Genomic DNA, 144,179 nt, shown 5'->3' on the forward strand with positions numbered 1-144,179 from the left:
ATGTTGTGTTTGTGTCCTTCCCCTTCTCTCCCCATCTTGTCTACCGCTCCCCATGTTATTTGTTTTATGTGTCTGTTTGTCTTTCTGTGTGATTAATGTTCGCTCTTTCACGAGCCTCGATCTTGTATACAAAAAAAAACAAACAAAAAAAAAAAAAAACCCTGTAAAGATAAAATTACTTCATATTCCATCTGGGAAGGATAATACAGATATGTTAAAATTTTCAGTACAAGATAAAATCACTAATAACCCACAAAAGAGATTGCAAATGCAACAAAAAGAAAAAATTGTTACCTCCACCACCAAAGATGGACGAAAGTTATATGTCTTCACCCCGGTCTGTTTATATGTGAGTAGGATATCGCAAAAAGGTGTGGACGGATTCGGACAAAACTTGGTGGGCAGGTTGGGCATGTGACACAAAATAAATGATTCGATTTTGGTGAAGATCTGGTTCCGCATCAATGATCAAGGTAATGGAGGTTTATGAACTGATAGTAGGACAGTGGGATAACTGTTAGACACAATGAGCAAGGGAATGAACACACAAGAAAAGAGGAGAGTAACCTGCAAGTAAGATGGTCGGGATAGAAAAGGTTAATGGGGGTAATAAAGATTGTGGATAAAGATAGGGGATGACATGAGATAGTGGTGCATGCCTGCTTGAAGCCCTGGAGGGAAGAGTGGGTTCAGCAATTGGAGATGGGAGATCAGTGTGAGTTTTAGAAGTATCACCTGGAAGAACGTGTGCATCTTGGAGTTCTTGGGGGGGGTTGTGGAATTCTAGAATGGTGGCAGCATCCCATCTGAACGAGTCCTGAATGAATCCACTGAAGCAAAATTAGGTTGTACAATTTCAAGGATAATTATAAGATCTTATTTTGTAACAGCACATGTCTGCAGGTTGCATCATTTGCTGGGAGGACAGCTGTGCCGTTGATGCAGTGCCCCCTATCACCAGTAAGCTGGTAATCATTTTGCCGACCTCGGAAGAATGACAGACGGAGTCAACCCACCTCGTGTTAATTCAATGACAGACGGGGATTCGAACTCAGCACCCCAGGATCTCAAGCCAGCACCCGAACACCATTTACTCAAAGTGATGGATAATTGTTTAAAACTTTGATTAAGGATGTTGACTGTATCACTATTTCTGTTCCTTTTTGCACTTTCCAGAATTTGCTCTTGCTTTTCGTGGCGGAATTCATGGCAGGAATTTGGAAGTTGGCCAGAGTATCAGCACACAATGCCCTACTCTTTTTGAAAGGTACAATCTTCAACGCCCACCTGGAAAGGCCAGCACACGCGACACCCAACTTAACGTTCCTGAGGACGGGCCTACGCACGGCCCTCACAAGATGGCGGCTTGTAGTCGAGGCATGAGTTCAACGCCCATGAAACAGCTAAAAAGGCAACGATGCTACCTACGTATGAGCGATCTTATCAACACTTATCGGGAAGTCACAATTGCTAAATGAAGTGCCCAAATAAGGAAAAACTTCAAAAATCTTCAAGTGCAGTTATTGAAAGTTCTTTTCTGTTTAGTTGGTGGTGGCTGCTTTGTTGGCATTCCTCTTGCTAACACATCATCCGTAGACTGCAGCTGGTTGTTACTTGCAGATGTGACCGCTGGAATGTCGGGCACATCTTCGTCGACTTTGTTGTGACTCCCAGGCTCTTTGAAGCCTCTCCAAAGAGAGGTTTTGTTTCGTGTGAAGCGCACTTTGCACGAGCACAATCAATTTCCATACATTTCACATCTGCAAGATCAGTCGAAGCCACATAGGATATTTATCCGGAACAGGTTTGGAAACTGAACTCCAGACGCCAAAGTGGAATTAATTGACAAAATAGCACAGTTGCGTCCAGTAAGTTGTAGGTTTTGGATAAATTAATTCTTTGTGCCTTTTCCAGGTGAGAGGTGGGCTCACAGGCCAATGAGTGCAGTGCAGAGTAGGCCTCATGGTGTCTCGGACTAAGGGAGGGACTGAGACAATAAAGGGGGGAGGGAGGGTGAACCGCTGGGACAAAGATGCTCTTTGACCCAACAAGAACAAAGAACCCTAACCCTAAACCCTAACCCCAACCCCTAACTCCAACCCTAACCCTAACAAGGACAACGAACCCTAACCCTAAACCCTAACCCCTAACTCTAACCCTAAACCCTAACCCTAATCCTAAACCCTAACCCTAACACCTAACCCCAACCCTAAACCCCAACCCTAACACCTAACCCCAACCCTAACCCTAAACCTAACCCTAAACCCTAACCCTAAACCCTAACCCTAAACCCTAACCCTAAACCCTAACCCCTAACCCTAACCCCTAAACCCTAACCCTAAACCGTAACCCTAACTCACCTCGTGAAATGGGTATGTATGTACATGGTGAACCCCCAAAATGTGAGCCCCGGGAAAAGTTTTATAACTTTCACAGCTTTCATTCAATCTCTATCATTCTTCAGGAGGTTGGAACGGACTGAAGGGAGAGTGTATCTGCTAAGTGTCTTGAATCCATGACATTTACACGCCATGTCGTGTTCACGTGAAGAAAAGCCATTTTCTGCAGAAAACTATATGCGGACAAATTCGTTCTCGACACAATGGCCTGTTCTGCACACATTTTACAACAAGAAAAGCACCCAGCAAGTCTCAAATTCAGAGGATTGTGAAAAACTTAAGACAGCCTGGCAGTCTTGACTGGAATATGAATTCACGAAACAGAGGCGGCCATACTCGCCAACCAAAACCAGGAAGGCTGTCGTGAAAATCAAGGACAGACTTGTCCGCACTCCGCACAAATAGTGCAATCACGCTTCTTTGAGGTCCGCACAAATAGTGCAATCACGGCAGATCCGGCGGATGTCCTCAATCGAGTACGGCAGATTACCACTGCGCACAAAATGCGCGAAGCGCGCTACACCGGGATGCCCAATATTGCCGTGCAAAACGCGCAGTCCCTCCAAAGTTACAACCCCCGCGCAAGTGGCCGGCCTTGATAAGGCGTCGGCGACCAGGTTATCCTTCCCCGGGCGGTATTTGATGGTGTAGCAGAAGTCGGCGAGTTCGATACGCCAGCGGGTGATTTTCTCATTCTTAATGCGTTGAGCATGTAGGGTATCGTACATGAATGCAACGCTTTGTTGGTCCGTGATGATTTGGAAACACCGCCCAAGCAGGTACGGCCGCCATCGCCGGATCGATTCGACGATCGCGTACGCTTCCTTTTCGACAGACGAATGCCTCCGCTCAGCGGAGGTGAGAGTCCTCGAAAAGAAGGCCACAGGGCGTCCCCCTTGGGAGAGAGTCGCCGCTATCGCATGATCCGAGGCATCACTTTCCAAGACGAAAGAAGCACTCTCGTCAATCGTCGCTACAGCGGTGCCAGCGATGTCGGCTTTAAGGCCCTCGAAGGCCACCATAGCGGCCGGGCCCATGGGGAACATGTCGCAGGCCACGAGGGGGCGGAGCTTCACGGAGAAATTTTGCACCCACTTCGAATAGTGGGCGAGCAGCCCAAGAGCGCGTTTCAACGAAGCCCGATCGCTAGGCAGAGCCATATCGAGCAAAGGTCGCAGACGCTCCTTATCCAGAGAGACAGAGCCATAGGTCACGGTGTACCCCAAAAGATCGACCGTGCGGAGAGAGTAGCGACACTTAGTGTCATTCATGGTTAGGTGATATTTCTGCGCGACCTCGAGAAAGCGCTTCAGATTAGCGTCGTGATGCCCCTGGTCGTACCCACAAACCGTAAGATTGTCTAGATAGACAAAGACATCGGTCAAGTTCTCCTTCGCAATGAGGTCATCCATAGCCCTCTGAAAACACGCGACACCGTTAGTTACCCCAAAAGGGAGTCGAGTGAACTGGTACAACCGCTGACCCGATTCAAAGGCTGTATAGACGCGATCAGCCTTAGAGATGGGGACCTGATGATACGCACTACGCAGATCGAGAGTGCTGTAAACGGAATACCGGGCCACCTGGCGGACCAGGGCATCCATCCCCGGTAAGGGGTAGGCATCCAGCTGGGTAAACCGATTTATCGTCTGGGTGTAGTCGATTACCATACGCCGGCGGTGGGCCTCACTTCGCACCACTAAGACTTGGGCCCTCCACGGAGACCTACTGGGTTCAATGATACCGTCCCTTAAGAGCTGGGCCGTTTCCTCCGCAATGAATTGCGCGTCCGCGCGAGAGTAGCGCCGCGATTTTATGGCTACAGGGGTACAATCAGTGGTCAGATTGGGGAACAGCGAGAGAGGCTCCACGTCCATCTGAGCGAGGGCGCACACAGCAAGCGTGTCCGGCCCACCGAAGTCTATTTCCAAACGCCCATGTCGCTTAAGGAAATCAAGTCCTAACAGAATGTCGGCGCATAATGCAGGTAAAACCATGAGATACACGTCTGGGAACGCGCGCCCCTTTATCACAAGTGTCAATCGACAAGCCCCTTTCGTGCTCAGCCGAAGTCCTTGGGAGGCCATGAAGATCCGTCGTATTGTCCCGAGAACCGGCCACCCATGTTGCTGCACCAGTCGCTGATCGATAAAACTATCCGTAGACCCCGTGTTGATCAAAGCTTGCGCAAAGACACCCGCAACCGTGAGCGGAATGATGGCTTGCGCAAGGCCGGCAGGCCCGGCAGGGATTGCGCCGTCCGGGCGAGAAGATCGCGCCTCGCGAGTGGATCCCACCCCGGCAGCAGTCTTCCGGTCGCTCGGATAGCCCATGGAGGATCCTCGTGACAAGCGCATAGGTGGCTCCTCTGCAGTTTCAAGTACATCGGAAAACCCACTGTCAGAAGACATTCCCACGCCGGCTGCAGTTTGCCGGTCGTTCGGGCAACTCGTGGAAGGGCCCCGTGACAAGCGCATAGGCGGCTCCTCAGCAGTTTCATATGCCGGAGTGAGGGCGTGTAATTCATAAGAGCCGCCGTTAGATGGCGCTCGAGCCACGTGCTGCGTTGGCTGCACAGTGAAAGGAGTTTCCAAAGCAAAGCTTGAAGGTGGCGTTTGAACGCCAGTCAAGGTCGGTCGCTTTGCGGCCGGTCGCGTTCGCGCCATTTGTTTCAGCGCCCCGGTGTATCTCACCAAGGTCGTGCGTGCAGCCAGGGGCCCGCGAGAAGGAGGTTTGCTCATCAAAGCCGAGTGAGGCGCCCCGTCCGGTGCTCGATCCGTTGGCTCAGCGATAAGCACATTCAAGGTCGCGCGGGTGCGGGTGCCCCGAGCGGCCTTCCTGCAGACTTTTGCAAAATGGCCCTTGGTGGAGCACAGATGGCATATTGCTTCCCGAGCCGGGCATTCTGTTCTAGGGTGCTGCCGATTCCCACAAAAATAACACTTCGCATACCGGTCAGGCCGTGGCCGGGCAGCGGCCGCAGCAGTGAGGCTGGAAGCGGAAGCCGCTTCAGGAGCACCCAGAGACTCGGCCGTGGTCGGGTCTTCTCCCATTTCCTCGGCAGTAACGCTCTCCGGTCGCGCGAGTTGAGAAGTCCCCGCCATGACTCGTGGATGGTCATAAGCGGTGGATTGTTCACGGGCATCCGTGAAGATGCGGGCCAGTCGCAGAGCCTCCGTAAATGTCAGCTCCGCAGTCTCCAGGAGTCGAAGTCTCAAGACTGTAGAACTAATTCCAGCGACGAAGGAATCTTGCAAAAGGTCATCTTGGACCTGCTCATGCGTCCGTACCTCTTGGACGCAGTCCGCCAAAAGGTAACGCAGCTCCTGCGCGTAGCGATCGATCGATTCCAAAGGTTGTTGTCGCCGCTGGGAGAGTTGATGCCGGCCGTGCATGGCGCTCCGTTTCTTTATATAGAGTCGCTTTAGTTCAGCCAGAGCCGTGGCATACGTCTCAAATCGAGCAATGCTCCGGTAAACGCGGTGGTCAACCTTCGACTGTAACACGGACAGCTTCGCCACGGCGGTGGGCTCCGTTTCAAAAGCGGCGAAGTAATTCTCCAGCGTTTTGAGCCAGTGAGTGAACACCGACCCAGATTCCTCGGCTTGTGCGTCAGCATCGAGAATCGGTACCAGGATCATCTTGTGTTCAGTCATTTCGTCGATCTAAATGATATTAAATGTCGTGAAAATCAAGGACAGACACGACTTGACCCTTGGGTAGGTTTAATATCATTTAGATCTGTAGTAACATCCTGTAAAATACATACAAGCAATAGGCATTAGAATCAGAGCATTATATGGGCAGTGTTGATATCAGTAGGTAAAACAACACAAGCGCAGCATCTAGGGGTGTACATACCATTCAAACTACAGGACTATGTCACAGTGAGTGTCGCTGGAGTGGCCTTGTGCCGCGGTTGTCCCGGGTCTTATAGACGCCCCTTTTGGTGGGATTCGCGAGCACTCCCTGGGCTCACCTTCGGTATAATTCCACTCGGTATAATTCCACTACAAAGGCCACCCGCGAATATTGCTGCCGTTGCTGACTCTAGTTGCCCGCAAATCCTAAGAAACCTCTGCGGCATCTCCGAGAAGAGCTCAACATCAGCAAAGAAAGCTTGAGGAGAATTCTGAAAAGTCATCAATACAAGTCACAAGTCATCAATAACTTTGCCCAACGTGTGGCCCTCTGCATTGAGTGAAGTGGTCTCCATTTGGAGTGCATGGGCAAACATGGACGTCACCAGAAATTGTAAAATTGTCAAATCTATTTGTAGCCAACTGAAATTCTCATTTATGTCGTGACTATGAGTGAGTAGCATGATCTGCAAATTTGGTTAAGTTTGATTGGATAATATAAAAGTTATCAAATATTTGACCTATAAATATTTATTAAAAGTTTCACTCTGTAGTCAGACGTCCCTGTAATCGGCCCTCATGATTTAGAAGTAAGGTTGTGATTTACTAAATATGTTAATTAAGAATATGGCTCTGTGGGAGGAAGAGGGGGCAGAAAGCTGAGCAATGGGATCCAACCCCCAAAAAGGTAGCTTCTGTCTTCTACCGACTCCTCTCCGGCCTTGCTCCCTCAGCTCTCTCTGTGCTCTGTCCCCCCAATATTCCTTCAGGTCGCACAAGAGCTGCCTGCAACCCTCTTATGGTTAAACTGCCAAAATCTAGGCTCTCTGCTCACCTTCACTCTTTCATTCCCCTTTTCTTCCTACCTCTGGAACAAACTCCCCCACTCCCTTCAATCCCACTCCTCCCTCCAGGTCTTTAAAACAGCTGTTCACCACCATCTCTTATCTTCCCCCCCAACCAAAACCTTGATCTTTTCTCCACACAGGGGAGAGAGGTAGAGCATCACACACAGGGGAGAGAGGTAGCGCATCACACACAGGGGAGAGAGGTAGCGCATCACACACAGGGGAGAGAGGTAGAGCATCACACACAGGGGTGATATGTAGAGCATCACACACAGGGGAGGGAGGTAGCGCATCACACACAGGGGAGAGAGGTAGCGCATCACACACAGGGGAGAGAGGTAGCGCATCACACACAGGGGAGAGAGGTAGCGCATCACACACAGGGGAGAGAGGTAGAGCATCACACACAGGGGGGAGAGGTAGCGCATCACACACAGCGGAGAGAGGTAGACTGGGAGAGCATCACACACAGGTGAGAGAGGTAGCGCATCACACACAGGGGAGAGAGGTAGCGCATCACACACAGGGGAGAGAGGTAGTGCATCACACACAGAGGAGAGGGGTAGATCATCACACACAGGGGATAGGGGTAGAGCATCACACACAGGGAATAGAGGTAGAGCATCACACACAGGGGATAGGGGTAGATCATCACACACAGAGGAGAGGGGTAGATCATCACACACAGGGGAGAGGGGTAGATCATCACACACAGGGGAGAGGGGTAGATCATCACACACAGGCGATAGGGGTAGAGCATCACACACAGGGGATAGGGGTAGAGCATCACACACAGGGGATAGGGGTAGAGCATCACACACAGGGGATAGGGGTAGAGCATCACACACAGGGGAGAGGGGTAGAGCATCACACACAGGGGAGAGGGGTAGAGCACCACACACAGGGGAGAGGGGTAGAGCATCACACACAGGGGAGAGGGGTAGATCATCACACACAGGGGATAGGGGTAGAGCATCACACACAGGGGAGAGGGGTAGAGCACCACACACAGGGGAGAGGGGTAGAGCATCACACACAGGGGAGAGGGGCTGTAGATCATCACACACAGGGGATAGGGGTAGAGCATCACACACAGGGGAGAGGGGCCGTAGATCATCACACACAGGGGATAGGGGTAGAGCATCACACACAGGGGAGAGGGGTAGAGCATCACACACAGGGGATAGGGGTAGAGCATCACACACAGGGGAGAGGGGTAGATCATCACACACAGGGGATAGGGGTAGAGCATCACACACAGGGGAGAGGGGTAGAGCATCACACACAGGGGAGAGGAGTAGAGCATCACACACAGGGGATATGGGTAGAGCATCACACACAGGGGATATGGGTAGAGCATCACACACAGGGGATAGGGGTAGAGCATCACACAGAGGATAGGGGTAAAGCATCACACACAGGGGATAGGGGTAGATCATCACACACAGGGGATAGGGGTAGATCATCACACACAGGGGATAGGGGTAGAGCATCGTACACAGGGGAGAGGGGTAGAGCATCACACACAGGGGAGAGGGGTAGAGCACCGCACACAGGGGATAGGGGTAGAGCATCACACACAGGGGAGAGGGGTAGATCATCACACACAGGGGATAGGGGTAGAGCATCACACACAGGGAATAGGGGTAGAGCATCACACACAGGGGAGAGGGGTAGAGCATCACACACAGGGGAGAGGAGTAGAGCATCACACACAGGGGATAGGGGTAGAGCATCACACACAGGGGATAGGGGTAAAGCATCACACACAAGGGATAGGGGTAGAGCATCACACACAGGGGATAGGGGTAAAGCATCACACACAGGGGATAGGGGTAGATCATCACACACAGGGGATAGGGGTAGATCATCACACACAGGGGATAGGGGTAGAGCATCGTACACAGTGGAGAGAGGTAGAGCATCACACACAGGGATAGGGGTAGAGCATCGCACACAGGGTTAGGGTTAGGGTTAGGCATATTGGATTGAAAATGAAAATCTTCTTTTTCAGAACGGCTTACTAGATTGATCCGACACTCCACACACATGATATACTAGTCTTGGGGAATAAAGTTTGAAAACAATTAAGTCATAGATCACACAGTCTGGCAGCCATATTGGATTTTATGCAAAAACTGCAAAAATGAAATTGCTGTTCTTCTCTGAAAGCAATTAACAGATCGATGCAAAATTTTAACCATATGTTCAACTACCCATGGGGATAATGTTGAAGAAAACCCCATGGTTTGGCAGCCATATTGGATTGAAGGAAAATATTCAAAAAATTGTTTCTCTGAAGGCACTTACCCTATCGATGCAAAGTTTTACAAATATAATTTCACACCATTGCTGCATACATTATGAAAACGGTGATGGCATAGATCATGTGGTTTGGCAGCCATTTTGGATAGAAAAACTAACCTTATCTGAAACAACACGAAACAAACACCACATAAAATACACCACACAAACATGTCCTGGCTAGGGTCTGCAATCACTGCTCTTTGTTTAACATGCATTTTGGTGTATAAACTGTAACTTTCGCCCAGTTTTCCCACCGTCGCTTTTGCAATCGAGTGTAAAACCATCTTAGCAACTACGAAAAATGAAATCAGATATCGAATTAGAGTTCGGATAAAACATTGAGAGAGTCAGAAAGTGCAAGCCTAACAAAAGAGGCTTCGGAGCTATGCGGTTCGACCAAAATGTTGGAGATTTGTTTTTGAAGCCCCTCCCAGAACGGGTGTAGCCACTCCCTCAATGGGGGAAGCCACACCCATGAACGGACAGACTCCAGACACACTGGAGCAGACAGAGTATAATAGTGATGACAATGATGGGACTAGGACAATATTTTGAGCTGGTTTGACTTAGCATGTAGTACATACTCAGATTACATGATGATTATGCCTTCTTCGACCTAACAGCTCATTTTAAGAATAACAAGTACAAAAAGTTTTAATTAAAACAAAAGCCGCGTCGATGTTACACAATGCCTAGATGCAGCTGTGCCTATAACGTCGATGTTATAGGCACAGGACATTCCTATTGATTCGATTACTTGATGTTATTTTTGTGCAAAGTGAAAATATATCTCGGCAATTTCCCGTGTGTGGCGACGAATTTTTAATATATCTCGGCATTTTTCCGTCTGTTATTTCGGGCGGTGTATGACTGACCATGCCGCGATTTAAAATATATATATATATATCTCGGCATTTTCCCGTCTGTTATTTCGGGCGGTGTATGACTGAGCATGCCGTGATTTAAACAAAATATATATATCTCGGCATTTTCCCGTCTGTTATTTCGGGCGGTGTATGACTGAGCATGCCGCGATTTAAACAAAATATATATATCTCGGCATTTTCCCGTCTGTTATTTCGGGCGGTGTATGACTGACCATGCCGCGATTTAAAAAAAGTATATCTCAATGGACTTGAAGTTACAGGCCTTTGAGAATTCATTTAGTTCTATAAAGGGCAACTTTCATCGGATTTTCTTCCCGTTTTTTTTCAACCGAGTCTAAAACTATGTTAGCGACTGTGAAAAATGAAATGATATATCGAATTTGATTTGAAATAAAACTGTGTGAGAGAGGAAGACACCACGGGCCTACAAAACAGGCCTCAAAGCTATGCGAGTTAATAAAATAATAATAATAATAATTCATTTATTTTGTATAGCGCTTTTCATGAAGCCCAAAGGTGCTTTGACAGAGTGCAAAACATAATGCATAACAAAACATGAAAACAACAATTGCAAAAAGACAAGAATCAATAGGGAAATATTTAAAGCAAAAGGAGGGAGAAGGAGAAGTGATAGTCAGGGGTTAAATGCTGTGGGTTGAATGTTGAATGCAGTGCTGAACAGGTGGGTCTTGAGTGATGTTTTGAATGTGGTGAGTGAGGAGGAGTCTCTGATGGTGTGAAGTAGTGAGTTCCAGAGGGTGGGAGCAGCGATGGAGAAGGCCCTGTCCCCCCAGGATCTGAATTTGGTCCGGTGGATATTTGTTTATATGAAGCCTCTCCCAGAATGGGTGGAGCTATGGTTCCCAGAATGGGTGGAGCTTTGAGGTTTTGTCTTCTCTGCAAGAACAAGAAGAAGAAGAACAAGAAGAACAACAACAACAACAGCAGAGGGCACTCTATGACCAGCGTCTGCAACGCGGCTAAAAACTATCACTTTGATGACATGAATTTGGGGTAGGATTGTTCGGCCATCTTGGGCTTTGCCTACAGATTTGGCTGCAAAGCTCGTCTTCACCCCTTGTGCACAAGAGTCTTGGTTTCAACCACACCTTGCCATGGTACAGGGTGAAGGCACTTTATGGCAAAAGGTGGGGAGATTGTGAAATGGGTCCATTCAGGATTTTCCCTTGGAATAAAGATATGACCTTGTAAAATGAGCTGTCATGCACACGAGAACTTTTGTAGATCAAACCATCCGGAAGCCAATTAGGTGGCATTGAGTCCACACTGCAACTATCCTAACAGGTAACTTTCAATCAAACCCGCTTATAACTCAATATTATCAAAGACATATGAAGTGAAGATAGACTCCAAAATCATTGACATTCCCTTACAAACACCAAAAGCACTCATGCTGCTTACAAGTACCTACAACTAAGAGTACAGTATTGGGGACACAAGCTGAAGGTAAGCTAAAAGTGGTAAATGGGCCTGTTGGAGCACCTTTCTGAAACAACTCCACATGAGGCTCTGATACCTGTCCTCGTTGGTGTCTTCCTTCAAGACTTCAAACTGATATTTATTGGATTGCAGGAAGCAAGCAACCTTCATGCTTACTATGGTGCAATGAACTTAAGGCTCCAAGAATTAAAACTGTAACTCAGTCTAAAGATATTAAATTCATGTTTGTTAATCTCACTCAGCCAACAGAGTATAAATATTGGAAATTGATCATCTTACTATAATTCACCAAATGTCCGTCCGTCCGTCTGTCCGTCCGTTCAAAGGTACCGCAAAAACAGCTGAACCGATCGCAACGATATCTTGTGTGGGTAATCCTGGGATCTCCTGGAGTAAAATAGGGTATTGTGGCGGACACAAGCAAGAGGACACAAATTCAACGCACCAGCAGGTGGCGCAAACATCCAGGCGGGGAACTGGAAGGCATGCCCCGCCTATCGACCGATCGGCCACGCCCGGGGACTAGGCGTGGCCCTGGCACATATATGCGGGCTTCAAGCTCGAGCCCGCCCAGTGCTACAGTTTGAGCTTTCCTAATAAAGACTCTTTTGGTTATCCAACGCGTTGTGGCCTACCTTTTTGGCAAGCAAGTTGTGTGCGTAGCACCGCACTTCACTGGTGACCCCGATTGGTTCAGCCGCTGCTGTCCACCGAACGCGCCATGGCCAACAACATCGTCATGGTAAAACTCCCGGAGTTTTGGGAAGCACAGGCCGATGTGTGGTTCGTGCAGGCCGAAGCACAATTTCAGCTTCGAGGCATAACGGCGGATGAGACCCGTTACTACCACGTGGTCGCCTCCCTCGGGCCCGGCACTGCCGCCCGAGTCATGTCCATCCTGCGGCACCCGCCGGTCGACCACAAGTACGGGGCGCTCAAACGTCTCCTCATCGCCACGTTCGGCCTCACAGAGATCGAACGGGCCGACCGCCTCCTGGACCTTCCCGAACTCGGCGACACACGACCATCCGTGCGGATGGATCATATGCTGTCGTTGCTGGGTGACCAAGCCCCGGATTTCTTATTTCGGGCGCTCTTCCTACGCCAGCTACCCGCACAGGTACGCCTCGCGCTGGCCGTTTCCAAAATAAAAGAACCCCACACCCTGGCTACAGAGGCCGACAAGTTATTCGCGGCTTGCGACAAGCGGTCGGGTTACGGTGCGGCCATCGTGGATCCCGAGGTTGATGCTGCTGCGTCTCTCATGGCCGCTGCCGCGCCCTGCCCACCACCACCACCGCCGAGAAATCCGCGGCCGCTGAAGCCCTCGCCGCCGCAAGCCTGGTGCTCTTACCACGCCAGGTTCGGCCACAAGGCTAGGAAGTGTTGCCCGCCGTGCTCATTTGACAAGTCGGGAAACTACCAAGCCGGCGCTCGGTAGCGGCCCTGAGCATCGGCCATTCCGGCAGCCTCCTCTTTATCACAGACACCTTGTCCGGGCGCCGTTTCCTCTGCGATACAGGAGCGCAGGTAAGCGTTATCCCAGCCTACACGTCTGACAAGCGAACCGCGGGCCGGGGCCCCACGTTGCTTGCCGCCAACGGTACACCCATCCACACGTTCGGGAAGCGCTGCCTCTCCCTGCGGTTCGGAGGGCAGCGCTTTCAATGGTCGTTCATGACCGCCAGCGTGCCGATGGCATTGCTCGGTGCGGACTTCCTATGTGTGAATGGGTTGTTGGTCGACGTAAAGCACAAACGGCTCGTCCAGGCAGAAACCTTTAGCTCGCTCGCTTGTTCGCTGAGCAGCCCGTTGAGCGGCTCACTGAGCGGCTCACCAAGCGGCTTGCCAAGCGGCTTGCTGGAGGGTTCCGTCCCGGCAAGTTTAGTTTGCACGCTTCCGGCAGCGGACGACTTTACCCGCCTCCTCGCTAGTTTCCCGGCCCTCACGCGGCCCACCTTTTCAGCGGTGGCCATGAAACACGGGGTGGAGCATCACATCCCCACGGTCGGGCCGCCGGTCTATGCCCGGGCACGCCGACTCGAGCCCACAAAGCTCGCTGTGGCGAAAATGGAGTTCGCCACGCTGGAGCGGCTGGGGATCGTGCGGCGCTCCAACAGCGCTTGGGCTTCCCCGCTGCACATCGTGCCGAAGCCCGGCGGGGGATGGCAGCCGTGCGGGGACTACCGCCGGCTCAACGATGCCACCACCCCCGACCGCTACCCGGTCCCGCACATTCAGGACTTTTCTGCCCGGTTGGCCAACACGACCGTGTTTTCGAAGGTGGACCTCATCTGGGGCTACCATCAGGTCCCCTTCCAACCGGTCGACGTCCCGAAGACGGCCGTCATCACTCCTTTCGGCGTCTTCGAATTTCTGAGGATGCCCTTCGGGTTGAAGAATGCAGCTCAGGCGTTCCAGCGGCTTATGGATAGCGTCTTGCGTGACTTACCTTTCCTGTTCGTCTACTTGGACGACATCCTAGTTGCGAGCGCGTCCCGGGAAGACCACCTGCTCCACCTCCGCACGCTGTTCGAACGCCTGGGCCAGCATGGCCTAATCATCAACCCTGCCAAGTGCCATTTCGGTGTCACCACCATCGACTTCTTGGGGCACCGCATCACCAAGCACGGGGCCGTCCTGCTACCGGCCAAGGTGGAGGCGGTCAGGGATTTCCCGCGGCCCCGCACGGTCAAGGGGCTCCAGGAGTTCCTGGGCATGGTGAACTTTTACCACCGCTTCGTGCCCCACGTCGCCCAGCTCCTCCGCCCCTTGCACGAGGCCATCCGGGGCAAGCCGGGCAAAGGTGACATCGCATGGTCGGAGCCGATGGCCGCGGCGTTCGCAGGCGCAAAGCTGGCTCTGGCCGACGCCACCATGCTGGCGCACCCGGCGCCCGATGCACCGAACGCCCTCACCACCGACGCGTCGGATTACGCGGTGGGCACGGTGCACGAGCAATGGGTGCGTGGTGCTTGGCAACCGCCGGCGTTTTTCAGCCGGCAGCTACGCCCGCACGAATGCTGGTACAGCACCTTCGACCGTGAGTTGCTCGGACTCCACCTGGCGGTCCGACACTTCCGCCATCTGCTGGAGGGCCGCCCGTTCACGGCCTTCGTTGACCACAAGCCCCTTGTGTTCGCGATGGCCAAGGTCACCGAGCCATGGTCGGCATGGCAGCAGCGCCACCTCTCTGCCGTGTCCGAGTACATGACGGACATCCGTCACGTGGCGGGTAAGGACAACCCGGTGGCGGATTGCCTTTCCCGGTCCGCCGTGCACGCGGTCCACCTCGGGGTCGACTATGCCCGGATGGCGGAGACCCAGACCGCCGACCCCGGCTTCCAGGCCTTACGGACCGCCGTCGCGGGCCTTCGCGTCACCGAGGTGCCGTTCGACGTCGCGGGCACGGCCCTCCTATGCGACGTCTCCCTCGGCCGGCCTCGCCCCATCGTGCCCGCTGGCTGGCAGCGCCCGGTGTTCGATGCCATCCACGGCCTGTCCCACCCTGGCGCGAGGGCATCCCAGAAACTCGTCGGGGCAAAGTTCGTCTGGCATGGCCTCCGGAAGGACGTCCGCGACTGGGCCAGGACGTGCCTCGCGTGCCAGCGCGCAAAGGTCCACCGCCACACTCAGGCACCGTTGGCAATGTTCACGGTGCCCGAGCGGCGGTTCGACCACGTGCACGTCGACTTGGTGGGACCTCTGCCCCCCTCGCGAGGGTTCACCCACCTCCTCACCATGGTCGACCGCACCACACGGTGGCCGGAGGCCGTCCCATTGGCGGCGACGTCTGCGGCTGAGGTGGCGCAAGCCTTTATCGCCACTTGGGTTGCCCGGTTCGGTGCCCCCTCGGACATCTCGTCCGACAGCGGCCCGCAGTTCACCTCGGAGCTCTGGGCCGCGGTGGTGCAAGGGCTCGGGGTGAAACTACACCGCACCACGGCCTACCACCCCCAGGCCAATGGCCTGTGCGAGCGCTTTCATCGCTCCATGAAGGCCGCGCTCTGGGCCAGCCTCTGCGACGGCGGCTGTGTCGACAGACTCCCCTGGGTCCTGCTGGGCCTCAGGATGGCGCCCAAAGACGACCTGCGCGCGTGCTCGGCAGAGCTGGTCTTTTGGCAACCACTGCGGGTGCCGGGTGAATTTATCCGCGACTCCACGGCTCCTTGGTCCGCGGCACAACAGCGCTCCGCCCTTCAGGAGACCGCCCGGAGGTTCGCCCCGGTGCCAATGGCACACCACAGTTGCCCGCCTTCCCACGTCGCCCCGGAGCTTCGCACGGCCAAGTACGTGTTCATCCGGCACGACGCCCACCGGGCACCGCTACGGCCCCCGTACGACGGGCCCTGCCGCGTGTTGGAGACCGGGGACAAATTTTTCAGGGTCGACATCGGCGGTGCCCCGGATCGCATTTCTGTGGCCCGCCTCAAGCCGGCCCACCTCGATCCGGACCACCCCCCCGCCAGCGGCTCTGCCTCCGCGTCGAGGCCGCCCCCCGGCGGACGGACCCCCGGCACCCCCGCCAGCAGCTCTTCTTCCACGTCGAGGCCGCCCCCCGGCGGTCGGACCCCGGCACCCTCCAGCCCCGCCGTCCCGCCACCCCCCCCCCCCCCCCCAGACCGGCACCCATCGCCAGGGGGCGTTTCGGCTGGGCCATCCGGCTTCCCCGCAAACTCACCCTTCAGGTGCGCGGGAATTCTGGGGGGGCGCGTGTGGCGGACACAAGCAAGAGGACATGAATTCAATGCACCAGCAGGTGGCGCGAACGTCCAGGCGGGGAACTGGAAGGCATGCCCCGCCTATCGACCGATTGGCCACGCCCGGGGACTAGGCATGGCCCCGGCACATATATGCGGGCTCCAAGCTCGAGCCCGCCCAGTGCTACAGTTTGAGCTTTCCTAATAAAGACTCTTTTGGTTATCCAACGCGTTGTGGCCTACCTCTCTGGCAAGCAAGTTGTGTGCGTAGCACCACACTTCAGTATATTGTTTTTCCAATTTCAGCTTTGGCCTCCAGCATTTTCAGGTTTGGACTCCCGCATTACGTTATTTTCCCGGGTGCCGCACAAACGGCTACACCGATCGGACTCGGTAACCTCGGACAAAGACCTTTTGTAAGGACATGGGTTGAATCCCTGCTTGAGAGAATGCCAACCCCCCCCCCCCCCCCCCGCCATCACGGCCGCCCCTCCAACTCACAACCCCACGAGATATGCGGAAAGGACGACCCAAAACCAATTATCTTCTTTTTGATTCGTATATAAACATCATTAAAAGTAAATAATGACCTCGGCCAAAGTTCAAACGACGTGGGTTTAATCTCTACATGAGAGAATTCCACCTAGCTACTTGGGCGGTGTATAAGCTAACAGATCGCTGTCTCCATCGATCTTGCCGAGGTCGTAACACCTATCGGCTCAAAATCCTTTTAACTGTTGACTTGGTAGTTTTTACAATGAAGGAACCATTAACAATGTTGTTAAAAGCTTATTTTGTGATTAATTTGTGATTGGAGTTATGCTGTTTGGAATGAAAAAAGAGATATTGAGTTCAAGTAAAGGATGACATGCCGTGATGGTTTCTACTTTCTAAACGTGAACTTCGCGGATCGCCATATGCAGATTCGCCACGGACCCACAATCGATGTTTATATACGTGACCGTATCAGTTTGTTTGTGAATGGGTACGTTTTGCATGGAAGTCCTTCACGAACTTGCTGTCCACGTCTGACGTGCGACTGAAGGTGCTACAGGAATGTGGAATTTATTGGTTTCATGCTTCAGCATTTGCCGTATCTGCATTGCCTGTTTACTTCTGGCCTCCCAGCCGTGCGTAGCACGGGTATCGCACTAGTACTTTTTATAAGAAAGTGGCTAACAAATCGACCATTTTTTCATGTCGGTATTGGAAATTGTTCTGGTGCAGCTACTTTTCGCATTTGCACTTGCACAGACGTGTGCACTCCAACTTTGCCCTCATGCACTTGCACAGAGCGCAGGTACTTGTGCACGTGCACTTCACATCCAGGTGGAATACATCCTTGGCGAGGGGCAGCGAGGTCCAAATGGGAAGCAGCTTGCCGTCCTCTTCCTTCCACCCATGATTAGTGGGGTTGTTGACAGGCATCATGGACCTTTGGGCTGTTGTCCAGATGCTCGCTTGGAAGACACTCCTTTTGAGATGTTGATCCAAAGCATCACTCGTTGGGGGAATTCTCTCCACGTCCCGAGTCTTCTGAAAGAACACCCTCATTCGGACGAGGTCAACGTCATTGTCCTCGTTTGACTCATTGGAGTACAGCCTACAGATAAAGTTCGTTGCCACTTATTTCAGCCTTGGCGATGTTTGGAATGGAGTGTCGGCGATAGTTGCAAATTCCTCCATGAGGAGGAAAAATTCCACAAAAAAAAAATGATATGAGTGCTTCACACTCGAACCAAAATTGTTGTATAGGCCCTTACCTTCAAATTGGTACTGAAAACGAAACTTTTGCATCAATTTGAAATGAAAAGAAAAAATTACCCATGCACAGCCCCCCACTACACACATTTCCCACCAATTAAGTAATTTTGCATGTGCAGGCTGGTGTCACGTGTTCATGTCACAAGTGGGAGTGATATTCATGAGATGCTCAGATTTGCTATGCAAAGGTGTTCAAAACATTAAATTCCAAACTAAATCTTCCCAACAATCACTCTTTCACCCTGTCTCTCAGGAAGGACGGAGTGATGCCCCCACTTGATCCCCCACATCGACTTCTGGAAAAACCTCGAGAAGTTCAGTCACTCAAAATTTTGGAACTCATGATCTTTCTTGCGCAAACCACATTTCTAAGTTGGCCTCAAAAGGCAGCTGCAAACTGGGCATCCTCCAATCTTTCCTTGGCACACCTGAAGTCTCATCTACTTACAAGGCCTTCTTCCACAGCTTGATGGAACACTGCTCTCTGCTTTGGGTTGGCACCCCTGTCTTACACATTGCTCAACTTCACGCCATGGAAATCAAGGCCTTCAAACCCATTAGTTTATCCTGCGATGAAGCTGAGCTTCTGGTCTTCTTTGTCCTCCCTCTGTTCGGATCTTACCATATTCTGTGCATCCTCCACCCCCAGATTCCTATAGGTGTAGGGCGAATGCAATCTGCATGTAATCCCCTTCCGGTGAAACTCCCAAAATCCAGTCTCACTGGTCACCTCCACTCATTCGTTCCTCTTTGATCTTACCTGTGGAACAAGCGTTACGCCTAGGTCCCCCGTCGGTGAAGTGATGTGAGTTGACAAAGTGGAAGACGAAGAAAACATGGAAGAGTCGATAATATTTGCGAGTGGGTTGGAGACACACCCACACACCAGATTAGAAGTTAGTAGTTCGTTTATTTTTCAAGATATTCCGCTCACAAGGTTCAGACATATATGGTGGCGGGCATCTTGGATTTTGACGTGGTGACCCAATTTTCAATAGCGTTCTTCCTTATGCTGCTACTGATTCTTCACTTCCGTTGTGGTGGTTTGCATCCACTGTAAATATTTCTGATTCCACGTACTATTATTGTTTTCAAAAGGTTTATTGTTCATGAACTGTTTTCAAAAGGTAAAAAAGTTAATGTTAAAAGAAACAGGAAACCGGATCGGGAACGGAACGATGAAGAGGAAGAAGAGGGAGAGAAAGAGGGCGGAGCGAATGAGTCGGACAAGAAGGAGCTGAGCTACTTGCGGTCCGGAGTGAACGTTGGCGAGCAAGAGTCACTAGCGAACTTTCGGGTTCCCGGGAAATAGTCCTTGAGCCAACCGGCCATTTTTTGAAGTGAATGCTCCGGGGGGGGGGGGAGTAATTCTCATTATGATTTTCCATTAGACCAATGTCTCAAGTGTCAGAAAAGGTGTGATGGACATCTGAGAACGGTAGCTTAGTGCCCGGATGGACGCCATCTTTGAAACCACCCAGCTCGAAAATGCCCATTTGGTGGGGTACATTGTTGCACGTGTATCTGGACTTCTATACTAGCTATCGATGTGCGGTTGACGACTAAATATACGTCCGATGTGTACCGTCTAAATAAAAAATAATATGAAGCATTTTGTTTTAGATTAATTATTATAAAAATCAATTATCGAAAAAAAATCATATATTTTTCAATATTTTATTATTAGACTTCTACTTTTTTTAGTGAAACAACACTGGTATGATTTTCCAAATTATGCATTGTGCTACACCGTTTATCTGTCTATAAAAATAACTCAAAAACTAAAACATATCATCCACCACGAGTGTACACAAAAAATATATGAAAAGGCATGCACTTTCCACAAACCGAAACTATGTCAGTTGGAATTTCCCACCGATAATCAACCCACAGAACCCAGTGCCGAAAGTGACGTCAGTCTATTCTATATCTATATTCTATATTCTATATCTCAGTCTGAGATTTGTTGCGGTGACCTGATTAATTTCTGAGGGGGGGGGGGGGGGGGGTGGCTTAAGAACTAAAAGTGAACATGTTAGATGGCGCCATCTAACATGTTCACTGACTTGGATGAGTATGTCTATGTAAGCTGGCGAGCTTTTCGGATATCGGAGTAATCTAACGTCAGTCTTTTTGTTCTTTCAGCTGAGATGGCCGGTGTCGAGGCGAAACGGGCGAAGATTGAACCTGAGTCCGGAACGTGCATCCTGTGCAGCAAGAAGTCGCCACTCTCTGAACTAAGCAAGGCAGCGGGCAACAGTTCTTGGAAGACATTGTGTGACGCAGCCGCAGTTAGAAACTTTTATCCAATTCTAAAGCCAGTCCAAGAAGGCGCAGTTGAACTTCCTAATATTCCAATATTATACCATAGGGCTTGTAGATCAGACTTCACTCACAAAAACCACCTAGCTACTTTGACCAATGCAGCTAGAAGTTCTTCAGTTGATACTGGCGATGCGGTGCGACGGCGATCATCACGGGAAGAGACAGGATCAACTTCAACGGTCTACGATGATAAATGCATTTTTTGCCAGCGTGCTTCAAAATTCATAAAAGGCAGTCGTACCCGTGAAACAGTTGTCTTGGCTGTTGAACTTCGAGCAGATAAGACAATAAGAGATGCTGCGACAGCTCGCAATGATGAGAGAGTTTTGGCATTGACTACACGAGATATGGTTGCAGCTGAGGCTCACTACCACTTCTCCTGCTATAGAAACTACACACGGCCCCAAAAACCTCAAGTAGAAACTGACATTGAAGATAATATCGAGAAAAAAGAAATGATACGATGTATATTCAATTTCATTCGCACTGACTTGTTCTTGAACCCGAGGATTGTTCCAATAGTTGATGTTGCAACAGATATCCTGTCTTCAGATACATTTTCAGTTGATGTTCGTGACTCCATCAAGAAGAATCTGCAGCGCACATTACAAAGAGAGTTTGGAGAATCGCTCATCTTCTTCAATGTGAAACACCGTGTATACTTGATGCCCGATAATCTGACAAAGCGAGAGATTGCTGCAGAGTGCGTAAACCTGAAAGCAGAAGTGAAAGCATTTGAACGAACGGATGGTGAAAGTAACATTGTGCGTGCAGCTACTTCACTGCGACACCAGATCAAAGATGCTCATTACAATGAACGTTGGCCGCCTCAGCCAGCAGAACTCACTTCAGATTACGTGAAGATACCAGATTCTCTTCGTGTATTTCTGCATACTTTGATTTGCGGGAGTGGGGGTAGCTCTGCGCGTGCCGACACACTGGTATGGTCGATGGCTCAAGATATCATCAATGCTGTACACCGGGGTACCATCAGAACATCGAAGCATGTCCTACTTCCGTGGGTCATGAAAACGCTCACCGGTAATACAGAGGTCATCAGAATATTGAATCGACTCGGGCACGGATGTTCGTACACAGTTCTGGAAGAAATCGAGACAGCGCTATGCATAGACAAATTAGCAAGTGTGGAGAAAGATACAGTACCACTTCCGTCACATGTGCACCCTTCGGTCCCGACTGTATTAGCATTCGATAACATCGACAGGCTAGAGGAATCGCTGAGTGGTGGCGGAACATCGCATCGCGTCAACGGTATCATCGTCCAACCGAAGTCGCAGTCGTGTTTGCCGCCCCAACCTCCATCGGCAGTATCCAAAGCAGATAAGAAGCGATCTATCCCGTCATCCAGCGATTTAGTTCCAATATACAGCGGTGGGAAACGAGAGGGCCCACCTGCAATCAAGCCTGCAGATCTTTCTGACACTCTTGCAGGCGCAACATCCCTTGCGCAGCGCCGAAATCACGTATGGATTATGACTCGCATGCTGGAACCATGCGACCAGACAATCAGTTCGTGGACTGGTTTCAACATCATGACTAGAGATCGTGTTCAGGTGACGGAAGATGTAGTTGGCTACCTGCCGACTATAAACGCGCCTGCCACAGATATGGCAACAGTGCAAGAAATCCTCAGAGAAGCTCTGAACATCATGTCATCACTTCAGCTTGAGCGTATACCGGTGGTGCTAGACCAGGCACTATTTGCTAAGGCGACCGAAATAGCATGGAAAGATGTCGATCGATATGGAAGAATCGTGCTCATGATGGGGAACTTCCATACCATCTGTAACTTCATGTCGAGCATTGGGAAAATGTTTGGAGATGCAGGCCTTCGGGATGTAGCTGTTGAGTCAGGAGTAATCGCTGAAGGTTCCATCAACAGGGTTCTGGAAGGCAAGCAATACAACCGTGCTGTGCGACTCCACAAGTTGATGTACGAGGCACTAATGCGCATCATTTGGAAGGGCTTCCAGGTGTGGATAGAAAGCAATCATCCTGACAAGGAACCCCAGATTCGAAGCACTGACCTCAAAATTCGCAGCATCAAGGAGGATGTTTGCCACGAGACTCTCGCTGCTGCTCTCGATGATGATTCATGTGTACAGAGCTTTGACATGTTCGCGAAATACCTACATTTTCTGCGAACCAAACATGGAGACCTGGCTCGCTTCTGGATGATGTATATTGATATGGTAGAGACCCTGCTGGGGTTGATTCGTGCGGATAGAGAAGGCGACTGGATGCTTCACTTGGCTTGTGTCAGAAGAGTGATCCCTTGGTGTTTCGCAATGAACAAGGTGAACTATGCTAGATATCTACCAGTGTACTATGCACAGATGACGCAACTCCACGAAACATGCCCCGAGTTGTACAGGCATTTCAATCAAGGCTACTTCTCCGTACAGCTTAGACCAGGGAATCCATTTGCCAGAATCGCTGTTGATCAGACAACAGAAGAAACAGTAAACAAAGATACGCAAACAGCTGGAGGAACACGAGGTTTTAGTCTTCGACAAGGGGCTGTGTCACGATACTATCTAACTGCAGAAAATCGGGCTACTGCACTGAGGCAACTACGAGAAACTATCCTTGTGAATGGCAGCGACACATCTCACGCCAAGCACCCTGACTTGTCTACTTCTCGCATCAAACGTGATGAGTCTGGCGTCACAGCTATCTGTGATCTACTGGAAAATGACTGGACCAATCCATTCGCCGATGATCCGTCATGTCTTCTCAGTATATCTACCGGAGCGGCTGCGAGGGAGGACGTTTCTAATGACCTACTCAACACCCTGCAAAAGGGGGAAGCGGCGTATCAAAGCTTCCAGAAACGTCTTGAAGAGGGAACAGGCTTTCATGACACATTGAACAAGCTAAACTTGAAGACCTTTGGTAAGATCAAGCAGAAAGTTGTGAAGGGCACAAACAAGGAGATCGTCCTGAGAGCTGACAGACAACTGTTTGCCACCATGATACTCGTCGCCAAGACAAGGAACCTCGACATGCAACTTGTCCTTTGTCACCCACTAGGGCCGTTACCATGGTCTTTGGCAAACGTTGATGGGTCAATGAAAAAAACGAACAAAGCTGCACTTGCGAAACACATGGAAGGTCTTGTGGAACCAGCCGAGAACGTTGACAAGCGAAGTGCAACAATAATTGATGCGATGGCTCTCATACAAAAGATGCATGGCGAGAACGACACGTTCGAAGAACTATCTGACCGCATCCTTGCTGCAGCGCTTCACGCTGGTCAAGGCAGTGAGCGCATCGATGTTGTCTTTGACACATACACAGAAGAATCCATCAAAGCAGCTGAGCGTGTGAACCGCGGTTCAAATGAAGGCATCAGTTTCAGCGAGATCAGACCCGCACACAAAATCATGAACTGGCGGCGTCTCCTTGCTTGCAGCCAGACAAAGGAGAAACTGGTTGTGTTTCTGGCGGAGTCGTGGAAACATGAAACAAATCGCGAAAAGCTAGGCAACAGAACACTGTATGTCACCTGTGGTGAAAAATGTCTGGTACTGACCCGCGATAGGTGGAAGTTGGTGCAAGCACTCGAATGTAGCCACGAGGAAGCAGACACGCGTATGTTTCTCCACGCAAAGCACGCCGCTACCCACTACAAGACGATCATCTTAGTGGCAGATGACACCGACGTTCTGATCATCAGTCTTCATCTCAGCAGAACCATCGATAGTCAGCTCTTCATCAGACGAGGAACAAAGGTTCGAGTCAGAATGATCGACGTTGGAAAGTTGGCTGCGGTATTGGGGTCTGGAGTTTGCAGTGCATTGCCAGGGCTTCATGCATGGAGCGGGTGTGACACTGTGAGTGCTCTGGCTAGCCAAGGAAAGATAAAGGCTTTGAAGTTTGTGCAAGCGAATGAGCTGTATCTTCAAGCATTCACAGATCTGGGATCTTCGTGGAATGTACCAACAGACGTCTTCAATAGCATTCAGGCCTTCACGTGTCAGCTGTACGCCAAGAACACGAAGATCGTCGGTGTTAATTCGCTCCGTTATCACATGTTCTGTGCAAAGAAGGGCCAGATCGAATCTGGACAATTGCCGCCTTGTGAAGACTCCTTGATGCAGCATACGCTTAGGGCCAACTATCAGGCGGCTATCTGGCGACGCAGCCTTGAAAACCTACCAGACGTCCCAACACCATCAGCAGGACATGGTTGGGAACTCGATGATGGCGGTTCGCTCACAATCCGATGGATGGCGGGTCTACCAGCTCCAGATGTCGTCTTGAATCTCATCTCATGCACATGCAGAAGGACGTGTCGACCGTCAGATTGCTCCTGCATACTGAATGGGTTGAAGTGCACTGTTGTGTGTAAGCTGCAGGGATGCTCCAACATGGTGCAGGATGATGCTATCGTGGCTCAGGATGCCAATGACTCTGATGGCGACTCTGATGATTAACTTTGTGTGCACTGTATATTGTATAGCATATGTTGTTCTCTATTATAATGCAGGCCAAATTGCCTGAAAATCTTTATAGACAGATAAACGGTTTAGCAAAATGTATAATTTGGAAGATCATACCGGTGTTATTTGACTAAAACATGACATGTTCAATGATACCTCCGCTTGCTTATTAGGAATATACATCGTATGGTGTTAAAATCAGCTCCATACGTCTTTCCAAACTCTAGTAATGAATAATTAATATAATTGGCGGCCATTTTGAAATCCAAGATGGCCACCAAAGTGCAGATTTCCTATGTAACAATTTCCGCCTGCTTATTAGATATCGTATGGTGTTAAAATCATCTTCGTACGACATTCCTAACTTGCGTTATCGTCAGAATAGATAATGCCAGCGGCGGCCTAAGTCATTTTATGCCTCTTTACATTTATTTGTTGTAAACTCGTGGTGGATGATATGTTTTAGTTTTTGAGTTATTTTTATAGCCAGATAAACGGTGTAGCACAATGCATAATTTGGAAAATCATACCAGTGTTGTTTCACTAAAAAAAGTACAAGTCTAATAATAAAATATTGAAAAATATATGATTTTTTTTCGATAATTGATTTTTATAATAATTAATCTTAAACAAAATGCTTCATATTATTTTTTATTTAGACGGTACACATCGGACGTATATTTAGTCGTCAACCGCACATCGATAGCTAGTATAGAAGTCCAGATACACGTGCAACAATGTACCCCACCAAATGGGCATTTTCGAGCTGGGTGGTTTCAAAGATGGCGTCCATCCGGGCACTAAGCTACCGTTCTCAGATGTCCATCACACCTTTTCTGACACTTGAGACATTGGTCTAATGGAAAATCATAATGAGAATTACTCCCCCCGCCAGAGCATTACTTTTGGTCTGGCTCAAGGACTAAAAGGGATTCCTGCGACAGAGTTAACATCGCTGTGACCGATCAACCTGCGTGTCAGGTTTTTGGCGGTGGTTTCCGAGGAGAATTATCGCCGGGCCGTTACGTCTCAAGAGCGGGTCGTCGGCCATTTTGACTCACGCAGGACTTGTGCTTCGCTCGCGGTTTCGTCTCTTTTCGACCATTTTCACCACATTCAGACGTCGATCTGGGGCGTGTGTGACGTGGCTTTTTAAAGGTTAATTCATCCATACCCGAGGGTGTGATCTCTCAGTCGCCTGTAGGACACCTTTGGATTTTACAGTCGCCTTGAGGGCGCCTTTGTACAGCTTCGGCTGTGTGACTGTACTTGCCATCCGCACGGGATTCTGGTCTCGATTGGACATCGTTCTGGCGATCGCTGGAGCGAATCAACTTCGTCTTGAAGCCGGGAATAAGAGACATTGGGGAATGTTCTTGTTCCACTCACTTGGAACACAGTGAGTTATATATTACAAAACTGATGGTACCATCATCGGACATATTGATTTTTTGTTTGTTTTTGTATACTGAATCGAGGCTCGTGAAAGAGCTAACATTTATTTCACAAACAAATCAACCAGACAAACAAAATATACAAAAAGAGGGAGCGGAAGACAAGATGGGGAGAGAAGGGGAAGCACACAACCACAACATTTGAGAGCAGGGAGAAGTGTGGGAGGGAGAGGGCTTGGAGGCAGGAGGCGTGGGAAGGCGGGTGGGGGGGAGAGGTATAAAACACAAGGGGACCGAAATTAGCGGGGGTAGAAAAGATCAAGGTTTTGGATGGGGGAGGATAAGAGATGGTGGTGAAAAGCTGTTTTAGAGACCTGGAGGGTGGAGTGGGATTGAAGAGAGTGAGGGAGTTTGTTCCAGAGGTGGGAGAAAAGAGGAATGAAGGAGTGAAGGTGAGCAGAAAGTCTTGATTTTGGCAGTTTAACCATAAGAGGGTTGCAGGCAGATCTTGTGCGACCTGTAGGAATATTTGGGGGACAGAGCCCAGAGAGAGCTGGGGGGGCAAGGCCAGAGAGGAGTCGGTAGAAGACGGAAAGACCACCAACCTGCCTGCAGTGAGTGAGTGAAAGGCCTTTGGAGTTAGCTTCATCGCGGGAGATTCCAATGATTCTGAACGCTTTGGTTTCAACAGCGTGAAGACGAGCTAGGTGTGAGGCAGGAGCACCAGACCAGAGGGGAGAGCAGTATTCCATAGAGCTGCGGATTGTACTTTTAAGTACTATTGTTGCTGTACTGTTATTCTTGTGTGATCTTAATACAATATTTGTTTGTGAGTAACAATTGGGGTGGCTTCTCCATTGATCTTTGACACACAGAATAACACATTTTTCTGCCGTGACTGCTCTCGGGGCTCAGAGGTACACCGTGACCAGGGGGTCGGGGAGGAGCACGTAACAGAAATTGTGGGCTCGTCCAATTGGCTCGGGGGCTCGAAATTGGGATCCTCGTCCGGGATAAAATTCCCTGATAACATTCGTCCGGGATAGAATTCCCTAACATTCCCCGAATTCCCAAATTTGGAATTTTTCTAAGATTCCCAAATTTTTCAAAATATTTTGAAAGTTTTGTGTGAAAGTTAACAGGTGCTAACTAATAGTCACCATGGTGTTTGACGCAGAAAAGTTTGCGGCGTCCCCTAATGAGGCACAGTTCCTAGCGTTAAAAAGATCGGAACTCTTGATATTGGCCAGACATTTTAACTTGGAGGTCCGAGTTAATATGAAGAAAGCAGAGATGCAGACATTGGTGGTACAATCTCTGGTGGGACAAGGAACATGGACAGAGGTAGCCTTGGATTGGTTACGCGAGGAAAAAGAAAATGTGGAGCTCCGGAAAATGGAGATGCAACTGCAGAGCCAGGAAAGGATAAAGGCAGAGGAAAGGAGAGCTGAAAAGGAACTCGAGGAGAGAAGAGCAGAGGAAAGGAGAGCTGAAGAAGAAAGAAGAGCAAAGGAAAGAGTAGAGGAAAGGAAAGCCGAAAGGGAGTTAAAGGAACATGACATGGATAGTAAGGGCATTTTATGAGATATTTCACAAATCTGTTAACTAAATTGTTACCCAAAAATTTCTTCACCAATATGTTTGTAAAGGTGTGTAATAACATGTGTTAAAATGTTGAAGTTCAACTCCCGTGGGAAACCCAGAAAAAAAGCTGTTGAATTCGGGTACCGAAAAATTATTTTCGAGAATTTTTATTTTTTTAAATCGGCCCTTAAGTAACTTATGAGGGGTCAAATAAGGGTTTTTCATGATTCTGAGTTGATTGTTAACATTTATATTTCACCACAGACACTCCTTTGTGGAAAAATAATTTCTAAATATATCTCATTTTCTACTTTGCAGGACATGGAGTCTAGCAATATGGTCTCTGTGGACTGGAACATGTTTACTGACGTCCTCCTCCATCCGCCGGTTGACATCAGACAGGTGACTGAGGGTGAGCACCCAGCATTTGTGGCCAGAAAAACTGTTTCTCATTCTTCCTCTGCTCAGTCCACCTTGTGACTTGGCTGCCTTCATTAATGTCTGCTCAATGCAAATGTCACACCATGTGCCGGACCACTCATGACTTGAGTAACGGACAACGTGGTTCCCGTGGGCAGTGAGACGTTCTAAGGTGTCTTTGTAAGCAGGCAAAGTTTCTAGTTCCTTCATGAGTTGACAGTACAGCCGTGCGCCCTTGGCATACTGATGATGGCCTGCAGCGGCAAAGATGTGAAGCATCTTGGTAACAATGCAGGACAGATGCCCATTCTGGTCTGCAAGTCGCTCGGTTCTGATAAAGACCTTGATCACATCTACCATGTGGTGGTACTCCACCCAGAGTGCAGGTGTTCTTCCTCCTTTTGCGAGTCGTTTGAAGGTTTCTTCAAACCTTTGCTCAAACACTGGCACTACTGGGTCTGAGTGTCTGGCTCCCATCTTCCCATCAGCCACCTTCTCCATGAAGGTCTTCATGTCACCACGCTCCTCCTCAGTGAAGGCAAGTTTCATGATGTGTTGATAGATGGCTGCATCGATGAGGAGGTGAACACGGATTGCCTTGTCAAAACATCCTCCATCCATGATGTGGTTGGCTGTCGTACTTCCAGGATAGATCAACTGGATCACATCTAGTAGTCCAGAATCTTCCATGATGTTACCCATTGATCCAAGATAAGACTTCAGCAGGTGAAAACCACCCAACCTTGGAATGACGGGTAGATTTGCCTGCTTTATTATATTCACAGCCTTCAGCCAAATCGGAAGATCAAAGGTCACTATAGCGACCCCAGCGCGCCATATGCACTCTTTCAGAGTGGTGAAGATGGTGTTGAGGTCATTAGGGTCTCCTTCAATAACTGGGAGGAACTCGATCTGTGTGCTCTGCTTTGCATCATTAGCATGGATTCTCTTCATCCAGCCATTCCAGTTGGAGTGTGGGAACTCAGGATCGTTGGCTTTGATCACCCACCCCGCTGCCCAGAGTGTGTCACCTGGAGTGAGGAGTGGCTGATCATGAGCCAGGGAGGAGGAAAGCTCAGCAAGGGGGAGAAACATGATCGCGTTCATTCCTATCTGTTTCCTGTTCATAAATGGAATAATCTTTACTTCAGTTCCTCTCAGGATCTTAGCTTTGTCGAGTGCCTTCAACTTCACCCGGGGGAAAGCTGCTGTTGTCTGTGGATCTGGCAATGGTGGTGCCGGAGAGGTGACTTCGATCCAACCCATTGAGTGAAAGGGAGTGTTTCCGTGAATAGAGACAATGTTTAAATCTATATTGTCTCCAACAAACTGAGTGACTGCATTGTTTGTTTCCCCAACCTCCATAAAGACCACCTGATCATTACTTGACAATTCACTTTCACTGGCTGGCACTTTGGCTGTCATCACTGATTGATCCTCAAGCGCAGCATCAACCGCAACCTCATCATTGATCTGTTCATCGGTTTCCTCCACAATGGTGTCAAGAGTGCCAGAAGTATCTGGAACATCATCTCCACTCCTACTATTAAGGAAGCAGTATTTGTAGTTTTGTGTCTCCGTGTAAGACTCAGTGTATCCCAGCCGGTGGAACTTGTTGAGCATCCATTTTGACCCAAATCTATGATCAAGTTGTATGGCAAGCCCCATTTGGCGTGGCAATACTCCAGACCGAGGTCGACAGGCCTTAATAAAATTCTGCCCCCAAACGGCAACTCTTTCGTCTGTCTTGACAATCGGTCTCAAGAACATCTGAAGGCTTGCAGGAACAAGTGTCAGCTGACTATCGATGTCAGTCATACTGTGTGTGGTGGGGTATGACTTTGGACCTAAATCAATCAAGGCAATATCATTGGATATGAACTTGAGTGCCGTCTTTATGATCTGAGTCTTCTCATCTCCATGGTCAAGATTAGCATGATGCACTCGCAGAATATTGTCGGTGCCATCTTTGAGACAGAGTACATCTGCCCTTCTTTCCTGTGTTGTGAAATACAAGGTGTCTTCGTATTTCTCTAGAAGTTTTATCTTTAGCCAATGCTTTGAATAAGAAAGGCTCTTCTCTGGTGACTGATCAAACTCCTGCAGCTTTTCATGGACTTGGTCCATGTTCATTACCCCATGCTCTAATTCTGAGTCTAACCATTCGCAGAATTCAATAAAAACTGCCTCTCGCTCCTCATCAATACTCCTCTGTCCTCTCTTCCTTTTTCCTTCCTCATCAGTCTTGGACAAACTGTCAGCTCTCGCAAACATAAGTTTGCATCGCAAATGGTACAGTGTTTCTTCTGCTACCAAGTCGTTGATCCCTTCCAGGCGTCCAGTGACTTCAGTGCCCCAGTCATCCCCGCGACTCCGTGCTGTCTTCAGCAAGCTTGCCTTCAGTGTATCTGCAGTCAAATTATCTGGCACTCTGTATTTCTTTCTAGCTTGTGCTGGATTATTTTTGTAGAGCTGGGCTGGTTGGTTGCAAAGAATGCATACATCCTTATACAGGAGGTCAACTGACTGTGATCTTCTAGAACTGCAGCCAGTTGATGAACTGAACTCACAAGTAGTGCGTCTTCTCTTCAACTTTGATGACTCTTTCTCTGCCTTTGATGCTTGAGCTGACTTCTTGGTGGTTGCAACAAAGTTGTTGTACAGATCATTTTTACACTTCTGGTGGTACCTCAGTTTTCCTTCCTTTTGAGCCTCCTTCATACGTTCCACAACAGTAACATTTTCGACAGTTTCTGCTTGTTTCAATAAAGTTGAGTATCCCTTTGGAGTTGCCTGTATGAGCCTTTCAGCTGGTGTATCCGAGCGTGCACAGATGAAGCAATTGAGCACAGGTGGAGTAACGTCTTCATCCATATTGCTAGACTCCATGTCCTGCAAAGTAGAAAATGAGATATATTTAGAAATTATTTTTCCACAAAGGAGTGTCTGTGGTGAAATATAAATGTTAACAATCAACTCAGAATCATGAAAAACCCTTATTTGACCCCTCATAAGTTACTTAAGGGCCGATTTAGGGTTAGGGTAATTTTTTCGGTACCCGAATTCAACAGCTTTTTTTCTGGGTTTCCCACGGGAGTTGACCTTCAACATTTTAACACATGTTATTACACACCTTTACAAACATATTGGTGAAGAAATTTTTTGGTAACAATTTAGTTAACAGATTTTCATATGTTTCCCTTACTAGGAGTATCAGAAGGAAGTTAAACTCAAGGAGCTGGAATTAATGGGAGAACGGGGAGAAGTAGCATCCATGCCGGCTGGTTCGACAACTAGTCAGAACACCTGGGATGTTGGTAAACATGTGAGGCTGGTTCCACCCTTCAATGAAAATGAGGTAGCCAAGTTTTTTTTACACTTTGAGAAAGTGGCTCAAATGCTAAAATGGCCTGTGGGGTCCTGGACTATATAAGTGCAAAGTGTTTTGGTGGGTAAAGCTGAAGATATATTTTCGGCTTTACCGATTGCCCAATGTGTAGATTATGAGAAAGTGAAGAAAGCCATTCTCAAAGCCTATGAATTGGTCCCTGAAGCTTACCGGCAAAAATTCCGGAATGCCAGGAAGAGGGAGAGTGAGACCCATGTGGAGTTTGCCAGAATGAAGGAAACCATGTTTGATCGGTGGTGTGATTCGAAGGAGATTGGGAAAGACTTCAACCTGTTGCGACAATTGATCTTGGTGGAGGAATTCAAACAGGGTGTCCACGCAGACATTAAAGTAAATCTGGAGGAAAAGAAAGTACCAGAGTTGTATGAGGCAGCAACCGTGGCAGATGACTATGCCTTGACACACAGGATGGGGTTCCACAAACCTAACTTCCCGCCCAGAGTTAGCCAGGGGAGTTATGGTAAATCAGGGGTGGAGAACAAATATTCGTGGAGGCGGCCTAGAGATGACTATGGGGACAAATCTGATACCGCGACTTTTAGGGATCAGAAGACGACAGTTCCAAGACAGACTTATCTTCCGGGGGGGCCGAGGCAGACCACGAGTTTTTCCTCCTGGCCTACTTGCGCTTTTTGCAAGAAACCTGGACATTTGATGTCCCAATGTTATGCCCTGAAAAGGAAAAATCAGGAGCGGAGTCAGATTAGTACAACTCCGAATGCATTGGCAAATGCGAGAAATCGTCCTTGGAGGACAGTGCCTTGTGAAGGTTCCCATGCCAAAGTTACAGCATCACAGAACGACCTTGTTCAAGCGGGTTACAAACCTTTTATTTCAGAGGGGTTTTTGTCACTGGAAGGAGACTTGACCAACCAGAGACATGTTAGGGTATTGAGGGACACAGGAGCACATCAATCTTTGATGCTTGAAGGCATTTTGCCATTGTCAGAGAAGACGGCAACTGGTGTTAGTGTTCTTTTACAGGGAGTTGGTGGCTATGTTAAAGCTCCACTTCATGTCATCTATTTGAAGTCTGATTTGGTGTCAGGACCAGTCACCGTAGGTTTACAAGCCACTCTTCCTGTAGAGTGACTATGGGGACAAATCTGATACCGCGACTTTTAGGGATCAGAAGACGACAGTTCCAAGACAGACTTATCTTCCGGGGGGGCCGAGGCAGACCACGAAGGTCCCGTCAGTACCCGTCAGTACCCTTTTGTTATCGGGAATGATTTGGCCGGTGGTCAAGTTTCTGGTAACCAGATTCTGAAGAGAAGAGGAAGGTACTGACGTCACACTTTGCACAGGCACGTCTTGTCAAGTACCCAAAAACGAAGTGTCAGCACACACAAGTCATGGATGGAGGCAATGTTGGCAAGCTCTTTGTAGGTGGACTGAACTTCAAAACAAGGGAAGTTGTTCTGGACTCTGTCTTCGGCAAATATGGACCACTCTTGGAAGTGCAGCTGATAAAAGACAGGGAGACGCAAAAGTCAAGAGGGTTTGGCTTTGTCACGTTTGAAAACACAAAGGATGCCAAAGATGCAGAAAAGGATTTGAATGGCAAGGATTTGGAGGGTCGGACCTTAATAGTAGAGAAGGCAGGTCATGGTTCCAGGCCTCACCACCCAACCACCATGAAACCTGGCTCTCAGCTCGGCCTCCCTAAAAAAGTGCTATAGATTTGCTTGACTTTGGATTTTTGATCACAACCCCTTCACCTTCATTCAAAAAAATGAAAAAATAAAAATCAGAGGTTGATGAGATGGAGTTTGACTTTACAGGAGTTCAACTTGGAAATTGAGCATGCAAAGGGCAGGGACAATGTCGTTGCTGATGCTTTGTCCAGAGTGAACTAACTTTGGAAATCTCTGTACGTTGTTTGAAGTTTTGTTGCTTTATTTTGGGAAATATTGATTATCGTTGCTCACGGGAATTGATGATTTGGGTGTGAGTTTACTTTTGTTTGTTGGGAGAGTTTTGCCTATAAAGAAAGTTTTCACTATGTTCAAACTTTCTTTCTCGAGGGGGGGAAGTGTTACGGATTCGTCACTTCCGTTGTGGTGGTTTGCATCCACTGTAAATATTTCTGATTCCATGTACTATTATTGTTTTCAAAAGGTTTATTGTTCATGAACTGTTTTCAAAAGGTAAAAAAGTTAATGTTAAAAGAAACAGGAAACCGGATCGGGAACCGGACGACAAAGAGGAAGAAGAGAAAAGAGGGCGGAGCGAGTGAGTCGGACAAGAAGGAGCCGAGCTACTTGTGGTCTGGAGTGAACGTTGACGAGCAAGAGTCACTAGCGAACTTTCGGGTTTCCGGGAAAGGGATTCCTGCGACAGAGTTGTCATCGCTGTGACCGATCAACCTGCGTGTCAGCTTTTTGGCGGTGGTTTCCGAGGAGAATTATCGCCGGGCCGTTACGTCTCAAGAGCGGGTCGTCGGCCATTTTGACTCACGCAGGACTTGTGCTTCGCTTGCGGTTTCATCTCTTTTCGACCATTTTCACCGTATTCAGACGTCGATCTGGGGCGTGTGTGTGACGTGGCTTTTTGAAGGTTAATTCGTCCATACCCGAGGGTCTGATCTCTCTGTCGCCTGTAGGGTGCCTTTGGATTTCCCAGTCGCCTTGAGGGCGCCTTTGTACAGCTTCGGCTGTGTGACTGTACTTGCCATCCGCACGGGATTCTGGTCTCGATTGGACATCGTTCTGGCGATCGCTGGAGCGAATCAACTTCGTCTTGAAGCCGGGAATAAGAGACATTGGTGAATGTTCTTGTTCCACTCACTTGGAGCACAGTGAGTTATATATTACAAAACTGATGGTACCATCATAGGACATATTGATTGTACTTTTGAGTACTATTGTTGTTGTACTGTTATTCTTGTGTGATCTTAATACAATATTTGTTTTTGAGTAACAATTGGGGTGGCTTGTCCATTGATCTTTGACACACAGAATAACACATTTTTGTGCCGTAACTCCTGTCGGGGCTCGGAGGTACACTGTGACCAGGGGGTCGGGGAGGACCACATAACAATGCCTAGATACAGTCGCGCACCAGATTAGAAGTTAGTAGTTCGTTTATTTTTCAAGATAGATAAGCGTCTTTGGGCTTCCTGAAAAGCGCTATATAAAATAAATGCATTATTATTATTATTATTATTATTATATTTCGCTCACAAGGTTCAGACATGTATATGGTGGCGGCCATCTTGGCTTTTGACGTGCCGACCCAATTTTCAATAGCGTTCTTCCTTATGCCTAGATACACCCACACACCAGATTAGAAGTTGGTACTTCGCTTATTTTTCAAGATATTCCGCTCACATGGTTCAGACATACATGGCGGTGGCCATCTTGGATTTTGACGTGGGTTGCACCCACACCAAATTAGAATTCGGTCCTTCGCTTACGCACGCACGGACGGACACACGGACGTAGGGGAAAACCATGGCCCCCCTTTCGCTCCACGGTGCGACGAGTGACAACTAACTTCCTCAGTCCCTTAAGCCTCATTTCTCCTTATAGGGCTTCAAAACAGCTGTTCACCACCATCTATATCATTAAAACGCTTATTTCTGAAGTTTGTAATCGGAACTTCTCTCCAGCTATTGCTTCTGTCGCCCTAAGATATGTGTGATACTATGTAGTTATGACTAACCCTTCCATATAAGCATACCTATGTCTCTAAATGTCTATAAGTGTGGAATAAAAGCTGAAAATCAGTGAAAAGTTTTGAATAACCCTCGCCATTTTGTTTTAGGCACAGCGAGACGCTGCACTTGATACTGAGGAGAAGAAGAAGACTCCCGATGTGTGTCGGACGCGCAGCGACTCGAGAGGCATGCTATGCCTTTTAATACAAATATAAATGCGATCAGAAATGTAAAGGGGATACTTACCAGTAACCACACTATAAGAGACAATACTGCAGTTGAATACAAAGCGATATTCAGGAGATCCGCCAGAATGAATGTTGGTGCCAACTGACACAATTATTTTGAAAGGAAGCGGAAAGGAAGAGGAAGGGCAAGTTAGTTTGTATTAACATAAACACTATTTATGCCCGTGATTTTCACAGGTAACCACTAGTTTCAAGTAATACCAATGATCTTTACTCCCCTCAAAAGCTCACCTCTTTCCATGTTTTCAGGTTTCACCATGCTCCCTCACCCTCTGCAATTTTTACGGCATGGCCCAGAGGGCAAAGCAGTCTATAACAGTATTTGTCTGTCCGTATGTATGTATGTATATATGTATGTCTGTCCCCTCAAACGTATACCAATCAGAGCTGAGGATCTGGTCACATGTAAGGGTGATGTGATTACGTCTGATGTCATTACTGAGTACAACTGAACGGTCGTTCAGGCCGAACATATCATCGAACCTGTCATATGTCACAATCGCCATGCTTTACCTTCACGTTTTTCATCCAGTGTGCAACACAAACAAACCGATTGTTAAAATGATGATCAAATATCGAAAGCATCAGCGTTACGTCTCTTCCAACAATACGGTATGTATAGGCCTTTGGCGTTATGACTCATCTTCGGACTGCTCCGGACAAATTAGCCAAGGTTTCTTAATACAGTCGTGTTGTTTTCATAATAATTATAATAGCGTTAATATTAATAATATCGTAAATATAATCGTAACACTGCAATCCCTTTGTCGTTATTGCAAAGTTTCTACATTGAAGTGGTGTATTGTTAATGAATCGATGATAAGCGGTGTACGGTACAAATTTTTTTTTTTTTGTATACAGAATCGAGGCTCGTGAAAGAGCTAACATTTATTTCACAAACAAATCAAAGACAAATAAAATATATAAAAAGAGGGAGCGGTAGACAATATGGGGAGAGAAGGGGAAGCACACAAACACAACATTTGAGAGCAGGGACATCGGGACATGTGTGGGAGGGAGGGGGCTTGGGGGGAGGAGGTGTGGGAAGGGGGGGGGGTGGGAGAAGTACAAAACCCAAGGACTTCCAGGACAGAAGTTGGTATTTCAAAAAAGTGGATTTGGGGTGAAATTAGCGGGGGTAGAAAAGATCAAGGTTTTGGATGGGGGAAGATAAGAGATTGTGGTGAACAGCTGTTTTAAAGACCTGGAGGAGGAGTTGGATTGAAGAGAGTGAGGGAGTTTGGTCCAGAGGCGTGAGAAAAGAGGAATGAAGGAGTGAAGGTGAGCAGAGAGTCTTGATTTTGGCAGTTTAACCATAAGAGGGTTGCAGGCAGATCTTGTGCGACCTGTAGGAATATTTTGGGGACAGAGCCCAGAGAGAGCTGGGGGGGGGGGGGGGGCGGAGAGGAGTCGGTAGAAGACGGAAAGATCACCAACCTGCCTGCGGTGCGTGAGTGAAAGGCCCTTGGAGTTAGCTTCATCGCGGGAGATTCCATTGATTCTGAACGCTTTGGTTTCAACAGCGTGGACGAGCTAGGTGTGAGGCAGGAGCACCAGCCCAGAGGGGAGAGCAGTATTCCATTGAGCTGCGGATGAAAGCCTTGTATGTGGTGAGGAGCTCAGATGTGCCAAGGAAGGACTTCGCACGACGGAGGATACCCAGTCGGCGACTGGCTTTGGAGGCCAGATTTGAAATGTGGTTTTCCCAGGAAAGATCATGGCAGATAGTGAGACCCAAAAGCTTGAGTGACAGAACTTCTTGGAGAGGATTATTCAGAAAGTGGATGGGAGGGTTGTCCTGTCGGTCCTTTCGGAGAGACATCGTAAGAGTGTGAGATTTGTCAGGATTGAAAGACATGCTCCACTTGTTTGCCCAGTCTGTGATTTTGTCCAGGTCTGCAGAGAGTGAGGAGGCTGCAGACTGCCGATCTGAGGGATGTGGAATGGAGCGACAGAGAGTAGAGTCATCAGCAAAGAGATAGAGAGGATTTTCAAGAGAGTCAGCGAGATCATTGATGAAGACCAGAAAAAGCACAGGGCCCAGAACACTGCCTTGGGGAACTCCAGCCTGAACAGGAAGAGGAGATGAGAGAAATCCATTCAGGGCCACACGTTGACTACGACTAGAGAGGAAGTCCGCCAGCCATGCATGGAATGATAACGCGGAAGTAACAAATTGGCCTCGGTTTTTTTATTGTAATATAATTTTCATGATAATGATAGCGTAACCTTAATATTATAGCAAATGTAATCTTAACACTAATCCCTTCGTAGTGACTGCAAAGTTACTGGAGGTTAAAATATATCTTCTATATATCAAAGTAGCGGCAGTTTTGTGTCTGTCCGTCATTATCTCCATGATGTCATTACGACAGCTGACTCCACCGACCGACATTTTAATTTATCAGTTCACCTGTTCACTACGGGAGCGGCAGGATGGGTCATTCCTGTTTGGGGTATATAGATTACAGTCAATCTATGGTCGGGTCTCAAGAACATTGGGTGTGTGTTCATTTACCAAGTTTCTTGTGGAGAGAGATCGCCAAGTGATTTAAGCATTCGAGCAAGCACTCCATTCAAAACCCTTAGGAATGGCTGGCTTGGCAAGCGCTAGCTAGCTGCTTGATAAATGATCACATCCCGGTCTTGCTCCCTTTCAGTTTCATATGAAACAGAAGGAAAAGTGGGTTTCATTGATGGTTTTCAAAGCAAAACCTTAATTGGTGGGCTTCAAAATGCCGCTACGAAAAACGCCACTTTCGTGGTAGGAAGGGTCGTTATTTTCGACCCTTGTGGGGTATTTAAATTACAGTAGATCTTCGCTCAGTTCTGCAAGTAAAACTTACCTAATGGATGTCATTATTCCTCCAAATCTTTGTTTAATGTTATAATCAGCATTAACAACCGTTTAAAAAGCTAATTATATGTGTTTGTGGTTTATAATATTTACAAGCCCAGCGACGACGCTTAGACTTCCGGTCTTGTTTTTGTTTCATTTCTGCTTCTTCCTCAGTTCTATTCCACTTCTATGGTTTATATTTTGCACTTGCACCCAGCTTGTTCATCCCGTGTCTCGCCCTCCCCCACCCTCAGCCTCATTCTTCCACGTGTCCTCTCTTCCTCCAAGTCTCCTCGACTCCGCTGTTTGTGCTCACTTGCTCCTCCCAAACACCCCTCTTTTCATTCTGTTAAATTCTGGTCAATTCTGGGTTCCAGCTCCTCCAAGAGCCAAGATGCTGCATACAAAAAAAACCCCTTCAATAGTCCATCCTTTCTTTATTCAACAAAACATCCACATTAACTGATGCCAAATTCAAGGTTAAAAAACCTATGAGAAAGGAGGAGCAAATAGTCACAATCGATTCGTTCTTAAAAGCACACCATTAAGCAGGAAGCAATTCGCCAAAAACAAAACAGATAAGAACGGCCTTTGGCTTTTGGGCCTGTTTTCAAAAATGTACAAACCACAGTTCTATCAGCACAATACGAAACAAATGAAGGCTGCACATTCCCTGTAACAAAATAATGTGGCAGATAGATTCCCACTGCGAACGTCTCTTAATTTGATTACCAACACAGAAGGCTTAAAAAAAAAAAAAAAAACCCGTCGGCTTGAGGGGCAAAAAAGGAGAGGAGGAAACGCAGTTAATACGGGAACAAAATGAATCATTAATATATTTAAAGTCTAAATGGGTGATTTAAGTAAAATGTCAAAGACACCAGAGTCCTGAAATCAAAAATCATTCACTGTCAAATTTTACTGAGTTTACACCTGTGCTGATCTCTCCTCCACGATAGCTTCCTCTCTTCTTCTTCATCTTCTCATGCTTGAACAATTTCCCTCGTGTTCTTCTCAAGTCCACAGAGGCTTTCGCACCCCAGTCTGATTCAGACTTTCTCTATTGCAAGAAAGAGGATTTTGGAAATGGGGGGGGGGGGGGGGGGGGAAAGGGAGGGGATAAAAGTGAAAATAAGTTTTAAATAAAGAGAAAAAGGGGCAGATCCATATAAACAATCTTCGGGGAGATGATTGCAAATTTGCTAAAAATACAGTAGTCCCTGTCTTTTATGGAAACCCGCTGTCCATGCAAAATTGTCCCAACATGGCAGGTGTCCTTTCATTACAGGGAAAGGATTTTGAGATCAAAGTCTTCATAAATTAATATAAAAACTACGATTGCAGACATTCACAAGCGAATGTAAATAGGCACTTTGATTTACAAATAGCCGCTAAATTTGCGACACAGACAGGTGGTCACATAATCAAGGTCTACTTAATGCCAAAACATAGGTCAATGGTTAAAGCAAGCTACAATTAGGTCAGCATGACCTCGTTTGCAAAAAAAGTTTCGACGACACACCAAGGTGCAACATCACCTGATGTGAATCCCCAAAACCACAACAAATTAAGGAATGAAAACTTCAGACCATTGTCTACCTGCTTTAGTCTGAAGAGGCTGTCTGTAACCTTTTTTTTTTTTTTTTTACTGCACCAAGCCTTGTCTGGATTTGGTGTAAATGTTTCCTTGCTTGACGCTTAGCATTTAAAAAGGATAGAGAATGGACAAACAACCATAGATTAACGAACATTGTGCAGGCTTGGTGGGACTAACTGCCTCCTCCTGTGTTGATAGTTCCTTGGAAGGCAACTCCTCTTGCATAACTGCCTTAAATGAATATTGTTTGGTTGACAAGCTTGTTCAGACATTTAGTCTCTCTTTCTTTACATGTTTGAGGACAGTCAGGACCCCTCAGCACCTCCACTTTTTGTTCTTGGTTGACAAGAACGCTTTCTCCATTGCAGGGCAAGCCAAGACTGAAAACAATGACGATAGAATAAAATAAAATAAAAAAACGCCTGAGAGTAAGGGAATGATTTTGCTGTCTCGAAGCACAGAACAGCAAAGACTAGTTCTCGCTATCGGTGGGGAAATTGTCCGCTTTTGAGAAAAAATGCCCCAAAATGGTTGTCCACATCTGCATTGAACAAGTGCATGCTGGTTCTAGGTGAATATGCATTGATCAACAATGGTTACGTTGTTCTAATGTCCTGACAAAGCAGGTATCGAACCATGGCAGGGGGTCTGTTCAAGACAGGGACTACTATATCAGGAATGATGAATGGATCAATAAATTTTGCTCCGACTCTTACAGGGTTAATATCAACAGCATCAACTTTAAAAAAAAATTGATATTTCTCCTCGACGACTTCAACACCCACCTAAAACTGACTACTCAACCGAAACTCAGCAGGCCTTCTTCTTTCCCTTTTGCTGCAGCACACACCAGTTTTGTATGAGTTATTCCATCTAAATTTACAATTCCCAAAATACAACTTTCCATTGAGACAACAACCTGAAATAGCAGTGTTGCACTTTAAAAAGATCATTGGTTTAACATGTCTGGAGAATCAAGTACATGGCCGTAAACCCTCAGGCTCTGATGTAAACAAAAACGCCAACCAATCAGCCTTTGTGGAGAGGATCCATCCAATATTTGAGGAGAGCCTCACATACAGAGTCACTGAAAAATTAAACAAAACCAAGACTGGCCATCCTGAGCAAGTTTCCACATTGCTTATTCATCTATTTCCCTTTGCATAATCAGCGCCATCAATCTGCAACAACGCCAAAGCTAATTTGCAACTATAACGGCACTCGGGAGAGAGCATACCTCCGCCAGGTTGAATACTTTATGTTTTGCATTTCACATGATAGGCCGGATCTGGATTCGGACCTGAACCAAAATAGAATCAGCTTGTTCTTGTCACCTAACCAACTTTGAAGTTTCTTGATAAATATTGTTTTTGGTCCAATCACTCAATGGTGAAGAATCACTTTGAAAAAAAACAAATCTCATATCTGGCCATCTCATATCTGGCCATTTTTTGTATACAATATCGAGGCTCGTGAAAGAGCGAACATTAATCACACAGAAAGACAAACCGACACATAAAACATATAACATAGGGAGCGGTAGACAAGATGGGGAGAGAGGGGGAAGGACACAAACACAACATTTGAGAGCAGGGACCGAGAGACATGGAGACATCGAGAGATCTGAGAGAGGGCGAGGGCTTTGGGGGGGGGGGGGCGTGGGAAGGGGGCAGTGGGAGAGGTATAAAACATATGGACACTGCCAGGACTTCCAGGAAAGAAGTTGGAATTATCCAGATTCCTGAATCCAGATTCGGATTTTCAACATTGAATTGATTCGTCCTAGTCTCACACACAACCTGTTCAGCAAGTTTCGTCCGAATCCATCCATAACATAAAGATATCCTGTTCACAAATCAACAAACAGACAGGGGTGAAAACATAACCTCCACCTACCTTTGGTGGCGAAAGTAATAAATGCTATAACGCACTTATACATATCACATTGTCCTCTCGTTCCATGTCCCATCCTCATGATATTTGTCTTATTGAAAGCAACGCTCTACGATGCACAACTAAAATTTTCAATCAACCATGAACAACATGGTTACCTGGATTAAAATGCGAAATATATTCACAAATCTACATTGCAAATTAATCTTATGGCCACCCTCATGTTTGAAGAAAGTCAACTGATGAGGTGCAAGTTCGATAATGTGTGGTTCAAAAAATAATGTTATTTACTGCAGAATAACGCATTATTACTTACAAAATTGAAGATTTGCAAGTATATTTGTTTCTTGAGGAGGTTTGTCTGTCAGTCGCCTACACGTTGCATTTCTAAACCAATATTAACGAAACATAGACAACTGATGGAGGTACTCAAAAGCTGGAAACGTATTGTTTTTGAGGGCAATCGGTCATCACGTAAATCGCCAATTTTTCATCCAATTGACTATAACTAACTAACTAACTAACTAACTAACACACACACACACACACACACACACACACACACACACACACACACACACACACACACACACACACACATACACACGAGAGAGAGAGAGAGAGAGAGAGAGAGAGAGGAGATCGGAGGGAGAGGAGACGGCCATGAGAAAGACAGCCGTGAGGCTTTGATATTGGACTTTTTTTGATATTGGTCGCAAATGAGTTGATGCTTCCTGGGAAAGGGATTGCCCGCGACATCGTCCAATATTGCGATTGCAATTAAACCTGCATCTCAGGTTTTATTACCAAGCATGAGCTATTGTTGGCGGGAAAGCAAGAGCCTCCATTACAGGCCGATCTGCCATTTGGTCCTCGAAGAGGCCCTCCGCTTGGTGCATCTTGTTTTGTCGTTGGGATTCCCACATCGACATCATCGTGTGGAGCACCGTTGGTTCCCATACCCACCTCTCACCTCATAACTCCTCGTTCGCAGCCACGCCAATACCTGCCTGTTCTCGTCGTTCTGCACGACTTCGACCTTCACCCAGTGTGGGGATTCGTGCACTGACTTTGGGGAATGTTACATTCCACTCACGTATAACGTATCGTGAGTTTGTATTTTTTTGGTATACAAGATCGAAGCTCGTGTAAGAGCTAAAAACATTTATTTATTGATTTATTGAAACTTGGTTATTGAAATTTAGAGTTTATTGCTTTGAGAGCATTGGGGAATTATGGTACCATCATATGTAGTGTTCATTTGATGCAAGTGATATTTTCATGGTACAGTGTGGCCCCGTTATAACACGATCGTTGAGGTCCATAAAATGTCATCACGAAAAAAGCGGGGTCGCGCTGAATCGGGGTTCAAGAAAATCAGCGATCAAACTGACCCAATGTTACCCTAATATCCTAAAACAACAAATAAAAACATTCAAGAATATTAGCAATCATCATTTACAGATTATTTCTTTAAAAAGTGATCGAGTGTTCCTTGCTTGAACGTAGCATGTCGCTGGCTGCGAGCGAAATATAGAATGCTTCTGAGTTGGAGGATTTTTATGTGGCCCACCTCCTGGGTCTCCAGCCAATGGAGGCTAGCCTCGATGTGTTCAATGACTTCAGACACTTTTGTGGGTGGGGGTGGAGGCTCTTCATTATCATCTTCTTGTGGCTCGAGAACCGGTACACTTGTCTCCGCCGGTGCTATAGTTACGTTACGGACGATCTCGGCGTCCGTCATGTGCTCATATGTTGGGCATTGGTCGTCGGCAGAGTGCCACTGGTGTAGCTCTTCTTTGCTCCATTCAGACATTGGAAGGCCTTCTGAGCAAGCAAGCTTGAACAAACCACTCATACAGGGAGTCACCGAGGCTGACATATTTGGCTGTCTTCAGGTGTTTGGCTTTTAGTCCTGCTTCTTCTTCAACTTTGCAAAGTGACGCACGTAACTTTTCTTCTCGAGATTTCCAGCCACGAGGTGTTGATTCCGGTATCACGAGGTCTCGTGCAACTCGAGTTTGACTTTTCGTCTTGATCGCGTCAAGTGCATGAAGCTCATCTTTCACAGAAAAATATTTTCTTTTTCTAGCAGTTTGTTCCATTTCCGGAATAAGTTCCAGAAAGAGCAAAAAAAAAAAAAAAAGGTCCAATGACTGATCACGTTATATCCGAATTCGCGTTAAATCGGGGCGCGTAAAATCAGGGTTTCACTGTACTTTCTTTACGAGTGTTATTGTTGTGTATGTGAGAGTTCTTAATAGAATTACTTGTTTTGTTCTACACAATTGCATTGGTGTCGTTTTGCCATGGTTTATTAGAACACTCAAAGCAACAAATCTTTCTGCCGCATTCCCTCTCGAGACTCTGAGGGCCACCGTGACCGGAGTTTGGGGAGGCAACACTCCCACTTGCCTCCTACCCTCCCCCTTCCACTTAACCATCCCCTCCCCTCACGCTCTCCTCCCCTTCCCTTCCCTCTCCCCCCAACACTCCCACCCCTCTACTCCTTCCTTTGCTAGTCATTAATAAAGCTAAGTGAGCCAGTTCCAGAGGCAGCCATGCAAGGCCAAGCCATGGCACTACCTCCACCATGCTTCACAGACAGTTTATTCCTTTCTCCACACTTTCACCTTTCCATCACTTTGGTAAAGGTTTATCTTGGTCTCATCTGTCCATAAAACTGTTCCAGAACTCTACTAGCTCACCTCTGTAATTCTTGGCAAATTCTAATCTGGCTTTTCAATTTTTGGTGCAAATGAGAGGTTTGCATCTTGCGGTGTAGCCCAGGGTGGAGCTTATTTTTGAACTTTTGAAATATGATCTTCTTACCCTCTCAATTTGTTGCTATATATGAAATAAAAATGCAGGCAAAATATGAGCACAATTGAACAATATTTAGGGGTAGCTCAATGATGGTAAAGTTTCTGATACCCCAAAGCTGCGGCCGCCCTTTTATTTCGCATACTACTGATAATAGATTAATTCTGTTGATAAATTAAGAACCCAATTTTAACTACTAAGTAAATTGACACTCTCTCCTATCATCATACACACAACATGCAATCATTGTGGTAAAATTAATTACTGGGAACACAGATAAAACCTTTAAATTATAAAACTCTGTGCTCCATTAAATAAATAATTACAGTAGTAATATGTACATTGTACATACACAATATCTGTTATAATAAAAGAGTAAAATGTTCGTTGAGCTAGAGTCTGCTAGACAATAAATGCTAAAATGAGATGTAGCGCTGACCTGGGAACGCTTATCACCATAGTATCTAAAAGTAAACACTGTACATAGGTGTATCACAGAACACTATTTGAAAATAAAAACGAAGTTATCACAGGCTTTGCAGAGAATCACAGACACAATGGGTGTATAAACATGGTATAATATTATCACAGATTATAGAAGCATAATTAATCATTGTGGTTCAACTGGTTCATATCTATTATCCAACCAATCATCCGAATCCCATTGTTTTGCTGATAAATTGATAATGCAAATTTTCCATGAATTTATATTCCAGACATGTTCAGACTTGTTTACTGTTTGGACTCAATGGACTGACTATGCTGACTAAGCAACAGCTGCAACACTGTTGCAGCAGTATGTTTGTGTAATTGCTTGAGGCATTGTGCTCACTGCTCAGTTATTAATAGAACTGTTTGAATTTTCTTGATTCTTAATTTCTTAATGCTATGTTCTACTTCTTTCAGATTCATATCTGATTGAAAATGTCATCTGTGGAAAAAGCAACAAGATCTCAAACCAAGTTGTATCTCCTTGGCGACTCTGTGACTGAATTAAGTGGCAGCAAGTTGCCATCATTGCGTATGGCTCTTGGATTCTTCCTACATCACCATCTCGATCTGAAGGAGACCGTAAGACAATCGTCGGATGTTACCATCACGGAAATAGCTAACTTTTGGAAGAAAGCTAGAATCCCGATGAGAGCTCATCAAAACTGCCAAACCAAGCTTGAGCAGACATTTGAAGAATGGCGTCTTCTGAAAAAGAACAAAGCGCGAACGTCACCAACTCAACTCGCGAGAGAGTCAGCTTTTGTTTCCAGGCTTGAAGACCTTTTTGATGTCGCTCATGCTGATGCTCTGACCAATACGTCAGTATTACAAGAAGACAAGGATTTCTTGTTAGCCCAGCGAGAAAAGGGAAGAAGGGGGTCGCTGGCTGGAGTAGATGTAAAGCTTGCTGCGAAGGAGAAAACGGCGTCCAAAAGAGAGGAGGAAATGCTTGCCAGGCGACAGTGAATGGAGCAAATGAAACAGTTAGCAGCTTCTACAGCTGAACTGATTTCATCTGGTTCTGAATCTGAAAACAGCTCAGCAGAAGATAGTGAAAAGATGGAAACTGGGGACAATGCAAGTGAGGGAGCTGCTGGAGGCATCACATTTCAGACACAAAAAAGAAAGAGGGGGCGAAAAACTGTCGTTACTGAAGAACTCGCAGCCGCTCTAGATCGCACAAAAGTGTCAGACCGCAAAGCCGTTTTTGTTATAGCAGAAACTGCCAAAAGCTTGGGACAGAACATTGATGAACTTGCTCTAAACAGAGACTCAATTCGCCGACAAAGAGTACAACACCGAGTCCAGAGATCTGCAAATATAAAGGCGGAGTTTCAGGGTAACGTTCCCCTTGTTGTTCACTGGGACGGCAAACTGATCCTTGATCTAATTGGAAAAGAGAAGGTTGATCGCCTGCCAGTATTGGTTTCAGGGAAAGGAGTTTCTCAGCTACTCACAGTTGCCAAGCTTCCATCTGGAACAGGCGAGGCTCAGGCTGCTGCTGTCTTTGGAGCCATTGAAGACTGGGGCATAGCCGACAGCATCCGAGCTATGTGTTTTGACACGACCAGCTCAAACACTGGTCGGATCGCTGGTGCCTGTGTCCTCCTAGAGCAGAAGCTTGAGAAGGAGCTCTTGTCACTAGCTTGCAGGCATCACATTATGGAATTGATAATTGGTGCAGTGTTCCAAGTGTGTATGGGATTGGGAGCCAAATCTTCTCCCGAGGTTCCACTCTTCAAACGCTTCCAGGAATACTGGGGATTCATAGACACGGCCAAGTATGAACCAGGGATTGCAGCTGATGACGTGGCAAGTCTAGTGGAAGACATAAAGCAAGGCACTATCGATTATGCCAACAAGCATCTTGAACAGAGTCAGCCGAGAGATGATTATAAAGAATTCTTGGACCTTGTGATTGTCTTTCTCGGTGCTGCTCCTGCCAGAGGAGTGTGATTCATGTCACCCGGAGCAATGCACCACGCCCGCTGGATGTCCAAAGTAATATACTGTCTCAAGATCTGGATGTTCAAGGCTCAATTCAAACTGACTCCTGCAGAAAAGAGAGGATTACGTGATGTGTGTGTATTCACAGTACGTGTCTACCTGACAGCCTGGATCTCTGCACCTCAAGCATCAGGTGCTCCTTACAGTGACCTGCTGCTGCTGAAGTCACTGCTTGAATACTCATCAATCCATCCAGCCATCTCAAAGTCAACATCACGCAAGTTTTCCAATCACGTGTGGTACTTGTCACAGGAACCTGTTAGCTAGGCTTTCTTCGACAGTCGGGTCAGTTCGTCAACCAAGAGACTGATGGTGAGTGCCATGAAGAATGAAGAAGACCAAGATCAGGATCATTCCAAGCGAATCACTGTTGCTCTTGATTCATTCAAGGACAAGAACTTGGAAGATTTCGTCACAGCAAGGTCAATGAAACTTCTGCGAATGATGGAACTTCCAGATGGATTTCTCGCGGTTGATCCGGACTTGTGGGATGACAGAGACGACTACAAGCAGGCTGCAGAAACAGTCAACTCTCTAAAAGTTGCCAATGACTACGCTGAACGTGGAGTGGCACTTATTCAGGAGTACAGTGGGTTGATAACCCGCGATGAAACTCAGCTGCAATTCCTGCTACAAGTTGTCGAGGACCATCGCAGAATGTACCCTGATAGCAGAAAACATACACTGTCCAGGATGCCATGAAAATAATAAATTTGGGGTTTGCTGGACATTGTCAGACTGATACTATGAACTCTGTCAGAAACTGAACAAAGAATTCACTATTAACGTGTTTAAAAATAAATACTGTGTTCAAGTGTGTTGTTTGAAATAAATTAAGATATAGTCTGACATCTATCTATAATTCCAGTAATCTCTGTACGTTTGTACGTTTGTACGTCTGTACGTCTGTACGTTTGTCTGTGACCGCTGTTTCTCGACAACTACCGGTCCGATATACTTGAAACTTGCCAGGTATATTGCTGGGGACCCGAGGATGTGCCTTTTCAAGGTTTGAAATTAATCGGACAAGTACTTACCGAGCTATGGCGATTTAGCCGTTCGCCGTTCGCTTTGCCGTTGCGAATGGACCAAACCATTCATGTAAATAGAGGGGGGGGGGGGGGGGTTCTGTGGTCGTTCGCTTTGGCTTTGCGAATGGACCAAACCATTCATGTAAATAGAGGGGGGGGTTCTGTGGTCGTTCGCTTTGGCTTTGCGAATGGACCAAACCATTCATGTAAATAGAGGGGGGGGGGGGTTCTGTGGTCGTTGCGAATGGACCAAACCATTGTTTTTTTTTTGCAGTTTTTTTTTTTTTTGCAGTTTTTTTTTTTTTGCAAGGAACGGGCACCCACGTACGGGCACGTCCTAGCTTATATATAGTACGGGCATGCCCTAGTACTCGTAATTCGTTGAATTTTTATAATTTTCATAATCTTTGAGGCCCTTGAGCTACCCCTAAACATAATAATTTAGTGCTCAAACATTTTATACAGTGTTTCTATATTATGTGGAACAGATTAAGGGGGTAAGGCTTTCAAAAATAAAAATTTAGTTTTTAATTTTTTTTTAAGCTCCACCCTAGCTGTAGCCTTTGTAATTATTCTGCTGTTGAAGTCATCTGCGAGCGGTAGATTGTGATACTTTCGCCCCTGCACTCAGGTTGTTGATGATGTCACTGACAGTTATTTTAGGATACAGTAAATAACCAAACACGGGTGGACGGTGAAAACTCCATCGACCCAAGCAAGTAACCTACTATTCATCTGCAATTGGTCATTGGCTTCAACAACAATCCCAATTTTTTTAAATTAAAGACTCCAGTTATCAAAAAGCTACGTATATCGAACAACCATTTTCTAATGGAGCACCTCGCCACCATTAGAGCATTTAAATTGCATAAAATGTGGTAATAAATGCAAATTGTTGCTCCCAGCTTGTCGGATCTGCCAGTGGACACCATTGGCATTTTTTATGCCTCCGCCGATAAAGTCGCTGGAGGCATTATGTTTTCAGGTGGTCCGTCTGCCCGTCCGTGATGGGTTTTTGTTACCGCTATAACTTGAGAACGGCGAAAGGGATCTTAGTCAAACTTGGCACAGGTATGTATAATGAGGTAAAGATTAACTGATTCGATTTTGGGGTCACGAGGTCAAAGGGCAAAGGTAAGAGGTCATGTTCGGTAAAAATACTGTTACCGCAATAACTTGTGAACCAGTGAGCGGATTCTGACCAAATTTGGTACACTTATGTAGAATGATGTAACGATGAACTGATTAGATTTTGGGGTCAAGAGGTCAAAGTCTAATAGGTCTATAACTGGAGAACGGCTGAAGTGATCTAATTCAAACATAGTACAGGCATGTATAATGATGTAAAGATTAAGTGAGTAGATTTTAGGGTCAAAGGTGAAAGGTCAAATCTGTAATAGGTCTATAACTTGAGAACGGCTGAAGTGATCTAATTCAAACTTGGTACAGGTATGTATAATATTGTAAAGATCAAGTGATTCGATTTTGGAGTCATAGGTCAAAGTCTAATAGGTCTATAACTCGAGAATGGCTGAAGTGATCTAATTCAAACTTGGTACAGGTATGTATAATGATGAAAAGATTAACTGATTCGATTTTGGTGGTCCTGAGGTCAAAGGCCAAAGGTCAGAGGTCATGTCAGGTAAAAATGTGAGAACTTGTGAACAGCTGAAGGGATTTAAATTAAAACTTGGTGCAGGTATGTATAATGATGTAAACATGAACTGATTAAATGTTGGGGTCAATAGGTCACAGGTCAGAGGCCATGTCAGGTAAAAATGTGCTAACTTGGGCACAGCTGAAAAGGATTTAAATCAAACTTGATACAAGTATTATAATGATGTAATAATGTGTGCAGAGGCATATCAGTCGACGTCGTGAGGTCGAAGAGTGCCGTTCTAGTTGCTTTCTCCATCCCTCCCACGTTTAGAATCGTGTGCGGAGCTGGACAACTTACTATGTATATTAATTATGTATTATTGAACCGTGACTGTGTCTAATTACATATTGGAATGTACCTTTTTGATATATTAGACCCCTTAAAAACCTTGCACTCATTTGACCATTTGACCCCTTCAGACACAGACCCCATAAACCCCTTTTTGTAATGACAAGTATCGTGGAAGAGCAAGAACACTGAACAGAACAGGACAACTGACCAAAAGTACCAGTAGAGAGAGGGGAAGGAGGGTGGTGTTAGGGGGTTGTTAGGGGGAAGGGGGAGAAGGGAGGAAAACCAGCTGCAGGGTTGAGAGGGGGGAAACACCAACTTTAGAGCCCAATTACGATTGGTATATGGCCTTTAGACCCCCTTTCTACCTTTTAGAACCTTTCGACCTTTTAAGACCCTTTATATCCCGAACATCCTGTTGACCATTTGGACCTCAAAGACACTTGAGACCCTAAAGACCCGCTAGAACCCAAAGACCCGCTACACCCCCACGACCCCCAAGAGCACCATGACCCCCAAGAGCACCATGACCCAATATACCCCTTTTAACCCTCTTAGGCCCAAACTTCTTTTGAAACATACCCTTTCGACTCCTTCGACTTTTACAAACCCTAGGCCATTTATACTCAAAAGACCCATATAGACCCAATGGACCCTTCACACACCTTAGACCTGAGGACCTTTAGATGCACACCACAAGCATCTATAGTCTTTTTGCAATATACAGACTACACTTTCTTCAGAAAGTAATGTGCAATCTCTACCCACCCATACATAGGGTGGGTACCCTGTTGGTTTGAACATAATTTGCATATTGGGTCACTAAATTGGTTCACCAATCAAAAGCTGGAAGTCTTTTTGATGTCAAAAGGTCAGACAGAGGTCAAGGCCATGTTTCCTGACATACTTTTTGAGGTAACTTGTTCAGACTTTCAGTTTGTATCACTGAATTCTATTCGACCATCGGTTGGCTTTAAAATCAGTGGTTGGTCGATCACTTCCAGTCAACCATTTTCTCAGGTGGGCAGCATCAAAGATTTGGACCTCAAGGTATAATTTTTAAAATCTAAAATTCGATCCTATCGACTGAAATTCTGAACAGTATTCGCATATTCAGTCACTGAATTGGTTCAGCAAATATCAGAACGATTGATTTAGCCATTTTTAAATGTCAAAGGTTTCCATGACACCAATTTCACCGCATTATAATAAAATGAGATTTTGCGATTTTTATTTATTTATCAGATTGAAACTTGCACAGCTTATTTGTACAAATGTGTAGTATATGTGGATATAATCTGGTCAAAATTAGTCAGCGGTCAAAATCAAAGCCATCCAAAACATGTAAACACATCTATTAGGTTGCAATTAGAAAATGTATCAACCAAATATGTTATGCACAACATTCCATCATGTAAAACACTTGATAAGGTGAAATGTTCGAAATAACCAAATTGCTGTTTCCATGGCAACTATTCTATATTTGCATTTCGCAAGTAACGTGCTAAGTAGGACATCTTTAATGTTTCAATGATTATTACCTCCTCCACCAAAGGTTGGCGGAGGTTATGTTTTCACCCCTGCCCGTTTCTTTGGCTGTCTGTGCAGGATATCTCACAACGATGTGGACGGATTCAGACGCAATTTGGTGGACAGGTCGGGTGTGTGACAAGGAGTAATTCAATATATTTTGGTAAAGATTCGAACACGGGAATTTTTTAAAATTTCTTAAGTTATTCTTCACCATTGAGAGCTAGGGACAAAAACGATATACTGTATAGCACAACATTTCAAAAGGTTGCAGATCAATTATGACAAAGATTGTTTGACGAGTTGGTTGGATGACAAGAATGAGCCATTTAGATTTTGGTTCAGGTCAGCAGACCCGGCTTATCAGTCGGATGCAAAACAAACTATTCAGACTGGCGGAGGTATGAGCTCTACCGAGTGCCGTTCTAGGTACAAAAATGCAAATCTGAGGGGACCATGGAAAAAGCAAGGGAATATCAAAGGAAATTGTATCTCTGTTTCATTGATTATAACAAAGCTTTTGATGGTGTTGATATAATGAATTGATGTGGATTATGCCGAGAGAAAGGGGGATGTCAGAGCACCTGATATGGCCGATAAGAAGAACAAAGTATGGAGAGACAGAATGGTTTGGAATTGTATAATGGGACATACAAGGATGCATTCTCTCACCTTACGTGATAAATCTGTATAACGAGTACATCATGAGGAAATCAAACTTGGATGACATAGAGGCTGGAATAAAAATTGGATGAAGATGCATCAACAACCTAAGATATGTTGATGATACCACTCTGTTGGCAAAAAGAAAAGATGGCTTGAGGAAAATGCTGCAGACAGTGAAGGAGGAAAGTGAAAAGGCTCGTCTTTATTTAAACCTAAAAAAAAGACGAACATTTTGTCAACCCAGAAGATACATGTGTTTAGATTGGGAGACGATGATGTGGAAATAGTGGAAGTTTCATCTTCCAGAGAAAGGAAGAAGAAAGATCGACAGTTTTGAAATGTGGTGTTCGAGACAAATGTTCGAAATTAAATGGACTGCAAGAAGAAAAAAAAAACCAACAAGTAAGTGTTTGAATAAGTTAGACCACCATGTGCATTGGAAGTGTTTATATCAAGACAGAAACTGTCATACATTGGACACATGGGCAGAAAACTAAAGTCTGGAGAAATCAACCACGCCGTGAATGAAAGAGAAATCAACCAGCACGTGAATCAACCACGCAGACCTTATATGTGCTGCATGCACGGGGTAAAGGAAGCAACCAAGCTGTCCCTGCCAGAGCTTCAGGAAGTAGTGCAGGATAGGAATGTTTGGAAAAATCTGATCATGAATGACACCAGAAGTCGGACACGACTTGACGGAACTAGACAATGCATTGTTTAAAGAGGCAAGTCCATCTACAGAACCAGTCATTGCCTCCAAGGCATTTTATATGGTACATTGGAGTTCATTTGAATTTTAAAATATATTTTAAATGAACTTCAGTATTTTTGTAATATTGCATTTGGCTGAATATGTGATAAATCCATGCAACCATTCATTGTGCAATGCAGGTTTAGGGTGGTGGTCCGTGGTAATTCTCAGTGGAGATCTCTGCCTTCTCAGCAGGTTCCCTTTAATTCAACCTGCAATTTAAGTTGATGTATAAACAGACTCTGAACAAGGTCAGAAACATCCGCCAGAAGGGTGAAGCACAAGATCTGCTCATATTGTCACACCTTTGACCCCTCCCTTCCACCATTTTAAGTACTCATCACCACCGGAATGCTTCACAAATTTGTTCACTATATATTCACCAATTTTCCACTGCCCTAAGGACTGTTTTCATTTATTTTGAATGCAGGTATCAAAGCTCATGGAAGAGGAAAACGGAAGGGCTGACCACAAAAATCAATTGAGGTATTTGCCTGCTGGATCTTAGGCTGCTGGGCCATAGAAGTTCACGGTTCACGTTTCACGTTTCACGGTTCACGTGAACAATCGGACCCTGGGCCATAGGATTTCACGCTTGGCTGTTCACGTGTTGCGCGCCAGTTCTGCTTTGGCCGAGTAACCGTCAACATGGACTCTTCGGATGAAGAAGATTGCCTCATTCTGCTTCTACTAAGACGGAGGAAGAGAAAAAGGCACAGAATTTGGAGCCGAGAGCACTTCCTTCTGAGAGAAACCCGTGGTGAATTCCACCGAACATTCCGTTATCTGCTTGACAATCCCGATGAAGAACTGTTTTTCAATTATACCAGGATGTCATACAGGACTTACGATGCCTTGAAGACCCTCGTCCTGGAACATCTACAGCCAGGTCAAACAAACTGGAGAAAATCGATCGAAGCAGAACAAAAGCTCATCATTACTCTCAGGTTGGTACCTATTAATTTGGATAATGTGGTGTTGGTCGTGATGATCTAGGCTAGGGTAATTTGTCTAGTAGTCTAGCGAGTCTACTTTTCTACTTCACGCATAGAAAAAGTGTGCATGTTCATTCCGCCTTTCACGCGTGAAACGTGACACGTGAAACATGAAAGGCGTTCTATGGCCCAGAGCAAGTCATACTACGTTTGTCCATTTTTCTTTACACGCGTGAACCGTGAAACGTGAACCGTGAACTTCTATGGCCCAGCAGCCTTACGGAGCGACAAAGTGAGAAAATGTAGTTTCCTCGCATGAAAAGAGAAGTTCAAGGTAGTTGACCATATGCTCCAGATTACCAGAAAGGGATGCTGCAGCAGCCTGCCTGACGAATGGTTGTGGAACTGGATGTGCATAGAATGGTTGTGCATATGGAATGGTTGTGCATAGATCGATCAACTGCAAAGTAATCTGAAGGACTTTCCAGTGACAATGACATTTTCATGATGTGGATTAAAAAAAAAAGAAGAGGATCAGCAGTGAGTGTATAGTCAGTGGCGGTGGGTACACAGGCAGAAGCAAATTGGCGAGTTACAGTTGGTAAAGAAGGATGGACCAGTGCATCAGAATTTACTGCAAGACCATTTTGGTCTTCGGATAAGCAAATCAACAATACTGCCACATATATAGTTTGGATATGGCCCAATTCTCAGTTTGGGATATGGTATATTCTCAGATATCTCAGATCTCAGATATATCCATATATTCTCAGATATGGCCCAATAATTCTCATTATCTTACTTTTCCACAAACAAGAATTTTGCATTAAAAAAATAATAAATGAAACAAAATAGGAACCGACTGTATGCATGAGGTCTAATTTCCTCCACATACTGGCGTGTACATTTTGTTAAAGAAAACGAGTGGCATTTGGTGGGTAAGGGAGCTAAAACAAGCAGGTATCAATTTTACTTGTGGCCAACACCACTCAAACACAAATAACGAGTTCATAAATCAATCATTGTTGATACGCACCTTGGCTTCAAATGAATTGTTGGCAAATCGGGGGTCAATTAACACCTTGTCATCTTCCACACGCCGAAAAGGTGTATTCTGTGTTTTCTACGTGGCAAAAGAGAGGTCATTAAAATAGGCGAAGAAAATATAGAGCAACACAGATGCTTCATCAACAATAACCCTTCCTTAAAAAACAAACAAACAAAAATAAAACCACCTTTAGAGGCCATTTTTCCCCGCAAGCGGGGGTTGGCCTTTTTCAGGGACCGTGGTTGTTGTTGTTTTTCGGTCCCCTTTTTGAAGCAATGTTTTAGGGCCGGATGCCCTTCCTTAATGCAATGTAATTAACCCATGACACTTCATCAACAATAATGCCATGAAATCAGAGGCATTGTGATAAAAAAAATAATAATAATAATAATAATAACAATGCCCCAGGGAGTGGGGGAGAGAGATTAAACAAACCAGGCCAAAGCCAACAAGATAAGAGCTTCATTCATAAGCAGCACATGGCTGTGGCTTAGCATCAGATCTTGCAGGGTCATGGAAGTGCCACTGATGGAGTAGTGCCCCCTGTGGATTAGAGCCGGAAGTTGGAATTTGTTTGAGCTGCTGGTGATGGCTCGACAACTCTTCATGAAGCACACAGTGGAATCTCTAACTTCCATCAACTCATGTGTGTTTTTTGCCAGATTTGTCATGACTACATCAAATGGAATTGCGTGCAAGTGCGAGCTGGATCATTTAAAAGCCACAGGAGAACCTTATTGGAGCAACTGTAGTCACATGACATGCATAATATTACTGCTGCTATACCACCATGTTAACATGTTTAACAATGGGTATTGCTTGCTCAACAGGCATTTCGTAGCAATGCTGGAGGTACTTTGAAAGAAGACAAAAGCAAAATGTGAAAGCCGAAACCAAACCCAAAATACACACGAAAGCAAAATATAAGGTAAGGAAGTTTCCCAATTTAAAAGTAAGTGGCAAAAGAGGGCAGGAAAAGTTCTCCCACAAAATAAATTAGATTGACAGCTGGAAATAGGGACTTCAATGGTTATTGGCACCAAAACATGTGCATGCGCAAAGACAGAGGCGAAGACCACTGATGAACCCCACAAATCAAGTGGTAGCTCCACATCAGGTGCAGCAAATTTACAAGCTGCTTCTGCCGTCTCAACAATGGATGGAGGTCCTCAATGCCAAACAGGAAATCAGAGCTGTCTCCCTTGATATATCACGTGCATTCGATACAGTCTGGCACCCCGCTCTGCTCACCAAACTCTCCTCCTGTGGTATCCATGGAAATCCACGCATGGCTTGCGGACTTCCTCTCTGGTCGTAGTCAACGTGTGGCCCTGAATGGATTTCTCTCATCTCCCCTTCCTGTTCAGGCTGGAATACCCCAAGGCAGTATTCTCGGCCCTGTGCTTTTTCTGGTCTTCATCAATGATCTCTCCGACTCTCTGGAAAATCCTCTCTATCTCTTTGCTGATGACCACTCTCTGCCGCTCCATACCTCACACCTCAGATTGGCAATCTGCAGTCTCCTCACTCTCTGCAGACCTGGACAAAATCACAGACTGGTCAAACAAGTGGAACATGTCTTTCAATCCTGACAAATCTCACACTTACTATGTCTCTCCGAAAAGACCGACTGGACAACCCTCCCATCTACTTTCTCAACAATCCTCAAGTGGCATTAAAAAGTGGGAGAAAGTGGGAGAAAGAGAGAAAGTGGGAGAAAGAGAGAAAGTGGGAGAAAGTGAGAGAAAGTGGGAGAAAGTGGGAGAAAGTGGGAGAAAGTGAGAGAAAGAGAGAAAGTGGGAGAAAGTGGGAGAAAGAGAGAAAGTGGGAGAAAGAGAGAAAGTGGGAGAAAGAGAGAAAGTGGGAGAAAGAGAGAAAGTGGGAGAAAGAGAGAAAGTGGGAGAAAGTGGGAGAAAGAGAGAAAGTGGGAGAAAGTGGGAGAAAGAGAGAAAGTGGGAGAAAGTGGGAGAAAGAGAGAAAGTGGGAGAAAGTGGGAGAAAGAGAGAAAGTGGGAGAAAGAGAGAAAGTGGGAGAAAGAGAGAAAGTGGGAGAAAGAGAGAAAGTGGGAGAAAGTGGGAGAAAGAGAGAAAGTGGGAGAAAGAGAGAAAGTGGGAGAAAGTGGGAGAAAGAGAGAAAGTGGGAGAAAGAGAGAAAGTGGGAGAAAGAGAGAAAGTGGGAGAAAGTGAGCTCCTCACCACACACCTGAGCTCCTCACCACATACAAGGCTTTCATCCGCAGCTCAATGGAATACTGTTCTCCCCTATGGGCTGGTGCTCCTGCCTCACACCTGGCTCGGCTTCACGCTGTTGAATCCAAAGCTTTCAGAATCATTGGAATCTCCCGCGATGAAGCTATCTCTGAGGGCCTTTGACTCACTCACCGCAGGCAGGTAGGTGGTCTTTCTGTCTTCTACCGACTCCTCTCCGGCCTTGCTCCCCCAGCTCTCTCTGTGCTCTGTCCCCCAAATATTCCTACAGGTCGCACAAGATCTGCCAGCCACCCTCTGATGGTTAAACTGCCGAAATCTCGGCTCTCTGCTCACCTTCACTCTTTCATTCCTCTTTTCTCCCACCTCTGGAACAAACTCCCACACTCACTTCAATCACACTCCTCCCTCCAGGTCTTTAAAACAGCTGTTCACCACCATCTCTTATCTTCCCCCATCCAAAACCTTGATCTTTTCTACCCCCACTAATTCACCCCAGATCCACCTTGTTTGAAATTCCAACTTCTTTCCTGGAAGTCCTGGCAGTGTCCATATGTTTTATACCTCCCCCAAACCCCCCCCCCCCCCCTTCCCATGCCTTCCCCCCAAAGCCCTCTCCCTCCCACAGTTCTCTTGATGTCTCCATGTCTCTCGGTCCCTGCTCTCAAATGTTGTGTTTGTGTCCTTCCCCCTCTCTCTAACGCTCCCGATGTTATTTGTTTTATGTGTCTGTTTGTCTTTCTGTGTGATTAATGTTCGCTCTTTCACGAGCCTCGATCTTGTATACAAAAAAAAAAAAAAAAAAAAAAAAAAAATCCTCTCCAAGAAGTTCTGTCACTGAAGCTTATGGGTCTCACGATCTGCCATGATCTTTCATGGGAAAACCACATTTCCAAGCTGGCTTCCAAAGCCAGTCGACGATTGGGCATCCTCCGTCGTGCGAAGTCCTTCCTTGGCACACCTGAGCTCCTCACCACATACAAGGCTTTCATCCGCAGCTCAATGTAATACTGCCCTCCCCTCTGGGCTGGTGCTCCTGCCTCACAGGCACAGGCACCTCACAGGCACAGGCACAGGCACAGATGCGCCCCCCAGCTGAAGAGAAAGAAGTACCTGCGCGCGCTGAGTCAGAGGCGCCCCGCCTGAGAAAGAACGTTGCCTGCGATCGCGGAGAGGAAGCGAACCCGCCTGGGAAAGAACGTTACCTCCGAGCGCTGTGACCTCCCCGCATCTTTGGACCGGACTGTACCCTGCCTTGAGCCAAGAGTGCACCTTGAGCCATCGCTACTTGCCTTTCCTGGCCATCAATCCCCGTGTGAGTCAGCCGTTGTCCCGTTTACCTGTCGTCTGTCCGGGGTTAAGATAAGCCTGTGTCTAAGTGCCCACCTTTTCTGTGCTTTACCTCTAGCCCCTGTAATCTAACCTTTTCCGTACGAATATAATTGAGAATCGAAACATTGGTGTCTGTCATTATAATCCAGCCGTGTGTCTTCTTTTTCCTTATTGATCCAGCGTAGCGCGGCTCCGTCAACGTTCGAGTACAATCGGGTAATTTGTGCGGACACGACGGCCATTCCGCTCGGCCCACCTTTACATCAAAGTCGTGTCTGTAACAATTACATGTCTGTAACAATTACATTACATGCTCGGCGTCACGCTTTTGAAACCATAGCTTTCAGAATCATTGGAATCTCCCGCGATGAAGCTGATTGTGAGGGCCTTTCACTCACTCACCACAAGCAGGTAGGTGGTCTTTCTGTCTTCTACCGACTCCTCTCCGGCCTTGCTCCCCCAGCTCTATCTGTGCTCTGTCCCCCAAATATTCCTACAGGTCGCACAAGATCTGCCAACAACCCTCTTCTGGTGAAATTGCCAAAATCAAGACTCTCTGCTCACCTTCACTCTTTCATTCCTCTTTACTCCCGCCTCTGGAACAAACTCCCTCACTCTCTTCAATCCCACTCCTCCCTCCAGGTCTTTAAAACAGCTGTCCACCACCATCTCCTATCTTCCCCCATCCAAAACCTTGATCTTTTTTTACCCCCGGTAATTCACCCCAGATCCACTTTTTTGAAATACCGACTTCTTTCCTGGAAGTCCTTGCAGTGTCCATGTGTTTTATACCTCTTCCACCTTCCCATGGTGGAACCTCTTCCAAACCTTTTATACCTCTTCCACCTTCCCATTTTATACCTCGTCTTCCACCCCAACCCCCCTTCCCATGCCTCCTCCCCCCAAGCCCTCTCCCTCCCGATGTCCCCGTTTTTTCTACTGTTGTACTTGTGTGGTTCCCTCTATCTCCCCATCTTGTCTCCCGCTCCCTTTATCATATGTTTCATGTGTCAGTTTGTCTTTTTGTGATCCATGTTAGCTCTTACACGTTCCTCGATCTGGTGTACAAAAAATTTTTTTTTTGAGATGACGCAGCATTGGGAGCAGGGCAGAGCCCTGTGCTTACTGGAGCTCATCAAGGCAGAGGGAGGCTGCAGAGCTGCAGATCGTTCACCCTTTCGTCAAGCTTTTCCTTTGGCTTTATTTGCTCCAAAATTGATTAAACTATCCTTGGTGCAATTACCACTTGGTTAAATGGCTTGGCCTTGCCTTCTCAACTATTTAGAAAAGGAAATTATTTGAGATCAGGTTTGTGTGCATTTGCGTTAATTTTGATTTGTCCTGGTCTTTTGTCAAGTTTTATTTTGCCAAATCAGAGCAAACTTCATCAGGCGACCTTGATTTGGACACGAGGACATAAGAATGGATTAATAAAGCTGATATTTGCTAAATTAATAAAACTACTTGGCAGATCAGTGAAAAAGGCATTCCGGTTGAATTTGAACACCATGCTGCACAACAATACACTGAAGAGCAGAGTAAAATTACTCTGTGCCTGTAAAATACAAAAGCAAAGTACATTGGCAGTCTTAGAGTCAAGCAACAGCAGAGATTCTTTAATCACCTTGTTAACCTTTGGTAAGGTGTGAGGTGTTTCTGGCTGATTAGCAGTCCTCACAGGGGTGGTTTCACTTACATCTTCACTATGCCCTTTCTTCTTGTGCACCTTTCCTGCAAAAATTGCTTTGAATCGGAACAATGACAAAAAACACGATTTTGGAAACATTTTATGTTAATGTGTGCAGAATGTTAAAAAAACGAATTACTGCAACATTATTATTTATACAACAACTTGTTCTCATATACGATGCTCAGAATTTTTTTTATTCTGGATAATAATGTGGAGTCAACTGTGAATTGTAAGTAAATACAGTCGTGGCCAAAAATATTGGCACCCTTGCACTTTTTTTCAAATAACTTCTTCTCAGAAACTACACAAGCAATTGCGATTAAAATTCACCACAACATTAATCACCCATTATGTACCGATGTTTGTTCAAGGCATTAGAAAAATTAGGGTCTTAGGAGGGATATGGGGTATATTGGAGTTGCCCCCAAAATAGGTATTTTTTTCTTTGTTTATTTAAAGTCTTATGATTATGTTCGTATGATTCTACATGCTGCCCTGTCTTCCAGCAATCATTGAAATTGGTTTAAAATACCTTTAGTCAGTGCAGTATACTGTTTATTCTACCAGGTGAGCGGCAGGGGTATTGCCCCTATGTTTATATTGGAGGCACCTGCAACTCACCACAGGTGAGTTCAATTCCAAAGTAAAGGAGAATCACCTACTTGAAATCTAATTATTTCTAACAACTTCTAAAAGGTGCCAATAATATTGTCCGGGCCATTTTAGGATTTGTGGGTGGAACAAGCTAAGATTTAGTAATTTTTTCAACTTTTTTTTGTTTTGTTCTACTGCAAACCAAAGAAATACATTTGTGGATACCAAAAGATTTTTAAATTTCAACAATTTCTGGAAGAAATGGTCCATTATTTGAAAAAAGTGCAAGGGTGCCAATATTTTTGGCCACGACTATAGGTGAATTATGTGGAGTGAACGAGGAATTGAGAATTGTATTTATTCATATCCAGAACAAGGGATAAATATTTATGCCACAAAAAGGCAAATCGTTCAAAATACGGAAATTTTGAAATGAAGCAAACTGCCCCAGAATGCTTCGCATGCATGTGCAGAAACCCTCTATTACACGTTATCTTTTTTCAACAGAGTACATCTATTAGCATGCAAACACATCCATCATGTATGTGTATTACGTCAGTAAAATACATGCGATTGGAACGTGAATCAATACAATAAAAATCGTGATCGTCATCTATGATCTCTCTGACTCTGGGGAATCCCCTTTATCTATTTGCTGATGACCACCCTCTGCTGTGACCTCCCTCATCCTTCAGACAGGCAGGCTGCAGCCTCTGCCCTCTCTTCAGACGTTGAAATAAATCACAAGCTGGTCAAACACTTGGAATATGTCTTTCAATCTTGACAAATCTCACACTCTCACTCTCTCTCCAAAAGAACAGTTATGCAAACCCTTCCATCTACTTTCTGAACAATCCTCTTGAAGAAATTCATTCAATCAAACTCCTGGGTCGCACTATCAGCCATGATCTTTCTTGGGCAAACCATATTTCAAAATTGACCTCCAAAGCCTGCCACCAACTGGGCATCCTCCGTCGTACAAAGTCCTTCCTTGGCAAACCTGAACTCCGATCCACAGACAAGGCTTTCATCTGAAGCTTAATGGAGTACTGCTCTAACCTCTGGGCTGGCTCCCCTATCTCAGATTTTGCTCAGCTAAGGCCATTAAAATCAAAGCTTTCAAATTATTGGAATCTCCCACAATGAAGCTGCATCTATGGATCTATCACTTTGCCATCGCAGACAGGTCAGTGGTCTCTGTCTTCTACTGCCTCCTTTCTGGTCTTCCACCCTCTGCTCTTTCAGCACTTTGCCACCTCCATACCCACTTTCCCCCAAGTCTCTACAGGGCACAACCAGGTCCACCATCACCCCCCTTTTGGTGAAATTACCTAAATCCAGAATCACTGCTCACCTCCACTCAATTGTTACTCTTTCTTCCTGCCAGTGGAACCAACTTCCACATCCTCTTCAATCTCATTCTTCCCTCCAGGTCTTCAAGACGGCTGTTCACCACCATCTCAGATCATCACCAATCCAAAACCATGATTTTACTGCCCTTGTAAACCCCCACCCCTCAAACCACCCCAATCCCTCCTTCCAAATTGGCTGTTTTCCCTCCTGAGAGTTTCCTCCTGCATCCTTCTTGTCCACCAAATGCATCCTCTCCTACCCCACAGATTGTTTGTCCAACTTCCTCTGTCTTGGCCTTCGGCTCTCCTGTTGGTATATCTATCTATCTATATCTATCTATCTATCTATCTATCTATATCTATCTATCTATATCTATCTATCTATATCTATCTATATCTATCTATATCTATCTATATCTATCTATATATCTATCTATCTATCTATCTATATATCTATCTATCTATATCTATATCTATATCTATATCTATATCTATCTATCTATCTATCTATCTATCTCTATCTCTATCTCTCTCTCTCTCTCTCTCTCTCTCTCTCTCTCTCTCTCTCTCTCTCTCTCTCTCTCTCTCTCTCTCTCTCTCGTCCTGTTGCATCCTGACTTCCACAATCCGACTTTGTATACAAAAAAAACAAAAACAAACCCAAAACAGTCTGTTTCTCCACTGTATGAATATAAAACAATGTCAGCAATGCATCGTCGACACACAAACACACCAATCCTACACAAAATATACCACACAAAACAAGTCTTGGCACGAGTTAGCAATCTCTGGTGCAAATGCAGAACATGGTAGAACATGGAACATGGTTAAGGTTTTTTTTCTTCCGAGATTAAAGAACTCAAAGCCGAGAGGAACTTCCATGATGCTATTTGATCACAGATAAAAAAAACCAGCTGGCACAAGATGCTGTCTGATAGGTCTACAAAAATACCGGCACGATAACCCTGGCCTGCACTCCCACACATCCAACCCCACAACCTTTGGATATCTGGTTTCATCCAATTGCGTAACAGGTCATTACTGTGGGATTGATTATTAAATGTGTCCAATCAACTTAGGTACAACAATATCTATAAATTTGGTGACACACATGCAAGCTCACCGAATAAAAATAAAACAAGAGGGAGAATTGCTTTGCAATACATGTTCCCTACATGTTATGACCAAAAAGTGCATAACTCCATGAAAATTTTCGAAAAAACGTCCTGAAACTCAAACGTGTTCTGCATCTTATGATAGTAAAGCCATGTGTCAAGTTTCAGTTGAATATGTTAAAGGGTATGCGAAAAAAAAATCTGGAAAACCACAGGTGGGACGGACAGATGGACAGAGAACAAACCAAGTCCCCTCCGGTGAAACCACTAAGGGACAAATAAAAATCAAACCAAGTTTTGTCAAAACGAGTGCAATGTTCCAACAATACTATTTGATACCAGGTGCACACAAACAATTAAGGGTTGGGGAAGGAAAAAACTCCAAAAGGAGGCTTTTTAAAATGAGCAATACCAACATATCTGCATCGATTTTTGAACAAAATGCTCAAAACACAACCGGCTTACCATTAACTTGTTCTTTTGAAGTATCCGGTTTTGCCTTTTTTGTAGTCTTCTCCTTTTTCTCCACTTCCTCACTGGCACTAGAGCTTTCAGAATCCGAGCTGCTTTCCGCAGCTTTCGATTTTGCATGAGAAGCTACCTGTGGAGCAGGAGTTGATGTTTTTTGTTTTCCTTCCTCACTATCCGAATCTGAACTACTGTCCTCGGTCATTTCTTTCTTTTCGGCAACTTTTGCTTTATGCTCGGCATTTTTCGTTTTGTTGATTGATGCTTGCTTTTTACCTGGGGCTTGAGGAGGGGTCTGACATTTTGTGTTTTTAGCTCCGTTTTTTGACGAATTCCCTTTTTGCTGCACACTATCCTCTTCCTCACTGCTTGAGCTGTCAGATGAACTGCTGCCTTTTGCAGCATTCGCTTTAATCGCTTTTGCAGCATCCACTTTAATCGCTTTTGCAGCATCCACTTTAATCGCTTTTGCAGCATTCGCTTTAGCAACACCATTCTTGACAGTTTTTGTTGGCCCAGCATCATCTTCTGAGCTACTCGAATCGGAGCTACTCTCTTCTGATTTTCCCTTATTTTGCACTGGAGATTTTCCTGTGGGCTGAGCTTTCTCAACAGGTTTGTTCAAAGTCTTAGAAGAAGCTGTTCTTTGTACAGTAGCTGGTGTTCCTTTCACATTTTTTACATTCTGTTTTTCATTGTCATCACTGCTCGAGCTGTCAGAATCTGAGCTACTATCCTTTGCCACAGTCTTTGGAATAATTGCCGTGCCTGCTGATTTGGCTGCTGCAGGCTCAGTCTTCTTTGATTGGGTCGCTGCTTTCCCCTTTGCAGCAACTTGAGCCTTTGACACATCCTCTTCACTTGAGCTTTCAGACGAGCTAGAGCTGCTTGGTTTATTGGAAGCCATTGGGGGTTTTGCAGGTGTTCCTTTCCCTACCGTTTGCTTCCCAGCCAACTTTTCCTTTGAGCACTTAGATTTTATAGCCCCTTTTTTACTTTCAACTTCATTTTTCCCTTCATCGCTAGAACTGTCAGAATCGGAACTTTCCTTTTCATCTTTTGTACCGGGTTTCTGCAAAACAGACTTTTTTGATGCCGATTCCTTCCCCTTCCCAACTGGACCATGGCCACCCTTGTTCTTCAAAGCTTTTTTATTAACTTCAATTGGCAGAGTCTTCTCTTCCTCACTACTTGAACTATCTGAAGAGGTGCTGTCATTTTCAACAGCCTTACTTACAGAGGACTTCTTGCTTGAAGGTTGCTTGGAAGTTGACTTGTCATTCTTCGCTGGCTTGGCATCATCCTCAGAGCCACTTTCGTCATCCTTCTTTGTGGTCATTTTACTTTTAGCAATAGATTTTCCTTGACCCTTGACTTTCAAAGAAGGCGTGTCTGGAATTTTTGCTTCACTTTTCACGGCACAAACAGGCTTTCCCTTAGTTTTTGGATCTTCATCTTCATCACTACTCGAGCTATCGGAATCAGAGCTGCTCTTCTTAGCCGCAGATTTTGCCACGACCTTGCCTACCTGTTTGGTTTTTGCTGGTACGACATTCTTCTGCTTTGACTTTACAGGTGCTTGTGGAGACTTCAAGTCATTCTCCTCATCACTGGAAGTATCAGATGAGCTGGAACTGCTGTTTTTATTGGTTGCCAAAGCAGCTTTTTTGTTGGTTGCTGAAACAGCTTTTTTGTTGGTTGCCAAAGCAGCTTTTTTGTTGGTGGCTGAAATAGCTTTTTTATTGGTTGCTGAAACAGCTTTTTTGTTGTTTGCCGGAACAGCTTTTTTGTTGGTTGCCGGAACAGCTTTTACAAGCGTTTGCTTCACTGAAACCTTTTTTTTGCTTTCCAATTGGCCTTTCTTTTTCACAGTCTTGGTTGTGCTGTTATCCTCGTCACTTGAAGTCTCAGACTCCGAGCTGCTTTGTTTCAAAGCATTTGCAGGAGCCTGCAATTTATTATTGCTGCCTGTCAACTTTGTCTGTGTTGTACTTTTTGCAGCATCTGTAGAATCACTACTGTCAGAGGAACTGCTGTCCTCTGCTTCAGTTTTCTTTGTAGAAACTGATGGTTGGAGACTTTTTCCTTTAATAGGAAGCTTTGTTTTAACACTCTTGCTCTGATCTTCATCTGAAGAACTCGAATCTGAATAAAACAAAATGGAAAATTCCTCATGTGAACACACAATACGATTTACAACTGAGCATTTACAAAATGAACTAGAATGGCACTCAGTAAAGCACAAACCGATGCAAGGCTGAACAGTTTACGGTTTGTATCCCACTGATAGGCCAGATCTGCTGATCTGAATAAAAATCTAAATGGCTTGTTCTTGTCATCTAACCAACCCATCCACCAAATTTTGTCCGAATCCGTCCACAACGTTTTGATATATCGTGCTATATATCCTTTTTAGCACCATCACTCAATGGTGAAGAATCACATAAAAATTATCAGATATGAATCTTCACCAAAATCGAATCAATTCTTCCTTGTCATATACCCAATCTGTATACCAAGTTTCTTCTGAATCCGTCCACAACTTTTTGAGATATCGTGTTATATATCGTTTTTAGTCCAAGCCTAGTGTTGGCTTAGAGGTTAGGGTGCCGACTTGGGATCCCGGTCGATCGCTGAATTAAGGCCAGTGGGATTGACTCAGCCTGTCATCCTTCAGAGGTCGGCAAATTGAGTACCAGTTCACTGGTAATTCCCTGTGTGTCGCAAGAGGCTACCAACTGGGTTGGCAGCAGGAAGGGCATCCGGCCATAAAACATTGCTTCAAAAAAGGGACCATGGTGCCCAAAAAAGGCCAACCCGGGGAAAAATGGCCTCTAAAGGTGGTTCTATATTTTTTTTAGTCCCATCTCTCCAAGGTAAAGAATCAATTTCAAAATTCTAGTATCTGAATCTGGATCCAGATCTTCACCAAAATCTAATCATTTCATCCTCGTCACATAACCAACATGTCCATGTCCATAAAATTTCGTTTAAATCCGTCCACAACTTTGAGATATCCTGATAACAGACAAACAATGAGACAGCCAGATAGGCAGATGAGAAAACATAACCTCCATCCACATTCGGCAGCGGAGCTAAAAATGAAAAAATAAATACATGAAAATTCAAATCCAAAACAACTCGATCTGCTTTTACAGTTACAAAACTTTGTTTTACAGTTACAAAGCCAAAGCAAAGCTTTGTTACAGTTACAAAGACTGCTGGACTCGTGTCAGGCCTCAGAGAACTTGAAATCGGCGTTGGTCTCCCGAGAAAACGCACAAAGCGAGGCGGGAGGAGAAAGCAGAGAAAATACCGATTGTGATTTCTCTTTGCGACCAGCGACGGCCCGGCCCACATTTTAATAATTCCTGCGAAAAAGTGTCCCCTGTCAACTTCAATAACCTCATATATCCCTGTAGAACATACACAGCACCAAAACAACACCGTTCTGACCTGTCTCTCGCCTTATTCAACGCTCAGTCTGTAAGTCGTCCTGACAAGCGAACCGAAATTACCTCTTTTATTCAAGATAATGATATTGACGTGCTTTTTCTGACCGAAACTTGGCTCCGACCCAGTGGCGACGAAGCGAGATGTGCTGATCTCACCCCACCTGGATACACACTGCAGTCATTTCCTCGCTCCTCCAGGGGTGGGGGCGTGGCTGTTATTTACAGAGACAACTTCTCTCCCTTTGTCTCCTTCACCACGACTTTTTCGTTCGACCATTCATCCTACGAGCTAGCCCATGTCACCTTCACTCTGTCAGAAAACACTCATTTCTTCTGCCTCTACCGACCTCCACCTAACCGGAAAAACAAGCTTACTGACTCTATGTTCGTGACCCAGCTTCCTAATCTGCTCGACCACTGCAATACTCTTCCTGGTTTCGTCTTGATTCTTGGAGATTTCAACGTCCACTACGACCAACCACAACATCCTCTCACTTCAAAGATCATTGACCTCCTTTCTACTTTTAGTCTGTCTCAGTCTGTCTCCCAACCTACACACGTTAAAGGACACATCCTGGATTGGTTAGTGCACAGATGCGATGATCAGTTGGTGCAAGTCCATATCAGTAACCTGTGCTATCACCTCGGACCACTTCTGTGTCACCAGCCACCTGAGTATTGCTGTTCCTCGTCTTCAGCCCACCTTCATCACTGCCCGCAACATTCGTGCCATCGACCGTTCCGCCTTTAAAGAGGACCTTCACACCCGTCTCTCTGGCCGTTCCTATGTCACTGCAGAAGACCTCGACTGTTGCCTCTGCACAGCGTTGGACTGTCATGCTCCAGCGACATGGCGTGCCGTTCCCAGACGCAGGAGTACTCCGTGGTTCAGTGCAGTCAGCGACGAAGTCAGGGCTGCCAAAAAGGAACGACGACGTGCCGAGAGACAGTGGCTGAAGACTGGCCTCACAGTCCATAAACAGTTGTATAACATAGCTAAAAGACTCGTTATAAAAATCATTCTGAAAGCAAAAACGTCATATATTTCTGATCGGATTACTAGGAGCTCCTCCTGCAAGCAACTGTTCAGCATTACCAACCGCCTGTTTGCCACCAAAAATAAATCCGTTCTTCCCACTGTGTTTCCTCAAAACGAACTACCCCAACGCTTCCTGCATTTCTTTCACAATAAAATTCAGTCAATAAGAAACAATCTTGACAAGCAGTCACTCCTTTCCTTCGATGATGCTGAACACTGCTTTCACGGACGACCTCTTAGTTCGTTTACTCCTGTTACTGAGGAAATTGTCAAATGTACAATCCTCAAGTCAAACACAAAAACATGTGATCTTGACCCCCTTCCCACCGATTTGTTTATTGAGTGTTTGGACACCCTCCTCCCATTTATTACTGCAGTTATCAATGATTCTCTGACTACCGGTTCATTTCCGCTTCTCTTTAAACAAGCTCTTGTTAAACCACTTCTTAAAAAGTTCACCCTTGACCTTAACGACATGAAAAATTACCGTCCGATCTCCAACCTGTCTTTCCTGTCAAAGATCACAGAAAGAATTGTGCTATCACAGATGAATGACCATCTAGTTTCAAATAATCTTTTCAATTCTCGCCAGTCAGCATATAGACCAGGCCATAGCACCGAGACCGCTCTCCTAAGAATAACAAATGATCTTCTGAACTCTCTTGACTGTGGTAAGGTTTCCGTTCTTGCTCTTTTGGACTTGTCTGCCACCTTTGACACGATTGACCATAGTGTCTTAATTCGTCGTCTTGAAATCACATTTGGTATAACTGGTACTCCCCTTTCTTGGCTGATGTCCTATCTTACTGATAGAGTGCAAACAGTTGTTGTCAATGGCCAGAAATCAGCCCCTTCTCCGCTTTCCGTTGGCGTTCCCCAGGGCTCAGTCCTGGGACCTATCCTCTTTCTTTTGTACACTCAGCCTCGATTTGATCTTGTTGCCAGACATTCAGTTGATCACCACGCCTTTGCGGATGACAATCAGCTGTACAAAGGAAGCACGATTCAACAAATCGTGCCCACTGTTGAAGTGTTAGAAGGCTGTATTGCCGACGTGAAGGCGTGGATGACCCAAAACAAACTTCAGCTGAACGATGCTAAAACAGAGTCTATGATAGTAAGATCGCACAGATGTCCTCTACAATGTTCACTTCCTACCACTATTCATGTTGGCGAAACCGATGTAAACTTTGTTTCGTCGGCCAAGAACCTTGGTGTGGTTTTCGACTGTAACATGACATTTTCCAAGCAAGTACTTCAAACTTGCAAATCAGCATACTTTCAGCTGTGAAAGATCGCATCCATTCGCCACTTTCTTACTCCTCAAGCTGCTCTAACTCTGGTCTGTGCCCTTGTCCTCTCAAGGCTAGACTATTGTAATTCTTTGTATGCTGGGTGCCCTCAGTTTCTCTTGGATAAGTTACAAAAGGTTCAAAACTCTGCCGCTCGCCTTGTCTGTAAGGCGAAGAAGTCTGACTATGTTATTCCGCTTCTTGAATCTTTACACTGGCTGCCTGTCTCTGCTCGTGTGAAATACAAAATTTGCACACTATTTTATAAATCATTGTGTGGAACGGGACCTCACTATCTCTCCGACTTGCTCTCTCTCTATGAACCTCAGCGACGGCTTCGTTCAAGCGACGACTCTATGACCTTAGAGCCGCCGCGCACCAGCACCAAGTCGTTTGGTGAGAAATCCTTTTCCTTTGCTGCACCTCTGCTCTGGAATGACTTGCCTTCCTCTGTTCGACATGTTGACTCTCTTCCTGCCTTTAAAACCTCCCTCAAAACCTATCTGTTTCACAAGTCTTTCAAAGTCTAAATCCTGTTTTCCCTTGGTTTGAGGTGGGACAGAGATCGAGAGTATGTCTGTGTACATGTGCGGGGGAGGGAGGGGAGGAGGAGGGGGAGTACACATCTGTGGGTTTTGAATGGGGAGGGAGAGGAATAGGGCAAGAGTGAAGGTGTGTCTGTGTGTGTGTATGTTTGTGTGTTTGTGTGCGGTGTGTGTGCGTTCGCATGATAATGTAAAGCGCCATGAGGGTAGTTTACTCTGCTTGATGGGGCTATACAAGACTCCTTTATTATTATTATTATTATTATTATTATTATTATTATTATTATTATAGCTCTATCACAATTCCCAATAATGTATTTTGATACTTACCAGAGTCAGACGACTCTGTTTTCTTTGCAGATGCTTTGTGTGTTGAAGAGCTGGTGGGCTTTTGTGACGATTTGGTGAGATTAGCAGGAGGGGGCACAGCAGTGTAGGATTCTGTTTGAACAAACAATGAGGAGTAAATTATGAGAAGAAAAGGTTGAAAAAAAAAAGTTTTACATTTTAAACATTTTGCGTCATGGCCTTAATGTTAACAAAATACTTCCACTGTGTGTTTGTTTACAGTGTTTCGGTTTGGCTCGCCAGCACTTTTAACCTGCCACTGCTAGTGTGAAATCTAATTCAAATAGTCTTTTAAACATAATTTTCAGCATTTAAGGGAAAGAGTGGGAATTTTAGGTTGTTTAACCATAATTTTTGTGTCTCTGGATGTAAATCGGACTCACAGAAATATAGGGGGTGATGAAGGTGGACAGAAGGAGAATGGATGTACTGAGAGAGGAGATTGGTATGCAGATGAGCTTGATGGGGAGATTGGGGAAATACCGGCTGAGATGGGCTGGACATTTGGGTGCGGATGGGGGGGTGGGGGAGGGGGGGGGGGAGAGAGAATGGCATAGAGAACGGATAGGTTGAAGGAGAAAGGTAGGAGGAAAAGAGGTAGACTGCGGTTGAGATGGGAGGATTGTGTGAAGAGGGATATCAGTAAGGTGGGGGTGGTTGGAGGGTGGAGAGAGTTGGATGAGGACACAGTGGAATGGAGGAGCATAGTGGTCAAGGCAGGGCAGGAGATTGGTGCCATTGAACCTGCAGGTGCAAGAGGAGGTTAACAACAAACTCACCAGATTTTTTGGCCCTCTTCTTCAAAGGAGCATCCGATTGTCCAAGATTTCCCTTCTTGCCTTTCACGCCAGCTGTGGCCAATCGATCAGGATTAGCTGTGGCTGGTGTATTGACTGCAACTTTGCATTTTACTTGTTGCTTCTTCTTCTTTGAACCTGCTGCTGCCTCTTTTGCACTTTCGATCTAAAAACCAAAACATCCAGAACAGACATTGGTAATCCAGAAAAAGGCATGAAGCGAAGCTTACCCAAACACATGTATCAAACACGAAAGAGGTATATATAACTAACACACTAACACACACACTAACACACACACACTAACACACACACACACACACACACACACACACACACACACACACACACACACACACACACACACACACACACACACACACACACACACACACACACACACACACACACACTCCATCAATAAAATACACCCTTAAAGGGTTTCCATCAATAAAACTGAGAGAAAAACCTTCAAATACAAGTATGGATGCTTCGAGGTTCTGGTTCTGGTTCTTACTTGCAAAAATCGAAGATTTTTCAAGTACTTGTATATTGGTTGGTCGCGTGTTATTCTGTCTGTTTGTTTGTTTGTTTGTTAATCGCCTATAGCTCACAAAATTAAGTTGATCTTCATCAAACCTCACCAAATGGTGGAATTGGTCTTATGGAAGAAGCCTATTGATTTTAAGGTCAAAAGGTAAGTTTAAAAAGTTAACTTCTTAAAATTAAGCAAAAAAAAGTTAAGTCATCATTCTCACTTAAAATTCAATTTTTGTGCAGTGATGGCATCAACCCTGAGCAAGTCGTATTAAAAAAAACAAAAAACTGTATGGAGTCGTATAGAGACATGATAATTCGTCAAAGGATTATTAGTAAAATAGAGTTGGTGAAGCACAAAGAGAAACCTTTCATAAAGTTGCTTAGGAAGGAAAACATCAAACCAACTGAGATTAACAGGTGACTGCTCATAAAATATGGTGATTTATGCCTTTCTTGCAATTGCTTCGATGGTACAGAGATCCAAAATGGGGGTAAATTGGTGAGAGATGGTGAGCATTCACACATGCAAACTGAGATCACGGAAATAAATATTAATGAAGACAGCAATTTTGGAGAACTGCAAGATTACGATACATGAAATCACATGAGGAAAGTATTGGAAGTGTCATGCATTCTCACTTAGAATTCAATAAGGTGAGTGCACGGTGGGTACCAAAGCACCACAAGTTTGATCAAAAGGCAAGTTCTGTGGGCAATGCAACAGATCTGAAGTGTTACACAAGGAAGGGAGATCATTCTTGAATAAGAATGAGATACGAGACGTGATCTGGTTCCATCATTTCATGGCCAAGTCAGAAGGGCCTCCATGGAGTGGAGGCACTCATGATCCCCACGACTGAAAATAAATAAATAATAACAACAACAACAATGCTCAGCCATTAACCAGGAAGCTTATGACAAGAGTGTGTTATGATCTTGATGATTTAACTCTTGTATAATTAATTAAATTTCACAAAGTTAACTTGTTACACCTATTGAGCCCATCAATGTCTTCAGGAGATAAAATAAAAATTGTTGAACCTGCAAACAAATTCAAGATAAGTAAAGTTGCGTGACATCACCACAAAAATATGCAATTGTGAAGAACATGCGAACAATAAAAACAACATGGCTTCCTTCGAGCTCTTTAAAGAGCCAAACTCACCTGCATAGGTTTCTTCCCTCCTTCCACCTTTTGTTTTTTAACCACCTTCTCCTCTTCACTACTGCTGCTGCTGCTGCTGCTGCTGCTGCTTTCTTCTTTACCAGACTTTGACTGTGGCTCCACTTTCTTACCCTGTGCAGTTGCTAAAGCCAGAGTAACACGCGAGTCTAACACACGAGCAAACCAATCATGTAAAGCGAGATGCAATGTTAAAATGAAATGCAAGATAAATTAAAATTACACTTTGCAGGTGTTTCAGTTGAAATGGAAGAATAAAAGGAGAGGTGGGGGCAGAGAAGGAATGAAATGCAAGCAGAAATCCATTTAAATGTGGTCTTGTATGACAAATCTACCTTTGGCCTTTGCAGCCTCCTCCTCGCTCTCTGAACTCTCAGAACTACTTGATGGGTCTGCCTGCCGACTCCGCTTCACTTGCATATCTTCTGATGCTGAATCTGCCTTTCGCTTGTGCTGTACATGAGATCTGCCATAGGTAAAGGCCACTCGGTCTCAACACAAGGAATGGATGCTTTGTTAAGTAAAGGAAAGGTGATGCTTTTGCTACAACAAACCGCAACAGCATATGTCATTTACAGAAATGTCCAATGAAAGCAAATATTAACAGTAATCAAAAACAGCTTGAGCAAACAAAAGGCTAATCAATATACTGAAGATATAACGGTCACAGATCTTCAAGAAGGACATGCCCACTGGGTGGGGAAGGGACAAGAGGTCGCTCGCCGCATCCCCTCGCTAATTTGAGAAGCTAGTCAGCAGTTAAAACCACACGACCATGGGAAATCAGCCCGTCAGAAGTAGCCGAGCAAATCTCTACAGGCGATTCACCTTTTATGGTGCCTTAATTGCACGAACCCAAATTTACCCAGCTAACCGGTTTATATGTCAATCCTCTATCCGCTGTTGGGTTCCCATTCTCTAATGACCACACAAGTTCACATTTCAATCAGGATTTATTAACAATTTGGCAGGGAAGAAGGAACACGACCATGTAGTCAGGTTCATTATGTTCAGATTTATAATTTCGTTCTTTTTTTGTGGAGATTAGCAAACCTATACATTTTTGGAAAGCTTATAGCACCAGGAATCCGAAAAACCATGTTTCCATTTGCGCAAATTTTTCTTTGGCGGCCATATTGGATTTTCAAAATGGCCACCATCGGAAACCTATTTTTCGCGATATCTCAACATCCGAACCACCTAGAGTGCTGATTCCAACACCTATACCCACATTTTTGGGGATGAGGAATCACATGAAGCCATCTAAAATAATCTACTCATTTCATTTCATTTCATAATTCATGTACATGAAAATAATCATTTCAACATGTTCAGTTCATGTACATGGAAAGTCATTATATCAGACCTAATAGTTCATTTAAAATAAACCTCATGAAGCTCACAATTACTTACCTGTTGTCGTTTTATATATTTGCAGGTCTTGAGAGAAGATGAGTGAAGTTACGACTCAGCCCACACAGTGGCAGCACTGCATAATTTGTCAAACCGCTTCAGCAAAATATGGAACGCTTGTCCAGCAGCCCAAACCGGACTCGTTTGAACACTTGCTACAAACCCTTAATGATAGAGCAGCCTACCATGATGGAAAATATGTTAAAATTCACAGTCGCTTAAAGGATGAAACAAGTGAAAGTCTGCAATTCAATAATGCAGTTTGGCATCGTATCTGTTATTCAAATGCAACCAACAAAGAGAAGGTACAACGTGCCAAAGACCGCCATCAATATCACATTTCAGCCGGCTCCTACACAGAGAAAAAACGTGGACAAAAGCGAAAAAGCACAGAACTGGACGAACCATCAACTTCCACCACCAGTCCGTTTACACGTTCTGCAACAGCTCCATTCATTAAGGAACATTGCTTTTTCTGCCAGGAAGATAACGAGCAAAAATTGTACACATTGAGAACAGAAAACGGTGGGAAAGCATTACACGATGCTGTGGAGCTGTCTGGAAATCTCACCCTGCAAACTAGGTTAAACACATCCATCTCACCCTCTGATGCACATGCAATCGATGTTCAATACCACAAGTCATGTTGGACAACAAATGTATTCCATGTGTTACATACCAAGGATAACAAGGGAACAACAGAGAGAGGTCATCCGTTTCAAACATCATGTTTGATTGAGTTGATTAGCCTTGTCGACTGTCAAACTCAGAATAAACAATACTTATCCATGGCACATATTGAAACAACATACATCAACTTGCTTGGTGGCACAGATGCATTGGCGCACCACTTCCCTGCATATAGTAGACACTGGCTCAAGGAGAGAATTCTTCTAGAACTACCACACGTAACGTCTGTTAGGCAAAAGGACAGGAGAAAACCTTCTGTTCTTTACTCCCCAGATGCATGCGAATCCGATATGGTTCAGTCTGCCATGATAGAAAGTGAAGTAGACGATCTGAATATTATCTATAAAGCAGCAAAGGCATTGCGCAGAATTATCAAGAACTTCCACCAACAGGAAAACTCATCCGATGCTATACAGGTCACTAGCAGCACAGATGATGTTCCAGCAGCACTCCACGCAATGATCAGATGGGTTATGGTGGGGCCAACAGAAACACTAGAAACTGAAAAACGAACCACTCACGTTAACAGAGAAGTACTCACTGTTAGTCAGATGCTATTGGGTGGATTCAAATCTGACAAGCAAGTGAACTATAGGCCCAAAACTGATTCTGCGACCTTCCGATCAACCAAATCACAAGAAACTCCACAGTCTCTATGATTAGCCTTGGCAGTTCACCATGACACAAGAAACAAGAAACTCCTGGAAAGTCTCTGCTCTCAAGGTTACTGTGTCTCGTACAGTCGTGTTATGCACCTCGAAACAGCCCTAGCAAATGCCATTGTGGAAAACACCCTGAAGTTCCAAGGACTTTATGTTCCTCCATTTTTGAAGAAGGGAACTTTTGTGTTTTTTGCAGCTGATAACACAGACTTTGCTGAAGACAGCGTGGATGGCAAAGGGACAACCCATGGAACAATCATTGCTGTTTATCAAAAACGTGACACTCAAGGAGAAACATTGACGCCACAACTGAGCATAGCTGACACTACCAGTTTGTCAGTGACCCCGTACCAGGTTCCTATGCTTCATTGTGACAAGCCGGTGCCGAAAACCATAAAGAGAACAGACACATTCCACATCAGCAAGGATGGTATATCACCAGCGTATCACCTTACACATCTAGGATGGTTGGTTGCTTCTATGATCACCAGAATGCAGAAATCAAACAGCACATATATACCTGGTTGGGCAGGATACCACTCATTGCTGTCGGGTAGTCACAGTTTGACACAAGTCGGAGTCTTACCCCTTCTACCTGAAGTAGCACACGAGTGGTCGACTCTTCTGACCGTCATCTCTCAGACAACTCAGCTAAAGAACTTAGTTGTTGGTACAAGCCACCCTACAGTCATTTCCTGGGATATGGCCCTCTATGAAAAGGTGATAAGGCTGCTGGATGCAAGGCCAGACCTGAAAGGTACCGTTGTACCTCGGCTTGGCGAGCTGCATGTGGTCATGGCTGCTTTGAGAGCCCTGGGTACTTCCATTGAGAACTCAGGTATTGATGACGCGTGGATAGAGGCCGACCTCTACGGACCTTCAACAACAAGGCAGATCCTGAGATGTTCGCATTACAAACGCACTCTCCGTGCTCATATTTATTCATATATAGCACTTTATGAAATGGCGCTGGACCTGTTCTTCAAAGATTATCCACAGTTGAAAGCCGTTTGCTCAGATATGTCAGAAGAAATAGACGAGGCATGTTCAGAAAAGGACAAGTTCACCAAAGCCACAAGTGTGAAAGAAGCCAACACAAAACTGTTGAATGTCATCACTACAGCTGATGTTGTGAACATATTCAAGACTTGGGAAACAGAACAATCCAAAAAAGCCATGTTCAAGTCCTTGATGAATTACCTGCATCGAGTGGAGACAATTCTGTTCTTTGTGGAAGCTTCTCGGGACGCAGATCTCAAACTCCACCTCGAATCTGGTGAGGCACTCAGCAAGCTATTTTTCTCCATGGATCGTATCAAATACAAACGTCTTTGGCCGCGATACATAGCAGATATGTATGACCTGAGGAAGACGCATCCGGCCACATACAGGGAACTCGAGAATGGAAATATCTCAGTAACGAAATCTAGCATCCCCTTTGTATCAATCGGTGCAGACCACGCTTGTGAACAGGAAAACAGAGCAATGAAGGTTCATTCTGGACTTCCAGGCATCTCCAATAATGCCAATGCAAGGCAGAGATTCTTTATGGCCTCTCCAGAATTGTCACGGCTGACCAGAGAATTCAAAGATCAGTTCGACACCAAAACAGACAAAGTGACAGAACACCACGAACTTAGTCCGAGGGCAGTGAATCTGAACAATACAGCGGTTGAAAAGATCAAGGCTGCTATCATGAGTCATGGCAATCCATTTACCACAGAAGGAAATAGCATATACAACTTGATCACACATGCCTATGTCCCAGAGGAGCACACGTCACAAATCTTGAATATCGACAACATTGATCAACACTTGTACGAAGAGTATGTTGACGAAAGAATCAACGGAACAGTCAGCTTATTTGCACCCGTGAAAAAAGAAAACAACACGATGTACTTGTCTGGTGTGAAGAAGACCAAGATCATGCTCAGGGACAAGTCAGTCGACTTGAAGGAAACAAAAGACTTGTATGGAAGGCTGATGATATTGACAAAATCAAGCCGTGATGTTGACCAGAAAGACGCAATAGGCAACTACGAATTCACCCTTACACCTTGCGCCTTGTTCGCACCAAACGGTGACCTGCTTCCTTGCCTTGACAAGTCAAAGTTAATCCATCTCCTTGTGAAACATGGAGACTTAGCTCCGGGTGACTTAGCTCCGACCTCAAGTCCTCAAGCTCAAGTCCATAACGCTGCAGCTATGAAAATAGCAGTAGTCGACGCCATGGTTCTTGTACAGAAATTGTCGACAAAACCAGCTGCAACAGTAACCGTTGAAGATCTCAGTGTCAGCTTTAATACCAGATTGATGTCACTGACAAGACATTTTGACGAAGTTATCCTCGTGTTTGATACTTACAAGGTCGATTCGTTGAAGCAAAGCACAAGACAAAAAAGACGAGGGGGGCACAATCCAGTCCAGTACCAAGTGAAGGACAATACCAAGATCCAACACATCACCATGAAGCGGTTCTTGTCACACGATCAGACAAAGTCAGATTTGGCAGAATATCTGGCTGAGAAAACGTTGGAGTACAACAGAGATGCCTCCAAGCTGATAATTATATGTGCAGCAGGAAAGGCCAAGAGTAACAAAGGCGTGCATTTTGAAGACAATAATCATGAGGAGGCAGACACTCTGATGATTCACCAAGCAGTGCTGGCAACTCGCCGCAATCCCAACGCAGAACAGCTTACCTTCTTCTCTCCTGATACGGATGTCCTGGTCTTGGTCATAGCTAACTATGATGTTCTGCTCAAAAACACTGCTGTCTCCCTTGTGTCGGGCCTTGTGCAAGTACAACCAATCTGGAACAATCTTGGCGTCGAAAAGGCCAAGGCATTGCCAGCATTCCACACATTCACAGGAGCAGACAATACTGGACGGTTTTCGCGAATAGGCAAAACAACATGGTTTGAAGCTTTCGTCAGAGCCGATAGTGACGTGATACAGGCCATGAGAATGCTCGGTGATGCTGCAGATGTGACCGCAGATCAGATGTCCAACTTGGCAAGATTTGTATGTGCAGTGTACGTACCAAAGGGAATATGTATCAACAGCATTCCGGAGTTGCGCTGGTACCTCTTCTGTAAACACATGACTGAAAGTCACAAGTTACCTCCAACGCTAGGGGCTCTAAATCAGCATGTTGATCGTGTACATCTTCAGGCAAGGGTATGGGCTCAGGCTACTATCGCACATCAAGTGTTCCTGGATCCACAGCAACATGGCTACTTCAAGGACAACGATGGGGAATTGAAACCACTAATGACAGATGTACCACCAGCACCGAAAGCAATACTTGAGATGGTCAGATGTCAGTGCAAAGGAGACTGCTCATCGAGACGGTGTTCGTGCCGTGCCAATGACTTGGCATGCACAGACTTGTGTTTGTGCAGCTCCGAATGTGAAAACGACGATGACTGTCAACCTGTTCTCTGCTCTGACGACAGTGATGAGGACATTTGAAAACCTATGAGGACAAAATGTTGATGAATGTTGACAAAGATAAAATTTCATCTATGGGAAATATTCTATGTTCAAATAAAAGTAATTATTACATGTATAATTATGGATTGTATAGCCTCATCTCTATATACTTACCTCTTGAATACATAAATCACCTGTTTAGGATATATGAGGGATGTGGTTTCATAATTATGATCCGTGTGCCACAATGTAGCGAAACATCACTCAATGTGGTATACATATTCAGAAAAAAACATGTTTCCTGAAAGTGGCCATCTTGAAAATCCGCTGTAGGCTGCCACCTGGTATCCCAGGGTAGGTGTAGATTATTTTAGATGGCTTCATGTGATTCCTCATCCCCAAAAATGTGGGTATAGGTGTTGGAATCAGCACTCTAGGTGGTTCGGCTGTTGAGATATCGCGAAAAATAGGTTTCCGATGGTGGCCATTTTGAAAATCCAATATGGCCGCCAAAGAAAAATTTGCACAAATGGAAACATGGTTTTTCGGATTCCTGGTGCTATCAGCTTTCCAAAAATGTATAGTTTTGCTAATCTCCACAAAAAAAGAACGAAATTACATAACAAACCTGACTAATGCTGTAATTAATAAAAAATAAGCCCATGCGCCATGGTACCGCAGTGGGTTAATAATTAACCTTATTCATACAGGGTGACAAAATGGGCAAAGAGAGAGGAAGAGAGGACAAGACAGAGAGAGGGAAGGAGAGAGGACAAGACGGAGAGAGGACAAGACGGAGAGAGGACAAGACGGAGAGAGGACAAGACGGAGAGAGGACAAGATGGAGAGAGGGAAGGAGAGAGGACAAGACGCAGAGAGGGAAGGAGAGACGACAAGACGGAGAGAGCACAAGGCGGAGAGAGGACAAGACGGAGAGAGAGGGAAGGAGAGAGGGGGAAGGAGAGAGGGGGAAGGAGAGAGAGGGAAGGAGAGAGAGGGAAGGAGAGAGAGGGAAGGAGAGAGAGGGAAGGAGAGAGGACAAGGCGGAGAGAGGGAAGGAGAGAGGACAAGGCGGAGAGAGGACAAGGCGGAGAGAGGACAAGGCGGAGAGAGGACAAGGCGGAGAGAGGACAAGGCGGAGAGAGGACAAGGCGGAGAGAGGACAAGGCGGAGAGAGGACAAGGCGGAGAGAGGACAAGGCGGAGAGAGGACAAGGCGGAGAGAGGACAAGGCGGAGAGAGGACAAGGCGGAGAGAGGACAAGGCGGAGAGAGGACAAGGCGGAGAGAGGACAAGGCGGAGAGAGGACAAGGCGGAGAGAGGACAAGGCGGAGAGAGGACAAGGCGGAGAGAGGACAAGGCGGAGAGAGGACAAGGCGGAGAGAGGACAAGGCGGAGAGAGGACAAGGCGGAGAGAGGACAAGGCGGAGAGAGGACAAGGCGGAGAGAGGACAAGGCGGAGAGAGGACAAGGCGGAGAGAGGACAAGGCGGAGAGAGGACAAGGCGGAGAGAGGACAAGACGGAGAGAGGACAAGACGGAGAGAGGACAAGACGGAGAGAGGACAAGACGGAGAGAGGACAAGACGGAGAGAGGACAAGACGGAGAGAGGACAAGACGGAGAGAGGACAAGACGGAGAGAGGACAAGACGGAGAGAGGACAAGACGGAGAGAGGACAAGACGGAGAGAGGACAAGACGGAGAGAGGACAAGACGGAGAGAGGACAAGACGGAGAGAGGACAAGACGGAGAGAGGACAAGACGGAGAGAGGACAAGACGGAGAGAGGACAAGACGGAGAGAGGACAAGACGGAGAGAGGACAAGACGGAGCGAGGACAAGACGGAGAGAGGACAAGACGGAGAGAGGACAAGACGGAGAGAGGACAAGACGGAGAGAGGGGGAAGGAGAGAGGGGGAAGGAGAGAGGGGGAAGGAGAGAGAGGGAAGGAGAGAGAGGGAAGGAGAGAGAGGGAAGGAGAGAGAGGGAAGGAGAGAGAGGGAAGGAGAGAGAGGGAAGGAGAGAGAGGGAAGGAGAGAGAGGGAAGGAGAGAGAGGGAAGGAGAGAGAGGGAAGGAGAGAGAGAGGGATGGAGAGAGAGGGAAGGAGAGAGAGGGAAGGAGAGAGAGAGGGAAGGAGAGAGACAGAGACAGAGAGTGAGTGACAGAGACAGAGAGTGAGTGACAGAGACAGAGAGCAAGTGACAGAGACAGAGAGCGAGTGACAGAGACAGAGAGCGAGTGACAGAGACAGAGAGCGAGTGACAGAGACAGAGAGCGAGTGACAGAGACAGAGAGCGAGTGACAGAGACAGAGAGTGAGTGACAGAGACAGAGAGTGAGTGACAGAGACAGAGAGTGAGTGACAGAGACAGAGACAGACAGAGAGAGAGAGAGAGAGAGAGAGAGAGAGAGAGAGCGAGAGAGAGAGAGAGAGAGAGAGTCTCGAGGACTGCATGACACCAACATCGCTATGTGGGACCACAAAAGAACGATGCAGCACCAAGGGTGGGTCACTGTAAACCAAAAGTCGTGTAGCTCACGTTCCTCCTGAAGAGGAATGCAACTTCTACGACTCATTGGGACTGACAATCTGTCAATTTCCCAACCCAGATCTCAGTCAACGGTACATCATCTCTTCTAGACTTGGTTATGACTAACTTCCCTGCAAATGTCTGCTGCTGTTCTTCTGCTCCAATCGGTTCATCTGATGATTTGCTTGTTAAAGTGGACATCTCTCTGGCCATTTTCAGAGAGCCTCCTCAGCATCGACGAGTCTGGCAGTCCACTCAAGGCTACTGGCATGGTCTTCAAGCAGCCATCAATCATCTGGACTAGTCTTCCATCTCTACTCGGACATAAACTCATCCTGGGAATTCTTGCAAAGTGAATCTCTTACACTCTCTCTCTTACACACTCTCTCTCTTACACACACTCTCTCTCTCTTACACACTTACACACTCACTCACTCTCACTCTCTCTCTCTCTCTCTCTCTCCCTCTCTCTCTCTCTATACATATATATATATATATATCGCCCCCCTCCCGGCTGTTGTGATTTGGGTGTGGCATCATGGCGGCTGTGTGTGAGGAGCTGAGTACTGTGCTGTGTTGTTGTCTTTCCTATCCCCATTTTACTCACTCTGTCCTTGTACGTGTTTGTGAAGTTTCCCCTGGTTTCCTTTTTTTGTTGACAGGAGAGAGAAAGAGAGCGCGCATGGTGAGTTTGTGTGCGAGGCCGAAAGAACCGTGTGTTCTTCGGGCCTGTGCTCTGCTTGCCGTGTTTCTCATGGTCGGCAATCAGCTTTTCATAATTTTTACTTTCCTTTTACCTTCGCCTGCAGGTTTTGCTCGCAACAGGTTCTCTTTGTTTGATTTTGAAACCGTTTCTTTAGTTTCATTTATTTATAGCTATGGCGAATGTTCATTTGCACAATAGCAGGTACGAGTCATTGACTCGTAAACACGGGCTTTTTGCTTGCCCGCCTGACGGAGTGAGTGTCGAGGACGTGGTAACCAGTATTGGTAACCTTGTCGGCCTGGAGAATGTCCTCGCTGCCTCCAGGATGAACCACAGAATCGTGGTCTTTGTATCAAAGGAACGCCTCGTTAATGAGGTGGTAGAATACGGTCTGTCCTTACCCCAGGGCATTTACATAAGTGTCAGTCCGATGGACACACCGGCGGTTCGAATCATTTTGTCGAATTTACCGCCCTTTAAAAAAAGCGAGCAGATTGTCTCTTCGCTGAATAGTTTCGGCACTGTCATGTCCTGGATATCCATGATCCCCCTGCGACTTCGAGCAGACGCCTCGCTCCGACACATCACGACCTTCCGGCGTCATTGTTATATTATCCTCAAAGACAACGCTCAGACGCTTAATGCGACCATAATGCTGTCGCTCAATGGTCATAACTATCAAATATATGTGTCGACCGAAACGACGACCTGTTTCATTTGCGGGTAACACGGACATGTTAAAGGTGCCTGCACGAAGGTAACTGTCCCCGTGAGAACAACCGAGCAGACAGAACCTGGTAATGCTGCGGACGATCAGCCGTCCACATCATCGGCAGCAGTGAGAGATACCTCCGTGGATGACGGAGGTTTCACTGTTGTTACTGCCCGGAAGAAGCACAAACAGCCGAACATTAATGACGAAGCAGCAACATCAACAAGGGATTCGAAAAAGATTGTGTTGACTGGAAACGACAACGGACCCCTCACTGGGGTGGCTCCTTGTGTTACTGGCACAACCTTACACAATAGATTTGCATCTCTAACTCCTGATGACAAATAATTAATGAATCAGAGTGAAAGAGCTGCTTGTGATGAGAATAATGGACCTGCAGCTCCTTTAACTGCTGAAGTCAATGATGAGCCCATTTTAGCCTCCGTCTCTGCGGGGCGTGAGGGACCTGAGGAGGTCGTGCCTCAGAATGGCCCGGGCTGTGCGGACATGGCATGCACAGTTTCTGTCTGTGCGGGGCGTGAGGCACCTGAGGAGGTCGTGCCTCAGAATGGCCTGGGCTGTGCGGACATGGAATGCACAGTTTCTGTCTGTGTGGGGTGTGAGGTACCTGAGGAGGTCGTGCCTCAATGTCCAGGGCTGTGCGGAATGTACAGTTTCTGTCTGTGCGGGGCGTGAGGCACCTGAGGAGGTCGTGCCTCAGAATGTCCCGGGCTGCGCAGACATGGAATGCACAGTTTCTGTATCAGCCGGGCATGGCGCACCTGAGGAGGCTGTGCCTCAGGATGTCCCAGGCTGTGCCCTCATGACATGTACAAGTTCTGTCGTTGAAACGCCTCATATAATTCCGGAGCGTGGCATGACCATAGCAGGTCATGAAGAGGTGAATCTCGCAACCCGTTGTATCATTGTCCGATTTGCAGACGCGTCCAAAACCTGCAGACATTCAGGGGATGGCACACGCAGCATCTGCTGCACCGGCGCCTGCTTTACCGTTAAAGGGTGACTCACGCTGATCAATTGGACTATGACTCCGATGGAGCCTCATCCCTCAGGTCTGGCATCAGCATCGAGGCTTGGAACGAATTGTTGTTGTCTCATGGGCCGGAGGGTGATCCGGGCATCAGACCTGCAGAAATTCTAAAATTCCTGAAAGACGCTTTTCAGAAGAGGCGAGTAAAGGTGAAAGATTTCTTTCCAGAGCTAAAAATCTTCATAACATCTGTGAAATATCTCGTTCTGAAGTCCAGCCAGCTCGGAGTTGGGGAACGAGAAGTATACCGCCTCAAGAAGTACATCATCAAAGCAAAGGAAGAGCTACAAGTAGACCAACCTTCCGCTATATAACCCCTTCTCCTTCTTCTTCACATGACCTTTTCTGTAGCTACCCTGAATATCAATGGGGGGCGGTCCCCATTGCGAAAGACCCAGGTCAAATTCCTCAATGAGGAAAAGCATATTGACGTCTTGCTTTCACAGGAGACGAGATGCAGTCCTTCTTGCGAAAGCCAATGGCGAAGGTTGATGAACGGCCAATGTTTTTTCAGTAGCTTGGCTTGCCCTTGAGCCGGGGTAGCTATATTCTGATCATCTTCTTTCCTCCAAACTGACTGTTTTTGAAGACATAATTAAGGGGTACCTAATTTGTGTCTCTTTCACATTCAATGGTTACAAGCACACACTTTTTAATGTCTACTCTCCCAGTGACAGCACTGACAGGGTCACCTTCTTCACACAGTTAGAAACATCACTCACTCATGTAGATTTTAATAGTCTTGTTTGCTTGGTTGGGAATTTTAATTGTACTCTAGACTCTGCCATGGACCGGAACGGTAAAGAACCTCATCTAGCTAGTACCGTCCCACTGGCAAGGGTTTTATCTAAATTTTCTTTCGTTGATGCGTGGAGACTTCACAACCCCCTCATACGCCAATATACATGGTGTCGCTGTCTTGACGGTCGGCTTTCCTTCGCTCGGCTAGATCGTGTTTACATAAATAGTAATTTTCTTAACATGATGGGCAATGTGCAAATTTTACCAATCGGTTTCTCCGATCATCACATGGTCACCATTTCTCTTCTCTCTCCGATACGGAACTATGGAGCTGCACATTAGATTTTTAATGTAGACCTTTAAGAGGATCAAGCTTTCCTTAAAGCCTTCCGGGCTTTCTGGGGCACACTGCTTTTGCGGAAGCCTTCCTTTTCTTCCCTCAATCAATGGTGGGATAATGTTAAGGTGCAAATTAAAACCTTTTGTCAGCAGTATAGATTATTTTGTACAAAAGTTGAGTCTCTCTTTTAAAATGTTATTGAAAAAGAAATTTCAGCTTTGCAAAGCCGTCTGTCACCTTCCAACACAATGGAAACAAATCTTTCATTGGCCAAAAAGAAAGCTATTCTCAACAGGCTACGTGTAAAACAAGCTGGAGGTGCCACGATTCGTCTCCGTGTGGAGAACTTGCGTCATCTGGATGTGCCTTCTAGTTTCTTCTTTCGACTTGAACACACTTCAAAGGGTAGCGAGCAGCTCAGCTCACCTTGTTACGGACTGTGCAGGGCAATATGATAAAGGATCACAAGGGCATTAGAACCCTGGTTAAAGATTACTTTTCTGATCTGTATTGTATGAAAGACATTGATGACGAAATGGTGCATTCTTTAACCGCGTCCTTGCCCACCTTGTGAGCTACTGCATGTCAAGAGCTGGACAGAAAAATAACGATGGAGGAACTGTTTGTTGCACTACAAGCCTTGCCGAATGGAAAAGCCTCTGGCTTGGATGGACTCCCCGTAGAGTTCTACAAAGCTTTCTGGGACCTCTTTGGGACGGAACTGTTGGAAATATTTTCTGACAGTTTACGACTCAACCAACTGCCACTCAGCTGCCGTAGAGCGGTGCTTGCCCTAATACCCAAGGAGGGAGATCTGCATCGGGTGGAAAATTGGCGTCCGATATCCTTGCTATGTGTAGATTATAAAATCTTTTCCAAGGCTCTCACCAACAGGCTCAGAGTCGTGATTGGGGAGATCATACATCCAGATCAATCTTACTGCGTCCCTAAAAGGTCAATTCATGACAGTATCTTTATTGTGCATGACATGATTGATATCTGCTCTCTCGAACAAAGAAATGTTGGTCTGGTGTTCCTCTATCAAGAAAAGGCCTTCGGTGCCATTGATCACTTTTATCTTTTCTCTGTTTTACGGGGGTTTGGTTTTGGTGAAATTTTTATCTCATGTACAGCCACTGTATAATAACACTTTTAGTTTAGCAAAAGTTAACAACATTTTATGTCAGCCTTTCCCGGCTATTAGAGGCATTCGTCAAGGTTGCCCTCTTTCCGGCCTCCTGTACTCCCTCGCGATTGAGCCTTTGCTCGTTCGTTTGCGCGCACGTCTTCCCGGTTTCATTCCTCAACCGACTGCGAACCTGTTCAAGGTGATTACTTATGCAGACGATCTTTGTGCAATCGTTCACTCGGATGAGGACGTCTTGGCCTTGGTCCAATGCGTCCATGAATTCAGTTTGGCAAGTTCGGCAAAAGTGAATTGGAAAAAGAGCAGAGCTCTCTACCTTGGTCCGCAAAATGGCGCCACTCCTCCGACTCTGCCTGAGCAACTCGAATGGGCATGGGATGGGATGGAGTTCTTTACCTTGGTGTCTTTCTTGGTACCGAAAACTTCATTTTGAGAAACTGTGAATCTCTCATAATTAAAACTGAGAGGTGGCTGCTAAAATGGAAGGGCTTACTCTGTCAACTCTCCTATCGGGGCCGAACCCTCGTTATAAATAACCTTGCAGCATCGATGCTTTGGCACGTTTTTATGGCACTGCAGCCCCCGGATTTTATTCTTAAAAAACGGCAATCTATTTTTATTGACTTCTTCGGGGAGGGGGGGGGGGGGGGGGAAGCACTGGCTCAAACCTGGTGTGTTAACCCTACCTGTTGTTGAAGGAGGACAGGGTCTGATTGCCATTACCAGTAAAGTTATGGCTTTTCGCCATCTGTCGCTTCATCGACTGCTGTACACTGACGTCTCGTGGAAGGCATTGGCTCACTGCCTGCTTCGGCAGGCAGGGAAACTCGGCTACGATCAGGAGCTGTTCCTTATTGGCACCAAGAAAGTCAATATGGCATCAGTCCCCCTGTTCGACAGGAGTGTGCTGGAGGCATGGCAGGTGGTTACCGTTCGCCGTGATAACAGCAATTATTCCCTTGAAATGTTTTTAAACGAGCCAATCTTTTAAAACCCCCTTTTTGAAGGGGTCTGCAGTGATCGTACCTTTATGCAAAAGTTTATTGATGTTGGATGCACCAAGGCTATAGATTTTAGAACCCCTTCTCGTTACAAGTGGAAACCAGCTGCTGACGTTGCTGTGGCCACTGGAGTTAGGTCCATTCGAGTCATTGGGAGGATATTTTCTGTGATTCTGCGTTTTTTCAAGCAAACCAAGCTAAAATAGGCTCCACAGGTGGAAGCTGGCCCTCTCTTATCCCAACGCCCCTTTCCAGAGCTTTTGCTTCATTTTCAAGGTTTCACCTCCTTTAAGTTGATGGGAAAATCCTCTGTTTATGGTATGTGTGTCAAAACCCTCGTTTCTGATAGACCTGCAGAACCACAAGCGCACTGGAGGAGAATGCTCCAGACTACTCATCATTCCACTTCGATCAACTGGCTTGTTATGTCCAAGGTACCCGTTGCCAAACGCTCCGGAGACTTGCAATGGCGATTGGCACATCACATTTTACCCTCAAACGTTTTGATACACCGAATGTGTCCACATGTCCTCGAAAAGCGCCCTTTTTGTGATGCCCAGGAAACTCTTTTTCATGCCTTTGTTGGATGCCCAAGATTGACACCACTTTTTACTGTTTTATCGCATGTCATTCAAGGGTTGGGGTTGGTTTTTACACATTGTGTTTTTATACTTGGTTTTAGTATTAAACCCAGATGTAGGCATGAATGTTTTTTAGCCAACTTTTTAATTTCTGAGGCAAAATTTGCTATATATGTGTCCAGGAAGAGGAAAATCCGGAACAGTGGTGTTCCAGTGGATGACGCTGTCGTCTTTTTTATTTAGGTCAATGGTGTCGTCTCGGCTGAACCTAGAATTGTCTTTTGATAACCGTGGGGCCTTCCAGAAACGATGGTGTGTACGGCGTTCCTTGTGCAGTTTAACTGACGGAGTCCTTACAGTAAATATGTAAATATAGCATTGCTCTCTTATTTCGTTTAATGTGAAATGTTTCAAAACTGTACTTTTTTATGACTGTATATATAATAATTATAATAATAATGCATTTATTTTATATAGCGCTTTTCAGGAAGGAATAACTGTACATGAACTTTATTTGCTGTCTGTATTGATTTGTAACCATGATTTTCTTTTTTCTCACTGTCTGTATTTGTAGAAATGCTCTCATGACCTGTAAATATATTTTTTTACCTGTCTGCATTGGTGGAAAAGGTTTTTCCTTCAATAACAAGGAATGAAATTTCACACACACACATACGCAAATCCCACTTAAGGCAATCGCAGTTCCTTCCACAAAGCTCAGAACAAATGTGTGTCTATCCTCAGGAGAGCCAGGAAATAATATCTCTCTACTCTCAAGACTGAAATCTCAATCCTGTCTCCTTCCTCCAAATCCTGGTGGCGTCTGGTCAAATCTGTTTCTGGTGTTTGTTCCCCCTCCACACTTCCCTTACCTCAAACAGCTCCACATCTGACACTGCCCGTGAAAAGGCTGAATGTCTCAACTCTGCTTGCTTCAAAATCTTGTGTCCAAAATCCATCGCTCTCTGTAACCACCTTACCCTGTCACACCTGGCTGCTCCTGGACTCTGTGTCATTCTCTCTGGACAAGGTGGAGAAGTTTCTGTCAAACCTCGACGATGATTCTGCAACCGGACCAGATGGCATCAGCCCACAGGTCCTAAAATCCTGCTCTGCCGCTCCATCACACCCTCTCTCTGTTATTCCCACCTTCTCTTTTGCTCAAGGTCATCCACCATCTGCTTGGAAAACAGCCAACATTACTGCTTTACACGAAAAAGGTACAAAAACAGATCCTTGCAACAACAGACCAATCAACCTGCTGCCAATAATCAGCAAGGTCATGGAATCTATCATTGCTTGTGACATTAAATCCTTCCTCTTCTCCAATGGCTTGATCTCAGATCATCAACTTTGGTTCAGACTAGGTCACTCTACTCTACTCTACTCTACTCTACTCTACTCTACTCTACTCTACTCTGGACATGCTGCTTCTGATGTCTCAACAATGGATGGAGGTCCTCAACGCCAAACAGGAAATCAGAGCTATCTCCCTTGACATATCTCCTGCCAGGCAGCAGCCTCCTCACTCTCTGCAGACGTGGATAAAATTACAAACTGGTCAAACACGTGGAACATGTCTTTCAATCCTGACAAATCTCACACTCTCACCTTGTCTCTCCGAAAAGACAGTCTGGCAAACCCTCCCATTTACTTTCTCCACAATACTCTCAAATAAGTTCTGTCCCTCAAAGTTTTTGGGTCTCACTATTTGACATGATCTTCCTGGGAAAGCCATATTCCCAAGCTGGCCTCCAAAGCCAGTCGCCGACTTGGCATCATCAGTCGCACAAAGTCGTCCTTGGCACTTCTGAGCTCCCTCACCACATACACAGGCTTTCATCCACAGGTTGATGGAGTACTGCTCTCCCCTCTGGGCTGGTGCTCCTGCCTCACACCTAGCTCAGCTTCACGCTGTAGAACTGAAGGCTTTTAGAACCCATTACTATCTCCCGCGATGAAGCAGATTCTGAGAGGCTTCCACTCGCTCACCGCAGGCAGGTTGGTGGTCTTTCTGTCTTCTCCCGACACCTCTCTGCTCTAGCTCCCCCTGTGCTCTGTCCTCCCAAGTATTCCTGCAGGACGCACAACTTCTGCCAGCAACCCTCTTCTGATAAAACAGCCAAAATCAAGACTCTCTGCTCACCTTCACTCTTTCATTCCTCTTTTTTCCTGCCTCTGGAACAAACTCCCACACTCTCTTCAATGCCACTCCTCCATCCAGGTATTTAAAACAGCTGTTCACCACCATCTCATATCATCCCCCATCCAAAACCTTGATCTTTTCTAGCCCCATTAATCCACCCCAATCCCACTTCAATCAAATTCCCCGTTTTCTTTCCTGAAAGCCCTTGTAGTGTCCATCTTTTTTATCCTGTATACCCTGCCCCAGCCCTCTCTCTTCCACAGATGTCCGTGTTCCCTGCTGTTGTTGTACTTCCCTCTCCCGCCCCTCTTGTATCTTTCTCCCTTTATGATATGTTCTATGTGTTAGCTCTCACACTAGCCAACACTAAGTATACAAATAAATAAGTATATTAAAAAAGAGAATCACTCATGGAGCTCACTCTGCTCCTTAAGAAACTCACTTGTGGTGCTCACACTTCTCCTTCAGAAACTCACCAACTCTGTGCGGAAATTGCGGTTGGGGTTTTTGTTAGTCCTGCCGGGGTGGGCCCGAGCCCTCTTGGTGACTACTGATTGGGCGCTGCACACATCGAGCCCAGCTCACTGGGTTGTGCTGATTGGCAGAAGTTATGGAGGAAGGGGCAGTGATTTTCTGATCACGTGTCAGCTGTGTTCCCAACACATGAAAGAGCCCCTTATTTGATCGCTCAGTGTTGATCATGGAAAAATACGAATAGACATTGCACACAGGGAATGTCGGTGTAGGGAGGTGTAAAAATTGGCCATAGAAAACAGACACTTGAATAGGAGAGACCAAGAGTTTTTGAACACTGCTCGACATTTAATTACTGCAATATTACATCACACTAATGCTCACATGTACTATGAAATAGGTATTACAATCAATTCCCAATTGACCTAACTCCCAATAAAATAACCCCAGATGAATAACACAAGCGTTATGCCTCGGTCCCCCGTCGGTGAAGTGATGCGAGTTGACAAAGTGGAAGACGCAAGGCGGCCATCTTGGATTTTGACGTGGCGACCCAATTTACAATAGCGTTCTTCCTTATGCTCTGCGGGGAAAATGGCCTCTAAAGGTGGTTCTTATGCGTAGATACACCCACACACCAGATTATCAGTTAGTAGTTCATTTATATTTCAAGATATTTCGCTCACAAGGTTCAGACATACAGACTTGGCATTTAATATGGAATATTTTTTTTTTCTTGACTTGGGTTTACTTTCTTAACTCAGGATATCAATCTGGTGAGTTTCTTTTACACTTTGGTGATTTATTTGTTAAAAGAACCATGTCACTGATTGTCTGTCGCAGCAAGAAGTCAACAACAGGATTATATCACAGGTGGCGTGGCAAAATGTACACACAGGTGCATTTGATGATTGGCTTCACAGTCGGGTATACAAGGGTTGTTGTGTTCTGTATTAGTGGAAAACAACTGCTGCATATCTACAAAAGTTATTGCCGCTTCCTCTGGAGATGGTCCGTCAACTCGACAATGCTGTTTTTCATGGAGTGGTGGCTTTACGAAATTACGGTATGAAAGAGCGTGCTATTGCTCAGCAGTATGGCATCACTCAAGGTCAGGTGTCAAAGATCCTGAAACGAAATGCTCAGAGGGGTGTCCCTACTCCAATTCCGAGGCCAGGACGTCCCCGCAGAACCACAAGGAGGGATGATCGCCAGCTGCACCGGTTAGTCCGCAATGGCCGTACCAAGTCAGCTAATCGGCTTAGGGCTGAATGGCAGCAACTGACAAATGTGCCTGTATCCAGAAGGCTAGTCAACCAACGACTGGTTCAAGCAGGCTATCGTGGCAGGCGTCCCCTGAGAAAGCCACGCCTGACCAGACAACACCGCCAGCACAGATTGCAGTGGGCCAGAGAGCACCGTCAATGGCAGCCAGGACACTGGAATCACGTGATCTTCAGTGACGAGTCTAGATTTCTGGTCTATCGTCAAGGTGGCCACGTCCGAGTGCGCAGACAAGTGCATGAAGCCTACAACAAAGATTGCATAGTGCCAAGAGTCCAAGCTGGAGGTGGTGGGGTGACCGTTTGGGCTGCTTTTCATGCAGGGGGCAAAACTGACCTGGTTGTTCTGAATGGAAACCTGAACCAGTTCAAGTACAGGGCCATTCTGGAAGAAACATTGCTTCCATTTGCTCATGCAGCCTTTCGAGGAAACTTTGTCTTCCAAGATGACAATGCACGGCCTCATCGTGCTCGCATGATCCAACACTTTCTTGCTGACCGTGGTGGAGAGCATATGGAGTGGCCTGCCATGTCCCCGGATATGAATCCGATAGAGAACTTGTGGGCAGAATTAACGCGTCAAATCAACCACTTGGACCAGCAGCCGACCTCTGTGCGTGAAATGCAGCAGGCTATTGTCACTGCATGGCAAGCGATTCCTGGCCAAACCTTGGCAAATCTCGTGAACAGCATGCCTCAACGTGTACGTGCTCTCCTGAATGCTCGTGGGGGTTACACGAAGTACTGAACTGTAATTTTACTGTCCGTAATCCCAGTCGTAATTTATTTAACTTTTGTTTTTGTTAAAAAAAAAATTGGCTAATGTGCAAAATAAAGAGATACTTCTGGAAAACGTACAGAAGTTTAACACAGTACTGTCCATGAATTGAGTTCGATATCAGTTTACATCACTTTCAAGGTTCAATTTATTTGTTTCGAAATGTCAAATGTGGTTTTTGTTTCTTTTAAAGGTCACATCAACAAAATCTGGAATAATTTCAACATAATTCCAATGAACTTTTGGTTCAAAGCCATCTTGAAAAGTAAGTTCACCCCCACAAAAAAAATATTCCATATTAAATGCCAAGTCTGTATATATGGTGGCGGCCAACTTGGATTTTGATGTGGCGACCCAATTTTCAATAGCGTTCTTCCTTATGCGTAGATACACCCACACACCAGATTAGAAGTTAGTAGTTCATTTATATTTCAAGATATTTCACTCACAAGGTTCAGACATATATATGGTGGCGGCCAACTTGGATTTTGACGTGGCGACCCAATTTTCAATAGCGTTCTTCCTTATGCGTAGGTACACCCACACACCAGATTAGAAGTCAGTAGTTCGTTTATTGTCCCCCGTCGCACCGTGGAGCGAAAGGGGGACTATGGTTTTCCCCTCCGTCTGTGTGTGTGCGTCCGTCCGTCCGTCCGTGCGTAAGCGAAGGACCGAATTCTAATTTGGTGTGTGGGTGCAACTAGGCATAAGGAAGAACGCTGTTGAAAATTGGGTCGCCACGTCAAACGCCAAGATGGCCGCCACCATATATATGTCTGCTCCTTGTGAGCTAAATATCTTGAAAAACAAATGAACCACTAACTTCTAATCTGGTGTGTGGGTGTATCTACGCAAAAGGAAGAACGCTATTGAAAATTGGGTCGCCACGTCAAACTCCAAGATGGCCGCCGCCATGTATGTCTGAACCTTGTGAGCGGAATATCTTGAAAAATAAGCGAAGTACCAACTTGTAATCTGGTGTGTGGGTGTATCTAGGCATAAGGAAAAACGCTATTGAAAATTGGGTCGCCACATAGAAATCCAAGATGGCCACCACCATATACATATCTGAACCTTGTGAGCGAAATATCTTGAAATATAAACGAACTACTAACTTCTAATCTGGTGTGGGTGTTTCTACGCATAAGGAAGAACGCTATTGAAAATGGGGTCGCCACGTCAAAATCCAACATGGCCGCCTTGCGTCTTCCACTTTGTCAACTCGCATCATTTCACCGATGGGGGACCGAGGCGTAACGCTTGTTTTTCAAGATATTTCACTCACAAGGTTCAGACATATATATGGTGGCGGCCATCTTGGCGTTTGACGTGGCGACCCAATTTTCAAAAGAGTTTTTCCTTATGTCTAGTTGCACCCACACACCAAATTAGAATTTGGTCCTTCGCTTATGCACGCACGCACGGACGCACGCACGCACAAACCATAGTCCTCCTTTTGCTCCACAGTGCGACGGGGGACAATAATGCCAGGCTAATGCAAAGTCAACTCCAGCCTAATCGACACGTAAACTGTGCGTGTGTACCTCTTGCCCAGGATTCAGCAAAAATAAATAAATAAAATCAAAATTTGATGCAACAAAAATGACAAATAAATTTGTCAATATAATATGCAAGTGCTTACAAATAAACAACTTGACTTACCTGCCAATGCAAAGTCGATTAAAACAGCGGTTCTTAACCTGGGGGTCGTGACGTACGCGCATACGCGAACAAAATACTGTGTGAGGTATGTACCTTTGATAGGTTCCTAAAAATGGGCTCAACAAATTGATATGTTATTTTTGACCCCTTCATGACCCCCGGAAACCGCAAACGACCCCAATGGGGGGTCACGGCCCCCAGGTTAAGAACCGCTGGATTAAAGCAACATTCTGACAAGTGCTCGACTGATGGTGTTAATGGCTCAAATCTATTTAATGTTGGAAATGATGACATCATCGCGCATTCTCTCTACACATGTAGAGTGAGCTTGACGACTTCAGCTGGCCTATTCTGCAGTTCCTAACGAGCGCATCCCCATTCCCCGCACATATAAGGAACGGCAATGTAAAAACACTCAAACATTAAAATCCTTGTCATTTAAATGTGCCAACTCTTCTGTCACTGTTCAAATGTTCTGTCACTCAAGCTTTTGGGTCTCACTATCTGCCATGATCTTTCCTGGGAAAACCACATTTCAAATCTGGCTTCCAAAGCCAGTGGCCGACTGGGCATCCTCCGTCGTGCAAAGTCCTTCCTTGGCACACCTGAGCTCCTCACCACATACAAGACTTTCATCCGCAGCTCAATGGAATACTGCTCTCCCCTCTGGGCTGGTGCCCCTGCCTCACACCTAGCTCGTTTTCACGCTGTTGAAACCAAAGAGTTCAGAATCATTGGAATCTCCCGTGATGAAGCTACCTCCGAGGGCCTTTCACTTACTCACCGCAGGCAGGTTGGTGGTCTTTCTGTCTTCTACCGACTCCTCTCCGGCCTTGCTCCTCAAGCTCTCTCTGGGCTCTGTCCCCCAAATATTCCTACAGGTCGCACAAGATCTGCTTGCAACCCTCTTATGGTTTAACTAGCAAAATCAAGACTCTCTGCTCACCTTCACTCCTTCATTCCTCTTTTCTCCTGCCTCTGGAACAAACTCCCTCACTCTCTTCAATCACACTCCTCCCTCCAGGTCTTTAAAACAGCTGTTCACCACCATCTCTTATCTTCCCCCATCCAAAACCTTGATCTTTTCTACCCCCGCTAATTTCACCCCAAATCCACTTTTTTGAAATACCAACTTCTTTCCTGTAAGTCCTTGGTGTCCTTGTGTTCATACTTCTCCCCCCCCCCCCCCCCCCCCACAGCGGTTCTTAACCTGGGGGCAGTGACGTACGGGCATACGCGAACAAAATACTGTGTGGTTTGTACCTTTGTTAGGTTCCTAAAAATGGGCTCAACAAATTGATATGTTATTTTTGACCCCTTCATGACCCCCGGAAACCGCAAACGACCCCAATGGGGGGGCACGGCCCCCAGGTTAAGAACCGCTGGATTAAAGCAACATTCTGACAAGTGCTCGACTGATGGTGTTAATGGCTCAAATCTATTTAATGTTGGAAATGATGACCATCACGCATTCTCTCTACACATGTAGAGTGAGCTTGACGACTTCTCCCACATTCCCATGCCGCCTCCCCCCAAGCCCTCTCCCTCCCACACATTCCCGATGTCCCTGCTCTCAAATGTTGTGTTTATGTGCTTCCCCTTCTCTCCCCATCTTGTCTACCGCTCCCCTTTTTGTATAGTTTGTTTGTTTGTGTGATAAATGTTAGCTCTTTCACGAGCCTCGATTCGGTACACACAAAAAAAACAAAAAAAAAACTACATTGGACAGGTAACTATTTATTTTCATCCATTGAAAAACCTTGTTTTTTTATCTGGCATGCAATATGATAAGGTAGAAACGGAAGTGGGATTTGGTGAGTAACATTTTAACCAGATCATCTTGTTGTCTGGCAGAGCCAGTTTTCATACATTTTTCAAAGTGAGGTAAAACACTGTTCGTTTTCACCATTTTAATCTCAGGGAAATACAATTATATCGAAGTGTTTAGCCTGGATAAATACATGCAAAACCCCATGAGAATTACATAGATTCCCTCTCCCTCACCCCCTAACCACATGGTCTCTTACAAATGTGCAAACAAATACATGAGACAACACCATACTAAACCAAAGACAAATGCAGCCAGTGATCTTCGGGGACGCGATAACTTCCCAGTGCACTCTGTGTTCCGGCGCTGCCATCTGTACGATTTCGCTTTTCTCTCCACAATCAACGGGCCAATTTAGGAGAAAAATTTCCCCCACAAATGAGATGCCAATCCATGGGGTTTTCCATGCTCTACCCCTCCAAATGCTGAACGTCAAGCAAGGAAGTAGCACGTACCATAATTAAAAGTCTTTGGTAGGACTTAGCTGGGATCCGAACCATCAGCCTCCAAGACTCATCCCAGAGTGGATGCTCCAGCTATTACGCCAAAGAGTAACAAAACTCAGAGGATTCTAATGAAACTCTTCGAACCTCGTATAACAAAGCATGTGCAAAAAAGAAAACACTCACCTGGACCATACATTGTACATTTCCAGAAGGGCGGGTGTCTTGGGACCAGGTGTTTTCTACAAGTGGGAGAAGAATTGCAACATGAAAAATGAAGCAAACAGCACATACTTACAGAGCAACACAAATATAACTATGCAAGTGCAATGAGGCATAAAGCTCACAGGAATACTAGAATGAATGAATGAATGATCGTTTTAAGACCATTTTTCCCCGCTAGAGCGGGGATTAGCTTGCGGGCCCCATGACAATCATGGTTCCCTGTTTGAGGCAATGTTTTTAAGGCCGGATGCCCTTCCTGACGCCAACCCTTAGTCGCCTCTTAGGATGCGCAGGGATACAGTGTACCTATTCTAAACCGGGGCACACACCGGAATCATTCATCCCAGCAAGCTGGTACTCAATTTGCCGAACTCGGAAGGATGACAGGCTGAGTTGTTAATTAACCCCCCTGGCGTTAATTCAGCGATCAACCGGGATTTGAACTCAGGATCTTAAGATCCCAAGCCAGTATCCTAACCGCTAAGTCAACACCAAGCTCTCACAGGAAATTCAGGATACACACAAACCACGGTTGTGCAGGGAATCCAAAATCGATTGAATTAGTGGATTGGTCGGTGCATCCCGGATTTTAATATGCCAAAAATGGTAGATGGCACAATTGTATTTAAATACACAATTCGGACCTGCGACAATATTCCTTGTTAAAAACAATGTTCCATACAACAACAACAACAACAACAACATGCATTTTAAGGCCATTTTCCCTGCTGGAGCGGGGGTTAGCCTTGCGGTCCCCATGGCAATCTTCTCCATTTTGCCCTATTTTCTGCATCTCTCCTTGTTAACCCCCTTGCCTGCATTTCTTCTTCCACCATCTTTAGCCAAGTCTTTCTCGGTCTTCCCCGTCCTCTACTTCCTTCCACATTCATTTCCATCACTCTTCTCAACCAGTCACTTTCATCCTTCCTCAACACATGACCAAACCATCTCAACCTGTTCCTCTTCACAGCATCAATCACAGGCTCTATTCCCATCATCTTTCGCAATTCATCATTTGTCTTCCTCTCTCTCAACGATACTCTGCACATCCACTGAACCATTCGCATTTCCACCCTTTCCAGCCTTCGTTGCTGCTCTACATTCATGACCCATGTCTCGCTCCCATAAATCATAACACTTCTCACACATGCAGCATACACCTTTCCCTTCAGCTTCAACGACAGTCCCCTCATCATCAGCACGCCACTCAGTTCCCGAAACTTCTTCCATGCACATCTCACTCTAGCAACCGTTGCCGTGTCTAATCCACCTTCTCGATTCAGCACGTCTCCGAGGTAGCAAAATGTTTTCACACCTTCCAGCTTCACGACATCTCCAAGATCCAACTCAACATTTCCTTCATCTGCAGCTCCCTCTGTGCACACCTTACATTTGAATGTAGCTGCCACATTGGTTAATGACCCTCTCAGACCACTACATTTTTGATGAACCCACTCAGCGCACATTGTACACTGAATGGAGTTCACTCCGACACCATTCCTGCACACAGTACACGGCCACTTCCCAGTTCTTTCCACCTCACCACATGCTTTACCACTTGCCATCATCATCACTCACAGCATTCAGAATCATTGGAATCTCCCGCGATGAAGCTAACTCCAAGGGCCTCTCACTCACTCACCGCAGGCAGGTTGGTGGTCTTTCCGTCTTCTACCGACTCCTCTCTGGCCTTGCCCCCCCCTAGCTCTCTCTGGGCTCTGTCCCGCAAATATTCCTACAGGTCACACAAGATCTGCCTGCAACCCTCTTATGGTTAAACTGCCAAAATCAAGACTCTCTGCTCACCTTCACTCCTTCATTCCTCTTTTCTCCCGCCTCTGGAACAAACTCCCTCACTCTCTTCAATCCCACTCCACCCTCCAAGTCTTTAAAACAGCTGTTCACCACCATCTCTTATCTTCCCCCATCCAAAACCTTGATCTTTTCTACCCCTGCTAATTTCACCCCAATTCCACTTTTTTGAAATACCAACTTCTGTCAAGGAAGTCCTTGGTGTCCTTGTGTTTTATACTTCTCCCTCCCCCCCCCCCCCCCTTCCCTTGCCTCCTCCCCCCGGGCCCTCTCCCTTCCACACATCTCCTTGCTCTTGGATGTTGTGTTTGTGTGTTTCCCCTTCTCCCCATCTTGTCTTCCGCTCCCTCTTTTTGGGTATTTTGTTTGTCTGGTTGATTTGTTTGTGAAGTAAATGTCAGCTCTTTCACGAGCCTCGATTCAATATACAAAAAAAAAAAAAAAAAAAAAAAAAAAAAAAAAAAAAAAAAAACCCCTTCGTCTTTCCTATATTCACCTTCAGACTTTTTGTCTCCATACATTCCTTCCACTTGTTCATCTTTTCCTTCAGTCCATCCATACTTTCCACAATCATCCCTGCTCTCAAATGTTGTGGTTTGTGTGCTTCCCCTTCTCTCCCCATCTTGTCTTCCGCTCCCTCTTTTTGTGTGTTTTGTTTGTCTGGTTGATTTGTTTGTGAAATAAATGTTAGCTCTTTCACGAGCCTCGATTCAGTATACAAAAAAAAACAACAACAAAAAAAAAACACCAGATCATCTGCATACAACAACTCCCACGGTAAACCCTCCTTTACGTTCTGAGCCAGCACCTCCATCACAGCTACAAATAGTAGTGGACTTAGTACCGACCCCTGATGCACTCACACATTCACCTCAAACTAACCACTGTTCCCGTCCTTCGTCCTTGCAGCTGTGCGCGCTCTTTTGTACATTGCCATCACTACTCTGATCAACCATTCCTCCACTTCTAACTTCCTCAATGCCCATGTCAATACTTCGCGTGGAACCCTATCGAATGCTTTCTCCAGATCAACAAACCCAAGAAACAACTTCTTCCTCTTCTCCATGTACTTCTCCTGCAACTGCCTCACAATAAAGAGCGCGTCTGTCGTTCCTCTTCCTGGCATAAATCCAAACTGCATTTCGTCAATCTTCACCTTCTTCCTTATCCTCCTCTCCAACACCCTTTCCAATACCTTCATTCCATGCTCCAATAACTTTATCGCTCGGTACTAGCCACACTCCAGAGGGTCACCTTTCCCCTTGTATAGAGGGGCGAGGGTACTCAGTCCCCAATCCACCGGAATGCGGCCTTCTTTCACCACCAGATTAAAGATCTCTGTCATTCTCTTCACACCCCAACTTCCTGCTGCCTTCAACATATCTCCCACAACTCCCGTCGGCCCTCCCGCTTTTCTACTCTTCATTGCTTTTATCGCTTCCTCAACTTCCTCCTCAGTTATCTTCTCTGCCGGTCCTAAAACTGGGTTACTCTCTATGTTGCCATCCCATTCATTCTCAGTATTCAATATCTTTTCCATCTTCCTTTAATTCCATCTGGGTCCACAACGATTTGTCCCACTTCATCCTTCAAGCAACTCACCCCCATCACATCACACCTCTCTTTCGCTATCTGCTTTACAATCCTGAATACCGCTCTCTGACCCTCTTCCGAATCCAAGCGTTCTCCGAACATTTTCCTACATGCCCCCTGCGCCTTTGCTACCTCTTTCTTTGCAGCCTTCTTGGCTGCCTTATAACTTTCATGCTCTGCTTTTTCTGCTCCCGTACCCTTCGCCTTCTGCCACTCCTTGAACTTCTTCCTCTTCTCGTCAATCCTCTTTCCAACTTCATCATCCCACCACCATGTTTCCGAGTGCCTCGGTGGTCCTTTTGTAAATCCACATACCTCACCAACGGCTCCCAACAGACTATCTTTCATTGACATCCAACCACATTCAAGCTCAACCACATCATCCTCTAACCCTACTCAGCCTCTCTTTTAATGCCTCCCTTACTGTCACCTCTTTCAACCTCCACACCTTCATTCTCGGTTGGTACTTCACCCGCCGAGCTCTCCTCGCACCTTTCACCCTTATGTCGCAGACAACCAAGGGGTGCTGTGAAACAGCTTCCTCCCCCGGGATCACCTTTGTGTCCCGGAGGTGCCCCCTATCTCGCCTACGCACCATCAGGTAGTCAACGGTTGTCTTCGACCCACCTGACGTGTATGGAACAAGCTTATTATCCCCTTTCTGGAACCGAGTGTTACAAATCAACAAATCAGCTCCATCAGCAAACTCCAAAATCCTTTCACCTTCTCCATTTCTCACACCATATCTGTAACCCCCATGAACTCCCTCAAAACTTCCCACATGTCCATTTAGGTCGCCTCCTACCACAACAACTTCTTCATCTTTCACATTTTCCATCAGCTTCTCTATCGCACACCAGAACTTGTCCTTCTCTTCATCGCTCCGACCAACCTGCGGAGCATAACCCGAGATGACGTTCACGAAGAGCTTTCCAATCAACATTTTCACCATCATCAACCTATCACTAACTCTAGTCACACTCACCACACTGTCTACAAACTCCTCAGAAAACAGGACACCAACACCATTCACGCCCTCCGGGCACCCTTGCCACACAAACTTGTATTTCTGTCCCTGCCTACCCTTCACCATTCTCACACCACATCCCTTCCATCTCGTCTCTTGCACACAACATATGTCCACTCTTCTTCTGACCAATACTTCCACCACTTCTCCTGATCTCCCTGTCATTGTCCCTACATTCCATGTCCCAAACCTCAGAAACCGATCTCCACTTTGGGCTGTACCCTGCCCATTGGTAGTTGTAATTGTCATGGTTCTCTTTTTGAGGCAATGTTTTTATGGCCGGAGGCGCTTCCTGACGCAAACCCTCTTTGTCGCCTCTTACGACACGCAGGGATACGGTGTACCTATTCTAACCAGGGTACACACCGGGAGATCTAGATCAATTCACATGATCACATGATCCATGCTAGATCAATTATCCATACGGTGTGGAAAAAGATGCGAGTGGATCCCATCCTCGACACTGACTTTGTAAGGACATTTTCAAGAGCGAAAAGATCAAGAGGGTTCAAAATGGAGATTTTTTTTCCTGAAGTTCACATTGTCACTCTTCAGAATTAAAAAAGTTATATTATCCTTTGTATTATATACCATGCACCATCATTATCATGTATAATGCCATCACCAGTTAATATTCCAAGAACGTGTTTATGAAAATTGTTGTACCAAATCTTCTCGTTAAGATTCTGTCAGCCTTTGGTAATTACCCAGCAATTGCAAATACATATACTGTATACATTATTATATAAATGAACAGGATTGTAAATAACCAATCGACATACAGTCATGTGAAAAGGTGAGTACATCCCATGTAAAGTTTTGACTTTTTCAACATACAGCTATTTGATCTTCATTTCAACAATATTGATAGATAAAGGTGATATAATATAACAAATATCATGAAACATTTACATTTTGTAGTCCATTGTATAATTTAAATAAACATAAATGCAAATTTCGCATGTGGAAACAGTAAGTACACCCTTGGCTCTAATAGGCGGTATTGCCCCCTTTAGCAGAAACAACCTCAAGTCGGCGTTTCTTATAACTGTCTACCAGTCTCTGACATCGACTGGGAGAAATTTTTGCCCACTCCTCCATGCAGAATTCTTTCAGCTGTGCGATGTTTGAGGGGTTTCTTGCATGCACAGCTCGTTTCAAATCCCCCCACATCTCGATGGGATTTAGATCCGGGCTTTGATTTGGCCATTCCAGAACCCTCCATTTCTTTCTTTTCAGCCATTCCTTGGTGGATTTACTGGTATGTTTAGGGTCATTGTCATATTGCAACGTCCACCTTCGGTTGAGCTTCAACTTTCCGACAGATGGCCTCACATTATCCTCAAGCACCCTCTGGTACAATGAAGAATTCATAGTGGATTCTATGATGGTGAGCTGCCCAGGCCCTGATGCAGCAAAGCTGCCACAAACCATAATATTTCCACCACTATGCTTTACAGTTGGTATCAGGTTCTTGTGGTCAAATGCTGTCTTTGGTTTTCGCCAAACATGTTTTTCGCCAAACTTTAGTCTTGCCCTGATGTTTTTTCTGGACAGCAAAGGTTTCCTCCTGGCACACCTCCCACGTAGATAAAATTTGTGCAGCCTCTTTCTAATGGTAGACTCGTGCACTTTGACATCAACAGTGGCAAGAGCTACCTGTCGGCCCCGTGATGACATTCTGGGGTTCTTCGAGACTTCTTTCAGCATCTTGCGGTCTGCTCTCGGGCTGAACTTGCTGGGGTAGCCCGGCCTGAACAAGTTGGCAGTTGTTTGGAATCTTCTCCACTTGTAGATGATCTTCCGGACAGTCGAATGATCGATTTCAAATTGTTTGGAGATCTTTTAAAATCCCTTCCCAGACTCGTAGGCATCTATAACCTTCTTTCTGAAGGCCTCAGAGAGCTCTTTTGATCTAGGCATGGTCACGCCACACACTTGAACAACAAAGAACAAACCAAACTAAATGTCTGAGGTTTAAATAAGACAGGTTCCTCCAAGATCCTCTCTAACGATGTTCTAATCATTTGCACCTGAGCTGGTGCACCTGACTCTAATTTTAGGTATTTGAAGTCGTGATAAATGTCGGGGTGTACTTACTTTTTCCACATGCGAAATTTGCATTTATGTTTATTTAAATTATACAATGGACTACAAAATGTAAATGTTTCATGATATTTGTTATATTATATCATCTTTATCTATCAATATTGTTGAAATGAAGATCAAATAGCTGTATGTTGAAATATGTTGAAAAAGTCAAAACTTTACATGGGGTGTACTTACTTTTCACGAGACTATGTGGGAAATTACACGTCCAGACAGTGAATCGAACCCAGGACCTCTGGTGAACAGTACCAGTGTTATGTCATCTGAGCTATCTGCTGTTGCTTCCATAGGCACTCGCTGCCAACCAGAGGAGCACCCATGCCTGTTCAAGAGAAGACTTAAGTGAACAGGACGTTGACCTTCTCCCACCTGATTCCATTACTTCCCTTTTTAGCACATCCAATGCATAGCAGGAGACGGGTTTTGTAATCACTTGTGTGTGTGTTTGTGTGAATATGTGTGTGTTCGTGTGTGTGTATGGTTGTACGTGTATGTGTATGTGTATGAGTGCCGTAACTTTTTTTTTTACCATTTGGGTTTTGTCATCGAATTTTCAATAAAGCTTTATTATGATAACAAGGAGAAGGCAAATTAATAACTTGGTCAAAAGATCAAAGGTCAACGTCACATAAAATCGTCAATTTTTATCCGACCGACCTGAAATTTTAAGAATTTGCATATTGGTCATAGAATAGGTTCGCCAATAAAAAGAAAGTTTATTATTTTTAATTTTAAAGGTCAAAGGTCGTCATAAAATTATCTGCATGGTCAAGCAGAGGTCAAGCGATGGCTGCATAAAAGCATTTTCATTTTGTATTTTTTTTTAAACAGTCTTCGTTATTTTGAGCAAATGATATTCCCGTCAGCGAAGACCTTTTCATGTATAGTTGGTCTACTATACCGAAGTAAACGTTTGCAACATCATCTTCAATCATCCACTCACAACTCGCTCGTTGTACCCTGAGCTAGAACAAGACCATCGGAATAATAATAATCAAGCGTGGGGTAAACCCCCTTATTAACCGTAATTATAATTAGACAGTAGGGCCTACATATTATATATTTAAACATCCAAATGCGGTAACAGGTATAGTTTGCCAATGGGGGGGGAAGACGGTCCAGTTTGGAGCAGCGTCGCCTGTGATCAACACGTGGCTGCAACGTGAACACCTTGGCAACCCCGCGGCCTGTTCGTGTCTCATTACCTGGCGATACTATACGGGGACGCGACTCGGCCCTGAAACGTACCAGGTTTGTCTTTTTCACGAACGCCGCCGCCGCTTCGGTGAACTTGTTTTCCCGCAGAAATCGCAACACAAACGGAAAGAGATCGCTGGGCACGCCATTCACAGGCGCAGCCATCTTGGCCTGAAAGGAAGGAAACGCAAAACAAAACAAATATTTAAATAACTCTTTCGTACATTTAACCTCGGTAGTAAAAATATTCAGACTTTACAGTTTCAAAGTGAACACTACTTAGTACTTGTAAATCTGCAGTGGAGGGGATATAAAGATAAATAAGCCAAAATACGTGAAACGAAGACATAAACCGCCGATTATCTTTTACCGTCGTTACACCACCTCAAGTGATGTGTGTGTGTGTGTGTGTGTGTGTGTGTGTGTGTGTGTGTGTGTGTGTGTGTGTGTGTGTGTGTGTGTGTGTGTGTGTGTGTGTGTGTTTGTTTTGTTTGTGTGTGTACATGCCCAGACAGTATGTCCAGCTGGGTCCCATATGAGTCCTATGTGGGCTAACTTGTGGGTCCCAAGTGTGTCCCCCCCACGTAGGCCCCAGCTGGATTTGTCCATAGGCTCCACCTGGGGGCCAATTGGGTTAGCCCACGTGGGCAGGACATGCCCTTTTCCTGGGCTATCCCAGTGGACAGGGCATGGGCTTTTGGTGGGCCAGCCCACAAAGGCTGGACATGGGATTTGCATGGGTTATACATGGATTTTTTCCTGGAGCTTAGGTGAATGTAAATGGGGGTGTAAATCAATACTGCATTAGCTACAACATCACAACTGCTTTACTGTCAGTAGAAAATCAAATATAGAATTGAGTGTATTTTTAGAGAGGCTTTTGCTTGAAGTTATCGAAAAGAACATCCTAACCTGGATCTGTCAAAACAAGCTAATAATGGTAAATACTTTAATAATTAAATGGTATTCTTGTGGCATTTGGTCTTGGAACATCTTGGATGGACGTTAAACTTGGTGTCTCGTCTTATGGATGATCATGCACAATGTATTGGCCTGCTTTACGTATTTTGTTCTCCCCTTTTGTAATTTTTGATTCTTCCTTTTAAATTCTTTCGCAAATTATGTTTTTACCTCCGTTGCGGTGTAGCGGATGTGCAGTTGCTGGAGGTGTACGCCAATTCGGTTTTTGAAGAAAGTGTGATATTTCACATTGTCTTTATAAACTGGAAGCTTTAGTGTTATTTGTTATTGAATCTGTAGTGTATATGATTTTAAAACGTTTGGAAAACACAAATCTTCATAGTATCATATTCCATCGACATTTTCGACATATGCGCTTAGCCGTTTGCGTTTCCGGTGTCAACGGAGCCGTTGCTGCTGTGCTTTTAAAACGAGCAGCGTGTTGTCATTTACACAACATCCGCTTCAGTTCAATGGAGGGCCGTCCTGAGATGACATCGATGTACGATCAGGCTTTGCTCGCCGTGTTGCAACACGAAGAGCGGATTGAGAAGTTTCTGCACGTCATGTTTGGCTTCCTGTACCGCCGTACCGATTTCTACCGCATCATGGTGACCCCTGAGGATAAGCTGGGATTCCCTCCCGGAGTGGCTGAGAAGGTCGTAAAGAAGGTGAGGACCGGCGCACTCGGTTGTGCCGCATCCGATTAATTTATAACAAAACAAAACTCGACATTTCATCATCTCAGATGACATCTGGTCGCTACTCCGGAATCAAATTGGGGAATACATGCACAGAACTCAGAAGGTTGGGCAGGTTTGTGTTCTAACCGTACCTTATTGTTATTAACCCATAAAGCGCGTCGGGCCACCACCATGGCCCGACCAATTATGATAGCCTAATTGTATGTGCGTGGTCTCGTCACTGTTTGTATGCAAATGAGTTTAAACCGATGTCAATCCAAAGAACCAATCATGACCTTTCTTACACGGTATAATACCCGCGAAACTTATAAAAGCTTGCTTCTAATTGGTGGAGAAAAACCGAAAAAGCATTTCTGGCCTACTAAACCAGTAAATCCTGCACTTTAAGGGTTAAAATGCCCAAAGAACGCTCCACCTGTTAAACAAAGCAAAAGTGGACCTCGGGGTGTACTTACCTTTAGGCTTACATGCACTCTAGGTTGGATCCTTTACGTTTTGAATGTGAATGTATGACAAAGTTAAAATTTTCAATGTTAACCTACTGTGAGTTTAGTCATTATAGTCGGTGTTGTGTTCACATCTGTTACATGTGCATGGGGGTTTGGTGGAAAAGACTGGGGGTAGTTGGGGGTTAGACTGTTAGGGCACCTTTGAAACAGGGGCAACACCCATTTTAAGAGGGCACAGTGGAGTACCCCTTTGGTTCGTTCTAGCTCGGGATCTGATGTGTATATTTGTGATTATAACACATGTTCCAAAACTGTTGATGCAATAAGAATGCTCATAAAATGCTGAGCTAAAAATGTTGTGATTATTGAAAATATTGGTGAGATGAGCGATTGTAAACAATAAATTTATTTATTTATTTATTTTTAAACCCAAAATGAAAAGGTGCAAGCTATCATAATTGATAACCAAATAAAGTAATTTATTGCTCAAGGTGTTTTAGACATGACATTCTGATGAGGAAAGGGACGATGGGCTGATATACTGATAGGACTGGCATGAAGGTAATATAAGTAGACAGTGCTTTACATTTGAAAATGTGTGTTTTCTTTTATATAAACCCAATTTACAATATTTTCCCCAAAAGGCATTTGGAACCTTTCAACGATTGGCCAGTAACGATCACAAGAAACGCCTGAAGCAACTAGAAGCACGGCTGAAAGAGAACTTGCAGAAGCAGCAGCAAAAAGAACAGCAGGACATGACTGTGGTATGTCCAACCGAACCTGGTATTGGTCCAGCTGTTGTTGCAAGTGAGGTGGAGGTGGTTGGGGAAGAGGAGGTGAGCTCGGAGCAGCCTGTTTGTGAGACTCGTGGAGATGTGGATACTAAGATTGCAGCAAGTGAAAGTGGGGTCGAGCAGGCGGGGGCAGCTGCATTTCCAGATAACGCTCCTGATGAACAGCACGAGACTGCTACCAAGGAGCTTCATGAACAAAGTGCTTCAAAAGTTGGGTGAGTTTACTTCTTGGTTCCTGGAATTGTTGAGATCATGGTGTCTGCTTGTAAAAGGTTTATCGCAGCTTGATGTTAATGGCAAAATGGGGCAAGACAAGTCTCTGTATGTCGTTAAACTATGAATTGAAAAAGCGGTCTCATATTGAAGAAGGTGAATAACTTTTAATAGAATACTTTTTGAGTAATTAGTTTCCCATGAAAATGTGACTCCATTGCATTACATATTATCTGGATGAGTACTGCAATTTTCCAAGTATAAGCCACACTCCATAACTGTTGATATTTTTGAAAAACAAACTCGTGTATAAATCACACTTGAATATAAACCGCAGCGCTGAAATTAAGAGGACCATATCAAATTACAATTGGATGCACTTAATCTGCTGGAAACTTTTACGTGAAGATGGTACAGCCTAGTCTAGATTGTCGAAGACATGTTTTGTTAGCAATGATTCCAAGTTGTAGAATAGTGGGAGAAGAGAACCGGAATAAAATAACATCAGGCGAAGTACAAGCCGCACCTCATGTATCAACCGCACCGAATGGTTTTTGAATGAAAAAACTGTGAATAAACCGTGGTTTATAACTGTAAAATTACCGCATTTATGCTTGTTGCTCATCTGTCTGTGCTTGCATACTGTGCAGAGTAGTAAGATCAGCTCATTGCTATTTAGATTCCAGAATAGTCCTTTGACCAGAGTAGACTACAAAGGGCTGGCAGGATGGCTTAGACTTAGAGGTATGCACACTTGCCTCTAAACGGTCTATCCTGGGTTTGAATCTCAGCCCAGCTATGAATTCCCAGGTTTTCAGGAGCAGGGCCATTCATCATCATTGTGGGCTGTCCCTTGCAGATGGACGATTGGACGTTAAAATTGGGCAACCTGAAAACCAGCATTAGTTAGTGGGCGTTAAAGATCCCACGGTGTCCTTCATGAAGAGTAGGTTAGCTATTCCCAGCACTCTGGCCAAATTACAAATTCCTGCTCTAACCTACTGAAGGCATTGCAGTCACACAGGTGTGCCGTCAGCCAAGGATGCTGCCATTGCCTTGTGCTGCATACCAAAGAAGCAGTAGACCACTGCTAGTAAAGTCTGGCCTCAGTTGGCCACTGCCAGGAAAAGGCACGACTCTTCAACACGTGATGTAAATTATTTTGCACTTTTTATTGTACACGAAGGACCTAATTTACAAAAGGCGCTTGATGAGCGTTAAAACATTTTGTTAACACACGCCAAACCATTAAACGCTGGCAAAAACAACGTTGTACGTGCACAACTAATCATCCGTCTAAATAACAATGTACTAAGGGAGATAAACAGCCGATTAGTTGTGCGTGCCTAAACAGATGATTAGCCTGTGAAACAACACATGTATCTCCAACATTCAATTGAAATGTTGCACGTGCATGGAATCGCAGTGCCCAGGACAATTGTTGGAAGGGATTCAGAACATTTCTCCTCATCGTATGTTGATCGAGGTCATATTGTACTACATTCAGACACCAACAATGATTCCTTCGACAGTCTAGCACCATACAAATTTGATATTGGCATTTATCCTCAAAGATTCTCAATGCATGTTGGAAGCATATGTTGGTGCATGTTGGAAGCATCTCAACTCAAGTTGTACTCAACTCTCAAGTTGGAAGCATGCATGTTGGAAGCATCTCAACATATGTTGGTGAACTGCCCGATTCCTATATCCTCTTCTGTCTCCTTGAGCGAATTCAAGCACTCCTTACACATCCATATTCACAGTCTCATGTAAACTGCCAATTATAAGCCATGCAATGCTTGCTTTTCAAGGCTGAAAACACACTTAACTGGCCCATGTGGTGATATTTTGTTCAGTATTTGGGAAAGAAAACCCAAATTTGCCTCTAGCAAAAATACGCCCTCACTGACGTGTAAAAGTTTATTACTTAATCGCTTGTGATTAGGTTTTCATCGCGCATTAGAAATCGCTCTTCGGCGATTGGCGACTAACTTTGAACGGGTGATCATCGCATGATTAGCAATTCATTCTACACGCGTCTAACTCTTAAACACCTTTTGTAAATTTGTCCCTAAATGTGTAATCGTGTAATTATTCCATCACATTGATTTTTGTTTTTTGCCGCTGTTATCCTTTTGATAAAATGTATACTCTAGTACTACTTGTTAAATGATGCAGACCTGCTTAACTGTACGGAAATTGCTTATGTTGCATGCAAAACTTTCCGAATGCACAATTGTATTGCTTATGTTGTATGCAAAACTTACCGAATGCACAATTGTATACCAAAATATGGAGTAAAATAACAATTTCGGTTTGTATATTATTTGCCTTTTATGTGAACCTAAGTTGTTTCCTGTCTTTGGTATGTTTTGTTGTTAGTAAATTACGAAAGAAAGTTATGCTACTTTAGGGCTATAACTATTTTTGAGTTGGCAATTGTAACAAAGTTAAAATCTCAGGTGTGTTAAGATTGGTATCATTATAACATCATTGTAAGGTTGATCTACTGCATCAGAAATTGCCAGTGATGTTCAAATAATTGACTTTGGTTGAGGAATAGTTTTCTATCGGTGTTTTTTTTTTTTCTTTATTTTTCATAGTAAGGATCTGGGATTTTCCCATGACAACCCTGAGAGCTATAATGGTGCTGTGCGTGACAAGTATATGTGGTCTCAAGACTTCACAGACGTTGACGTTCGAGTGCCTGTGCAAGCCTCCATCACTCGAGGAAAGCAGGTAGTTTGACTTTCCTTGATAACCGACTTGGGCCTTTATTTGGCCATTTTATCATTCCATCGTATTTCCTTCTGCCTTTGCTCCTTGCGATTATCTTGGACATCCTGGTCTTGTGCATGCTGCAACTTCCAGAAGCAATTGGAAGACATTATACAAGTGATCATAACTTATTTTGTCAACCCTTGTGCAGAGCATTTACTAGCAAGATTTTTTTCTTTTTTCTTTTTGTATACAAGATCGAGGCTCGTGAAAGAGCTAAAAACATTTATTTATTGATTTATTGAAAATTATTTATTGAAATTTAGAGTTCATTGCTTTGAGAGCATTGGGGAATTATGGTACCATCATATGTTCGTACCCTGAAGAGCTGGAGAATGTTGCGGCACCCAATGTTTGCAGCATACTGTTAAACATGGGAGATGTTCTGTGAATGTCCTATATTGTATCTCAGCTTTTGGTGTTGAAAAACATGTTAAAATCAATGGGCCAAGAACAAAAGAAGTAAGTACAAGCAGATAATGCAGCACCATGCAGTTCTGAGTAGAAATCGTGTAATCAGAAGAGGATTCATTTTCCAATTGGACAATGATTCAAAACACACATCTAATAGAGTATTTGAAGAACAAGGTTACAGCTGGTGTGCTCCAAGTGTTAGAATGGCCATCTCAGTCTGGACACGAGTCCCATCGAGACCATGAATGGAATTACCTGGAAACAGAAGAACAAGAGGAACCCAACTAACATTGCAGAACTGTGGAATGTACTGCAGGATATTTGGCACAATATTCCTGTAAGAGTGCTTCAGTCGGATACAAGAAGCATGGGTAAAGAGTGATGGCACTCAATAAGGCAAAGGGCGGACACACAAAGTATTGACTGATACTGTACTATAAAATGACAATCTTATTATTTTTACTTAAGCAGTTTCTTTCATATGCATTTATAAAAACCGTTTAATTTACAATGAAAACATGTCTGACTTATCACTGATGACTTTTTTAAAGTCCTAAAGTATGAATATCATTGGAATAACACAAACCTGTGCTCAATACTGTTTGTCTGAACTTTGAATGAATGATCGTTTTAAGGCCATTTTCCCTGCTAAAGCGGGGGTTAGCCTTGTGGGCCCCATGACAATCATGGTTCCCTGTTTGAGGCAATGTTTTTATGGCCGGATGCCCTTCCTGACACCAACCCTTAGTCACTTCTTAAGATGTGCAGGGATACAGTGTACCTATTCTAAACCGGGGTACACACCGGGATCATTCATCCCAGCAAGCTGGTACTCAATTTGCCGACCTCGGAAGGATGACAGGCTGTCAACCCCCCTGGCGTTAATTCAGCGATCGACCGGGATTCGAACCCAGGACCCTAGGATCCCAAGCCGGCACCCTAACCACTAAGCCAACACCAGGGCTTGTTTGTCTGAACTTTGTAGAATCCAAAAAAAAAAAAAAACTTGGCCTCTCCACCACATTTTATATACCTGCTCTGGCCATGGGCACAAAATAATCCCTCCTCCCACCCTTAAGGTGGAGAGACGACTTGAGATTTTCACCTTCATATGTCGAACAGTGCACATGATTTACTGACCCCTGTCGGAGGGATGAGGTATCGCAGGCCATGGTCACAAAATTAATTTGCCCCACATCCCCAGGGCTGCTCCCAAAGAGAGCGTTTGTTTCCAGGCACACACTTTTTTTTTTGGATTGCATTTGTTTGGTAAATGCTACAAATATTGTACAGTTAGGTTTATTTCATTAAGATCCAACACGATATGTGATATTGTCACATGACAGGGTCTTAGGCCCCGGCAACGTGACCTCAGCAAGGGATGGCAAAGCAGTTGAGGTATATTGTTACAGTGCGGATTTTCTCGCGCATTTTTGCTCTTTTGTCTGGAACCCCAATTGTGGGAATAAAACATCTCTACATCCACTGATGTAAACAATTTTAATGGATATAATTAAAAATAAGAATCTGTGCAGGTTATAAATAAATGGCGATCATCAATCCCTCACGAAGGCACAATTCCAAACTGAGTCCTTACGCCAGACACTCGGTGGACCCTGCATGTAACACTGGACACGATTCCAAAACCTAACCTATCCTATGGCCACAATCTATTTACAAACATGGCGAGGGTAGGAGTGGATGGGATGCAAGTGAATCGATCATAAAGAATGGAGAAGGGGCTAGTCAGATGGGGGAATGGAGGAAGGAAGAGGGTTTGAAGTTTTTCTGGCAGTTCCAATCGCATTCTGAGGCCCTCAGGAATCCTCACCACGATTCTCCACCCTCAGGGCATCCACAAATTGCAGCCTGCACCTCGTCCACCCGTTGCGTTCTCCCTTATCCCTCATCGTTACTTGCATCCCTTGTTTGTCCGTCTCCATCGATCTTCTCCCTCCGCTCTGCTTTTGGCATTTCCACTGTCTCCTGCTGTTCCCTTTGTTATGTTGTCTTGATCTGTTCTGTGTCCTAGCTCTTCCATGAGTCTAGACCATGTATTAAAGCGAAGCTATCCAGTGGCTCATGGAGGCATGTAGCATGGGGGTTCTCGTTCATGTTTTACTTGTCCTCAACTCTAGGGGAGCTCAGGTAGAGTTTGAGATGGCAAAGGCTTACCTTGTGTGGCTTTTCTTGATTGCGCTATGCAGCTTTCTTTGGCTAGAAGGGCAGGTTGTTGATTAATTATATAGTAATAGTTGCAGCTGGGGATTTTATTGATGAGGTGAGACCTTCCAATTATGGGTCAGATTTGATTGTTCTAAGCTCTAAAGGGTTCCTGCTGTCGTAGATGAATAAATAATACCGTTGGAACTGCTGCATTAAGTTCCCATTCCCACTTCCTCTTTCATGAAGGAAAAAGGGCTTTAAAAACGGGCATATTTTTGATTAACCAGACACATTTTTGGTTCCAAGTAAATGAGTTTAAGCGATCAAGTACTGTCCATAGGTCAGTCAGTCAGTGAGTGAGCCCATAAACACTTCAGTCATTATCGATTGAACCAAATGCAAAATGTTGATGAGACTTGGCCACAAGCTTAATATCTGATGCTTAACAAAGGTGTATTGACCGCATCAAAATTTGTGCTCATTAACAGATTAAAATCAGGGCTAAAACGCTAAAAATGCCTCCCCTAACCTAGAGGTGGCATTGCGTCCGCAGCACAGCCATGCCCTCAGCCAAAAGACATGACCTGCAAGCCGTAAAAACATGTATCACTGTAAACCGCATCAAGAGGGCTTCCATTCAACCAATCACGTGACCAGATTCTGTGCATGAACAAAATTTAAATATTTTATGACGCATTAATTGTTGCTCATACATTCTAATGCAGTTATCATTCTACGACAGCAGTTTTCTCTTAGAATGAAGCATGATACATGGATGCTTCTCCATTTCATAATAGATAAACACACAAGATTTGCGTTGTTGGTATTTAGGTGATAGAAAAGCCACTGAATTTAATTTTTGAAGGCGTGAAGTGGTCTTATGCCTCGCAACATGAACTTTTGTATTTCTTGCTTTCTCCCCACTTCCCTCTTCTACACAGTTCCCTTTATTACCTTATTGTAATGCATTGGTTTCCAGGTTTCGGTAAACATCCAGAAGGACTCATTGCATGTTGCGGTGATGGATGGAAGTGGGGGAGCGGAGGTGCTTGTCGAAGGCCGCCTCAACCACCAAGTAAACACGGAGAATTCCATGTGGAGCTTAGAGCCAGGAAAATGTATTCAGGTATCTACAATCACAAGGATTTTTCTGAGATTTCTGAAATATTTGGACTTTGAAGGGGCTTCATCTTCTTCTTGGAGCATGGGGCTTCATCCATTTTCTTTTTTTTTTTGAGCTCTTGGCTCTTAGTTTGCAATGGAGACTATGGGAATTTTGAAGGTATGGCCGTTTTGGTGCTGATTTTTTTTTACGTTTAAAAAAAAAAAAATATGAAACAGTCGTTTTGACAGTTGTTTTTCAGTAAGACACGTGCCTTGCACTCAAATAATTGTCGATCCAAAGCAAAGCCTTGCAACTTTAAATCAACGCTGTGGTTAAGATTATTTTTTACTGACCATGCAGATAAAAAAAATCGTATACTTTCAGAATTTTTTTGTGAACCTCATAAATGTTCATATTCTGGTTGAAGAGAACCAGCATTGTTGCGTGGAAAGGTGGGGTGGGGGGGGGGGGGGGGTTGTACATATGCTGTTCTATGTCATGGAAGTTTACATGCATCCTCACAGGTACACCTCAACAAAAATGGTCAATACTGGTGGAATGCACTAATCGAAGGTGAGGAGCTGATCGACATCGACAAAATCAATAAGGAGCGTTCCATGGCCACTGTAGATGAGGAGGAACACGCTGTGCTTAATCGGCTCACATTTGACTACCATCAGAAGATTCAAGGCCAGCCACAGAGCCATGAGATGGTGAGTATCTCAGAACTACGAGAGGTCATTGGGATGAGAAGGAGAATTCATCGAGGTAGCATATGCAGTCCATTAAATGAAATAAGGATTGCAAGTCCTCAACGAGTTTAAAGAAAATTATCTCCCCTTCCAATCTTATTTGTCGTACAAAATGTTTTCTTCAGCCATAGACCATTTTCTTTTCGGGAAAGCATCCCAGAGATATGATAGGTATACAATGCATGGCAGCAGTGTTATTGATTATTTCTGTGTGTGTAACAGAGTGGCCACAAAGTCCCTATGCACGGTTAGAATTTAGTTAGAATTTATCTGTATGCTCCCCTCCATTCTCTGCACAAATTTGAATTTTTCTCCATGTTCTTCTGGACATCTTCCTTGTTGAGGGTTGGAGGTCATAAAAGCAGCCCCTGACAGCTGTTTTGAAGTCTTACACTCGCGGTCGTGAACCCAAACACAAGTAATCAGTTTCTCTTCTATCGTGTACTTGCTGGTGTCCTTCATGCTGAAGCTGTTCCTGGAAAACAAATAAGTAACAGACACACTATTATTATGCATAGGCACTTTGTGGCCACTCTATATGTAATCGTGTGATTGCATTCCAATATCGTATCCCCAGACTGTCAAGAAATGTTAAATTGTTCATCTTTTTATTTTTACCTCCGCCACCGAAGGTGGATGGAGGTTATGTTTTCACCACTGTCTGTATGTCTGTGAACAAGATATCTCAAAAAGTTGTGGATGGATTCGAACGAAATTTGACAGAGAGGGTAGCATATGTGGCAAGGACGAAATGATTAGATTTTGGTGAAAATCCGGATTCGGATCCAGCTAGTAGATTTTTTAATTTATTTTTTATTTTTTGTTTTTGTGATCCTTCACCATTGGAAGATCGGTGTCTGTGTCTATGAAACCGACATATATCAGGACATCTCAAAAAGTTCTGGACAGATTTGGACGAAACTTGGTGGACATTTTGTGTGTGTGACAAGGACGAATCGATTCGATTTTGGTGAAGATCTGAATATGGATTCGGATACGAGAATTATTTAGAATCGGGCGAAAAGCGATTATATAGCATGATATTTAAAAAAAGTTATGGACGAGTTATGACAAAACTAGGTGGACGAGTTGGTTAGGTGACAAGAACAGGCCGATTAGATTTTGGTTCAGTTCCGAATCCAGATCCGGCATATAAGTGGGATATACACCGTAAACTCTTCAGCCTGGCGGAGGTATGTGCTCTACCGAGTGCCATTGTAGTATCTTATCTGCGATAGGATTTGGCTGCCGGTTGGAGTTTTTTTTTAATGTGTGTGGCTGAATGAAGTCATTAAACGATCTTTCTCTTGCAGGCAGAGTTGCCGACTTGAGTCGGAAACTCGGACTCTAGTCTGGGACCTGAGTTGCAAAATTTTGCGACTTGACAAAATTCACTTGGGACTTGGTGGCTGGGGACTTCGACTTGCTTGCAACCTGCATGCGACTTGAGTTATAATTACTTGTTGACAATGTTCGGAAAATAATCGTTGACTAAACATCGAATCAAAACGAGGTTTAAAATAAACTAGCCGAAACCCGTGGAACATCCACGGAAGGGAGGATGTGGTGTATGGATAGTGTGTACCATTATGGATGGCATAGGGGATTTGCTTGTCCGAGTAAGAGTTAGGAAGAAAGATGAGAATGAAGAGTGCGTATATGAACAACGATCGCCGACACTGGCACAAATGCATGCTCTGGATTGTCCACTCAGTGGACGGCTTGCTTTCGCCTTCGCCTGTCCAATCAGCGGACGGCTTGCTTCGCCTTCGCCCAGCAGACGCCAATACGATGGCGTCGTAAGATGGCGTCTTATCGGCAGTTAATCGGATGCTTTTGGGCCCCAACGTCGGCTAATTCAGATTTTTCGAGTATGGCTATACGTGATAAACAAAGAGCGCGATTCGTAGATCGTAAATCCATTAGTGCCGTGGGCATCGGGTCACTGGGTGCGGCGTAAAAGGGATAACAAAGTCGAGTCCTTATGCTATTATTATATAGATGGGAAATTATTTTCCATCGTGGGTGTGCCAGATGCGGTTAATGACATACTGTATGCCTTGTGTGTCTATGCTGTACATGTGCAGCCTACCAGAGCGCATGGCCACCGGGTCGCGTACTATTTACCATTAGGGTTAAAGGGAATGTCCACTCTCCAGACAGCACACCGTGTCCAAGCAGCAAGCAGCAATATTACCAATGTGGCAACGTGGGAAAACTTTTTTTTCCCCCTTATTTTCAAACCATGAATACAGAATTCGGCCCGGGGGAAACTTTGCCCCTGATTGGTAACCCCGTGCACGTTCTGACCTGATAAAAATATTTTGTAATGATTTAAATGTCAGGTGACTTGGTTTATTGAAACTTCGTCAATAATTGTAAATTGTATCACAACTTATCTTTTTTTTTTTTTTAAATAAGAAGGCATAGAAAGTACGGTATCGTGAAGGACAACAATTGAGGTTAATAAGTTGTACGTTTCATTTTAACGTACACGTTGAAGTAAATTTTAAAAACCTCATTTGCCATTGCACATTGAATGCTTTGGTTCCATGTGTGAATCATTTAAACATAAACTGACGTTATTTTGACTAGTCCCACGTGCTTACGTTCAAGTTGGTACACCAGATAGATATGAGAAGTAAATTTAACAAATTTATTTTTGCTGGGAACAAAGCAAAAAATGTCCACTGTTTTAAGTTTACAAAAAAAAACAAAAAACGAGTCAAACAGCTTTTAAGAACATACATGCCAATAAATAAAGCCCCGTGTCTTAATTCCTTAATGGTTTGTGCTCAAAGGTTTCTAAGTAAATGTGGGACTTGACACAAGTCGAAGACTGAATTAATGCCACAGTGACTGAGACTCGACTTGTGATTTGGCTCAAATGACTTGTTGACATCTCTGCTTACAGGTATTATTAATAATGTGTGCCATTTGTTGTTTTTATTTGCAGAAGGTGCACAAAATGCTGCAAAAAGGTTGGGATGCCGAAGGATCACCATTTAAAGGCCAAACGTTTGATCCATCCATGTTCAACATATCTCCAGACGCTGTCCAGTTCTGAATGTGTTCACCGGGCTCAGGTTGTGATCCTTCACCTTTGGTGTCGACTTGTTAAAGATTGAACTTTGTCTTTATATGCTTGTGGCAGGCTGTGACCTTCAGTGAGGTGGGTGAGAATGTTTCACAGTACACAATCCTCAACTTGCGTAAGGCTTCCGTTCTTGGGACCCGTTTGTAAGTAGATTTTCTGCAAGTCGAATTTCATCGAGTAAAATCTGAAAAAAAAAAAATGAGTAGATAATTAGTTGAACATTTACATGTGCAGTATTAGCACGTACCTTAATTCCTAGTGTTGACTTGCTCATGTGAGGCGGACTTTCAGGTTGAACATGTATGTAACGGAGCGCGAAGGCTTAGGAATTCGGGACTCTGTAGAAGGTTTACGAACCTTCTTGATGAAGAGGTCGAGAGTGGACTGAACGGCTGCCCGCTTTTTCTCATCATAAATGATTTTGTAGCACGAGAGGCCATATTGGATGATTCTATTGACATTGGCGAAGAATTCAGGTCCATCCTCTCTCGAGCAACCAGTCCTGCATTGAAATGCTTGAAGGCCTCGGCCAAGTCCTTTGTTGTATATCTCTGGAGGTTCAACAATGGCTGCTTCTCATCGAAGCTCTCCTTTGCAGTCTTTCGAGCCTCCAACTCCATGAGGTAATCATTCGAGAGCTCCACATAGCTCTCAAGTAACATCTCCAACATCATCCACCTCCAGCTGGAGTTGATGCGCCAAGTCGACGACTTTTTGGGCCACATCGTCCACGGTTTCAGTAATGGACGAATTGCAGGCAGGGTTTCTTCCACACGTAAACGTAAAGACGTAAAAAAATTGACGAATCTCGATTTAAAAAAAAATATTTATTTTATTTCATTGGGTGCTTACGTAACGTCGAGCTTACGTAACCCGAAGATTGCCTGTATGCAGTTTGTGGATGTTTTCACGTGAACGCCATGCCATCATCAGGATCTCTAATGGCACAGTTATCTTCCTCTTGTACACCAACTTGCCCATTACAATGGTAAAGACATCGTCATACGTGTGGTACATCAAAGTTAAAGCATGTTCATTATCAGCTGGACACAGTGCATAACAGCAGGAGGCTGTTACTTACCTGTGATGTTGTCGCCAATAGTTAATTATTGCGTAAACTACCACTTTAACAGCATGGCTTATTCCATAGTCGGTAGATGCAATTGCTGTTGTAACTGGGAAGTTACTGCCATGATATACAGGGGGAACTTTCAGCATACCACATTGCATCCATTTTTATTTTTTTTAACTGCAACGCCAACATCCTTGGAAACCACCGAGCTCCATTTCCACACAATACAATGACTGTCGGATAACAATTGTCAATAATAGATTTATTTTTTTTCTCTATGGCGTTGGAAAACATCTGGTTGGCCTACTCTTTCAGCTATTATGCACAAACTACATATTTAACTGGAAGCACCGGTAATCTAGTCAAATAAGAAGTTATTTACCTGTTCCACATGTAAAAGTGAGGTCATTCGTGACCTCGCTGTCCCCCATTCCCGATCTTGTTCCACATACGCTTTTATCACTTGTGTCTCTTTCCAACTTCCTTGACAAGTTATGCTTACTTCTTTCTTTTGTGTACAAAATATGTAGACGTTCGTTAACTGTTCTGGTAAAGAACTGCTTTGCTGTATGAAATAAACTCAATATTTTTAACATCATTGACTTTCTGTGATCTCAAAACATTAATGTGTTCCTGATTACAAATTGTGCAACATTGAAGCTCCATTCTTGATTATTGCGAAGAAATAGACATGGTCACAACATGCTTGCCACACCTAAGGTATCAGCCATTATTTTTGACAGTCTGGACTACCTCTCCATTTCTAAACAGTCACATTTATACAAATGATTGGGGTGACACATATATATATATATATATATATATATATATATATATATATATATATATATATATATATATATATATATATATATATATATACGTATATATAAAGCAAAGATTTGCGGTTGGGAGTAAATCCAAATGACTCCATGGTAAGATCTCCAACCTTTAATTGAACAAACAATGACAACGTTTCGATTAACAACATGTGACAAAGCCACACGCCTCTGTTAATCTTCCTCAAGAGTGATGAAATCATCTCAACATCCCCTTATATGCAAAGTGGGGTGGGCAAATCTGGACAGCCAATGAAACCGTATCACACTGCTCTCGTGAACTGAGAACGTTACTGACCAAATTCAAAAATCAACCGCATATTAACGGCTCAAAATAATCCTGTAAGCAATGCTGGATTATAACTCGTGTTTAGAAAATCAGGAACAATCATTACATTTAATTAAAAGTTAAACTTGTAAACAATTAAATTGTAAATTAAATTAAAAGTGTAAATATATTAAAGCAAAAATTTTTAAGATAAAATAAAATTGCGATAATATCAAGATCATCACATGTGGCCCTATGCGGTAAAGGGGAATGTGGGAAGGGGGGAGGGGGGGGTTTGGGAGAGGGGTGGTTTGGAGGGAGGGAGAGGGGGCAAATTGTCCGAATAAAAACCTTGTGTGACATATTATGTGGACTCGTTGTTCAAAGTACGGAATGCCTGCTTCGTTTACACAAGAGTGGGTCAAACGCTACCGGTAAGTCAACTACCTCTTGTGTGATCGAGGTAACAGTTTCTTCTGTGTGCCAAGCCTCCAAAACACGTCTTCTGTTTCTGTTGGGTGTGGAACCCAAAATATTAACCCTATCCCATAAAGGTGTGTGGCCTTCCTTAAGGCCGTGTTTGGCAATAGCAGATCTGCTGGGATAATTACATTCAAATGATTTTTGGTGTTCAGCAATACGTTGACCTAAGGTCCTCCCGGTTTCACCCACATACTCAGCTCCACAACCACAGGGCACTACGTATACCACCCCTGACCTATCCTTCCTCGGAAGCTTGTCCTTGACCCTCATAAGGGCTTGGCGAAGGGTAAAAACCGGTGTGAAACTCACCCTCACTCCTGCCGATTTCAAAATTCTGCCGACCCTCTGTGAAACCCCCGGTACAAAAGGCAGAACACACAAACCCTTTGGTTGTTCTCTCGGTCTCAGCCTGTTGTGTGGGGAAGCCCTTATCGTTTTCCTGTTGGGTAACAAGCTATCAGGATAACCATTTGCCCTTAACACATTTTGAAGATGGTCCGCCTCACTCATCTTGTCTTCAAAGGTAGATGGTAAATCACGTGCTCTTTTTGAGAGGGTGTCCACCACCGATCTTTTGTGTTCCATTGGATGGCGAGAATTGAAATCAAGGTAGCGATCAGTGTGTGTAGGTTTTCTGTACACCTTTACCTTTAAGGCTCCTTTGGGATCCCTTGCTACGAGTGTATCCAGGAAGGGAAGGGCTCTATTTTTCTCCTCTTCAATGGTGAAATTAATGGAGGAAAAAGTTTTATTTATGGTCTCATGTATGATGCCCACCTCATCAGAGAGACAGATGACAAATTTGTCATCCACATACTGGAACCAAACACGTGGTTGCACTAACAGGGCTGGAATGGTGCGTTCCTTCAAATCCTCCATCACCATGTTGGCAATCACAGCCGATACCGGGGAACCCATAGCGGTGCCATAAACCTGCTTGTAATATACCTCATTAAATACAAAGTAGGTGGAAGAGAGGCAGGTAGAAAGCATGTCACAGACGTCCATCGGGCTTAAAGCTCCCGCAGTCTCTTTCCATCGATCATCTTCCATCAAACGCCGGCTTGCCACCTCAATCGCCAGGGCTATGGGCACGTTGGTAAATAAAGACACAACATCAAACGAAACCATGGTCTCGTGTGCCTCGATGGTGAGCTGCTTCACTCTTTCAGCAAATGCTGTGCTATTGTGTACGGTTCGCTCTGTCGTCCCCACCAAATGCTTCAAAATGTTTGCCAAAAACTTGGATAGAGCATATGACGGACCATTAATACAGGAAACGATTAACCGTAGCGGAAATCCCTCTTTGTGCACTTTCGGTAGCCCGTAGGCCCTGGGAGACACGCCCTTACTGCTGTACAGACGTTTGTACGCCGCAGCTGATAGTCTACCAGTCGCTTTTAATCTGGCAAGCATTGAGTTTAACCTGCGTTCCTCCTTCTTAGTTGGATCTGCGGTTAACCGTTCATAAGTACTTTGGTCAGCCAACATATCCTGCATTTTGTTCGTGTATACAAGACGATCCATGAGCACCGTTGCCCGTCCTTTGTCCGCTGGTAAGAACACCACATCGTCCATGTTGCGTAACTCTCGTAAAGCTTGTTGTTCTTTCGGGTCCAAATTGAAATTGTTGCGTGAAAATTGCGGAGGGCGAAGTAAAATAGCAGCCACACGTGATCTGATTTCGTTCTTGGTGGTGTTATCAAGTTCCATCATGGCAGATTCCACCCGTGATACAATGGTGTCTTTCGGAACAAATCGGGGAGTGATGGCAAAATTAAGGCCCTTCTGCAATAAGCTGGTTTGTGCCTCCGAAAGCTGCGTACTCGACCGGTTAACCACCCACCGGTTCCGAAGAATGTTCACGTCAACGACGGGAGTCATGCGATGTGTGCTTTCATCAACCAATGCTGTGAACTTTCGTTGATGTCGTTTCCCCACCGATGTCCGAGTGTGCTCCGCGAAAGTGTGAGCTCTCCGTTGTATTCGGTCCCATAACTCGCCAGGTAGTCTTGGCGCAATAGTATGAGCCAACCGTTGCACATGGTCATACCGTTTAGTAAGGTGATGGTGGTAGTTTGAAATGCGCAAACGAAGAAACCTCCGTCCTGTTGCCTGCATAATCTGCTTAGCTTTCAAACCCGGCATGGGAGGTCTGAAACGTAGAGGCTTCGGAAGAATGTTCTGTTCCAAACAGAGATGGTTAAACCGAAGATGTGCCTTCGTTACTTCGGTCCGCTCCACAACGTTGGTGTAATGACGGCATCTCTTGGCAATGTCCTGCCCATGGCTTTCGCCAATAAATTTATAAGCAAAGATTTGCGGTTGGGAGTAAATCCAAATGACTCCATGGTAAGATCTCCAACCTTTAATTGAACAAACAATGACAACGTTTCGATTAACAACATGTGACAAAGCCACACGCCTCCGTTAATCTTTCTCAAGAGTGATAAAATCATCTCAACATCCCCTTACATGCACAGTGGGCGGGGTATATGCAAAGTGGGGTGGGCAATGCTGGACAGCCAATTAAACCGTATCACACCGCTCTCGTGAACGGAGACGTTACTGACCAAATTCAAAAATCAACCGCATATTAACGGCTCAAAATAATCCTGTAAGCAATGCTGGATTATAACTCGTGTTTAGAAAATCAGGAACAATCATTACATTTAATTAAAAGTTAAACTTGTAAACAATTAAATTGTAAATTAAATTAAAACTGTAAATATATTAAAGCAAATTTTTTTAAGATAAAATAAAATTGCCATCATATCAAGATCATCACATGTGGCCCTATGCGGTAAAGGGGAATGCGGGAAGGGGGAGGGGGGGATAAAATGGGGGGGGAACCTGAGGGGGGTGGAAGCGGAGGGGGGGGGTTGGGAGAGGGGTGGTTTGGAGGGAGGGGGGGAGGGGGCAAATTGTCCGAATAAAAAACTTGTGTGACATATTATGTGGACTCATTGTTCAAAGTACGGAATGCCTGCTTCGTTTACACAAGAGTGGGTCAAACGCTACCGGTAAGTCAACTACCTCTTGTGTGATCGAGGTAACGGTTTCTTCTGTGTGCCAAGCCTCCAAAACACGTCTTCTGTTTCTGTTGGGTGTGGAACCCAAAATATTAACCCTATCCCATAAAGGTGTGTAGCCTTCCTTAAGGCCGTGTTTGGCAATAGCAGATCTGCTGGGATAATTACATTCAAATGCTTTTTGGTGTTTAGCAATACGTTGACCTAAGGTCCTCCCAGTTTCATCCACATACTCAGCTCCACAACCACAGGGCACGACGTATACCACCCCTGACATATCCTTCCTCGGAAGCTTGTCCTTGACCCTCATAAGAGCTTGGCGAAGGGTGAAAACCGGTGTGAAACTCACCCTCACTCCTGCCGATTTCAAAATTCTGCCGACCCTCTGTGAAACCCCAGGTACAAAAGGCAGAACACACAAACCCTTTGGTTGTTCTCTCGGTCTCAGCCTGTTGTGTGGGAAGCCCTTATCGTTTTCCTGTTGGGTAGCAAGCTGTCAGGATAACCATTTGCCCTTAACACATTTTGAAGATGGTCCACCTCACTCATCTTGTCTTCAAAGGTAGATGGTAAATCACGTGCTCTTTTTGAGAGGTGTGCACCACCGATCTTTTGTGTTCCATTGGATGGCAAGAATTGAAATCAAGGTAGCGATCAGTGTGTGTTTGTTTTCTGTACACCATTACCTTTAAGGCTCCTTTGGGATCCCTTGCTAGGAGTGTATCCAGGAAGGTAAGGGCTCAATTTTTCTCCTCTTCAATGGTGAAATTAATGGAGGAAAATCCAGATCCAAAGAACACTATATATATATATATATATATATATATATATATATATATATATATATATATATATATATATATATATATATATATATTGTTACGGACACGGCTAAAGATGTTGCTTGACCGAGCGGAATGGCCGCCGTGTTCGCACAGTTTACCCGATTACCCCCAACTCACCCGATTACACTCGAACGTTGGCCAAATCGTGCTACGCTAAATCAATGATGGAAAGGACACAACGACTGGGATAAATGAAACGACGCAAGGGGTACAGTTCTCAAGACCTCCGGAGGAGGATATAATTAGTGGTGGAAAAAAGGGGTAGATTACAAGGTAGAGTGAGGTAAAAGACACAGAAGAGATAGGCACTTAGTTACAGTCTTATCTTATCCCCGATAGACCACAGACAAACGGGACAAGACTGACTTACACAGGGATTGATGGCAGGGAAGGACAGGCAGTCGATAGCACAAGGTGCACCTTGGCTCAGGGACAGGATAAAGCGCGGTCCAGTCCAGAGATGCGGGGAGGTGTCACAGCGCTCGGAGGTGGCGTCCTTCTTGCTCCAAGCTCAGCGCGCATCTGACGTCACCTCCCTCTTCCTGCGCATGCTCAGCGGGGAGTCACACGCCCTCGGCTGGTTGGCTCCGCCCCAGATGGGACCGGTCCGCCGCTTCTATTGGGTGCGGGGGTTACCTGGCTCCGCCCTTGACGAGGAGCTGACAGCGAGCCCCTACTTGGTAACCCCGTCGAGCACATGTTCGATGGCGGCTCGTTGGAAAGGCCTGGTGCCCTCCCAACACCCCCTACCAACCAAGCCGGAGTGAGGACGCGCACTCCCCGCGCCGCCGCCGTTGTTGTTGTTGTTGTTGTTGCTGAACCGTGAGGAAGAGCTGCGGGGAGGTATTGCGAGGTCCTAAACTTCCTAACGGTGCCATACAATCACATTCTGGTGCAACGAAGAGTCAGAATTAATGGAAACGAGTCCTTAACTGACATAGACTAAGAATAACTAGCAAGATGTCCTATAGTTGTCTACGTGAGATGCGGTGGACCTGGATGCGACATTTAATGGGGAAAATAGGGGGAGGTCGGGTCTACAGAGTGTTGTTTACAGAAAATGGGACTAGGGAATGGGGGATTGGGGATAGTTGGGAAGTATTGAGGAAATAGGGGAATATTTACAAGCGGATATGGATGGATGTAAATCCCATATCCGCAACAATATATATATATATATATATATATATATATATATATATATATATATATATATATATATATATATATATATATATATATATATATGTATACAGAACCGAGGCTCGTGTAAGAGCTAACACATTGAACATGAAAACATGCACAGACACATAAAAAAAATACATTGAAGGGAGTGGGAGACAAGAGGGGGAGGGAAGCACACAAGCACAACAGCAGAGAACAAGGACGTCGGTAGATCTGTGGAAGGGGGAGGGCTGGGGAGGAGAAAAGGGTACACTGTATAAGGAAAATGAACACTACTAGGAATTTAATTACAAGGAATTTCAGGAAAGACGTTGGGGATTGATTATGTTAATGAGTTAATAGCATATTGTCATGTGACTACCCTTTGTGAACACCTTAGGGTAGCGCGGATGACCAAATGAGCTGTTACTCCGGGGCGTTCAGTTCAAATGGTGGAGAATACACATGGGGAAGTAAGAGGGAGGGGGAGAAACTGGAGAGCTTACCTTCGCGGGTCCCAACACAGTCTTCAACCTGTAATAAACAAACGAAAACGAAAACGGAATTAAACTGTACAGAAATACCGGTTTTATTAAAAAAAAATTGCCGGTAAAGCGCGGCGTTACGTGCGCTGCTTGCGAGCAAGGAGGAAGCGGACAAGCGGTAACTTAGAAGCGTCTTTATTTCAGGAGCTCACTGTAACACTGGCGCGCTCCGGGCTGCGCGCCCGGTGTATATCATGAGGCCACGCCTACCCCTTGGGCGTGGCCACCGCCCACTTGGTGCGCGGAATGATGTCACCACGCCAGTGGGCTTTTGTGTCCGCCACACGCGCCCCCCCAGAATTCCCGCGCACCTGGAGGGCCAGTTTGCGGGGCAGACGAATGACCCGGCCGAAGCGCCCCCTGGCGATCGGCGGCGTCCGGGGTGCAGGGATGCCAGGTGGGATGCCCCTGGCTGCCCCTGGGATGGGTGCAGGACCGGGGGGCGGCGTGGCGGCGGGGCTGGGCGGTGCCGGGGGTCCGCCCGCAGGGGGGCGGCCCCGACGTGGGGGTCGGGCCACTGGCGGTGGATGGTCCACGTCGAGGTGGGCCGGCTTGAGGCGGTCTACCGAAACGCGGTCAGGAGTACCGCCGATGTCCAGGGTGAAGTGCTTCGCCCCGGTCTCCAGCACGCGGACAGGCCCGTCGTACGGGGGCCGCAGTGGTGTCCGGTGGGCATCGTGGCGGACGAAGACGTACTCCGCCGTGTGAAGCTCCGGGGCGACGTGCGTCGGTGGGTGCCCGTGGCATGCCGTTGGCACTGGGGCGAACCTCTGGGCGGTCTCTTGCAGAGCGGAGCGCTGCTGTGCCGCGGACCATGGTGCCGTGGAGTCGGGGAGGAACTCGCCGGCACCCGCAGCGGTTGCCCGAAAACCAACTCCGCCGCGGATGCGCGCAGGTCCTCCTTGGGCGCCGTCCGGAGGCCCAGCAGGACCCAGGGGAGCCTGTCGACCCAGCCGCCGTCGCGGAGGGTGGCCCGGAGCGCAGCCTTCAATGAGTGGTGAAATCGCTCACACAGGCCGTTAGCCTGGGGGTGGTAGGCCGTGGTTCGGTGCAGCCGGACCCCGAGCCCCTGCGCGACCGCCCCCCCAGAGTTCCGAGGTGAACTGGGGGCCGCGGTCGGACGAGATGTCTGAGGGGGCGCCGAACCGGGCGACCCAGGTGGCGATGAAAGCCTGCGCGACATCGGCCGCCGTTGTCGACGCCAAGGGCACGGCCTCCGGCCACCGGGTGGTGCGCTCCACCATGGTGAGGACGTAGGTGAAACCCCGCGAGGGGGGCAGAGGTCCCACCAGGTCCACGTGGACGTGGTCAAACCGGCGTTCCGGTACCGTGAACGGGGCCAACGGGGCCTGGGTGTGCCGGTGCACCTTGGCGCGCTGGCACGCGAGGCACGTCCTGGCCCAGCCGCGGACGGCCTTCCGGAGGCCATGCCAGACGAACTTGTCGGCGATCAGCCTTTGGGAGGCCCTCACGCCCGGGTGGGACAGGCCGTGGATGGCGTCAAACACCTGGCGCTGCCAGTCCGTGGGCACGATGGGGCGAGGACGCCCGAGGGAGACGTCGCACAAGAGGGCCGCGCCTGCACCGTCGAACGGCACCTCGGTGACGCGGAGGCCCGTGACGGCGGTCCGCAAGGCCTGGACGTTGGGGTCAGCGGCCTGGTCCGCTGCCATCCGGGCATAGTCGATGCCGAGGTGGACTGCGTGGGCGACGGCCCGGGAAAGGCAATCCGCCACCGGGTTGTCCTTCCCCGCGACGTGCTGGATGTCCGTCGTGTACTCGGACACGGCCGAGAGGTGACGCTGCTGCCGGGCCGACCACGGCTCGGTGACCTTGCCCATCGCGAAGATCAGCGGCTTGTGGTCGACGAAGGCAGTGAACGCACGGCCCTCGAGCAGATGGCGGAAGTGCCTGACCGCCAAGTGAAGCCCGAGCAACTCGCGGTCGAAGGTACTGTAACGGCGTTCGGGCGGGCAAAGCTGCCGGCTAAAGAACGCCAGCGGTTGCCAAGCTCCACGCACCCATTGCTCGTGCACCGCGCCCACCGCGTAGTCCGAGGCATCGGTGGTGAGGGAGATCGGTGCATCGGGCGCCGGGTGTGCGAGCATGGTGGCGTTAGCCAAGGCGAGCTTCGCGCCCGTGAACGCCGTGTCCATCTGCTCGGTCCAGGTAACGTCACCTTTGCCCGGCTTACCTCGGAGAGCTTCGTGCAGGGGGTGCAGGAGCTGGGCGATACGGGGCAGGAACCGATGGTAAAAGTTCACCATGCCCAGGAACTCCTGCAGCCCTCTGATCGTGCGGGGGCGCGGAAACCCCTTCACCACCTCCACCTTGGCCGGCAGGGGGCGGCTCCGTGCCTGGTGACACGGTGCCCCAGAAAATCGATTATGGCGGCGCCGAACCGGCACTTTGCGGGGTTCACAATCAGGCCATGCTGGCCCAGGCGTTCGAAGAGCGTGCGGAGGTGGCGTAGGTGCTCTTCGCGGGACGCGCTGGCGACGAGGATATCGTCCAGGTAGACGTAGACAAAATCCAAGTCGCGCAGGACGCTGTCCATCAGTCGCTGGAACGCCTGAGCCGCATTCTTCAGACCGAAGGGCATGCGCAGGAACTCGAAGAGTCCGAATGGCGTGATGACCGCCGTCTTCGGGACGTCCTCCGGCCTGACGGGGACCTGATGGTAGCCGCGTATGAGGTCCACCTTCGAGAAGAAGGACCTGCCCGCCAAACGGGCGGAAAAGTCCTGAATGTGGGGGACGGGGTAGCGGTCGGGAGTCGTGGCGTCATTGAGACGGCGATAGTCCCCGCACGGTCGCCATCCCCCGCCGGGCTTCGGCACGATGTGCAGCGGCGACGCCCAAGCACTCTCTGAGCGCCGAACGATGCCGAGTCGCTCCAGGGTAGCGAACGCCGCTTTTGCCACCGCCAGCTTCGTCGGCTCGAGGCGGCGTGCCCGGGCGTAGACCGGTGGCCCGACGGTGGGGATGTGATGGGCGACCCCGTGCTTGACGGCCCCTGCCGAGAAGGTGGGCCGCGTGAGGGCCGGGAAGCCGGCGAGGAGGCGGGTGAATGCGTCCGCTGCCGGAAGCGTACAGACCAACGTGGCCGGAACCGAACCGTTCGGCAAGCCGCTTGGCAAGCCGCTCGTTGAGCTGGGCAACGCACAAGCGAGCGAGCTGAACGTCTCGGCCTGGACAAGACGTCTGCGCTTGATGTCGACCAGGAGCCCATTAGCGCACAGGAAGTCCGCTCCAAGCAGTGCCATGGGCACGTCGGCGGTGACGAACGTCCATCGGAAAACCTGCCCTCCGAACCGCAGAGAGAGGCAGCGTTTTCCGTACGTACGGATGGGCGTCCCGTTCGCGGCAAGCAGCGCGGGGCCCCCACCCGCGGCATGCTTGTCTGACGTGCCAGCGGGAACGACACTCACCTGCGCTCCCGTGTCGCACAGGTAACGGCGCCCGGATAAGGTGTCCGTTATGAACAGCAGGCTGCTCGAACGGTCGGCGCTCATCGCCACTATTGAGCGCCGGCCCGGGCGTTTCCCGACCTGTTGAAGGAGCATGGCGGATGACACTGCCGAGCTTCGTGGCTGAACTTGGCGTGGAACCAGCACCAGGTGGTGGAGCTGGAGGAGCGCGGCTGGCTCCGCCAGGCCGGTGGAGTTGGCGGGTTTCCCCGCGGTGGCGGTTTTCGCCGCGGCGGTGGGCGGGGCGTGGCGGCGGTCACGAGGTGCGTATCAGCATGCTGCGTATGCTGTATAAGCTGATGCTGTGGAACAGCAGCATCAGCAGTATCAGCAGCATCAGCCACGAGGGCTGTGACGGCCACGCCGACTCTCGCCCGCGTGTCCGAAGCGGCGAAGTACCTGTCCGCCTCGGCTGCCAATGCTCGGGGTTCCGTTAGCCCGGTCCCGGCCAACGCGAGGCGAACCTGCGCTGGAAGTTGGCGACGGAAAAGCGCCCGGAATAGAGAACCGGGGGCTTCGTCGCCCAACAGTGACAGCATATGGTCCATTCGGACCGACGGGTGCGTGTCACCGAGCTCGGGGAGATCCAGGAGGCGGTCGGCCCGTGCGTCGTCCGTGAGGCCGAACGTGGCTAGGAGTAGCCGCTTGAGTGCCTCGTACTTGTGGCCATCCGGTGGGTGGCGAAGGACGGACACAACTCGAGCGGCCGTGCCGGGCCCGAGGGAGGCGACGACGTGGCAATAGCGCGTGTCATCGCCGGTGAGGCGCCGAAGCTGAAATTGGGCTTCGGCCTGGACGAACCAGACTTCGGCCTGAGCCTCCCAAAATTCGGGAAGTTTGATGAAGTTGGCCATGGCAATGGCGTCGCGTGTGGAAGGATCGCTCCGGCAGATCCAACGTCGAGGGGGTCACCAGTAAAGCGCGGCGTTACGCGCGCTGCTTGCGAGCAAGGAGGAAGCGGACAAGCGGTAACTTATAAGCGTCTTTATTTCAGGAGCTCACTGTAACACTGGCGCGCTCCGGGCTGCGCGCCCGGTGTATATCATGAGGCCACGCCTACCCCTCGGGCGTGGCCACCGCCCACTTGGTGCGCGGAATGATGTCACCACGCCAGTGGGCTTTTGTGTCCGCCACACCGGTACAAATAAATGCGTGATAAACTAAATTCCTAAACGGGACGTCCCTACAAACAGATCCAAAGACAGACGAAAAGGAAAAATAACTGAATTTAAATATGCATCTGTGTGCAATTAACTCTGATCGCTGGTGGGGTCTCGTCAGTAATCGTGGAAATCGTACGGGGCCTTGGCGGTAACCGCACGTTCATTGGTGGGAACCAGGCCTCGCTGTGTGTCATGTTCACTCCGGGCCTCGTCGCTCTGCGGGGAGCCAGCAGCGCTCGTCCACCCGTCGCTCTTGCTTGGAAAGCCGCGGCTCTTCCTCCTCACAACCACCAGCAAGATCTCCAAACACAGCCGTTCACGATCGCTCCCTTGAGTCCGAGAGAAAAATGCCACCGTTCGTACGAGGTCCAGGCGAGAAAAAGCGAAAGAGGGAACTCGGTCAGAGCGAGGAGCCAAGGAGAAGAGAGCAAAATGTCCGCTAGAGCGAAAAGCCAAGAAGAAGACTGAAAAATGTCCGCCAGCGCGTTCTTTTATCACCCGGCTCTGACATAATCTGGGGTGCTTTGCCACTCAGCGAGTCGCTTCCTACCAGCCCTTCCCTGCTAATATCAGCAAGTCCCATCTTACCAATTGCCAATTGGCTTGTGCCAATCAAAACCCCGACCAGTCACTGCCCTTCTGGGCATGGCCCTCGGCCCGCCCTGTGCGCTTCCAAAGTCAATGTCATCAGCGGCAGCGATCAATGTCCTGGCTTCCTGTAGGTTTTTAATTAGGGTGTTTAAATGCGCGTGATTGGCTAGTGTCTATGTTGTGGTGCCAAAAGGGAAATAGGAAATAAATTACAGAGGGATAAATTACCCATAATCCCTGAGCTAATTGACATACCCCACTCCTCGTAATGGGGACGAAGATACACCTTACAAGACATCCGGGCTAAACAGATTCCCTACTTATTACATGGTAGTTCTTCATCGCAACATACGGAACATGCTAATTTATGCACTGTACCTGGTCTATGGTATCCCTACCCCATACAAACGTAACAATATGTTGATGAATATGTCATAGGTGCCTCCATTATGACACCATAATTCGACAAGTATAAAACTTCATCCGATCAAGATGAAATTTATTGAGCATCATGTTGGGATAAATTGGTGGGGAAAAATTAATAATGACTCGGTTATGTGGTTCGGTGGCCATATTTGTTTTAACACAACCTTTAAAAACACGTCCTGGCGAGGCTCTGCAATCTTTGTTCTTTCTTGTTAACATGTTATTCCGCATGGAGAGTTATTTATAATGAGCCATGTCTCAATTTATTTCTATGCAGTGCTTTCGGAGATGAAGAGGTGCAATTTTTTGGGGGGTTTTCCAAGATGGCGCCTGTACCACATGACCTATGCCATCATAATTTCAAGTTAGCGAACCGTTTAAGAATGATGGAGGAGGGGTGGAATGAATGTGAATTTAGAGCATGTTGTGATTTAGAATTATAAGAGATTGAATATTTTTTTGAAATGGAATGAGTTGGAGAGGAAATTGAAAAAAGCCTTTTAAATAGGAAGAAAAACAGCGTGTTGTAATATACCACTGAATAAAACACTGCAGGGGAAAGTTTAAACATATTTAAACAGAACCGTGAAGAACAATCTTATATTCACAAAAAATACCAACGGGGAGAGGGAGCCGAGAGGGACAACCACGAGTCACGTGAACAGGGGAAAAGGTGGAAGACAAGGAGATAATGGGGGCGGAGCGAGACAGCGCACGTGGACAGAGGCGCATGATGGGACAACAGCACACGTGGAGAAAGGGAAATAAATGTTTTTTTTTGTTTGTTTTTTGGGGGGAGGGGGGGGGTGGGGGTTACAACGTTAGACAAAGAGTAGATGTTCGGAGAAGTTTGGGGGAGTAGGGAAAAATCTAAGAACCTAGCAAAACAGCGAAGGAAGGAACAAAGTTCGACCGGGGAAGCCTGAGACTACAAGGCCGCACATGCGGTGCGGAAAACAGAAACGATTAATTTATGAAAGATTAACACCGAGCAACTTCCAAGGGGCACACTATAGGTTCACACACCGAAAGATAAATACAGTTTTGACAAAATACAATTGTGAACAATGACTTAACTTTGAAAACGTGTGCAGCTTCGAAAATCCCTGCCGTCGTCTCCAAGATCTCGCGAGATCTCCGATGTTTTGGGTCTTCTGGGTGTTTTGGGCCTTCGGGGTGTTTTGTGTCTTCTGGGTGTTTGGGGTCTTCGGGATGTTTTGGGTCTTCGGGGTGTTTTTTGGGGGGTTTTTTTGTATACAGGATTGAGGCTCGTGAAAGAGCTAACACTTATCACACAAATAAAATCAAACAGACACACAAAACATATAATAAGGGTAGAGGTAGACAAGATGGGGAGAGAAGAGGAAGCACACAAACACAACATTTGAGAGCAGGGACATCGGGAGATCTGTGGGAGGGAGAGGGCTTTGGGGGAGGAGGCGTGGGAAGGGTGGGGAGGGGTGGGAGAAGTATAAAACACAAGGACACTGCAAGGACTTCCAGGAAGGAAGTTGGTATTTCAAAAAAGTGAATCTGGGGTAAAATTTGCGGGGGTAGAAAAGATTTGATTTCTGATTTTGAAATTTGATTTGATTTGAAATTTGAATTTGGTTTGATTTTGAAAAGAAAAGATTTTGGGTCTTCAGGGGTCTTGGTGGTCTTAAGGGTCTTGGTGGAATTAAAGGGTCATCAAAGGTCTGAGGGGTTTCAGCAGTCTAAACGTAATTAAGAGGGTGTTAATTTTATTTGAAGAAGAAGAAGACGTTTTCGTCGCATGTAAACATAGCGACATAACCATATACGTTTGCTCTATTATAATAAGATTACCAACATAATTTTCAGAGTTTTTAATTGGACAAAATGAAAAACAAATTTCCATGAAAATGAGACTTCATTATACACAGATTTTCTCAGTAGCTACCGTGATACTGCTTCATTTTGTGGATAAGCTCCTCTGAGTTTGCTTTTGTGTTGATGGACAGAGCACAACGCAAGTCATGCTGAGGATCCACGTGGTTCTTTGCTTTAGTCTTAATTACAACAAGACCTGAAAATCCTTGTTCACAGAGATATATCTATCTATAATTCCAGTAATCTCTGTGTGTTTGTTTGTACGTTTGTACGTTTGTACGTTTGTACGTTTGTACGTTTGTACGTTTGTTTGTTTGTTTGTCTGTGACCGCTGTTTCTCGACAACCACGGGTCCGATATACTTTTAACTTGCCAGGTATATTGCTGGGGACCCGAGGATGTGCCTTTTCAAGGTTTCATATTAATCGGACAATTACTTACCGAGCTATGTCCAAAAAACGATTCAACCAATCAGAGAGCAGCGAACTATCGCGTGTGCCGAACGTGGCGGACACACTCTGCCTCGGATGGCACATTTGAGAGCGTATTCATTTATTTCACGTTTGCAAACTATGTTGGCGCTATGTTGGCGTTAAACTATGTTTTAAAACTAATAAAAACCATTTCATGTAAATAGAGGGGGGGGGGGGGGGGATTGTCACTGTACTCGCACGAGCAGATAGGCGGAAGTGCCTGACCGCCAAGTGAAGTCCGAGCAACTCGCGGTCGAAGGTACTGTAACGGCGTTCGGGCGGGCGAAGCTGCCGGCTAAAGAACGCCAGCGGTTGCCAAGCTCCGTTTTAAAACTAATTAAAACCCCGGGGGGATTGTCACTGTACTCGCAAGCCGTTCGCCGTTCGCTTTGGCGTTGCGAATGGACCAAAACATTTCATGCACCAAACCATTTCATGTAAAGCGTTCGCCGTTCGCTTTGGCGTTGCGAATGAACCAAAACATTTCATGGACCAAACCATTTCATGTAAATAGAGGGGGGGATATAATTTTAGATATAGATATAGTACGGGCATGCCCTAGTTGTTGGAAAAGGGAGAAGAGCTTTTTCACCCTCCCGAGTCAGAATGGGCTTATCCTCAAGTTGGGTCCAAAATTTCGAATACGGGAGCTTTTCAAGGCATTGCTTCTGCACTTGATTTTCCTGGAGTTCTACAAGTTCTTATTGAAATCCCGGAATATCTTCTCTGACTTCACTGACGTCCACATTGAACACATTTAAGATTATTTTTTTCCTTCTTTTTTCAGTGCCACAATTAGTTGAGCCAAAATATCATCTGAAATGAGATCAATTCGATGTTTGATGCTATTGTCAGAAAGTGGTGCCGATTCAATCTTCTTGGCAACATCTGCTCCGCAAACAGTTTTTACCATCGTCACTGCTGCTGACTTCACCAGCTCCTCTCCAATGTTATGGGGCTTTATGCATCTTGCAACATACCACGCCACTTCAAAGGGCACCAAGGAAGCTTTCTCCAGAGAAAAGGCTGAACTCGAGGAAGCATCAATCCGACTTCGTTTTACCTGTTCTTCTTTGTCCTCCCAGTAACTCAGTGGCTTTTTGACAAAGTTTGGATGAACTGAATGCAAATGACGCTTCAATTTGTTTTCCTTCATAGATTCATTGGCGAGGACTTGCAGGCACTGCACCCTGAGGTCGGACATTCCCAGCTTTTTCTCTCACCTCGGTGAAGCCATATTTCAAAAACTTATAAGGCTTATACAGCAGTTGTGTTTTGTGTTGAGCCATTTTTCCAGTTAAGACCAGGCCTGGAATGAAAAGTTATAAATTATAACATTTTTAGAAAACATTGGAAATTGTTAAAAAAGTAAGAAAAAAAAAAAAACAACTGTAAGGTTAATTATTAATAATTATTATATTATTCGACTCCACACAGTAACATTCATCAATAAACACATGTAAATAAAGACACGTAAGATGCAGGCAATACTTACTTGGTTTGTAGTAACTAGATCTCAGCCTCCAGTGAACAGTAAACAAGTGAAAGCACGACTGTCAGATTGTGAACTGTCGACACATGCGAAAATCAAATTTCTTATACTAGTGAGATACCCGTGCTACGCACGGCTGGGAGGCCAGAAGCAAACAGGCAATGCAGATACGGTGAATGCTAAAGCATGAAACCAATAAATTCCACATTCCTGTAGCACCTTCAGTCGCACGTCAGACATGGACAGCAAGTTCGTGAAGGACTTCCATGAAAAACGTACCCGCTCGCAAACAAACGGGTACGTTCACGCATAGAAACATCGATCGTGGGTCCGTGGCGAATCTGCATATGGCGATCCGCGAAGATCACGTTTAGAAAGTAGAAACCATCACGGCATGTTGTAATTTACTTGAACTCGATATCTCTTTTTTCATTCCAAACAACATAACTCCAATCACAAAATAAACTTTTAACATTGTTAATGTTTCCTTCATTGTAAAAACTACCAAGTCAACAGTTAAAAGGATTTTGAGCCGATAGGTGTTACGGCCTTGGCAAGATCGATGGAGACAGCGATCTGTTAGCTTCTACACCGCCCAAATAGCTATGTGGAATTCTCTCATGTAGAGATTAAACCCACGTCATTTGAACTTTGGCCGAGGTCATTATTTACTTTTAATGATGTTTATATACGAATCAAAAAGAAGATAATTGGTTTTGGGTCGTCCTTTCCGCATATCTCGTGGGATTGTGAGTTGGAGAGACGACCGTGATGGCGGGAGGGGGTTGGCATTCTCTCAAGCAGGGATTCAACCCATGTCCTTATAAAAGGTCTTTGTCAGAGGTCACCGAGTCCGATCGGTGCAGCCATGCAGCGATCGGTGCAGTCGTTTGTGTGGTACCCAGGAAAATAATGTTATGCGGGGGTCCAAACCTGAAAATACTGGAGGCCAAAGCTGAAATTGGGAAAACAATATACTATTGAAACACTATACTATTAGTCTAGTAGGAAGACTAGGTCCCCCTGCACACCCCGGAGATATACTTCTAATCAGTGTTTCTAGATTGGAAAAAATGTGTAGAAAATGACTAGCTATGGCCCCAAGCTGAAAAAATGTCCCACATACCATTTTTATGCAAATTACTGCTGCAAATTTTATGCAAAATTATGCAAATTTTATGCAAATTTTTGATGAGGAGTAGAGTTGAGGGGTCTTTGAGGGCTTCATCGAGGTGCTCTCGGTTGCAAGACTGGGTCATTCTGAGAAGCACAGCAGGGTCAGAGATCATGATGTTCTCCTCCTCAGTGAATCTCTCCATCAACAGCCTCTCCATTGCCTCACACACTGTTTTGAGGCAAAAGAGGGACTTTGCGTAGGCCTTTCCACTGAGAACACCTTTGAGAGATCCACTTGTTACTAGTTGTGCCTCAAAGAGAATCTCTGCATATCCAGAACCACGCATCTTGTGTCCAGTGAGCATCCCGATGTAGTTCATGGATGTGTGGAAGGGTCCAATCGTTACTACATGACTAGCAAATTCATTTGGCCAGCGCCAGATGATGGGAAGGGCTTTCATGCAGACACCCAGATCAAATGTATTCAGGACCCATCTCTGACCCACCTCAGCAGTTGCTGCCTCGGAACGCTTCAGTAGCTCACGAACAACTGCGTTGTCTGTGATCGGTTGGTGGATAGGCGTGCAGTAGTCGACTGTTGATTTGCTGGGTGGGGGAGAACCAGTTGCAGAGGTGAAACCCCCTAGCCCAGGCACAGGCTGCAGGCCATTGCCATGCCATGCAGGCACCAGGCACAGACCGATCACAGACAACGCAGTTGTTCGTGAGCTACTGAAGCGTTCCGAGGCAGCAACTGCTGAGGTGGGTCAGAGATGGGTCCTGAATACATTTGATCTGGGTGTCTGCATGAAAGCCCTTCCCATCATCTGGCGCTGGCCAAATGAATTTGCTAGTCATGTAGTAACGATTGGACCCTTCCACACATCCATGAACTACATCCGGATGCTCACTGGACACAAGATGCGTGGTTCTGGATATGCAGAGATTCTCTTTGAGGCACAACTAGTAACAAGTGGATCTCTCAAAGGTGTTCTCAGTGGAAAGGCCTACGCAAAGTCCCTCTTTTGCCTCAAAACAGTGTGTGAGGCAATGGAGAGGCTGTTGATGGAGAGATTCACTGAGGAGGAGAACATCATGATCTCTGACCCTGCTGTGCTTCTCAGAATGACCCAGTCTTGCAACCGAGAGCACCTCGATGAAGCCCTCAAAGACCCCTCAACTCTACTCCTCATCAAAAATTTGCATAAAATTTGCATAATTTTGCATAAAATTTGCAGCAGTAATTTGCATAAAAATGGTATGTGGGACATTTTTTCAGCTTGGGGCCATAGCTAGTCATTTTCTACACATTTTTTCCAATCTAGAAACACTGATTAGAAGTATATCTCCGGGGGGTGCAGGGGGACCTAGTCTTCCTACTAGACTATACCCTATTTTACTCCACAAGAGATCCCAGGATTACCCACCCAAAATATCGTTGTGATCGATTCAGCCATTTTTGCAGTACCTTCGAACAGACGGACGGACAGAAGGACAGACAGACAGACAGACGAACATTTGGTGTATTATAGTAAGATGCTCTTCTCAATCGTGTTATTACTTTTGTGATTAGAAGTGGCCTTGGAAAAATGCCATGGAAGCGGCAGGAAGGGCCATGTGGGGTATATAGACTACAGTAGATCTACGATCAGGTGCAATCGTCGATGATAATAAGCATAGATTACCTCAGGGATAGCGGGATTCCTCCAAATTTCTTTCAGTTTAGTGTTAAACAGCATTTGCGACTGTTTAAAAAGGTAATCATACGTGTTTGTGGTTTATAATATTTTTACTTCTGGTTTGGGGTGTTTTTTTTTGTATACAATATTGAGGCTCGTGCAAGAGCTAACATCAATCACAAAAAAAAATTAACGGACACACAAAACATACAATAAAGGGAGCGGGAGACAAGATGGCGAGAGAGAGGGAAGCTCACAAGTACAACAACAGAGAACAGGAACAACGGATTTTAATATGTGCTGCCACAAAGGAAGTGCTCCCACAAAAAGGCACGATAAGCTATTTATACACGTTAACAGGCGTTAAATATATCCATTGGGGAGGTGGGATATTATTAGTATGAATTATGTTTTGTAATAACATTAATATTATGCTATTATCATTAGCATTGTTATTACTTTTGTTATTAGAAGCGGCTTTGGAAGAACGCCACGATAAAGCTATCTTAACATGGATATACACCTCAACATACAACCCCATTGTTGAGGGATACCCTCATGGGATGGAGAGGGGGAAGGAGTAGCGAGTTAAACCGCTCAACCTCCGTTGTGTGACCCTTAGTCCTGTCAAGTTTGGTTGGGATTGGGTAAGCAACGACCGAATGTTTCATGGTCAAAATCGACAGACATACAGACAGCAAATTGTGTATTTTAGTACGATTAGGTTATTACTCCACATTGTTCTGTGCCACACTGGAGGCAAGGTTCATCACCCTGGGTGGTTTCGGAGCACGATAATTGCTGTGAAAGGATGATGAGGATGGGATCGGGTGAGTTGAGGTTTCGGTGACATGCAGTTAGACATGGTCGGGCACACTCAGTTCCTCAGGCGCACAGCCAGTGGGTTGAGTGTGATTCATCAGAGCTCTGCATCACTGGAATCATGCAGGGGAGTGGTGATCTGGATCATCCGAGGGCAAGGCATGGCCCATGGATGAGCCGTACACATCCGCCCTCAGCACAGAACACCACCACTGGTCACCATGACCATCTCATTACCTCAGGGATGTGCTTTTCTCTCTCGTTCTCACCCGAGCAATGTTGCTTTATTTATTTGCTTTATTTATTTGCATCCCACCATTCCCGACCGACCCTCTGTAATCGGATGTCTGACAACATCAGGGGTATAGTTAGTTGAATAAATTAATATGTATGAGGTTTGTGTGTGTGTGGTTAGTGTGGTGTGTTAGTGTGGTTAGTGTGGTGTGTTAGTGTGGTTAGTGTGGTGTGTTAGTGTGGTTAGGGTGGTGTGTTAGTGTGGTTAGTGTGTGTTTGTGTGGTGTGTGTTTATTTATTTGTTTGTTTATTTATTTGTTTTTTTGTGTGTTTTTATTTATTTCTTTCATTTATTTGCTTTATTTATTTGCATCCCACCATTCCCGACCGACCCTCTGTAATCGGATGTCTGACCACATCGGGGGTATAGTTAGTTTAATAAATTAATATGTATGAGAGTTGTGTGTTAGGGTTAGTGTGTGTGTGTGTGTTAGTGTGTGTGGTTAGTGTGTGTTTATTTATTTGTTTATTAGTGTTAGTGTGGTTAGTGTGTGTGGTGTGTTAGTGTGGTTTGTGTGTTTATTTATTTGTTTATTTATTTATTTGTTTATTTATTATTATTTTTTTTTGTTATTACTTTATTTATTTGCTTTATTTATTTGCATCCCACCATTCCCGACCGACCCTCTGTAATCGGATGTCTGACCACATCGGGGGTGAAGTTAGTTTAATAAATTAATATGTATGAGGTTTGTGTGTGTCCTCCATTGAGGCCTCTTGGGTTTGTACCTTGTGTCCAATCGTTTATTTGTTGAGCAATAGCATACTTGTGCTTTAAACTTTTGTCACCATTATGATGAAATTGTTAAAGACAAACGTGGGGACGATTATCCTTGTGTGATCTGGGTATCAGCTGGGCCAAGCCGTTAGATTTTTTTGGTGTGAAGGCCATCTTGATCCCAGCACGGATTTGAATGTGGCATATCATATCATTCAATCATTCGTGGGTGGAGAGCTGTGTGCGGGAAGGTGAGCAAGCCGCCATCTTGTGTGCCTCTCCGTATACGTGACGATTTTGACCAAAGCTTGTGAGAAAATTCCGAAAAGTAATCCGGATGTACCACTCCCAATTGACCCAGACTACATCCTTCCTGTACAACTTGAGCAACCAAAACCAGTCGACCTTGTTTTGACGTAAAGGTAAACTCTCAGAATAGCAATAGTGAGAGTCACGTCACAAGATGAAAGTGAGACTATAAAAGAACCAGAATCAGAATATGGAATAACATTAGATGTGGATGATTCTCCATTTTAAAGGAGTGGAGAGAATAACATTATTGGACAGATTCAGACAAACTATTCTACAGTCGAGAGAAGAGGAGGGTAAAAGTTATTGTTGTCCCCCGTCGCACAGCGGAGCGAAAGGGGACTATGGTTTTCCCCTCCGTCCGTGTGTCCGTCCATCTGTCCGTGCGGGCGTGCGTAAGCGAAGGACCGCATTCGAATTTGATGTGTGGGTACAACCCACGTCAAAATCCAAGATGGCCGCCGCCATGTATGTCTGATGCCATGTATGTCTGAACCTTGTGAGCTGAATATCTTGAAAAATAAGCATTCTGAGTATTGCGCTGCAATACATGTCCCCTACCAAAGTTCAAAGTGCCATAACTTTGTCAAAAATGATCGAATATGCAAATTTATGCACGGTTGATGCTGGTTTTCAAACTTGATCTGAGGTATGCTGAGACACATGTGTGTCACGCCTCGCCTCGTTGATAAGCCCCCAAGGTCGCTCCGTAGAGCGGCCTGCACGTATTGCACTGTGTGAATTATATAAATTATTACCAACTCACGGTCTGAGGTACTAGCGATTCAAGAGATATCCATTTTTTTATGGCACATTGGAGAAGCCAATGCGAGGTTTCTTCTTCCTCAGCTTGTCACAACTCTGTCAAATGCGATCGAGTTTAAAAAGTCAGAATTTGACCAAATCTGTTTTATTCGTTTGTTAATATACCTCAGCTATTGACAAATCTTAAATTAGAATTTTATTTGAGGTTACAATGACCGCGACAGGTCGTGTCCAACGATGCTTTCAGTCTGTACATGTGATAAATAATTAAATCCACACACTTGACGCCTCTTCTTCTTCACGCAATAACAACTTCTAGCTTCCAGACCGTACATCCAATCATCTTGAAATCTTGCAAACTTGTTACCCTTCATGACTTTTACTATAGTATGAAGTTTCACGTCGATCAATAAAGCGATTCAAGAGATATCCATTTTTTAAAATATTTTCGTTTAATTAACGATATCTGCCAAACGACGTGAGCTATCGCAAATTCCAAAAGGACATTTTAGTAGATTGACATGGGGAACAGATCTGTGAAGTTTCCCCTCGATTGGATCAAAAATGAGGGAGGGGCTCGGTTTTAAAGGTTCATGCTCTGAAACCATGTGACGCATGACGTCATACTCGTTGACTTTTTTGTTCGTCATGGGTATGCGATTCTGCCTGCAAAGTTTGGCCTCGATCTGTTCAGCCGTTGCAGAGAAAAAGGGGTTTTCGTGTTTTCTCGAAAAACAATATGGCGCCCGAACCACGTGACCTGTGACGTCCTAAATACCATTAAAATATTCTACAGACCGAGTCCATCCTATGGTCAAAATTTGTCCTCAATCGGTCCTATTATTGCAGAGAAATTGGTTTTTAAAGGAAATTAAAACTGAAAATGGCACTGAGTTAAGGATCATCTGAATTATCAGAATTCCGAAAGTTCAAAGTGCCATAACTTTGTCAAAAATGATCGAAACGTCGTGAAGTTCGAACTTGATCTGTAACTTATCATGAGGAAACCATCTACCAAGTTTGAAATCATTAGCATTAAGGGTTTAGAAAAAAAAGTCCGGAAAACTGTTCTTTGCGTGACGGACAGACGGATTGACGGACTGACGGACGGAGGGACGGAGTGCAAACCTATAGTCCCCTCCGGTGTACACCGGTAGGGGACTAATAAGCGAAGTACCAACTTCTAATTTGGTGTGTGGGTGTATCTCGGCATAAGGAAGAACCTTTTGAAAATTGGGTCGCCACATCAAAATCCAAGATGGCCGCCACCATATATATGTCTGAATATTGTGAGCGAAATATCTCGAAAAATAAGCGAAGTACCAAATTCTAATCTGGCGTGTGGGTGTATCTAGGCTCAAGCAAGAACGCTGTTTAAAATTGGGTCGCCACGTCAAAATCCAAGATGGCCACCGCCATGTATGTCTGAACCTTGTGAGATGAATATCTTGAAAAATAAGCGGAGTACCAACTTCTAATCTGGTGTGTCAGTGTATCTAGGCTCAAGCAAGAACGCTGTTTAAAATTGGGTCGCCACGTCAAAATCCAAGATGGCCGCCGCCATGTATGTCTGATGCCATGTATGTCTGAACCTTGTAACTTGCATATCTTGAAAAATAAGCGAAGTACCAACTTCTAATCTGGTGTGTGCGTGTATCTCGGCACAAGCAAGAACGCTGTTTAAAATTGGGTCGCCACGTCAAAATCCAAGATGGCCACTGTAGTGAAATTATACCAAGGTGAACCCAGGGTGTGCTCGCTTCAAAAGGGGCGTCTATAAGACCCGGGACTACCGGGGCGCACGTACACTCCAGCGGCACTCACTGTGACATAGTCCTGTAGTTTGAATGGTATGTACGCTGCGCTGATGTACGCTGCCTATATGCTGCGCTGATTGTTCTCTCTATTGGAATCGACCATTGCCCATGAAATACTCTGATTTTAATGCCTGTTGCATGAATGTATTTTTACAGGATGTTACTTCAGATCTAAATGATATTAAACCTACCCAGAGGTCAAGTCGTGTCTGAGCTTGATTTTCACGACATTTAATATCATTTAGATCGCCGGAATGGCTGACCACAAGATGATCGTGGTACCGATTCTCGGAGCCGACTCTCAAGCTGAGGGATCGGGATCGGAGTTCACTCACTGGCTCAAAACGCTGGAGAATTACTTTGCTGCTCACGAAACAGAGCCCACCGCTGCGATGAAGCTGTCCGTGTTACAGTCGAAGGTCCATCACTCCGTTTTCCGGAGCATTGCTCGATTTGTGACGTACGCTACGGCACTGGCCGAGCTGAAGCGCCTATACGTAAAAACAAGGAGCGCTGTGCACGGCCGGCATCAACTCTCCCAGCGGCGACAACAATCATCTGAATCGGTCGATCGCTACGCGCAGGAGTTGCGCTACCTGTTGGCGGACTGCGTGCAGGACGTACGGACCCACGAGCAAGTGCAGGATGACTTGCTCCGAGATGCTTTC

The 144,179-nt window shown here is 45.7% G+C and overlaps 2 protein-coding genes across 7 annotated transcripts; one reads left to right on the forward strand and one right to left on the reverse strand.

Annotated features, from left to right (window-relative positions):
• Window positions 1-38,994: 38,994 nt before the first annotated feature.
• On the reverse strand, window positions 38,995-105,032 carry NOLC1 (nucleolar and coiled-body phosphoprotein 1). 6 transcript variants are annotated; one of them, XM_078783325.1, is made up of 11 exons: window positions 104,892-105,032; window positions 97,064-97,119; window positions 73,592-73,722; window positions 73,239-73,381; window positions 71,516-71,699; window positions 70,719-70,829; window positions 64,055-66,202; window positions 60,463-60,569; window positions 55,288-55,374; window positions 40,955-41,006; window positions 38,995-39,632 (listed from the first exon to the last, which is right to left on the reverse strand). In XM_078783325.1, exons 1-10 carry the CDS (start codon window positions 105,003-105,005, stop codon window positions 40,980-40,982), a joined length of 3,108 nt encoding a protein of 1,035 aa, XP_078639451.1. In that variant the 5' UTR covers window positions 105,006-105,032; the 3' UTR covers window positions 38,995-39,632; window positions 40,955-40,979. The 6 variants fall into 6 exon arrangements, with proteins under 6 accessions (XP_078639451.1, XP_067980648.2, XP_067980647.2 ...); XM_068124547.2 differs by having other exon boundaries at window positions 60,463-60,581; XM_068124546.2 differs by lacking the exon at window positions 40,955-41,006.
• A 964-nt stretch (window positions 105,033-105,996) lies between these two features.
• Window positions 105,997-119,948, forward strand: NUDCD3 (NudC domain containing 3). Its single transcript, XM_068124549.2, has 6 exons — window positions 105,997-106,471; window positions 107,598-107,965; window positions 110,570-110,705; window positions 114,304-114,450; window positions 114,954-115,142; window positions 118,138-119,948. The coding sequence occupies exons 1-6, from the start codon at window positions 106,106-106,108 to the stop codon at window positions 118,246-118,248; spliced, it is 1,317 nt and encodes a 438-aa protein (XP_067980650.2). The 5' UTR covers window positions 105,997-106,105; the 3' UTR covers window positions 118,249-119,948.
• The last annotated feature ends 24,231 nt before the right edge of the window (window positions 119,949-144,179 follow it).

The sequence above is a fragment of the Myxine glutinosa genome, chromosome 8 (assembly GCF_964187855.1).
Source record: "Myxine glutinosa chromosome 8, kmMyxGlut1.1, whole genome shotgun sequence".
Lineage (NCBI taxonomy): Eukaryota > Metazoa > Chordata > Myxini > Myxiniformes > Myxinidae > Myxine > Myxine glutinosa.

What these genes read in the sequence shown, in the direction of transcription:
- NOLC1 (XM_068124545.2), bottom strand. Translation starts at nt 105,005, where the DNA reads ATGGCTGCGCCTGTGAATGGCGTGCCCAGCGATCTCTTTCCGTTTGTG. An exon ending in TCGTGAAAAAGACAAACCTG is followed by an intron (nt 97,120 to 104,891) that starts GTACGTTTCAGG and finishes TCCCACTTGTAG; the next exon opens with AAAACACCTGGTCCCAAGAC. An exon ending in ACAATTCATTTGAAGCCAAG is followed by an intron (nt 39,633 to 55,287) that starts GTGCGTATCAAC and finishes TTCTTGCAATAG; the next exon opens with AGAAAGTCTGAATCAGACTG.
- NUDCD3 (XM_068124549.2), top strand. Translation starts at nt 106,106, where the DNA reads ATGATTTTAAAACGTTTGGAAAACACAAATCTTCATAGTATCATATTC. An exon ending in CAAAGTGCTTCAAAAGTTGG is followed by an intron (nt 107,966 to 110,569) that starts GTGAGTTTACTT and finishes TATTTTTCATAG; the next exon opens with TAAGGATCTGGGATTTTCCC. An exon ending in AGCCACAGAGCCATGAGATG is followed by an intron (nt 115,143 to 118,137) that starts GTGAGTATCTCA and finishes TTTTATTTGCAG; the next exon opens with AAGGTGCACAAAATGCTGCA.